Genomic DNA, 104,960 nt, shown 5'->3' on the forward strand with positions numbered 1-104,960 from the left:
TAAGATTCTGAAGCTGTACTGGCAGATAGGAGGTCTACAATTAATTTAGAAAACCTGTTCACAGACGGCTGTTGTTTCAAGACACCCCACCAACAGGCTCCAAGTGGGTCAAAACAGCTGAGCGTAGGCTTGAGGGAGTTGTATCAGATTTCTCCACACAGGTTGCTGCCGCCAAAAGGGGGACCCGAGAAGCACGAGGCCGACACAGCGGAGTTCGTCTGGCTGAAAGTCATCAGGACCAAGTGGCTCAACCCCAGGCTCTCCGGCCCCGACCGAGTGACCCAGAGGACATCCCATGCCGTCCGCCTAGAAGGAAAGGGGGACAACTGGTACCACTGGAGCCAGTGTGCGGTCGGGAAAACACCTGCGAGGACCCTAGACGACATCAGGACAGACCTGGCCCTCGTCAAGGCAGTCGACCCGGGAGGCATCATCAGCGGGCCGGAGAAGGAGAATCGGGAAGACATCTCTCCAGCATCGACCCGGAAGCCGCCATCGGCGGGCCGGAGGAGGAGGAGGAGGAAGACATCTCTCTAGCAGGCAGCCCAGAAGCTGCTGTCAGCGGATCAGGGGGACAAAGACACGGCAAGCCAGGACGGCACAGGGGACTTGTCGAGGCAGCAGAGGAGTCTACTTCTCTGATCAGTTCCACCCGTGAAGGGCTAGCCGCATCTCCCCCTCCCTATCAGCTGCCCCTTGTTGGCGTATTCCTCTGAGGGGGGGGGGCTGATGATTCACCACACAAGGAGACTGCACTAGCACCCAGCTGCCCCCTCATGGTTCCTTCACTGCCATGGAAAGTGGTGTTCTGTCTCCATGAAGGTTTCAAGTACTCTAAATACCAGCTTCGGATGGATTTATACAATGTTTGGGGGACGGACACAGTAGAAAAGAATGACAGTGGGTATATGTTTCAAGTGCCTTGTGTAAATTGCACTCTTTTAAAAGAGTGCAAAAGGGGGAATTGCGGAAGTTTATGAAGAGTATTGTGCAGAAGATGTGATGCAGCATATTTTTGGTATATTCATTTTAATCTCACCAATATATAAGAGGTGTATTGCATCATGTTATCCCTAAATATATGTGTGGGTATATACATTCCTGTGTATTAATAGTTGAAGGAACAAAATACATTTTTCCTCTTAAATATAGAGAGGTTTTTTATAGATTCCTGAAACAATGTTCCCTTTTTCTTTAAAGTAGATTAGCGCAATAGTCTTTTTCTTTCACTTATACCCTTTTCATCAAAAGGCTATTTTTGAGGGGTAAAATGCAGAATTACTTGTGAGTTCTGTTTTGAGTGAAAAGATTACCCTTTTGAGTGTTTTTCTTGGTTAACCATTAGATATAGTGGCTAAATTCGTTCTAAGTTAATTATGCGCATCCTGCAGGCCTTGAGAATTTAGTCACACAGTTAAGAGAGACAATGGTCCTTTTAGACTAAGGGTGAGCTTACTTCGGGTGAATAAAAGTTCAGAGATGATTGGGGGGGTATGAAGTTAGGCTTGTTGGTGAGCTAGTTCTGAGGATGTCATGGGATAATGACTGTTATATTCCCAACAAGTATGGCTTTCATAAAGAAACACATGACTTGGGTGATAAGATGTGTTTTGTTGTAAAATGGGCCCGTTTGGTTTTCTGCTGGCCAGCGCTGGGTCATTGTGACAAAGCATATTTTGCGTCTGCCAATGAGAGGACCTGAAAAGATGACCAGCTGACCTCACCCCTTCCTTCTGTCTTCTGGTATATATTCTGTTGATTCCTGAGTTCGGCCTCTCTTCACATGCTGTCAGGACCGGAAGGATCTCCGCAGCACGCGAACCAGGGCAGAAGTGGCCGGCTACTTCTTAAAACATTACAATATGATTTAGTATATTGTATTATATGGTGTTGTAATGTATTATAGTGCATTGTATTATTACCTTTGATAATTAAAACAGATTGTTTAAACTGGTATCTGGGTGTTCTCTGTCTGATTTCCTTCCTGTTATGATTTTAAGCAGGACTCGTCAAAACAACACGCGGAGCCGAGTGGGGTTGTAAAAACCTCAAAACTCCAACACCAGTAATCCTACAAGCTGTCATCACTACCCTCCTGACTGTTCTCCTCACTGTCTTCCTCTCTGTCAGACATGGTAGCTGATGATGTAGGCCTACTTCTTTCTCTCTGGTTGAGTCTGCGATTAGCTGCTTGCATCCACAAGTCAACAGCTGGGTTTGGGTCGAAAGTCTCTGTTGTCATCTTAGACAAGTGGATGTAATCAAATACGTATGTGAACATAACCAATAGCCTACCATAGCCAATAACAAATTAATGTAACTTATTTTATTTGTGTTGTTCATTCATATCTTATTTTACCGTAACATTTATTTATTTATGCATTTTTTTTTTATCTCTCCAGTTTTAAAGGATATTTTTGGTTACTGTCCTATAGTATACATTGGAATGATTTCAAACCTGTTTATCCCAATAATTATAAAGGAGTGCCTTGGAAATATGTGTTTACATAAATTGTGACCAAACCGTTTTAATTTAGACTAAGAGTCCTTTACCTCACTGAGCTGTAGTTAACTTATCAGCCTCTCAGTCTGACTGGAGAGGACTCTCCCTTCACATTATTGTAGAAACATCTTCTTCTTATCTCTGTTAGAGCAGCTAGCACGGCACCAGATTATAATAACAACAGCGCTGGTACCACCCTCCCTCTCTCCCTCGCTTACTCGCATTTTGTCTGTGAGCTGCGGGCGCCAGATAAGCCAACATCCCCCATTTTCATCACTTACAGCGCCCATCGTACAGGGCAAATTAAAGGTGGAACCGGGGTGAAAAGGGTGTTACATTTACTTAATTGTGAATATTGTTATATCAAGGCCGAAAATTAGGATGAGCCCCAACGGTCAAAATGTTTTTTTCCCTCCCAGAACTGCAAGCGCAGCACCTCCCCAGATCTGGCGCCCTAGGCCCTGAGTTCATATCATGGTTCATATGCAACTCGCAAATATCTTTATCTCTCTCTCTTCCTCATCTCTCCTCTATTTTCTATTTTCTCTTATCTCTCTCCCTCTCAATGTTGGTACGCAAATGCGCTTTGTTTCAAATAACCCGGTGCTCTTTTTTTGAAAATGTCAATACTGTTTTTATTCTTAAATCATCAACAAATATAATCATTAAAACAGCCTGACATTTTTTAAAGTAATTCTCATTATGAAGGAATAAGTAACCTGGCTGTTTGATGCAAATTCCGATGCTGGCAGTTCTGATTTCATTGCCAAAATGCTACTGTATGCTGAACTGTGGCATCATTGTTATAGTAAATCCTAATAGAAAATGTAACTTAAGATGTGAAGCCACAAACTGATGGCACTCGGAGCCTGTCTGCAAACAGAGTGATCCAACCTCTCACTGCTCTGGCTCTTTTATACCAGCCTATAAAAGAATGAATGCTGCTCTTATACGCTGTAACTCTACACCACCCCCACGCACACACGCACACACACAAACCTAATGTTGAACTGACAGGTGGAGATAAATGAAGCAGCTTTGTGTAATGACAGGGTATACAAAATAATGGATTTATGCAAACAAGTCTGTATCAAGTTGAAAACTGTTTTTTATTCAGATGTTTATTGCAAAATAGAATCCAAATCTGGCAATAAATAGCTTTATCAAAGCCATGCAAATAAACGTCATTATTAGTTCTGTTATTAAAGAAATGTGTTTTAATCTCATCACAAACTTTCCCTTTTTTCTGTAACACGTTCTAGTGTTTACTTTAAGAGGAGCGGAGTGAACTCTATTATAAAAGAGGGGTCTTTGGTGATCATGTCCACATTGTACACATTCACTTTTATTTCACAAGGTTCCAGGCAATATACAAGCTCATTATCTGCAATAAAGTCATGAAATCCCACACTAAGTATACAGGAATATGGACTGTATGTTATATGTTCGCTCTGTGCTAGCATTCCTCAAAACTGAGACTTAATTTATAAATCCCAACGAGAGACCAAAACTAACAGTGGATTCTTCTTAACAGTTTGTGTATCCAAATGTGATACAATATATGACTCTGAGCCATAGAGCTGCATTAAAAACACATAAATGCACTGGGTGAACATTTTAGATCCCAAATAGACTGTCAAACTGGAGCACCAAATGTGTATTAATGCACATCTGAAATTGTCTCAACTGAACGCACTATTTATTGACAGCAGCAGAAATATAAAATATCTAGTACAACACAAATGTATGTATGGCACATTAAAGGGGTTTCCTCCTATTATACTCTGAAATAATAAATCCTCTAAGATACTTGATGTCACCGTGCCATATTGAGGAGGTCAAAGGTCAACTCTGTGATATCAAAGGCGTGGTGCTGATGCTTGGGGTCGACGAACACCTCTAGACCTCCAGATGTGCCGCTGGTGTGCTGGCTCTGTTTGAGAGCGTCCAGGGTGGAGAAGAGGACTCTGGCCCGCTGCTCCTCTGAGGGGGGGTCCGCCAGGCGATGGGGGGGGCAGCGAGGGCGAGTGGAGCAGGAAATACACGGAGGACATGTAGACTTTGACAAACTCCTGTTTTAAATGGGGCAAGTCTCTCTGCAAACACAAAGAAAGGGACGTTTTAACAGATTATATAACATCAGCGGCGGCCATCAGGCAACAGGGGCCAACAGGTGCCCCCGTAACAGTGACCAGGGACCCCCCCTCCAAAAAAAAGGTTACAATATTACGATTTATTGGAATTAAATCAAATCAGAGACCCGTATGTACAGTGGAGATTAAACTGTTCATTATAAAAGCAAATACTGTTTATTTATTTACTGTTTATGTTTTTTTAATTAAATTGTAACTTAAATGTACTAAAACAAATACCTTTACAAAAACAAATACCAATTACTGTATTTTATGTTTATTTTACACAATTACTTTATACTGTCTTTGTCTTTTTAACCCGCTTTTATTGTGCCCCTCTCATGAAATAACTGGCCCCAGCCTGGCCCCCCCCAGAAACATTGGTCTAGAACCGCCACTGTATAACATGATGTATAGTGACATCGTGATGATATGCACTGGACGCACAAACACTTTTTAACCTTGGGGGAGAAAAGCCACCTAGTTACTCATACTGTCAGCACCCTCTATTGGTATGTCCTGGTATTACACTCATACACACTTACACATTCATATACACACATACACACTCATACACACTGACCTTCTGCGCTCTGCTCATGCTGGTCTCAGCCTCCAGCCAAACACTCTAAAACAAACAAAAAACGATTTAAAAAATTGTGCACAAGTCCTGAGTGATATTGTTTTGTAAATCCAATTATTTTAAAAGCATTGATGTATTCAATATTGTCTGGCTGTAAAAAGAAATGTCGCATAAATCACACTCTTACTCTCACTCTCTGACTTTGCCAAGGCTGAATTTCAGGAGGAAATACAGAACACTTTCAAAAAACACTTTTGCGGTGAAAATGCTCACAAAAAGTAACAAATAACAGAATTATAATGTGGTTATTAGGGGTAAAATAAGATAAGATAAGAGGTACTTTATTACTTTATTAATTTGGGACACAAGGCATTGCACATAATAACAAATCAACAGAGTAGACATAAACAATATAAACATCTCAAAACAGAAATAGAAATAAACCAGCATTTAAGAGTAAGAAAAATATACAGATGACCAGAACGATAAAAACAAATATAAACGTATAAACTAAGTTTGACCTACGAACCCTGAGAGCATCCAGCAGGTCTGGTTGGTCGAACAGCACGGGGAAGGTAGAGAGTATAGGACTGCATATCAGATCTGAAACAAAGAGACAGTTTTTCTAAGAACTATGAATATCTGCAGTTTGGATAACAGGGTCCTGAAGGTGTGTGTTACCTGCGTTCTGCATGGTAGACCTGTCCATCAGGAGAGTGTCTGCCAGCAGCTGCCTGTGCAGAGCCAGCAGGTGCACGCAGCTCAGAGAGTGCAGCAGAGTGTCTGGAAGGATACTGAAGAGGAACAACACACTATTTAAATATAAAGTATATGCAATCTTGGCTGAAGGGAGTGTCTCCAAAAATCTGTGGCAAGTGTATTTTTTGCTGACCCTCCCACCTGAGCTGTGTTCTGGTTCGGCTGTTGGCTGATTTCAACTTTATGATGAGTTTGGGCTGCCGCCGTGCCTGAAGCATCTGCTGGAAAACACTAGCTGGAGCTGAGAGGAGAGGAAAGCAGAGGAGAGGACCAATTATAATTGTTTTTGTTGTTGAACTTTGTCACAGATCTGATTGCTCCACTTACATCCTCTGGTGGCTGCAATCTCCATCGGGACCTCCGCCTCAAATGGAGAGCCACTATTCAGAGTCAGCTCATAGGTCCTGCACACAGATCAGATTAGGTTGGATGAGATTTTAAAGTATTAAGTACACATCACTCACGCAGTGTGTAAGTGTCTATGGCAGTTTTCATTAAAATAATACTGTGGGCACTGAGTGTACCTGTTGGGGAGTGGATTTCCACTGTCGTCGGTCAGTTTTAAATAAGCCCAGCCGCAGCTCAGGTCCCCTCTGTCACCTGTGGACTAAAACACACACACAGAAAATAAGAGATATCATCACTCTCGGCTTTATGGTGTTGATCAACTTTGGAAAGAGGAAAACTGCTTGTCTTTAATGACGAATAAAAAACATCTGAATAGTTTCCTTTGTGATTTCATGGGTCTGATCAGCTTTATCTCATCACTATCGCATGTGTATCTGTTGGTGTGTATTTGTCCTCACATTGCGTATAAAGGTGACTCCAAGTTCAAAGAGGATTCCGAGGTTAGGATGTGCCGAGTTGCAGCGTAGAAAGCAGTCCCCATCGAGGAGGGAAGGTAGGATACCAGTCATCTACAGCAAACAGATTTAAATTCAGCCTTATGCACACGATTACGTTTAAAGCAAAAGTTCAGTTTTTTGAGCATTTCATGTTTATGTTCAAGAGGTGGTTTGAGTAAAGTTCACAAAACAGTGTGTATTTAATTTGTATAATTCTGTTAACATACCCTTGGAGAGAAGCTCCAGGTCTTGGGGCTCTTGGAGTTGTACGTTGCCCTCACAGTGTGGATGTTACTCAACACCTGAAACACAAGCACAGCTCATATGAAAAGTCTATGACAAACCAAGAAAGTGAAAAGTAAGAAAATCTATTGTTGTATTTTTATGATTCTACTACTGTATTTCCTTACTGCAGAGACCTTAGTAGCATAAGGAAGTAAAACAATGCAAAATGCTGGCGATACAACAGAAATAACCCACTTGAGTTTTATCAAAGGCACAGAGGCGGATGTGTCTGCTGAGGACTTGAACTCCGACCCCAGGAGTTGGAATCATCTTGCAGCTCCACAGACTGAAACAAAGGCAAGTCTGGACCTGCCGAGCACGAACCTACGAGACACAACGGGACGCTGATCAGGAACCACAAATATGAAGTGTTTATGTGAATGCTCTGGAGTATGTCACAGGAAGACTGTCTCACCCTGCCAGTGTCTGGATCCAGGAAGAGGTCACTAAAGGAGAGCTGTGATTGGCTGAGCTCCGGCTGGACGTAGTGACTTCCTCTGTATGTTTGACCTGAGAAAAGACACAAAGAGTTAGTGCTTTGCGTTGTGTAATGTACAGTATTTAGTTAAGAGTACTGGTACTAATACTGACTGGCACATAGTGGTTGTGGTAGACAAAACAATATATAGGCATACCTTGCTTCGTGTGAATGTGTGTGTTTTGTGTGCTTGTTAGAGAGTGTATACTGACCTTCCTCCTCCAGCAGTTTAGTGAGATGTGATGTTCCGAATCCGGCAGGTATAGCCCCCAATGCTGAGAGCACATCTGTTGCATCGAGCTGTCACATACACACAGTGAAAACTATAAATATATTGCATAAGCAGTTCACGTGTTGTGGATTTATTTTTGTCGATAGGAAAATTAACAGTATGATCACTACAAGAAGCAGGAGTTTGTGGATATTTACCCCACTCAAAGCCTTTTTGACTGTACTCCAGTTGGAATGAGTACTGTTGAAAAAGAGAGACATTTTAATGAATAATGAATTGTAAGTATTGCAGAGAGGTCTCTAATTCCACTACAGCAGCTAAAACCATAAACAGGTTTCTTTAAAACACAACCCTGCAGCCGTATATCTACAACAAGCATGGTTACCTCGGTTTCTCTTGATCATCAGCCAGCTCTTCACCGTCTTCCTCCTCCTCAGATTCCTCCTCATCATCATCGTCCTTTTCATCATCGTCGTCAACACCAGAGCCAATCTGAAAGATATGGGGTTTTAACTGCTAGAGACCTAAAGTTTAATATTTTAAATGAACAGTGCAAGGATGTTTAATGTGATGCAGGTGTGTAGCAGGTTGTGTACCTTCAGGTAGGTTTTTGGAACCAGCCCTGTGTTGCCTTTAGTGTCCTGAGCCAGCCACCATCCATCTGCTGTCTTCCTGATGATCTTCAATATCTCCCCCCTCTGAACGAAGCAGATAAACACACAAGTCATATAACGTCAAATACTCATTCATCAAGTGTTTAGTTGACATGATTGTCAGTTATACTTATATAACGTATTGCTTTTTATTCATTCTACCGTGTTGTGTAATGTTTATTTATACTGTTCATGCTCACTACTTGTAGCACTTCGGGATTTGAAATCAAATATGAAGTGCTTTATAAATGGAACCCATTATTATTATTATTATTATTATTATTATTATTATTATTATAATACTTGATTTTCTTCACTTACACATCAGGGCAATCAACAGATCAGCCTACTACCATCTAAAAAATATCTTGCGTATTAAATACCTTATGTCCAAGCAAGACCTTGAAAAATGTGTCCATGCATTTGTCTTTAGCAAGCTTGACTACTGCAACAGCATCTTCACAGGCCTCACAAAAAAATCCCTCCGTAAACTCCAACTAATTCAAAATGCTGCTGCCAGAGTCTTAACCCGGACAAAGACAATAGATCACATCACTCCAGTGCTGAGATCGCTGCATTGGCTTCCAGTTAGTGAGAGAATTGATTTTAAGATTTTATTGCACACATATAAAGCACAAAACGGGCTAGGACCCAAATATATCAAGGACCTCCTTCAGTGGTACGAACCCAGCAGACCCCTTAGGTCTTCAGGCGCAGGCCAGCTCACTGTTCCATTGGTGAGATCAAAGCGTGGGAAAGCAGCCTTCTGCATCTATGCTCCTAATGCATGGAACAAACTCCCAGAACATCTGAGAATGGCTAGCACTTTAGAATCATTTAAATCAGGTCTAAAAACATTTCTTTTTAACATGGCTTTTAAAATTTCCTAATTTTCGAACTGTTAAACATTGTTTTCTTTCTTTTAATTATTTTGTGTGTTTTTGTATTTCTTCTCACTTTGACCATCGTAACAATGTATTGTGTTTTATCTGTTTGATCCTGTAAAGCACTTTGAATTGCATCACTGTATGTATTGTGCTATACAAATAAATTGCCTTGCCTTGCCTTATGATTTTGGGGCATGAGCCCCCTCTTCTGGTAACAGGGTGTAATAAAATGCAATTTTTAAGATGATAGAAAAAAATAGGAAAGCAAACTTCTCACAGTTTACTTTGTAAGCACTGTATTTAAGGACAGGTCATTACACTTTTCTTTGGATGATTATCTTTGTCTGTCTTTCAGTGAAGAAGGTTTAGAAATATGTTTTAGACATCATGGTAATAAGACATGTTGGCAGTGGCAGGGATCCAAGTAAAGTTCTCTGCTCCTAAACCTGTTGATTTCATTAAGTTCAGTATTCTGTATGAATCAGTAAGTACTTCACCTGCACAGACAGATCACCCTCCTGTTCTCCTTTGAAATCACTGAGGGCTGTGTACATTTGAGAGGGAGTTTTCACAGCTTGATTCTCAACTTCATCATCGTCATCAGTATCCTCGTCGCTACTGTCTTCATCATCATCTTCGTCCTTATCATCATCATCATCGCTATCTTCCTTTGAGGAATCCCTGTGGATCAAAACGTAAGTAACATAAAAAAAAGTGATTTAAATCAAATGTCCTTTTTAGCTAAAAATCACTGAGCTTTAGAGTTAAAATGTACCTGATGTGACTTATTTGACTTATTTGTATCAATACTTTGAAATAGATGTTTCTCTAAAATTCTTTGACAAATAATACATTTAGCCACTGCATCAAATGATATGATACACTGTGTATAGTTGGATAAAAAAAGAGAAATCAAGCAATACTATAGTTTTAGACTGGATTAAACGCTATTTAAGCTATTTATGTAAAGATGGGAAATGACTGTTCTTCATGTTTGGACATTGCTTGTGGTGTCCCCCAGGGGTCAGTGTTGGGTCCTAAATTGTTTATACTGTACATCAATGACATCTGTAGAGTATCCAATGTACTGAGGCTAGTTTTGTTTGCTGATGATACAAATATATTCTGTTCTTGGGAGAATTTAGAACAGCTAGTGGAGAACATAGAAAATGAAATGTACAAATTAAAAACATGGTTTGACAAAAATAAACTATTATTAAACTTGAGTAAAACAAATGAATGCTGTTCGGTAAACATAGAACAAAAACACAAATGCAAATACAAATAGATGGGGTTGAAATTGAAAGAGTCCATGAAATTAAATTTCTTGGGGTAATAATAGATGACACAATAAGTTGGAAATTACACATAAAACATGTACAATCAAAGCTGTCAAGAAGCATTTCAGTACTAAACAACGTAAAACAAGTTCTAGATCAGAAATCACTTCGCATTCTCTACTGTTCACTAGTCTTACCATATCTGAATTACTGTGCTGAAATCTGAGACAATAACTACAAAAGTTCTATACATGCAGTATCTATTCTACAAAAAAAATCCATACGAATCATTCACAATGCCAAATACCTTGATCTAACGAATTATTCCTGCAGTCAAAATTCACAGAAATAAATGTATCAATCAATCAATCAATCAATATTGAATACTATGGTATTTCTTTTTGTCTTTGCAGTGACTGACCCTGCAGCAGTACTGGGTCCTGCAGGTGAGAGCTCCAGAGACAGTGTGGTTACACGCTCCAAGATGTCCTGCAGCCGCCTCTCCTCTTCCTGTTTCCTCTGATCATAGTTCCCCACTGGAGCCAGCTCATCCGCCTAGAAAATCAGGCAACAAATTACAAGCTAGAAATCATTTTTGTAGACTCATTTACTGAAAAGAGCACGCTATATAGCTGCTGGTGACAGCTCAGACTAATTCACAATCTACTAACAGTAGTACAGCACCAACCTTGGTCAGTTTCATCAGTGTTCTTTGTGTCTTCTCTGCTGACATTTGCAGTTCTTGACATCTGTTTGAATTGGACAATTAGACACTATTATTAGAATCAAAAGTAGGAGCAGAAGCAGAGTAAATCCATGTGCTTTAAATAGTTGTCTTAATAGTCTGGATGTGGATCATATACTGGGGTTAGAAAGAATCAAACTAGGAAGCACTGAGGTGTTTACCTCCGAAATGCTTCTTCAGTGTATCCATTCCCACTCTCCACGTCCTTCACAAGACTGTCAACCTAGATTATAAAAGAAAAAGAAGAGTAATTGAAAGTGAATGAGGGGTGTTGACAACAAAGTGAGGTCCAGGTTTAAAAAGCATCTGCATCAGCACACTTCTGTTAACCACATAGCTCAGAACTGTTCTATATTCTGGATGTTTTTGTAGGCAACAAAACAACAGAGCAGCCTATGAGCCTTTAATTTGAATGTGTGAACAAGTCCAAGCTCAACCAAGATCCTATGCTCCTAACCTAACTTCCTTTCAATTCTGGCTTATTCATGTTTCCCTACTCCTTGGCAGAGCATGTTATTGTCCATATATCTGGGCACTTATTTAGTGCATTGTAGAGAATTCGGCATTCACTTCATGAACCAAAAAGCATGTACTATAAGGCAAATGTAAACCTTTACCTTTGTTTACATTGCTAACTACGACCAAACGAGGTTCATCTTCAGTAGGAAACTGGAAAGGTATGATGGCACAAAGCACATCGGTAAGTAGAATGTTGAGCCCAAGCCTTACAGGATAACTCTATTTGCAAATCGGTTGGTTTAGTGATAATGTTACTACTAAAACAGCCTCTCTCTTCAGTACGTTAATACACTGTAAATCTGGCATCCAACTCAAAACTGTTGTGCACTTCAAACTTCAACTCGAAAAACACACAAACAATCGCCCTTCAGTAACCAACCTGTTTTTTGATTTCGTCCACTTCTCTCTGGACGAGCTGCAAAGGTCCTTTTCTTCTCGGTGGCATTTGTACGGAGTTTTATGGAGCATATTTCATGTGTTAGCACATTACCTAGTTAGCTAGCAGACGCTACTCTTCCACTGGTCGCTAGGCAACATGTTTTCTCTTCAGGCTTAGGCTGGAATGGATTTATCGTTTTTTATTCATTATTTTTTTGAATATTCTTTATTTTTTGTTTGTATAATTATATTACAAAACAGGTTTCATGTATGTGTTTTAATATATGAATAATTATGTTATAATTTTAAATACATCTTGAAAAATCTGACGTACTTCCTTCCGGATGTGTCATTTTTGTCAGGGCGTTACTGCAACCTACTGGACTGGAGGATTGAGTTGCTTAAATTGGTGTTTAATTAAATGAAAAACACTATATATATATTCAATGTCTGTATGTACTGTATATTGAATAAAATGGGATGTAGTTCCACATCTGGTCAGTGCACAGCGCAATGTTATGCACAGTCAGACACATGCATTGCAGAGTTGTGTAAGTGTCTTCCTTATGACCTACAGAGGGCGTACTTTGACTGTTGTGAAACATGCTGCATTCAGTGTCCCCTCGTTTGCTTCCTATTTGAATTTCGTAGAGTTTCTTAAAGTGGAAATTATGATTTCATAGCACATTATCAGCGCTGCTCTAAATAACTATTATACAAGTTGTTAACGTGTGTTTCCACAAGACATTTGTTAGTATATTTCCTTGCCTTTATTCCTGAAATTATAAAATCACGACGTTTTGGGTGTACGTGAAGCCAGCAATAGGCTACAACTGCTCTCCATCGCCTCCAGTGTTTGTCACTTACCTGTCATGGCTTCACGTGTGGCTCTCATTCAAGGGGCAAGCAGAGGACTGGGGCTTGAATTTTGCAAACATATCTTAAAAAACAAAAGCCCTGCAGCCGTTATAGCGACATGCAGGAACCCGGACGGAGCGACCGAGCTGCGGGCACTGGCAGACCAACACCCGGGCCAAGTGACGGTCCTCAGGCTGGACGTGAGCCGGGAGGAGGACATCCGTGGAGCTGCTGACCGGGTTAAGGAGAGCTTCGGTCGGCTGGATCTGATCGTCAACTCTGCGGCCATGCTTCATCCCTCTGGAAAAGGAGAGACCAGTCTGAGAGAGGTCACTGCCCAGGTAAACCATGAACATATGGGAGTATGGGCTGCTCTCCCTCTCCCATCATAAAAAGTGAAATAAAAGTGAGGTTCTGGCTCAGAGGCGGATTTAGGATTGTAGGAGATCCGGGGCTTAGCCCAGGAGTCGTTGGGTTGGGGGGGGTGCAGGGGTACAGTGCTATTTTTTATAAGTGGGGGGTGGACCGAACTTCCTTTAGGGGGGTCGTCGCCTCCTCTCGGGGGTCCGGGGGCATGCTCCCCCGGGAAGATTTGTTTTTAAATATTGAAGTTGAAAGCATCAATCTGGTGCACTTTGAGAGCAACATTAACCCTACCTTAATAACACCTTAAAGGGGACAAAAGGCACTGGAGAACACTCATTAACACCCTTTTAATGAAGCAAACTAATGCCTTAACTCACTCAAATAGTCGTTTACTTATTAAGGTGAAACGAATGTGCGTAGAGTTTTAAAGGATGTGGATAGTCTCACCTTGATTCTGGTGCATTGCTTATCGTTTTATAGATCTATTCTCATCCACCATCTTTGTTTGTGACGTAAAGAGTATAATGGCGCATTTCCACTGCAGCGGGTAGCCCCGTTTAAGCGTCATTAACCGTCCTCAAGCGGCCAGGCCAGTTTTTGGTGACCTTTCCATATAGCCTAGTACCGGCTAGCGGGTACTTTTTCCCTCTTTTTCCGGCCCCATAAAATCGTGGTTCTATCAGCCAGGGCTGAACTAGTGACGTTAACACTCTCGACTGCTGATTGGTCAGAGAGAATCGTCACAAGATCGCGCGCGAGTTCATCCCTAGCGTCGCATATATATTTAGAAGCAAGCTTGCAGCATTTTTATAAACAGCATTTTGTAAACGGATGAGCTACAAAAATGGCTACGTCTAATAAGAAAAGCACACCGTGGTCGACCGAGGAGGTGATGACGTTCCTACATCTCATTGGGGATGATCAAATCCAGCGGGAGCTCGACGGAACAACTCGAAATGTGAACAAAAACCAAGCCGATCGCCCCGCCTACACTGCGTTGCTACCCCAGGTCCTAAACTGTAATGGAAATGCGCCACGGCCTCGGACGGCCAGCGAGGCAGCCCGAGGCCTGAGCGAGGACGCTTAGGGACGCTTAAACGGGGCTACCCCGTTGCAGTGGAAATGCGCCATAAGAGTCACGTTTCTGAATCGGACACTCTGAGTGGATGCAGTCACAGCCAATCGGAGTCTGATTCAGAGGGTTGCCTGTTAGTTCTGTTGTTATGTGTACTGAAACGAGAGCCGGTATAATTCCACGCGTGAAAACAAAATACAAATTGGAATACGTTATTTTAGTGTCTTAAAAGTAGACTGAGTTATGAAGGGTTAACGTTACATGTTAGGATAATTTTTAGTCATGTTCTGTATACATACTAACATATAAGGGTATACTTAGTGTGGTTACTAGCTATAACATTAACGTTACATCACTCTTTTTCACTTCTTACTCAGTCAGCCAGAGTGCAGATATCACCATTAGATTAACAAACCTGAAACATCATCCATTTCTTGACTGCTGGTGATGACATTGTTGTCAGCTGCTGATACTGCTGCTGCTGCAGCTTGTGGCGCCGGCTGCTTCAATGACAATAACTTTCTAATATCCATAACTGTATAGGCTATTAGATTAAAACTCGTCAGGCACTAGGAAGGATCACTTCTTCTTCAGGGCAGGCTACGCAGTACGCAGGCTAATGTCCCGGAGTGGCTGCCTCTCTGGTGGACTCTGGTACTGCACATTACTCCAGAGACGTTTTTTTTTTTTTAAGTGAAACATCCGGGGCTTTTCAGAAAACATCCGGGGCTTGAGCCCAAGTAGCCACCCCCTAGCGCCGCCACTGTTCTGGCTCATGGGATGCATACTAAAAGTCTCAAACCTCGTTAACTAATCTCGTAATTTGAGGGAGCCTACCTATTAGTAGATATATAACAATTTGGGGAAACACAATTATCTTGGGTGAATAGTTAGTATCTGACTTTCAAATCGGCTTAAATGCAATGTAAACAGCAGGCCATTAAATGTTAACTTTACCTGCTTTGTATTGTTAATTGACTTTAAAATACACCACAGAAGAGGACAGAAGGAGGCAGTGGCAATGAATTCTGAAAATATGGATTAGATTACAGGTGTTGATGCTTGAGAAGGTTTGAAAGTCATCATACTTTCGCCAATGTTTTGTTCCAATAGATGTGTTGGATAGATGTGTGTACTGAGTGGGTTTGATCCCTCTGTAATAAAAAGTAATTTTTCTATTCTGGTTCTTACACTAAATGTATTCTTACCATCCCATAACCTGTGTGAATATCCAGTGAACCACAGTCACCCATTCACATCCATTCATGCACCATTGATCTGTTTTGATTGACTTTTTTTCTCCTTTCAGGGCATAATTTCCACCCTGACGACCAACACAGTGGGTCCCCTGGTCATGGCCAAGTATTTTGCCCCCCTCCTTCAGAAGGGTGGAGGTAGTTTCGGTCAACAGCCTGCTGAGAAAGCCAAGCAGCACAGCGGCATCATCGTCAACATTACCGCCAAAGTGGGATCGATTGGCGACAACGGTGGGTATTGTGCTACTGCTGGATACTCTGTTGTGTTCATGTTAATGTCGTAAAGTATGATTTAATTTGTGCTACTCAAATATGTTTTCCCTTCTCCATCCTCCACCTCCTTTCCTCCTCTCAGGTCTTGGTGGTTGGTACAGCTACAGAATGTCCAAAGCAGCTCTTAACATGGCGACCAGGAATCTGTCTATAGAGCTGGGACGCAGTCGACCAAAGGTACAGGTTTGACTGTTGACTGAAAATGTTATATTTTTGTATTTCTGATTTATTAAAACCAAATATTAGTACCTCTCTTTCAAGACTAGCTGCGAGAACATTGGAAAAGGGGATGCATGATGCCCTTATACATGCATATAAATCCTTAGCCTATATATTTCATAGAGTACATTTTTCTTCATCTTTATTTTATCAAGAAGTAGCCCTGATATTAAGATCTTGTATTCCAAGAAAGGCGAAAGTACAATACATTTTCACAAGAACACAATAGCAAAAAAGAAACAGAACTACACAACAACAAGGAATATAAACAGTTTCAAGAATAATGTACCAATATCAGATAATAAATCTTTCAAATCTTTTAAAGTTGCATAGCACTTGAAACCAGTTCTGAATTTAGATGTATTTTTTACTGGGTCTTGTTCTGTAATCACTATAATGAAATGTATATGTTTGGAAGCTTCAATAATCTAACATGAGATAAATTGTGTCTGTTTTTTTCCAGGTGGTGTGTGTGTGCTTACATCCAGGAACAGTCAACACAGACCTCTCCCGGCCATATCACAGGAATGTACCAAAAGAGAAGTTGTTTAGCACCGAACAATCTGTAAGCGCTCTGATGAACATCATAGAGACACTGAGTATTGAGAAGACAGGAAAAGGCGTACAACTGGGACGGGACTGAACTTCCTTGGTAGAAACAGTAGATGGACAAAGAGAGATTAATTGTTTTACCTCTCTTCTTGGTGCTAAATCTCTCAGTGCTTTCAAGACTGTGCAACAAGCTGAACTTATAAGGACATTCCTAGTGGAATGAAAGACAACCTCTTTCAACTTCCTCAGAACCAGACAAAGTGCTTAAATCATCTTTAATATTATCCTGTTCATGATGTGGATTTGACACAATATGTATTAATGATGTAATGTAGCACAGTGAGTTTCTCCCTGTTTCCGGTATTTGATTTATGCTAAGCTAACCACCGCTTACTTGTAACTTGAGATACTGATCCTCTCATCTTACATGCTGCCAGAAAGCAAATAAAAGCATATTCTGAAAAAGTTGAATTATTTCTCAAGTGTAACACCTAGACGGAGTTCCACATATTCTTTGTTGTGTTGCATGCAATATTTTTTAATAAAATCTGATTTTTCTCGTCACATTAGACAGCTGAATTATGTGTCACATGATCAAATCTTCAGTGTTTGGTTTGAGTAAAAGACACAAGCAATTACCCACAATCATTGACCAAGCAGCAACTGTGTGGGACACAGAGGGAACAGCTATGCGATCAATGTGTGTGATTCTTTTAGTGGGTTTTAAATGATTTCCATTTGATTTTCCTCTAATTCTAAAATAGCATTTTTGTCCTTTGATATCAAATGTGGGATTGCATTTACCCTTGCAGGCCTTTTTATTAAGTGAGTCACATCCAGTCACAACACTGAAGAAAAATCAATGTATTTTTTCATTAACTATATGTCTTTGGATAACTTAGGAAAAAATAAAGCCCATATCACTGGAATTAGTCCTTTTTTAAATAAAGAAGAGTTACTTATTTTTCAGTCATGAAAACAGGTAATATAACATGTTTCCTGTAGATACGTGCTTTCTGGAGCATACAAACATTGCATCCTTATGAAGAAGAAGAGGAGAGATTTTAGTAACAATAAAAGGTTTACCGCATTCACACCAACATTAGCCTACCAGATTAATTGATTTGAGTATTATGATAGGCATATGGTGCAAAAATTATTATAAAAGTAGCCTATTTATTAGACTATTATAAAGAAGAACAACATTTATTTAAATTACTCAGTAATTAGAAAAGTATCTTGGTACAACACAGACAATGACTTGTTACCAGAAGATGGCAGCATTGCAAGAGTCCATTGCTATTCACAATGTGCATTCATGTCTTTTAGTGTCAGATTCTGACATTATAGGAATTCAGTCTTCATTACAGAATATTTTCCAGTGATTGATAATGTTTGCTGAAGTGGAAACAGTAATGCATACAATGATAGTTAATTAGTGATTGAGATTGAGAGTAGGTCTCGTCAATGGTCCTAGTTTCTTTATCAAGCTGAAATTGTTGTTTGATCTTTGTATCTTCACTGTGCTTCATCCAATGCTCTGTTGATATCAGGTATCTCTTAAATAATTATATCAAGTGTGTCCTTTTAATACAATCTTATTTCAGTGGGACTTAAACAAGTATTTTTATTTGCTATGTCATTAAATCAAATTATATTTTTAATTTAATTGTGGCCATATTATAGCCCACGGAAACCAGAAAGCTACAACAATTAAAAATGATTTTCAGGATGACGATCTTGCAGAGCAGAAAGACAAATAAAGACATAGACGAGGTTACAAAAGTTCATTTTGGTGAGCTCATGTTGACAAGCAGCTTTGTGAGCACCTCACACGTGTACAAAGGTATAAAGCTGATGGGATTGACAGCAAGAACCGACTTTAATAAATAAAGAGACCACAGCTGCACGAACCTGTACTGTGTAGGCTATCTTATACTAAATCCAGCAGGGATGCAACCGAACTTCACTGTTGTTATGTTGTGTAGATAATGTTGTAGACATTTATAGACGAGTCCTCTCTTGCATATCTTTGTGTTTAAGGATACAATTAGGGTGTACTGTAACGGTGTTTTGCAGAGACAAGAGAAAACCGGTCGGAGGAGGAAAACGGGTTCTCTGCTGGAGCTGCTGTGTCGTCACTCACTCACACAATATACCGGCTGCTGCTGCGCCTACCAGCGGATCTGAATATGTGGGGAAATGACCGAGAGTGACCTCAGAGGAAACACTGTATTTTAGTGTCCGTTCGCCTTATCATTTTATACTTCATTCAGAGCAGTAATGAACGTCATATTTTAGCGTTATATCACTGTGTGAAATACGTTGCATTAGTGGAAGGATTCGTTAGCTGCCGTGTCACTAACTTGAAGACAGCGGGGGCTAACACAGGCTAAGCTAAGCTACGGTAGCCGGGATTGTCAACGCTAGCGGCGGGGCTTGTACATTTGTTTTCCTCCCTGCAGATGCTAGGCTAGGCTAGCTGCTGCCATGGATAAAGCCAAGTCAATGATGGACAAGAAAGGAGCGTCGGGGCCCTTTCATGTCACCAACGGACAGGCATTTCACGCTAACGGTAGCTGCTGCAGTGGCTCCACATTCAGCTCCAGCTCCAGCTCTGGACCCAACAGCAGCTCCAGCCCCAGCCCCAGCAGCAGCAGCAGCAGCAGCAGCTTTGAGGCCAGCATGCACCACCTGCACCGCGGGGAAGATGCAGAGTGCAACGGGTCCCCGGCGAAGAGATGCAGGCTACGGAAAAGGACAGAGTCGGTGAGACGGAGCAGACCCCGTAAGTGTCAAACAGTTTGGGGACATTCGACAATTATTATTTTTGCATGTTCTGACATTTTTTCTGGTGGTGGAAGGAAGCGGTGGTGTGTTCTATTTTGTTGTGTATATGCTGCAACCATGGACTGTGTAACACTTACATCAGCAGGGATTTGCACAACTATGCCCTTTTTACAACAAGAGAGCAACAACCTTTGATTCTTCTTTTACTCCCCTTTTTATTTCATTGTTCTTTATGTTTTGAGATGACCATATTGTCCTCTCATGACTCCCTTTTTTCCATCATGTTATATGGTTAGGAGATTGATGTGTCCAATCTACAAGCCTGCTGTCGTCAGGGAGACCCTCTTTTGTTATTATGAACCTTCAGTTTGCATTTCTTACGCTGTGATTGGTTGGTCGCCCGCTGGTGAAAAAGCTCCTGATAAGTGGGACTGGCTTGCTTCAGCCAATCAGCACTTGCCTCTTGTCTTCAGGAGGCAGAAGGACCCCACCCCCTTATTTACTGAGTATTCCGGATGATGTGAGTAAAGATCATCCGGGAAAACTTGGACGTTTCTGCGCAGAATGTAGAAAAGTGTCATTTCTTAAGGGTGTGAAGCCTCTTTAAATACCCAAGACCGACTGACACCTTCTAAGCTTTTAAACGACACTTTGCTTTATTTCCTTTTTGATTAGTTTTTTTGTATACATCTGTGAGCTGATATTTTGCCTCACTATGAAGCTTATAAGTGAAAAGAAACCTGGTAAGTGTGAGTTGGTTTTTTTTCAATTGTATTCAGAACAGTGGTGGGGAAAGTATTCACATGTTTTGGTTAAGTTAAAGTAGAAATACCACAGTGCACACATCTTCTGTTAAAAGTGAAATTCCTGCCTTGTCATGTTACTTGTTATGTAAAAACTTCAAAACGATTAGCATCAAAATATACTCAAACTACATGTAGTACAATTAATCATTAACAGAATGGTATACTTCAGAATAATTGACTGAATATGATTTTACTGAATGATCATTACTGATGCATTTATGTGAACATTGATTTAATATTTGTATCTGGTAAGGGTTTTGCTAATTTAATCACATTATTGCTCATCATTCAGTTTGCAAAGTAACAAGGAACCAAAGTCAACAGTAAATGTAGAGGATTAAAGTACACTATTTGCCTTTTTAATTGTAGTGTCGTAAAAGTAAACAGAGTACAGAGTATATGCTAGTAGGCTACATTAATTACTAAATATATAGTGTTATTGATGTTCCACAACTGATCGAAAGTCTAGGTATTAAAACGGAGAAATAATTAAAATGTCTCTACTTCTTTTATTGTCTTTAATGTCTTAAGTTATTTTGCAGGCAGCTGATTAGTGTTTATGGCTGGGAATGTCAGTGTAGTAGTCCTCATGGCCTGTTTTTCATGGCTGTTCAGTCAAAGCCCTAGGGTTTGTTGTGGCTGAGTGTAGCTGTCATGGTAAAACTCATGTTGTTAAAATGTCTGCAGAGAAACCAGCTGCAAGTCTAGTGGCCTTGTTGCTAAGTAATCCCATCAGCATTCCTAAAGAAATCTATCCGTAATTGTTCTAGGGAGAGACTGAGAAAGAGAGGGCAGAGAGGAGACATCCTTTTCAGTTTCTGCTTTCAAGGAAATTTACGTAACTGCCATGGTCTCTTGTGAGAAGAAGCCTGCATAATGCAGTATTGATCCGAATCTGAGCTTGCCAATAGTTAACTAAGATGTTATAGTGTCATTCTAAACAATCAAAATTCTATATATAGTTACATCGATATTGTGATAATGTTGTGGTATTTGCTGCATACATCAATAACTGCATGTCACCTACACATACTCAAAAGCATTATTCATTTATTATGTTGCTCCAACTAAAAGGTTGTATGACTATATATTGCATTTCTAATGATCCTCCTCTTTAGATTGAATCCTTTCTAATTTTGTTAAGTGTATGTTTACCGACAGCACTTAATCTTAGTCTGACCAGAGGCCTGTACTACGAAGCAGGATTTTCGCTTAGCGGGCTAACTTCAGGGAAAACTCGGGGTTTCCGGTCCTACGACGCTGGTTCTCTTTTTAGCGGGCTAGATCTCCATGGTAACTTATGCTGAACAGCTAGCCTGCTCCGGAGCAGGTTAGGTTGCAGGATAAGAGATCAACTCAGTGAAAGCACCGCCTGCTGACCAATCAGAGCTCAGTGTGTGGAGTTTAAAGCTATCAAGTAATATTACAGGAGAAAGGAAATACAGTTTAGACTGCCGTTGCAGGAAAGACGGCCGGCAAAAATCACCGACTGAACGTGAAAATGAATAGAATATCACCTCCCATCTTCAGAGCAATCTGACTAATATAACTTTAGCGTTAAGAAAGCTTACTTAAATATCTGCCACAACATAAGTAACCGGATCAAAGTAACATTACGTACAGTCCGCGGCACTGAGTGCAGACGTCAATGTGTCCCATTATCATTCATATCACATCATAATGTATCATATATCTCCTTATCTGAGTCAGCTGAGCCGTATCTGGCCGTGCAACACTTACAGTGTCACAATACTGTATGCAGAAGTATTATTTTAAGCAACACATTAAGTTGACGAAACACTCGAGTCAAATGTAATTAAAGTCAGATCCACTCGTGTCTTAGTGATATCAGTGATATCATAAAACTGTTAACGCATTCAAACACTTTTTCTTTTACCAGCTGTATTCACCTTGCAGGTGCAACTGCAAAGGCTGTTTAAAGTTTAACGTCTTCATATTTGTCTAATATTATAGTTGACTTTTCATTCAGGAAGTATGACGCTGCGCTGTCAGTACGCGGCTTGTTTGTGATTGGTCGATCGCTCTAAATACCACCCCTTTTATGTACACGCACCTAACTAGATAGGGTACGGCTGGCTTGAGTTGATAACTAGCGTCGTAGGACAGTTTAGCGAGAGCGCGTTTGTTTTGGATTAGATCAACCGGCTCACTCAAACATATCCAGGATATATTGAACTAGATTCGTAGTACAGGCCTCAGTTATACCTGAATAGTAAACGGCTTTACATTGTTGTCAACAGAAAGGGGCAGAAGTAAATAACACAATTTCTCTCTGATAGTTTGCGCTGTATTTAATTTCAGATGGTTAAGCATCGTATAACGGTACATTTTCTGTACATTTGTCCTTGATTGATGGATCCATGGAACTCATTAAAGTTTGCAATGGATATGCATTCAACATTAACAATACCACTGGCTATTTCCTTACACTGTAATAGAAAAAGATGACGAGTAGTTTTTCTATCTGTAGTTTATTCTTTGAAAACACAACAAGATAAAACCCAATCACCAAGTGCAAAAATGTACAAGAACGTGGTGATCATTTATAAGACACACCACACACAGTATGTACTCCTGATTCTGTATCTGTGAGTAAGATCTCGTTTGTAAGATGTACTAAGGTATGAAAACATTGTGATAAAACTCTACCAAACACACAAATGACATTCTTCTCATATCTCATAAAAATGGTTTGATTAATGATGGTAAAAAAGAAAAGTCACACTGCTGACCACAAATGGATTGTTTGCCATGGTTTGTTGTGTTGCTCAGTCGCCTGAGAAAGAGAGAACCCACCCCAGCATCAGCCCAGATTACATAATTAAAAGGACTTCTCAATAATAAACTTTGAAATGTCCGGTCATAGCTCCTGTGCTTTCTGGCTGAGTTATCCTTGGATAGAGTCCAGCCGTCCTGATAAACCCGGATAACCCTCTGAGCTTTTCCCCAGTGTGGTCCGACCCAGGAATGTGCTCCCCTCTGGGATGTGATTTTTCACTTTTGTTCTAGGGTCCTTTTTCTAACTAGGGTTTAGGTGGGGTAAGATAGGGGTTACTTTGGGGTAACGCTGCCTGGCTGCAGTACCTATTGTTTACACCAGAAGTTACACTCCACAGGGTTCGTACGGTCATTGAAAACCTGGAAAAGTCATGGAAATTCAAAATGCAAATTCCAGGCCCTGGAAAAGTTATGGAAAACAATATTTTTCCCAAAGTTTTGGAAAAGTCATGGAAATGTAACTAAAGTTGAGTCAAATATAATTTACATTGTATCTAATCGCCGAAATAATCTGCGGTCGCGAGCTGTTATGTGCCATCATGACGCGCATGGTGTTATTTTTTTAATATATGAAGCGCGAGCTGTGTGCTCGAGTTTTCCTGCCTGTCGGGCCGGCTGAACTCGGCTGCTCCGGGATGAGGGTCAGCTACATTATCTACGGTGCGTTCGTTAACTGTGCGGAGTCACTGTGGTACAGACTGCAGCGCTGGTGAACAGCTGTTAGAACGGGCCGTTCAGGTGTTCAGAGCAGAGCGTGATGTGCACTGAAAAGTTTTTCTGTCGCAATATTATTTAAGGAATCGTTGAGCTAGCTAGCTAGCTAGCATACATTGTCACTATCTATCTATCTAACGTTAGCTTTAGCCTTCGTTTTCTAATAGTTGTTTTCATAGGCTATAAACAGAGGTGGTATAAGTATAGATATTGTACTAGAGTAAAAGTAGAAGTACCAGAGTATAGGAATACTCTATCACAGTAAAAGTCCTGCATTCAAAATGTTCCTCAAGTAAAAGTAGAAAAGTATTCTCATCAAAATATAGTGAAAGTAGCTACAGTAAAAGTAGTCGTTGTGCAGATTGGTCCATCTCAGAATAATATATATGATATGTTTTATAATGATTGATCATGAAAGTGTTCTCAAAGCTGGTAAAGGTGCAGCTAGTTTGAATGACTTTGTATACTGCAGGGTAGCTTGTGAATTTACTCCAGGTGGAACTAAAGTCTGATTCAACACTTGGTTATATTTCACATCATTCATCCACATCTGTGAAGTAACTAAAGGTATTAAATACATGTAGTGAAGGAAAAGTACACCATGTACCTCTGAACTGTAGAGGAGTAGAAGTACAAAGTAGCAAAACATTGAAATACTTAAGTAAAGTACAAGTATCTCAAAATTGTACCCACGTATAGTACTTGAGTTTATGAACTTAGTTACTTTACACCAGTGGCTATAAAGATAGAATGACTAACCCCCTGATCCCACCGGAAGCGTCTGCGCTGCGACTGCGCCGCGCTGCGACCTCCTCCTGCGTCATAGCCCACCAGGCGCGTTTCAAAACGTTGCGGAAGTGGAGCGTCGTGTGTGCAGCCTCGCAGTTGTTGGATGAACGTTCCACTGCCTGCGCCGCGCTGCGCTGCGTCAAAAATAGGATTCATCCTATATTTTAGAGATTCCTTGCGGCGAGGAGCTTCTGGGACGCTTCGAGCGCGGCGCAGCGGGTCTAGTGGAATAGCACCCATTGACTAGAGTGGCCGCGATCGCTAAAAACGCCGCAACGCAGCGCAGACGCTCCTGGTGGGATTAGGGGGTGAGCCTTGCACAGAGGCATGACAATACATTTTCAAAATGCTCAACAGTGCTGCCAAAATTATAAACTGACTGCTACACAATTAAAATAAATGCTTTTATATATGTCTATTAGATGGGACTCTTTGGCGTTTCTGTTATTATTACCTGCTGCTTTAGTTGTTCTGACTGCTAAAATCCTTATTATTATTATATTGTTATTCCTCATTTTAAAGCCGATATTCCGTGGGGTCGGGGGGCTCGGATGCTTGTCACCTTTTTCATCCCTGACTACAGTTGCTTTAGCGTGTAGAAGCTAGTAAGCCTACTATTTTATTTGTTTTAGATAGGCACTACATGTTTCATATGCAGACCTTATTTTCCTGTTCCATGTTCAAATAAACCATTTTCAGTGGTAATTTTTTTTTGGTGATGGAAAATTAGGTAAAGGTCATTGAGAAGTCATTGAAAATCATTGGTGAAAAAGTGTATGAACCCTGACTCCAGCAACCTTCACTGACTGTCTAATGAGAATTAGATTCAAATTACAAAGAAGTTGAACCCTTGGATGTTTTGGTTTTAATGAGGTGGTGACTTATTCACTTTTAAGTGAGAGGCTCTGTAGTAAGAGAATAACTCCGATAAAAACACACGGGTCTGCCACTGGTCGGGTCAATGTTCCACCGCTTTCTGTTGCATACGGATCGTGAACAGGGCTAACTAGTTTCAGTCAGGGGGCCGAAACTCGTCATTCAATCTGAAACCGTGCACAACTGTATAGTCTTTAACCTGTTAGGCCCCGAGCCTGTTTTTCAGGTCTCAGGCTCGAAAATGACATTCCCAGAACAAATGACCATATATTCCCTTCTAAAAGGGTTAAATTAATAATCTTTTCTCTCAAAGTAATGATAAACCTGTGAGTTGGATGTAGAAAAGTCAGAATCAATATAGATGTTTTTTATTTTAAAGAAAATTCAGATTGAACATGGTAAAAAACTGTAAATTATAGTGTCCGTCCAAAAAATATGTTGTACTTATAGTGAAAACTAACCTTGGATGATGGGTTAGTAGACTAAAAGCTTTAGGAATCCAAAGTACAACATATAATAAGTACCCTGTATCAAGATTGATGCAAAACACGTGATATTTGACTTTTTTAGAGAGATTTAGCAACAAAAAAACCTCTTCTGGGGCCATTTGGGTGGATTTTCCTTATCTCTGGCCCCCCTTGTTCGATTTTGACATGTGACATCTCTTTCTGACCGTTAGAGCCAATAGAATCGAGGGGAAATCATCCCATAGACTGACTCTCATGTTAAAAAGAATGGTAGCCTCTCTGCGCATGCTAGCTTGCCTTAGAGGGGAGAAATATCGCTGCTCTGATATCAAGCAACGGAAAAGCTGTTTTATTGCTTATGGATTATCAGAACATTTCAAAGGGGACACAGACACATTGGATTAACCTATGGATTAACTACACCATAGTTTTTATCGTTTTAATGCCATTGAAGACCAGTTTAGACCAGACAACCAAGGTAAGCCATGTTAGCGTTGTGGGCTACCTTGCGCCACTTGTTCTGATGTACGTTTTTGTTGATAACGTCGCAAGTTTGTATCTTTCAGTGTTGAGGTGGGCACCGTTAGATTCTGTGTCTCCTTGCGATCATAAACGATGTGTTGGATGTGCACCTAGGATAAGTAATAAGGGAGCTAGGAGTGAGTATGTGTGTGTGAAAGAATTTCTTTCACACACACATACGGGTATTGGGCCGAGGGCGACACCGTACTTCCGGTATCTGCCGTTTTACGCGAGGTGCAAGCAGGCAGAGGGTTTAGCCGTACACCGTCTTGGTGTTGCTAAGCTTCCTGTACTGAATATCATAGTCTATTGCCTTAATCAATATCTAGTCAACTCTAAAATACCACATATATGCAATGGCATGATAATATTATTGTGACAAGTGGGGTATTCACCTGGTGTTTCCAGAAATTAGACGTAGATGCAGCCAAAATCGACGAAGGCCACTTTCGTTTTTCCATACATCTGCAGGCAGTCTGTAAGGGCAATCCGACAACCCACACAGCTCTAGTTTACGCTGGTAACCTGGTGACCTAGAGCACACCCCTCAAGTCCAGAGATGTAATCCGAAGACATGCAGCGATTTCTTCGGTCGTTAATTCAGAAAAAAAACCTAGTGCGCTCTGCCTGGCTACGTTAGCTAGCTGTTTATATTTGCACTTCTAGGATATTTGCACCTCCAGGAAAATGGCGTATTTATATTAGGGATGCACGATATTGTTTTTTTGAAACCGATACCGATAACTTCCTGCTTCTCAAGACCGATACCGATACCGATAATAATATAATATATATATATATTAAATGTAACTGTAGTTTTTGCACACCTGGTGGTAAAAAAAAGATTAGTAGTGAGCTAATGACATGAGCATTACTACTATGAACAAAACAAAGCCAAGAACAGTTTTGACTCTCGTCAAGCGCCATCATTTCTATGATGAAGTTAGAGATCGTTTTAGCCCTGGGGTCGTCTCTGGCAAACTTCTTGCCTTTTTCAAAAGCCTCGTCGATAGGTAAAAGCCCCGGTGCCTTTGCAGCTGGCTTTGGATTCGCCGCTAGTTTAGCAGCGCAGGCGTCTTCGTATGCTTTTAACACACCATCGTAGCGATGGCGATGTTTCAGGTGACAAATCAGGTTGGAAGTATTATAGCTCGTTGCCTTTTTCCCTCCTCGTGGAACTTCTGCATTGCATTTTTAGAGACTTGTGTTTTGTTTAAATGGTTTGTATCGTCAGTTAGCTGAGATTATTCCCGTTAATCTGGTATAACACATTAATAGGTTCTTAAATATTAAGATCCCCTGAGACACAGTGTCCTTCGGGTACCTTCGGGCTTAACAGGACCAAAAAAACAAAAAGGATTTCTGTACTCATTCTCTGTCTTCCCTTTAAATTGATTATGATATTTATTGTATTAGACAGAGTAGGGAAAGGAGCAGCCACATTGTCTGTTTGTTTTGCCAGCTTTAGAAATCTAGTAGTAGTAGATGAGAGGGCAAATGTTTGAAATGTGGTATTCATTTTATACAGCAGTAATATTGCACCACTTTAAGAAATAGTGGTTGTAGTAGTTGCTGGTGTGTTTTCTTGTCCTATCACACAAACTTGATGTCCAAGTGTTGCTCTTGTCCTTTGCTTTCTGTGTACCAGACATCTGTGTTAAACCTGTGATTACATGTTTAGCAATAGGATGTTGATAATCGCAGGAAATGTTGAAAATCTGTGGAAAAACACGTATTTATGATCCCTTCTCGTCAGGTTATTCAAGTCCGACTGCGCTGTGCAAGGTATAGATGTGTTAGGCCGGATAACTTTCCCCTATTTAGATATAAATCACCCCCCCCCCCAACCCTGCTCCTTGCCACACTGACCTTTGGCTTTACACAGATTGTGTGTGTGCTTTTTAAATGGAATGCCAGGATAAGTGTGTGCCTTTGAGTGCTAATGGACATTTTCATTTCAACTTCATTTTTCAAGGAAGGTTTTTAAGTTTAACAACCATGCTTTTAGTTGGGAGATACATGCAATGGTCAAGGACAGTTGGACAGAAGATATGTGTATAATTAGCCACAGGGCTGCAGTGAATGAAGTCGAGAAAGAATGTAGGCCGGCACGCTGTATTCCTGTGAAGCCTTTTAAGTCCGTGCTTCATGTGTCTCGACATCACAGCCAGGTGACAGTTGGCCCGTTTCCTCAGGCAAAGCCAAGCGTCTTTGTGGTTAGTGTTTTTTCCACCACGCAAGTTAATGATCATCGCAGGAAAAGTGCAGTTAATGGATGTCACGAATCCTAATGACAAAACTGGTTTCGTGAAAAGGCCCTTGGTTCAAATAGCAGCTCAGACGTTTGAGTGATTGTCATTGGGACAAAGTTATCTAGCTAACATATTGAAGACTGTAAAACCTGTTTCAAGTATTTTACCCTCAGGAGAACCTTTGAACGATGATTTGCATAAATAATTGTATTGTTTCCCACACATCGTCTACCTCCTAGCCGCACAGTGAATAGAGGTCATTCTTGTTTAGTTTCTGAAACACAAGCACTTTTTCATCAAGAAGAATTTGTCGTCACGAGAATGAATGTCACGCAGTCTTATCATTTGAGCAATTTCCACTTTAACAACATTATTGGTGTTCCATTTCCCATACTACCATATTATTTAAAATGCCAGAAAGAAATGAGTATGTCAAATGCAGAATGCCTAAAATACCACAATGTCTTGCTTGCATTTGCAGAGACCAAGCCAGCTGACTTTTCTGATCCTCAACCTTTTGCACAGCAGATTTATGAGCAAGAGGCTCAAAGTTCACGTTGCAATGTTATGCAGACGTAGTATGTCCCAATTGTACGCACACTGCATGCAACAGAACAGCTGCAGCACCTACCGGTACTTAAAGTAAAAATAAATAGTTTGCCATTCGTTATGCATCCATTATTTGTGCACAAATGTAAAGCAAGGTTCAATTTGAGGATATAGCATTAGCAATAACACATAATACTGTTTCGTAACTCAAAATATCAGTAACACATGTATTTGTTTATTTCAGAGAACAAGCTGTGATTTGTGGTACTGTTATGTCACAATGATGACATTTAAATGTATTTTTTATATTTAGATAATGTCATGGGTTTGGTTGTGAAAGAGTTTTTGGCTGAGGCTGTGGAGGAAGATGTGATTGTCACTTGACGAAAACACCGTCATGTACCTTGGGTGGCCTCTAAAAGTGTTACTCTATATTCTATCAGAGAAGAGATCATATTCCTGGTTACTAGTTCTGCCCAGGATTTCATACTTTAGCTTCTTATGTCATTAAGGCGAACAACCTCGATAAAGAATCATGTTTCTGGCAAAAATGTTTGTTAAAAAACATCAAGTTGTTTTTAAAGATACTCTATAAAGCTATGTTAGCGACAACAATATTTTTCTTAACAAAATCTATGCCTCTTAGCTCGTGTTTACAGACATCAGAGCAGGTCAGTAGGTGAAAGGGGACTCTAACAAAAAGTCAAACCAATAAAAAGGAGGTGATAGGTGACCCCTGCTGAAAAGTAACCAAACACCAACCTGTAGTAGGCAGCAGCAGGTGGAGAGCCAACGCTTACAGCATCAGCAGCGATGGTGGCGCTGACACTCAAGATACTTTCAGTAACTACAGGTTTCACAAACCTAGTGCACTAAATACTATGAACTCCTCAACAAATAAAAACTACAACAGCACTACGGTCTATGACATACTTCCAATACAAAATATGAAGTGTAATGCAGATGTATAGGGAATATCATGAGCATAACGGCATAGAAACCAATATCAAAGGGACAGCTACGCCATCTCCATTACCAGCCAACCCTTCCTTTAAAGAACAACAAAGTTGGTGTTGCATCATTTTGAACTGACTGAACCCCAGTGGTATTGTCAATGACTCATAACTTAAAATAAATAAATCCACTCACACTGTCACTAATCTAAGTCACTACGAACAATATCCTATCAATGTGACATGATGAAGAGTAAACACTAGATTAAATGTGGAAGGTTATTCAAGTTCATTTGTGGGCCTTGTAACTCGCTGCTAATACAGAACATGACACCAAATACTACTTATTAATACAAATGGTTCTTTTGTACGTTAGTCTAGTATGCATGGATTGCTCATACCATTATAAAGCATGCAATGCATGTTTTTGGTGGCTCTAATCTTAAAGTGGACTTTGCCTCAGTAAGTCGGACAGAATCATTAAGATACTCACTGCTGTCAAAACAGTTGAATCTTCTGAACGACACGCAGGAGAAATGCTGAAGGCACGGACAGGACCAGAGTCACCACAGTTTAACAAGCCTTTACATCTAAAAGTTAAGTGTTACTACTGTTAAACCAGTCAGGAAGACTCATTTATTATTCTTCAAAAATCTCAGCATGATTTGTCTTAACTGTTTAACTTGCAATACCTAGAGCAGACACATTACAAGGTTATTCAATTAACTTCTATTTCCAGCTTCTTTACAGATAATATTGTTTGGCTGCATGTAGGTCAACACAAGATATTTCAACTTGAAGACAATAGCTCGGGCTTCAGAAACAATGATGGCTGTCTTTTCACTTTTTATTCAGGTGATCCGATTAATTCACTTTCTTATTTAAGCAGATTCTTCATAACTAGAGTTGTTTATATGTGAGCTGCCTGTCATCAGGTCGACATGATGAGAGCATGTTGATGTTGGGACAAAAATAGTGTTTCTCTTAGACACAATGTCTTTAGCTTCACTGAATGTCTGTCTGCAATGTTCAAAACAACAGATAAAGCCAGAAATCTAGGTGTAGTCATGGACTCTGACCTGAGTTTCAACAGTCACATTAAAACAGTTACTAAATCAGCCTACTATCACCTAAAGAATATATCTAGGATTAAAAGACTAATGTCACAGCAGGATTTGTCTTGTCCATGCTTTTATCTTCAGTAGACTGGACTACTGCAATGGTGTCTTCACAGGTCTCACTAAAAGATCTATTAGAAAGCTGCAGCTGATTCAGAACGCCGCTGCTCGAGTCCTCACTAACACTAAGAAAGTGGATCACATCACTCCTGTTCTGAAGTCTTTACACTGGCTTCCTGTGTGTCAAAGAATAGATTTCAAAATACTGCTGCTGGTTTATAAAGCACTGAATGGTTTAGGCCCAAAATACATTTCAGACCTCCTGCTAAATTATGAACCATCCAGATCTCTCGGGTCTTCAGGGACTGGTCAGCTTTCTGTCCCCAGAGTCAGAACTAAACATGGTAAAGCAGCGTTCAGTTATTATGCTCCAAATATCTGGAACAAACTCCCAGAAACCTGCAGGTCCGCTGCAACTCTGAATACTTTTAAATCCAGGCTGAAGACTTTTCTTTTTGTCGCTGCTTTTAATTGAACTATTCACATCTTAAACTGCACTGTAACTTTTATCCATGTATTTTTTCTTTTAATGTTTATTTTATTAGCTTTTCTTTTTAATGACTGATTTTAAATGCCATTTTCTTAATGTCTTTCATTTTTTGTAAAGCACTTTGAATTGCCTTGTGTTGAAAGGTGCTATATAAATAAACGTGCCTTGCCTTGAACAAGAATAGCCAGATATGTGTTAAACTGCCAATGTAAATACAAGTGAATCAATGCTGCTGGCGTTTTCAAATAGCAGCATATGCACGGATGAAATAGAAAAGATCCTTCTGCCAAGAGAGAAAACATTTGAAGTAGGATTTTCTTCAAATGTAGTTTAAACCAAATAGGATTTTTATTAAGATATATCTGTTGAGTTCTGTATTTATTGATTTGCGTCTGTATTTTTAACATTTTCAAAACTAATGTTATCTCTATGTTTTGTTTGATATAAGCCTCATCAAATATACATTTTTTTAAATATATTTTATGAAAAACTGTTACTTACATTTCAAGGAAGATTCTTACAGTTTGGCAACTTAAATGTTTTTAGATATGTGATAATTAGGGCTGCAGTAATATAATCTGGTGATCAACACAATTAACTAATATGAAACGGGTACTAGTAAATGTTTGAAATATCTTTGCTTGAAAAATGCAGATTGCAAATCATTTCCACTTTAATTATCTTTCAAACAAAGCACACTGGAAAGTCTTAGAAAGGCTGATGTGCCTCAGAGTTACATTTAACAGTTGCTTTGCAGAGCATTAAAAACGTCCTGCAGTATCACTTCTCTCCCGTCCATGCCAGTAAATCGTACTCTGATTGAATTAGATTGATCGAGAGACAAGAAGAGAGCGAAGCGTGGCGTTCGAGGATGAGAAGAGGAAATAGAAAACTGAGAGAGCAGGAAGGGAGGTTTAGTCGTGAAAAGGGAATAGACCGAATGGCAGATAGAGAAAGATAGACAGATGGAGATGGAGCTAAATGAAAGAGAAAATAGGAGGCTGGAGAAGAAATGATGGAGAGGGGTAGTCTGTTTCCATGGCGACTGTGGCTCTTGTTGAGCTATGGTGGGGGGTTTTTTCCCTCTTGCCGGTTGTGCTGGAGGATTTATTTTTTTACTGTTCTCCTAAACCAAATATCCAGACCAGACTGTGTCCTCACTTCACTCCTTTCTCACTTCCTCTGCAGGAGGGTTATACAGCTGCTTTTACACAACTGATGCATATAATGATGCAGGCTGGACCCCTTTAAATAAGAAATGTATATTTGGTGTAACAGGTTGATCTCTGGTTTTCATTGGTAGCAAAGACTCCAGTCTGGGGCTGCTATTATTATTATTATTATTAATAATTTTTTATATAAATTGGCAAAAATATCCTCTGCCATTAGGATTCTTAGGAGTCTTACAATTTTCTATTCAAATATCCCAATATATTTGACCATTTAGTATTATACAATGCAACAACAAAAAGTAGAACATCGTCACAATTGGGAAGGTGCAAATATATGTTTTTTTACTTGAAAAATGGTTAATCGGTTATTTAAAATGGCAGTTCTTTTTCTATTAGCTGTATTAATTGAGTACCTGTTTTCCAGCGCAATGTAGTTCATACACTTAACTGCTAAAATAATAGAAATACAGAATAACACTGACATGTCTCATTATTTCTAAATGGATATCCTTTATTTCTTACGGGTTTTTTTTGGTTGTGACTTTGTATGTCAAGATGCTCTCTGGTTTTGATCTTCACCATGTCTTGTTGTTTGAAGTAAAGAGTAACATTATGTTGTCATTCTGCTCTCCAGCCTTCCCCTGGTTTGGTATGGACATCGGCGGCACGCTGGTGAAGTTGGTGTACTTTGAGCCAGTCGACATAACAGCAGAGGAAGAACAGGAAGAAGTGGAAAACCTCAAGTCCATCCGGCGCTACCTCACCTCAAACGTGGCCTATGGTAAGCGCACACACACACACACACACACACACACACACACACACACACACACACCTGTTGTTACACCCACATTCTTGCATCTCTAGACTCATTTGTGTACCTAAGAAAGGGCAAGGGAGGTCAAGGAAACTTTGAAGATAGCAAAGATTATAGAAAGTTCTCAGTTGAACTTTAACCACTGCATTAAGAAGAGTGTGTTTGCACTTTCTTTTTTCTTTTTTCAATTTCTTTATTAAGGAGTGCAGATTTACCAGACAATAAAATAAAAAAAAATTCACATTTTTTGGTTTTCTTATTACAGGAAAAACTACCCCTCTTTTGTTACATATAAAACAGAATCCCTTCCACCCTCACAAGAACTGGAAAGTTGGTCACGTGTTTGCACTTTCTAAATGGACATGAGTGCATTGATACAGAATCGTATAGTTTGATAATCATTCCCTCCCTCGCTCAGGTAAAACGGGCGTCCGTGACGTCCACCTGGAGCTGAGGAACCTGACCATGTGCGGCCGGACGGGGAACCTGCACTTCATCCGCTTCCCGACGCAGGCCATGCCCCGCTTCATCCAGATGGGCCGGGACAAGAACTTCTCCAGCCTGCACACGACGCTCTGCGCCACCGGGGGCGGGGCCTACAAGTTCGAGAATGAATTCAGATCGGTGAGGCCAGAGAACGTGCTTGAATAGTTTTAAGCAAAAATGTCCAAATAACAACATTTGTCATTGAAAGCATATGTTTACTGCTGCAAATACAGGAACAATGCAGAAAATGAATGTGTCTAATATGGCAATCAATTATTCACCAGCTTCTCAGATGGGAGGATTCTCAAATGTAATTTCTTGGGCTGCTGGTTGAACAAAAAAACACACCTTGCCCTGTAGAAAATACAACATGCATTTTCTAGTAGTTCTATTGACCACACAATTAGGCGAAAAAGTAATTGGCAAATGAATCAATAATGAAAACAACCATCAGTGCAGCCTCAGTCCAGGATAACAACACCATGTAAACAGCTTTGTCATATTTCCAGTCAACAGAATTAAAATTCCCCCCAGTTCTAATCTGATTTGAGCAGAAATGTCTGTGCTTCTCAATGACTTTGCATTTTATTTAGGTTAGTAGCTCATTCTTGCATTATGATTTTTGGACGTGAGCACATTTTGACATCTGTCCGTCTCAGTGCCTGTCTACCTGAGTTCATTGACCCTCTCTGCAGTGCAGTATTAGATCAATGAACTCTCTTGGCTCTGCAGGAGAAACTAAGCAGAAACATGCACACTTCCGACCTAAAGTGCTTTGTAAATCATTCTGGGTTAATGGCTGAAAACCTCGCTGATGTGTTTATTTGAACAGTTTCTCTTCCTCCGCTCTCTGTGCTGCAGATGGCCGACCTGGAGCTGCTGAAGCTGGACGAGCTGGACTGCCTGATCCGGGGTCTGCTGTACGTGGACAGGGTTAGCTTCAACGGACACCCAGAGGGATACTACTTCGAGAACCCCTCGGACACCCAGAGCTGCGTGAAGAAGACCTGCACCCTGGACAACCCTTTCCCCATGCTGCTGGTCAACATCGGCTCCGGGGTCTCCATCCTGGCCGTTTACTCAGAGAACGACTACAAACGTGTGACTGGGACCAGGTGAGGAAACCAGCTCAAACCCACGGGAAGCTTAGACTGATATAAATAACACTAAATGTTGTCCTTTGAGCCCAACAACACTAACAAGAATCAACTTGTTTTGTTCTACTAAAGTCCACCTAAAGCAGCGAGGTTGTTTTGCGTGAATGAAAATGTGCCAAAGGTGAAGGTGGCTGCATACCTTTTACTGCTTAAAAAGATAAGCCAGAATCAGTTGTTTGACTTCCAGCTGTTCTTTATCTATGGTCACCTTGTGTACCTTCTATGTAATAGAACGACGATATTGTGATTAGATAGTGAGCTGGTGAAAACAACGAAGTCCCGCCCAGATATGATGAAAGCATGTTGACGACAGAAATAGTATACTACGTTCCTAGTTCCTAAGACTGAACACATTGTCTTTAAATATGTGCCTAACTGAACTGGAACTACCAGATACTTGTTAAATTGCCAATGCAAATAAAGGTGAATCAATGCAAGTGGTGTCTAGCCACATGTTCACAGCTACAATAGAAAAGATTCTAAGGCCAATTATTTTTAGTTCCGATTCAACTGCCTTGATTTGATAGGCTAGGAATGTATTGTTAAGATTATGCGATCATATATTTTGATCGCATGAGGCAAACTAAAACATTTTCTTGTTTTAGTTTTTCTACAGATCTGTCAACCCAGATCTCATTTCATCACATTATCATAAATGTCCCTAAGAATAATTGTCTTTATTATTTAATCTACTGATACATTTTTAACAAAAGATGAAATAATGCTATTTCTCAGAGCTCATTATGACACTTGCAAATGTATGCACTTTCCAGATATGTTAATTTTACAATGATGCATGACATTATATGCATATTTAGAGCATATTGATGTGGAAAAAGTCTTCACCCATGAAATTAGCCAAGGCAACACAGTTCATTCATCTTAGACTTATTCCAAATGTAGCGTATATTATTAATGGGAAAAGTTGGATTATTCGGTTCAAAACAACTCTCCCATATTTTCCTCTCGTTCCCTTACTAGAACTAAGCTTGTTCACTACCTCTCTCACCTTTTAGTCTGGGTGGCGGTACATTCCTGGGCCTCTGCTGCCTGCTGACGGGCTGCGAGACGTTCGAGGAGGCCTTGGAAATGGCCAGCAAGGGCGACTCTACCAACGTGGACAAACTGGTGAAAGATATCTACGGAGGAGACTACGAGCGCTTCGGCCTGCAGGGCTCTGCTGTTGCCTCCAGGTGAGAGGGACCAGGGTCTCCTGAGGGTCAACATGCAAACACTTCAGCAAGACCTCCTCTGATTGCTTGACTTGGAAAACACTGATTTCGGTACAGCCGTGAAGTATATCTCAAAAATAGTGCTCTATATATTGCTTAGTAAAAATCTGGATAAACCTACACTGAACTTCTTGGAACAAAATATACAAATAATTAAGTTATATGATATAAATAATTGCATTGATTATGTAAAGTGGATGGAACAGGCTTTGAACTTGCTCAATGCGCACATTTATTTTTTCAAATTATTAAGGAAGTTGGTCAAACAACATAAACATGAATTAAATGAGTGTGAAACCACAGTGCTGTGTTGTGCTCTGTATGTATGGCTGCACAAAGGATAAAGTAATAACACAAATACACCTAACAGCAAATGCGGTATGAAATCATAGCCTACTAGGCACACACACACACACACACACACACACACACACACATAAACACACTCTTACTTGCGTGCAAACTTGGACCTTTGCTTGCTAATCTGGGTTTGGTTATATAAATGAAACATGCAGCTCTGTGTTCAAAGGTTGATCCATGAAGCAAAGTGAGAAGCAGATTGTATCAGTCTTCACATTATTATCACCGTTTCATGTTTTTTATATTGAAATTAAACACACACTTACTGTTTTGAAGGTTATTGTGACATCACCAGAGGGTCATGTTCTGTGCGTCTGGTCATAAGTTCATCAAACTTGAGTAGCACTCATGAGGAAAGTGTGTCTCTGTTAATGTGTAAATGTCCATGTTTCTGATGGTCTGTTTTTTTGCAGTTTTGGTCACATGATGAGCAAAGAGAAGCGAGACAGCATCAGTAAGGAAGACCTGGCTAAAGCCACACTGGTCACCATCACGAACAACATAGGATCCATTGCACGGATGTGTGCAGTCAACGAGGTACACACACACACACACACACACACACACACACACACTCTCATGCTGCAACACATTTGCACCCTTACAATTTTCCGAATGGGATTCATCTCTACCCAGGGTAGTACTTAATAAAGAAATAGAGTAACTTTGATAAAGGAACATCTGAAACAGCTTAGGTCCACAGCTGCTTCCTGTCGGATGATGTCATGAAATAAACTGGGACACATTCAGAATATTTTAAACTTTGAAAGGGTGTACAGTACGCTCAGTCCGTCAGTCCATAACATCTTCCACACCCTCTGGTGACTACAGTTCCCGCTCTCTGTGTCCGAGGTCAGGTGTTGGGGAGGTTGTTTGTGTGTGAATGCATGAACTAAGGATTCATGCACATAACACATGCACTCATAGGGGGGAGCACATTTGCACTTAAATTCATAGGCAGAGTTTGACATTTGCGCTTGGGGGGGGCAAACCTTTCTTACTGACGTCAGTACACAGTCCCAACTATTGCGTAGCGTGCTACGGATACAGTAGCAATAAAGCCAGCGTTCACCGCACTGAGTATGACTTTTCCACATACGAATACAACACGTCCCGTCATGCACGCCTCATGCCCGCCGTACACACACACTCATATGGAAGGGGCGGTCTCTCCCCCCAACAACATGCATTACATAACTGTAAAACTTATCATAACTGTGCACATCTTATACTTATTTGATAACTATATCCCTTGGTTACTTGAACACGCTACAATATTATTAACCAGTGTCCTACTTAGTGCAGAAGTAGACGCCTTAAACGTCCCAGAAATTGGACGTTTTAAAAATCGCCGCATAGCCATTACTGCTAATTATTGTAATACAATAGCTGAATCACTTGTATGCAAAAAAAAAGCGAGGGAACTTGCGTCCTTAACCTCATACGTCACACACACACGTCACACACACACGTCACAACATGCGACTGCTCAAAAATGAAATTATTTCAAACAAAACATGATATTAATCAGATTTGTATTGTAACAATCATTTTATTACATCTATTAAAATATTGATATACGAAATATTTGTATTGGAACAGTTTTAGACGTAGTAATGCTGTAACATATTTCAGCCACTAGGGGGTGAAAACCGCAACCCCCGCAAAATCCGCCTATGCTTAAATTGTAACTGTTTTACTAACTGTACTGCATGGTTTTAAGAAGCAAAGATGTAATGTTTTAAACACAGATTTACTGTCTATATTTTGAAACTCAACAGTGAATGAATTTCAGAAAATCAACTGTAAGCATGTTTGGGATTGTAGGTGCTGCTTATTTTTGTCAAATGAGCGTACATGTATCAAAGAAACAAACAACCAAAAGTGGAGCAGTCTAATAGTTCAGTGACTGCAGTTCACGAGTAGATGGTTAAATGAAAAATACATGTAGCATCTGTTAAAGCTGGATTTTTTTTTGTTGTGTTACCAGCCAATCTCGAACTAGTTATTTTCCGGAGAGAGGCACCAGCCTGGAGTGAGTCTGTGTGCTGTGAGCTTCTTTACAGTGTTGCCTTGTGGCATGGGGATCAAGCAGCATTGTACAGGGCTATCACTGCACACAGAGCTGCAGCGAACACGCAGGGACACCAGGCATAGGGCTGGGGGCCGCTGTTGGTATATAATAGGTTTATTGTATTTGTTTATCTTTAATATATATCTTAGTTTCCCATCAAATGGCTTTAGGGATAAAATGTAGACACAAACTTTTTACCAGCTCTGCAGCACCATCATGTTGCGACAAAAAGGTGTTGCATTTTGTCTAAATGTACTAATCTGTAAGCTTTACTGCATTTATATTGTCCATATCTTTCTTACTTTAAGGTCTTTTATTGTGACTGTTATGGATTATTTTCAATGTATTAATTTGCTCGAGGATAGATTTAAAAGACATAATAAAAAGACTGACAGTCACGACGTCTCAGAAAGAGCAGGGGGCATTATTGTGGGCAATCAGTATTAGTCTAATTGTATGTAGATTAGGCTTTTTCTCGTCAAGTTTTATATAATTTTCAACGCATTTGATGCCTTTTTAATAATGGTTGATAAGTGAGTTGGAGAGAGAAACAGGAAATGACATGCAACACAGGTCACTATGCAAATGTCACATATGTTATGTTTTCAAATGATTGACTAAGATGTATGTGAGTGTTGATAGATCTCCTATAGCTTCACAAACATAATCGAGATTAAAAAAACAACAACTGACTTTTCAATGTATTTTTTGTTTTAGAAAATTGAGCGTGTGGTGTTTGTCGGGAACTTCCTTCGTATCAACACAGTGTCCACAAAACTGCTAGCCTACGCTATGGACTTCTGGTCCAAAGGACAACTCAGAGCCCTCTTCCTGGAACACGAGGTGAGAACCGATCAACTAAAGGAGGAATCTAAGCAAGCTTTACCAGAAGACCTGAAGGAAATCAAAGTGTCCTTGGCGTCTATAGTTATCTTGTGTCATCCCAGGTGTTAGGGCTGCTATAACAGTACATTTATTATTGATAAATCTGCAGATTATTTTCCAGATTAATCATTAGGTATATGAAATAATTGTAAATGTATTGGAAAATGTCCATCCCACTTTCTGACAATCTAAGGTGATTTCTGTATATGTCTTGCTTTGTTAGTCCAAAGATAATACATTGAATCTTATATTGAATAAAGAAAAGAAGGATTTTCCCATATTTTAGAGAGTGAAAAAAACCGCATCCTTTGAAATGTTTGCATTACATTAACTATCACGATTACAACAATAGTTGGCGTTTATTGATCAATCGATTAGTGACTTAGCAGTTAAACAGTTTTCTCCGGCTCTCGGTAAAACTCCCATTCAGTTTGTGTAACGTGTGTGTGTTTGCACCAGGGTTACTTTGGAGCTGTCGGGGCGCTGTTGGAGCTGCACAAGACAACCGAGGACCCATAAAGTGAACGATGTCATGACATCATCAACCCTCGACGGGAAGATGTCATCCAACCCTGAATGCTGTGATGTCATCAACTCTCGATGCCGTGATGTTGTCAACTTTTGCTGCTGAAAAAAGGTCCTGTTCACAGAGACCCCTAAAGGAACACTGAGCGAGAGACACAGAAACTGAGAAAAGCCATTTTAATAATTTAACTCTTGTAAATAATGTAAACCTCTAACATTCATCTCCTAAACTTCCCAAACAGAGTCCCCCTATCATAGAGGTTTTAATATTTTAATCTTTAATTTATGATTTCCTGTAACCCCCTTGATTCCTGTAATCAGCGCTGTGTCAGGAAGCACAGAGACACAGAGTATTTTAGTGTGTTTTGTCTTTTTTGTTGTTGTGAATAGCTACTGTAGCATAACATCCTTGAGGCTGTGGCTCCACGGGAGACTGTTTGTGCAACAATTATTCAAGATAAGATGTCTGCACAGAAATTAAGTCACTCTTGAATGATTCATTGGGCATTTTATGGACTCGTATTAATTAATTATTTGCGGCCACAGAAACTCAACTTGAACACCACACCTCCAGCCTTCAGCTGCCTAATCGGTTACTGACGCTGTAAAACCATAAAGACCAAAACTAGTGGTTCCCCTGCGTCAAACTGCAGCTGAACAGCAGTCATGGCAGCAGTTAAAGGTCCGGAGGCATTTTGTTGTTGCACAAAACGTTTCCCACAATGCCACAGTCCTCTTAGGAGTGCACTGAAGCCAAATCCTGTTGAGATTCGTACGACACCTTCAGCCCAGATGGGGGCAGAAAAACTTTTTTTTTTTTTTTCTGTTGCTCCACTGCACATGGCCTTTGCTTTTTTGTTTATTTCTCCTCCTTCTGCCTACCAACATTAACAACACCATATTGCCACACATGCGTACCTAACCTGCTGAGTTTAGTGTTTGATGATGGGACCAAGACATTGTCTTCCAACAGATGGCGCTACAGACGCGCCTGCGTTGTTGATTTCTGTTAATGACGAGCTACAACTACAGTTCAGGACCCAGCCTGCCTCAGCGACCAGTGTTTGTTATTTGGGATAACCAATGGGAATTTTATTTGTTATCACTGTAAGGAATCATCCTTTTCTTTTTCTCTTACTTGTCCCTGTCTCCAAGTGTCACTTCAGGAGGGTGGAGATCTGATTCCTCTCCCTCTAACTTCACTGCCTCCCCTGCTGCCTTGTTTGGATGTTGCTAATGTGATTTTATTAGGCTAATATCAAAATAACATGTGAAACCTAGCATTTAAAAGGTTTAGCACCCCGAGCTCTACATTAGATAGGAGACTAAAAAGCAGAATTGGTTCATCTCCTGTAAATTAGACTGTATGTTTAGTGTTTAAATGTATTGATTTGTTCTGTAAGATAAGAAATAACAGTTATTACTACACTCTTGGAAATATATGTTATAGCAGTTGGCCAGCATTCCCCAGCTTCAACCCAGATTATCACTTTGTATTCTTCTTAGAGAATTTCAATACTATGTGCCTCTATTTTAACCAACCTTTAAACCAGGGGGATTGAACATGCCCAGGTACAGATGAATAATTCTGCCAATATCTCTTTGAACACAAACTTCATTAGAGTAAGTCACACATATGCAAACCATGTAGCAGGATGTTTGTCCATATCCAAACTTGCACTGTGCATCACCATATTTTAATTTACTATTTGTTGAAAGGGAAGACATAGAGCAGTTTTGTAAATTAATCTGAAGTTATTTTAAGCTTTCCACAGCTTCTCAAAATACACGAACATTATAAAACTGTTTAGTCAGAAATTATGACGGTCCTTTTTAATCAAATAGTTAATTGGCTAACAAAATAATCACAAATGTAAAGAGTGGGTGCTCTGTAGTAATATACTAAAAGCTCAATATTAGTATTTTTCTGTGATTACTTTGATTGCAGCAGCCTTCATTAACAACCTAATCACTTCAATAATCAAAATGCCAACACTATTATATATATTTATATATAGTTTTACTATTTAAATAGTAGCGACTTTGTTGGGATTTTCCCACCATTTTCCTCTGTTGTTATAAAGCTGCTTTTTGGTCCGTTTTGTTTTTACATTTTCCTTGTTTCAACTCATGTTTGGATGATAATGGTTACCTCGACCTGTACCATCGGCGTTAAATCCAGCTGGTGTTGGTTATCTTGTGCAACCCCCCCCTTTCTCACCTGAAACCCTATCAGTTGCCTTCAGTGTGTGTTCGCCTGGTTTCACCATGTATGTGCCCTGTGTGATTTACCTTCAATTACTCACCTGCTGAACTTTAACTCAATGTTTCTGTACCGCTGTGCATGCAAACATGTTTCTGCTCATGACCTGCTTCCTATGCTTGTTTATAGATGGTTTGTTTTTATGCCATGGTACTCTAGCAGAAGACTGTGTGTTTGGTATTCACAACTCTACTGCTAACCCTAAGTGTGTCTTCTTAGTACAAGAGCAGAATTAACTTCCACTAGCACTGCAATGGTTTTGATTATAGTGTAATCCTTTGGAAAGCCACAACAATATTTAGGTAACATAAATAAGAAGAACTGGAAATGTTGATGTTATTCCAGGTTTTCTTCATTATTTTTCTGGGTAAATGTGTGGTTTGGGAACATTTAACGGAATTAGTTTTGTCCTATAATTGGTTTAAGCCTTTTTTGTGGCCAGTACGAAGTGAATATGTGAGTGTTTTCCCATGTGATTTTAATATACTGTACAGCATTTTCATGTTTTTGTTTTGGTTGGCACAAAAGAACCAGTGTGATTGTTTCCAGAAATGTCACTTTCATGTGCGATCAGGCTGAGAAGCCTTTTAAAACGTGCTGATTTGCATAACTAGAAAAAGTAATGACTGTGAGTTGATGATTATTTTCTTTTCAAACACACCTGCTCACTGTCCTGCAGGGCCTATTATCTCACATCAGCTGAACACCCAAGTACGAGGAACATTTAAACATAGAAGTCCATTTGAACTTTTTACAATCTGCTGTTCAACATCTGGCTGCGTCCTTGATGTCCGTTTTACGATGATGCATGGTCCCTGCATACCATAGATTACTGTAAATGCTTGATAGCATTTTAGTGTACTGCTATGTTCCTAGTAGTGGTATAAATGCTAGTTGTAAAATAACTACTAATCTAAAACAGTTCTACGCCAGAGTTTATGTAATGCCATGAGGATGTCATGAGTTCAGATACTTGATGTACCTAATTATTGTATTACTGCTGCAGCTTCAGTTTTTTTAATATAAAAACCAAATGACACTGGCTGGAATGTAAAATGCTACACATAAACTATGTTTGTGTGTTTTCAGCACCAAGAGTCATGAAACCCATCTTTCAAAGCAGTGTCACATGTTGCACTGACACACGTTTGGTCCTTTTCACATCCTTACCGTGATAACACTGACACGGCCTTAGGCAAGAATTCAGTCAATTAAGTAAACTAGCTTTTAAGCCTACAGTCAATTTTTTTGTAATCAAAAGTCAACAATGTGGGTGTTTATCTGCTTTGATAGTCTGAGTTAAGGTTTTTAGAGTCTGGGGTTTGGACCTCAGTAAACTTTGTCTGAGGTTAATTTCCTGCTGGGACCATCCAACCCACATCAGTATTATCTCCAGTGATACTAGTAGGAGTTTTGGCTTTAAATGTCATGCCACCCTGAGTGAAATCTAACCAACAGGCTATGCCGTAACTCACCCATGGATCTCTTTTTCCCTTTCAACAAACTCACCTCTTCTTTAAAGCAACCAGTCTATTGGACTTGTTTGTAAATGTTTTTTAAAAATATATATGCAACCCATGTGAGTTTTCCCCTGTTAAAAATCCTTTGAATCTTGACGGAAGATAATTTCTCCTCCTGAAGTTTCTGTCCTGCTGATTTGTTAACACTATTCAAGGTGAATGCTCGCAACAGAATGTTTTAGGCCGGATTATGCACCAAAATGAGTGTACCATGCATGTTTTGTTGGTATAGTCTGTGTGACTAAACATGTATGCACAGTAACACATGCTGTAAGAAGCTCTGTTAACACACCTACAGCTATTTTGGATTTACATCTAACCTGTCAATCTCTGTTGGATGAAAGACCCGGGTTCACTTTTATCTTGAACAGTGTTTGTTTACGATATAAATCAAACTGTAAACATCCTGTCAAACCTCATGTTGCATACTATAAACCGTGACATAATGTTCCTTGTGACCTTCTGACCTTAGGCTTGTGTGATAGTTTGCACTCCCTTTGCTTAACCTTTTCTCAAAGGGCCTAATCCGGTTAACACCCTGTTGCGTGAATACATCCCACCTTTAAAACTGTCTTCTGGAATGCTTGACTAGCAGGACAGACATTTTCAACCTTGTGTATTTGATTGTACAGAGATTTTGTAAATAATATTAATATGATATATTCTACACCAGCAATCTTTCTGTTAAGTTGTTTCAACAGTTCTTGGCTTCCCAAACATGACCCGGCACTTATTTTGCAAATCCCAACGTAGACAGAAGATGCACCGTGACGAACCACTTTGAATGACGAATAGCGTTAAATAACATACGTGTAGATGTTTATTATTGGTTGTATAGAAGTGTTGTCATCCTTTGTACATGTGGTAACCCACCAATCAGATAGTATTTCTGTACATGTATTGTAACTTTATTAACATTTTCTTGGTTTTATTGAAGTTCAGACTTTGATTAAAGATAATCATTCTTATTATGTCATTGTTACTTCGATTGGGAATTGTAGGGAAAATGTGGTATTTTGAAAAAGTGTTAAACAGTCCGGATGCCTTTTTCTGCTGGATTCTCTGTGATGTGGATCTGGGTATGAGCATTTTGGGAAGCCTATAGGTGCTGGTTATTGCGTCAATTCTGCTGCTGCTTTTAACTCCGGTTTGGGGAAAATAAAGGGTTAAAATAGAAAAAAAAGACAAATAAAAAGAATGGCTCCCTGCCTTGTGCAATGTGTATGTACTGAAGTGAAGAGATTCTTTTCCACAAAGGAATTAAACTAAAACTGGATGAGCAATATGTGTTCTGGATGTTTCTTTACTCACTTTACTCTGTTTTTGAAAATAAATAAACAAAGAGGGATGAGATAAAACAAAGACTGACTGAACAAGAAAACATTTAACATTGTTTGTTTTTTTAAGTTTGTTGTAACTTAAAGGGGACCTATCATGCAAAATGCACTTTTGTACGTCTTTTATACATGAATATGTGTCCCCGGTGTGTCAGGGAACTCACCAAGTGTCAGATAACACAACCCTCTCTCTTTTCCTCCATACCCAAATCTCTAAAAACGGGGCTGCAACGGATCTGATACAGATTTTAAATTGTTCTGACGTCAGAAACGGGGTGCTCCGCCTATATGGGCAACTCTCCACCTATCAGGGGAAAGAGAGGTATGGAATGAGAGGCATGGTAACAGCATGGTAACATGAAGCTCGTGCCTCGCCCCCCTCCTTTGCAGGGGGGCGTGGTCAGCTGCAGCTCATTTGCCACAGAATCAGCCCTTGTGAAGACAGGGCTGGAATAGAGCAAAATGAGGCATGGCTAAAATGCATGATCTGTTTGGTATTTTGAAGAAAAAAAACTTCAGACATGTTTTATATAGGGATGGCGAGATGAAGCCGTATGAAGCTTTCCAGCCAATTGGTTCGCAAAAGGGTTCATCTCATGAGGCTTCATCATGGGCTTCATTTGAACACAAACCCCCCTGTTGGTCAAAGTGTGTAAAACAGGCAGATTGGACATCTCAACAGTGTACTCTATCTCATACCGAGTTCCCATTGAGTAAAGCCTTAGAAATACATCTAAACAACGAACATAAAATCATATTTTCATGTTAACAATATTGTATTTATTCCAGTTTAATGATTGTGATTGAAAAGCCTAAGGAGGCTGGTAAACATTGCACAGAGGGATTTGTATTCCTTAATAATATTCATAAACTTAACCATGTTGTAGCCTGAGAAAGGCTAAACCATATCAAAGAATACATTTGTTAACTACATTATCTCATTTAGCTGTAGCTTTTATAAACAACAAAAAATACGTATTGTTCAGTCGTTGAACCAGGGACCCTGCGGTCATGAGTCAACTGCTTTCCAGCTGAGCCACAGCACACACACTAAAGCTCCCTGAAAACACTGCAAGATATGTATTCCTGTATGTATTGATGTTTTTATTCCTACATTTATTTATGCTTGTATCTATTTATACTTATGACATGTTCCGACCTCTATATAAGTGAGGGTCTGAGCTCTCTTGATTCCATCGTGTCACCGAGCCCGGGTACAGGAGGGGTAATATGGTTCTTATTATACATCCATGGGTATTATGAGCGTTGTGGTTCAATGGTTCAACCGATCTGAATCGCTTCGTGAAGCAGTCACGTGGTATCGACAGGCAGCGAGGATTCGTTTGTCATCGATGACGTCACTGGCCGAAAACGATACAAGCCGATACAAGCTTCACAAAAAGCTTCGGCGATTACTCGACACACGCTCCGAAGCCTCGGCGCAATACGTAACATCACTAGGTATGGCCCTACAATATATTATTCAAATATAGCATGATAGGTCCACTTTAAAATCAGGGAAGGAAGTGACTGTTGACTCAACAGTTGTACCTACATTTAACATAATCATTTGCATTACAATCTAAAGGTGCTGAGAGTGAACAGCTTCAAATTATTTTCACTGTATTTGCAGAAATACATTTGCAATCAAAATGGCACATTCACTTGTATAGAGGATTGTTTAATATTAACTTGACCATGTCCCTGTAATTTAAGCTACTTGAATACATTTGGAAAGGAAAAGGTTCTTTTAAAAATAGTAAGTTAATGAAACAACTGAATATATCAGTGGATAGAACAACACCCACCATTTTTGCTAGCCACTTTCGGCTAACGTTCATTTGTTAGCATTAGCTTGCATGCTAAACTACTTGGGCCACATATCTACTGCATTAGCTTAAGATGCTAGCTAGCTAGTTTTATGTTGGCAATGGCTAGGTAGCTAGCAGAAAGATTAATCGTTTTAATTAACTTGTATAAACCAGTTATTTATTTTTAAATAAGTGACTGGAGGTCTAAGATAAATATGAAGCTTACATGTATTTTTACAATGCAAAAATAACTTATTTAGCTATTGGCAATGTTGTGGCTTCAAACATTACCAATAGCCTATGCGTTGTTACCAGGTTGTTACATTGCACCATCGGTCTTTAAAAAAACAACATAACGATGCGAAATTAATTCCATCATAAATGTTTATAAGAAAATTATAGGAGGTGAGATAACGCTATCTTTATCACAATATATTAAAAGCTGATTACATCAAACAGTAACATGGTCAGGGCGACATTAAGGGCTCTGTTGTTGCTGGGCAGGATTATATAACGTTACTCAACATTCTAGGATGGGACAAAACAGCAATAAAAAACACTCTAAAGTACACTTTTCCGAGCTGCTTTGAGTCACACTTGGTTTATGTGTGTGAAGCATAGACTGTATTATATAAAGGGTGTGAAGCCCTTCCTTCCTTCCTTCTCCCTCATGTCCCCCTCATCCTCTTCCTCCCCCTCCCCCTTCACCTCCATATCTTCAGTTTGCGGGCTCACTTGTGTTGCAGTCTGCAGAGCACCCTCGGGGTGTGTGCAGCTGGAAAGCTGTTTTAGTACATTTTGTTTTTTTATTTTATCACCGGTTTGTGTTTCTGCCGAGCCATGACACAGAGCAGCAGAGACCGACTACGAAGCTAATGTAAGTCAACACAAACTTGTATGATACTTGTTTTGGGGTGTTTTTCTTGGTTTTGCAGTATCTGTCGATTCTCAGTCTGTCTATTTATTTTCCTAACTTTTTGTTGTTACAGCAATGCAGTGTAAAAAGAGTAACTTCTAAGTTAAGAGTTTATTTTGTGCACATTTTCAAAACTTTTATTTAAAAGTGCTGCAAAAACATAAATGCTAAACTTTGTAAATTACAAAAAGTACTGTATTTAACAATGTATTGTGTACTTCAAAATACATTGTTAAAGTCTTCAAAGAAAATGTGCGTCTGGATGTCATTAATTGTACAGTTGGACATAATAGCCATATCTATTTGACAAACTTTAAATATCAAATGACCAGCTTTTTTGTTGTTGTCATGTGCAGATATATGAATGTTCCTGACCATTTCTGTGACAAACCGTAATGTTTGTTACTGATATTCTGTACAAACTGTGAAGTCCACTGAGACAAATGTAACATTTGATATTGGCTATATATATAAACATTGATTGATTGAATGTATTTTTGTTTTTATCCTATATATTGCAAACTGGTGCAAGCCATGTGTGAACCAAGTCTTGTCATTCCTCTGAGCAAATTGACTCTGCAACAGTAGGGACATTCTCTCTTGTGTCACACACACACACACACACACACACACACACACACACACACACACACACACACACACACACACACACACACACACACACACACACACACACACACACACACACACACACACACACACACACACACACACACAAGCAAACAGTACAGGTTGTTTGTCAAGATGACAAAGCAAAATCATTTCCACACAAACCTTTGGACGGCAGGTGAAAGTAGTTTCAACCGGACATAAATGAAGGCCGATATACGCCATGTTTTATCTTTTAAATAAGATTGCCAGTGTTTATTTTATTGCTTTATTTCCTATTTAAATGTGTGCCAGCCTGTAACTGAAAAGCCCCTTAAACGTAGGCCAACACAGCTTGATTGTGCAGATTCTTCCAGACTCATTGAGTTCTTTAAATAACCAAATACAACCCGAGTAGGTGGAATGCAAAAACGCTGGTGGGAGGGCCAGAGCTTTTCAAATGTAAAGAGTGTGGGATTATCAGATGCAAAAAAACAGGATCTAATAGTTAGCACTTTAACCCCCTTGAAATTCAACTTCAGACACACTGAACGACTACCTTTTTACATAAACTGTAGCTGACTTCTGTTCTGGTGTTTGGCCCAAATATTTTACGGATAAAAATAAGCACTTTATGGAGTTGTTTTGTGCCTCGAAATCTTATGGTTTATTGTAAACCATAAGATTTCGAGGCACAAAACAACTCCATAAAGTGCTTATTTTTATCCGTAAAATATTTGTTTTATGTCGCACAAACATCACATATTGTGGTTTTTTTTGGTTGGGGCAACACCCACACCAGGTGGGGGCCGAAATGTGATCCCCCCGTTTAAATGCCAGGAATTGCACCAAAAAAACAGTTCAAGATGTGTTGTCTTTGAAATACAGATGGAGCTTTTACTGCTACTTTGTGAGATGATATGTCTCCAACAGACCATCCCGTGCAGAACATTTGCATAACTTTTATCTTGCAGCAAGAAGAATATGCTAAATGTGTCCACACTGAGAAAGATGAACTCAAGTGTAAATACAATGATATGTCAAGAAGTGTTTTCAGGTTCATTCAAAAAAAGTTCTCTATTGAAGCTGGAAAAATTGTTCACTTTTTTTTAATTCATTGCTATTATACACCATTATGATACTCACCAAAACATATCATTTAAAAGACATGCCTGCCTCCTCTGTGTATGTGGCAATCTCTTTTCTCCCAATGATAAACGTTGCAAATGTGGCCGTGAATGTGGCAGTGTGAACTCGTCAGTACTGGACTTCTGAAGTTCCCTCATAGATCAGTGTTTTGAGCTGGAAACAAAATATGATCTTCTGCTCACAGAAAAATCTCAAACATGAGGTGCTTCATCCAAAGAGTGTAGCTGCCAAGCCATTTGAAAGAAAATATATACAAAAATTGGAATTAAGATTTCTGCAAACGTGTTTTTAGATATACAGATGCAATATTTAATAGCATCAAAGCTTTAAACTTAAAAAAAATAATTTTTACACAGGGGACACTAATATTTAAAGTAAATTAATTATAATTTAAATGGATTTAAACTCTGTCATGAAGCTGATATTCATGGTTTCTGCCTGTTATGCTCTTTGTGTTTCCTCAGGGACAGAGGAAGAAGAGGAGGAGCAAACAGAAACATCGGAAGAGCTTTAAGAAAGTGACTGCGGTTTGACAGAGAAAGCCCAGCCAATGGAAACACGCTGCACATTTAGTGCCAGAAGGACAAAAGAGGACTTGTGACCTCCAGCTTCCCTTGTAACAGAGAGAGCAGACACTGATGTGAGCCGGCCTTCTCATTGGCTCAAGCGATGACACTCACCAAGGAGAAGAAGCTCGAGGGTGGCAGGAGGGTGTCGGGGGTCACGACCCCACCGGAGGGCGGCTGGGGCTGGATGATCGTCGCTGGCTGTTTCCTCGCCACCATCTGCATTCGGGCTGTAACCAGGTGTGTGTGTGAGGACCAGCCTGTCATATTGGTAAACTCATCAAGCATCACGTTATGAAATCCGAGCTGGGCTATAAATATCCGAAACAAAAATCTCACTGAAGTAGTAAGCATAATTGGGTGTTTTTGTGTTGTCTTTAAGGAACACCACCACAAGTTTTTGAAAAAAAAGTATTTGCATGACTTGCATTTTCGATGGAGCCTTACTAATTAAAACATTCCTGCACGAGCCAAAAAGCATGTGTTTGGGGAGTTGAACTGAATCAATGAGACTTTAAATATTATGTTGAACTGCCTTAAAGCTTTAAATCTTCTACAAATGTAATGTAACACAGGATGATTAATCAATATTCAAATAATCACTTAGGGGGTTTGTTCATGATGATGCTTTGTTTTATGGATCTGGAAGATTTAAGAGATCTTTTGAGAAGGATTTGTCGCTTCTGGATGTGCAGTGTTGTGTGGCACACTGGTTCTTCCATATAGGCTTTGGGTTATTAGCTTTGGTCATCACCTCTGTTATTACTTGGCAACACTTCATTACCACTCAGCTCACATTGTGTAAGCCACTTACCCGCTTCAGCAGCAATATTTTCTTTTTTTCCACTAATCCTGCTGAGATGTTTCCATCTTAATTTGGCACAGCAAGCCCCTTTCATGCACCCCTGAGCTGTTGGCTGGTTTAGATTTCCACTGCTATTTGCATTTTAATACGTTAAGATTAAAGCTAATATGTACTTCAGGACGGCTGAATTGCTCATGTAGGTTTGCATGTGCTGAGTAAGAAATAACAAGTAAAAAGATGGTGGTCGACCTTTTTACAACGAGTATGAACTGAGGGAGGTGATCAGTAACTTTTCGTTTCAACTTCACTAATGTCTAATCTGATCCAGTCAGATGCCATGAGAACTGAGAGTTCCTCCTGAAGTTACAATATAGACAATAAAATGTCATAAACAATAAATGGGAGGACAGGACCTTTCGATTATGGTAGGAAAATAAAAGCAATAAAGTGATAAACACGATATGACCTAGATCGTTAGTTGTCACAGTCTTTCCCCTTTAGAAAAAAGTGTCCCCAGTTGTTATCACCTTACGGCCCGTCCACACAGCGACGTGCGTTGAAGCTTGCCGGCGGGCGTGTCTGAAACTCGACCAACAACCAATCACATGAATCTCCCGCCCCTGACACACAAGCAGCGGTTTGATTGGCTAAAGCTTGTACTGGCATATGATTCGATTGGCTGACGCTTCTGCTAAGGCTTCAAAAGTTAAACATTGCTCAACTTTTGTCGCGAGCCAAGCCAGCAAAGCTCCGCGTCGCTTCCCACAATGCAGTTCGGCAAAAAGTGACGTCACCCCATTCAAAGTGAATGGTGAAGCTTTCAACGCACGCCGCTGTGTGGACGGGCCGTTACGCAGTGTCCACACGGCGGCGTGCGTTGAAGCTTGCCGGCGGCCGTGTCTGAAGCTCGACCAACAACCAATCACATGAATATCCCGCCCCGGACACACAAGCACGCGGTTTGATTGGCTAGAGCTTGTACTGGCATATCATTTGATTGGCTGCCGCTTCCGTCGCAGGTTCAAAAGTTGAACATTGCTCAACTTTCGAAGCGAGAAACGTGAGCCAAGCGAAGCGACGCTCCCACAATGCAGTTGGGCAAAGTGTGACGTCACCCCATTCAAAGTGAATGGGCAGAAGCATTGAAGCTTCAACGCACGCCGCCGTGTGGACGGGCCGTAATAGGCTGGAGCCACACGGAGACGAAACTCGTCGTATCCGCTACAGTTCTCTATCTTATAGAGTCTAGACGGTTCGTCCACACGAGGCCGACAGGGAAACGCGGATAACGATAACGGGTCCCAAGGTGGGTAGATCTGCGGACGCAACGCTCTTGGGGGCCAAATGACTCTTATACGATCAATTCCTGATAACGATGACGCCATAGGCCCCGCCTCTCCCCACCTCGCCAACAACAGTGTTTTGAGAAAGGTCCCGGTATCTCGCAGGACGGAGCACCCAGCAGGAGCCTCCAGCAGACCCCCCCGCACGGTTCCCTCGTCCCTTGGAAGAGGCGGAGAGGTGGGTGTTTTTCATCTGCTGGTGGACTACCGGGGTGAACGTCCTGCTCGGGAGCCAGGCTCAGAGTTAGTGGCAGTGGGTGTGGTGCACCTGCCTTTTACAGCAGGAGCACACGCTCGCCTCGGGGAGGGATAAAAAGAGAAACAGAGGCCGCCGAAACCAAGCCCCCAGGAAGTGCGCTGGTCTCTGAAAAAAATAGTCGTTGTGGCCAAACGGCGGTACTACACTTCCGTATCAGTCGCTGGGCCCGGAAATACTTTCTCCCATTGACTAACATTGGGAAAGAGACGTCTGTAAATCGTTGGATAATTTTTTTTAACTAAATAAACTACCCAGTATGAACATTTGTATAGCCCTTATCAAAAACATTCGGTCCTCAAGTTGTAAAATGTGCTAATAACGTTATTCTGAGTTATTTTCCTCGGTGTGACGACCCCTGCTTTGAGGTCTCCTGTGGTGTGTATGGCCCTTTATTGGTCCTCTGCTTGTGCCCGCACTGATTGAGGACACCTGATTCACTGATTGTGGACACCTGACGGCTGGCACCAGAGGATTAAGAGGCCAGAGCCTCGAGCTCTCTCCCCCCAGAGGACCCGACCTCGGAGAGCAGCGTCGCTTATTCTTTTTTGCCTTGCCCTTTTGTTTGTTTTTTGGCCACATTGAGTTTTGCCAAATAAATACCTTTTCATTTACATATTCTTGTCCTTCCCACGCTTTTTGTTATGGCCAAGAGCCAGTCCATGGCACTCGGCATTATGAACGCGCATCTAACCCACGGCACCTCGCCGCCCGGTCTCGTGTGGACAGACACACGTTTATTGAGCCGATACTGTGTGGACGGAAGACTTTTTTTTATATCGAATTCGGTTAGTTTTCGTTATCGTCTCTGTGTGGCTCCAGCCTTAAACTCTTCCGTTGTTTGTCCCAAACAAACAAAGCCATAGACATTTACCTACATGCCATTTTTGCAGACAATTATGGAATAAATGCACTAAATCCATGTTTTCTCTGTATCCAGATGTGTTTCCATGTTCTTCGTGGAGTTCCAGCTGCACTTTGGGAAGGATTATTCCACCACGGCCTGGATCCACAGTCTGATCGACTCTACCACCATGCTCTGTGGTGAGACCTCAACACACTGCAGTATCTGAATGCAGATTAACACTGAAGTTAAACCAGATTTGGCAATTCAAAAATTACTTTTTTTTGTTGGGAATCCCATTTGACTGTTTTGTTAAGGAGGGGACTCAATGTTTTCTTAAATCTGTGAGCATTTTTTTGGTATTTTCTTTTCTATTTTTGTCATGTACTCCATACCTTACACATTGAAAAAAAGGACTTTTTCCTATTTTTCATTCACTAATTGTATTTCGATGCAGATCCAGATGCAAAATACAAAATGGAATGTGATGGAAAACATTTTTGTTAAAGACCCAAAATCTAATAAATGCGCTCTCCTAGACAGTGAAGATCATAAATACGTAAACATTCAAGTTCTCTTGTCTTTATAGTTTCAACTTCTTGAATTTAACCTAACCCTAACCCTAACCCAGAAACTGTTCAATAAAAAGGCAGACAAATGATAAAGACATTGGGATAAAAAAAATGGTGTATGGGTACTTTTAAGACTGCAGTGCAATAAAATATGTGTGCAAAGAGATGGATCTAAAGTTCACAGATTTTATAACCCTCATATATGTGAATTGTAGTGAATATAAAAGGCCAGTGCTGAGCCATCAGTCGGTGAAATAATCCCTTGGTGTTTCCAGCTCCTCTGGGTGGTTTCCTTGGGAACCGTCTCTCCTGCAGAGCCACAGTGATGCTAGGAGGTCTGCTGTCGTCTGCTGGTCTCATCCTCAGCTCCTTCGCTTCCAGTCTGGAATATCTGTACGCCTCCCTGGGCATCCTCACAGGTACACAGACACCTCACACCCCTTTATACGTGGGCACCCTATGATGTTTTATACAAATATATTTCAAAGAACACAGGGAGAGACTTGGCAAATGAGAAACATGCAGCATATTGGTGCTGTATTCTTAAAACATGAACAGATGCATGTCTGAACTAATCATCAGTGAGGTCAACTTCCAAGTAAAAGGCATGTAGTCAAAGTCAACTTTATTGTCAATCTTCCAGTTTGTGTGTACAGACAGAGATATCAAAATACTGTTTCCCACATGTAAAGCTCTGAACTATATTAGTGACTAATATCTTTGTCAAATCATCATATTGTCAGAGAATTCAATGTATTCTTGTGCATATTTCTCGTCAAAACCTTCCCCATGGAAATTAAGGCTCTACTTTAACATGGATCTGTCCCTTTGAAAGTATTTGTCTTTTCATTCTCCAAAAACATCCCATGCAATCATATAGTAATGTCTCATTGCTTTTCAAAGTTTTACTCAACAAACTGTAGTTGTTTTTTTAGGGGCAATGTTTTTATGAGTATCTAATGATGTTTCATGTTCCTGTTAAGTTTAGGTCTTAAAAAGTATTAAAAGTTGATAAATCAATTTAGCGAAAATGAAGGCTATTAAAAAGTATTAAACGGCATTTTCCAAGGTATTACATTTTGTAGCTTGTTTTCAATAAGTATATAAATGGTCCAAAGAGGTTGTATTCTACAGTGTGCCTGAATGTAATCATTGCGTAGGTGTGTAGTGTGATTCTGTGTCGTTTATTTATGGAATCCCGTTGGATTTGACGTCATCTGAACAGGACATCGCACGCTCACTGCTTGATTAGATTATAATCTTTAATGACCACACAGCCAGGCTGGTGGAATTCGTGTTCAGTGCAGAGTATTACAGCTTGTTCCATACAATTCAACATACAATAAACAGACAATAAAAAGTACAACACACAGCACAGGGCAAAGACATATCATAAAGTTCAAGGTGTGGTGGATTGTTATTGTTCATTGGGGTTATTTAGAGTCCATTTAGTGTCGTATTGCAAAGGGGAAAAAGCTGTTTCTGAAGCGGGCGGTTTTGGCGGACAGTGACCTGTAGCGCCTCCCTGAGGGCAGAAGTTGGAAGACATGGTGACCTGGGTGGGAGGGGTCAGAAATTATTTTCTTTGCTCTTGTGACAGTTCGTTGGTGGTGAAGTGATTCGAGTGATGGAAGGGGACTGCAGGTGATTTTTGATGCTTTATTGATGATACGTTGAAGTTTATTCCGGGAGAGGTTGTCTGAACTGCTGTACCAGACTGTGATGGATGATGTGAGGATGCTTTGGATGATGGCTGTGTAGAACTGGATTAGGAGATGTTTCCTCACTCTGTATTTCTTGAGCTGCCGCAGAAAGAATAGCCTTTGGTTGGCTTTTTTGTAGATGTGGTCTGTGTTGGTCTTCTATTTGAGGTTATTGCTTATGTGAGTGCCAAGAAATTTGAGTGATTCTGTGGTGGAAATGAGTTTGCCGGAGATAGATAGAGGTGATTTGGGCTGTGGCTTTCGCCTGAAGTCGATGATTATTTCTTGGGTTTTTGCTGTGTTAAGTAGGAGGTTGTTTTCTGAGCACCAAGTGACTGCTTGATGGATCTGAGTGAGGTATTGTGTTTCATTATTATTTGAGATGAGTCCTGTTATTGTTGTGTCATCTGCGTATTTATATATGTTGACTGTGGGGTGCTGAGATGTGAGTTGGTTTGTGTAGAGTGAGAATAACCAGGGGGATAGGACACAGCCTTGTGGAGCTCCTATACTGAGGTGCAGAGGGAGAGATGTGGAGTTATTTATTTTGACCCGTTGTTGTCTGTTCCAGAGGAAGCTGTGGACCCAGTGACAGATGCAGGGGTCAGTGGGTCAGATAGCGCACGAAGGCCCGTTTACGCCGGTTGTTAAACAACATCGTTATGGGGAAATGCAAGTTTGCGTCCAAATGGTTGGAAGATAAGGAGGAAGGACAATCAATACTGTATATAGTCAATGTGAGGTAAAGTGTGTCGCCAATGTAACCGGTTAAAACTCGAAGTCAATTCAATTCAAAACCTTTATTTATCCAGGTCAAATCCCATTGAGATCAATGATCTCTTTTTCAAGGGAGACCTGCAGCAGTAGGTTCCACAAGAAGACATCAAAACATAAACAACAGAACAACAAAAGGACATCATACAGCAAAATGTACAGGGATTACAATTTACATATCTAACCACATGTACAGGTACCAACAGCATCTGATTTTGTAGCATCCAACCGAGCTTTAAAAACATGTAGTGGTACTAGCTTGGTAATTTTCCATTCTTTTTGCAGACTGTTCCATGTTAGTGGAGCTGCACATCTAAAAGCTTTCTTCCCTAAGACAGTCCTAGCACTTGGCACATTTAATAAAACCACAGCATGCGATCTCAGGCAATAAGTACTTTCAATTCGCAGAGAGATCAGGGAGCAGATATAAGATGGTAGTTTATCCAACATCGCTTTGTAAATGAAAAAGTACCAGTACCAGAAGTGGCGATGAGGTCTTAAAATGTATGGAAAGGGTCTTAAAAAAGGTCTTAAAAGGTATTAAATTTGACTTCAGGATTCCTGCATATACCCTGGTCTGTAAAGAAAATGTAGTTTAATGCATGTAGTACGTGCATTGCAGGGTGTTTGAAGGGGTCATATTCTTTGACATCCAAACAACCTGTGATCAGATTTTGTATCATATCCATTCTCCACAGGTCTTGGCTTTGCTCTCTGCTACACCCCAGCTATAGCCATGGTTGGGAGTTACTTCAATGAGAGAAAAGCCCTGGCCTATGGCATCGCCTTGTCTGGTAGTGAAATCTTTACTTACCTTATGTCTTGTTCTCTTGTCATTTACACCTTACTTTTCCATCTCCTCTCTTCTTCTTTGATTTTTTCTTTGATTTTCTCACATCTGTCTCTACGTTCTGTTACCATCTTTGCCTCGTGTCATCTCATCAAACCCATTTTCCCTCATCTTCAGGGAGCAGCATTGGCACCTTCATCCTGGCTCCTTTAGTCCAGCTGCTCATAGAGTATTACTCCTGGAGAGGAGCTCTGCTCATCCTGGGAGGATTTGTTTCCAACCTGTGTGTCTGTGGAGCTCTGATGAGGCCGCTGGAACCAAAAACAATTAAGCGGTAAGTCCTCAGCTGCAGATTTTGTCACTTCTGCATGGACAACATAGGTCAACCCTTGTTTAATAGTTAATGCACAGACACGAGAGTGGTATTGATAGCTACCAAACTCTTTAACTTTGAGAATTTAAGTATGTTCAATTCTACATCTTGGTCCATTTCAATGTATTTTTTTGCTTTTCTGATCTACTCCACTTGAAGGATATGGGAGAACAATATGGCGCTGGTTTCCAAAGACGCTGAACAAGCCCCTGCTGACTGCAACCAAGTAGAGCCAAAGCAGCTGGAAATAAGCAGCTTAATGGATACTCAGAGGCTCCTCATAGCCAATGGAGCGCTCAAAAACGTTCGCCTTGAAAACCTCAAACTAGCTCAGGGGAACATATCAAGGTCAGGCCTGCCTGATCCAAATTTAAAACAACTGAGGATAGCTGAATGTATTTTATTTAGCAACAAGCTAACTGAGAATATGCTAGGGGACAGCAAACTCTCAGATCCTAAAGCAACAAAAGATAGCACAAATAAGGACTTGAAATTAGTGGAAAGCATGAACTTGATCAACAAAACAGCTGACATGGATACTAAGAAGGAAGAATCAGGACTCACTGAAGCCAAAACAGCGAATGTCTGTCACTTACACACAGAGCCTTTAGAGAGCACAAAACCTTGGTCCAGACGCCCCTTTCTTAGTCTCGGGTCGATGGAAGAGTTCAGATTCCTCCTGATGCCAGACTTCCTGATGCTGTCTGTGTCCCTCCTGTTCCTGGCGTATGGCTGCAGCGCTCCCTTAGTTTACCTGGTGCCTTACGCCCTCAGCGTCGGGCTGGAGCACCGGCACGCTGCCTATCTCATGTCCATATTTGGAGTCTGTGGCATTGTGGGTAACATCACCTTTGGATGGATCACAGATAGGAAGTAAGTAGCGTCTCTATATTGTGATATCAGACTAAATACTGTGTTACATTTTGGTTACGGTTATATATATTGCATTAGTGTCTTCCCTGGTTTTACCGGCTGCATTACAGTAAAGTGACATCATTTTCTCAATCAAACAGACTGACCTAGCTGCCCTTTTATTTCCCTTTTCAAACGTATAACTACAGTATATCCTACATACTATATGTATATTATATATATTTGTATTTCTATATTCGAGATTGTGGGAAACGGTATTTTCCGATATCTCTGTCTGTACACACAAACTGAAAGATTGACAATAAAGTTGACTTTGACTTTGATATCCACATAACTCAACTTTTATAGTGTGAATATGTTGTCAAAGCACCAATATCTACCCCTAAAATATCGCAGCGATTTCGATATCATGGGATTTGATCATACTTTATGTGATATTTCATTTTCGTCATCTTGCCAAAATCTAGGTTTTTTATTGTGTGTGAAAGAAGTGGCAGATGTTGAATCAAAACCAAATACTGATGTGTTTCTGTCCCTCTAGGTGTCTGAAGAAGTATCGCATGCTGAGCTACATGCTGGCGATCGGCATGGAGGGGCTCTGCTGTATGTTCATCCACCTCCTGCACTCCTTCTCCCTCCTGGTCCCCTTTTCCGTACTCTACGGCTACTTTGACGGGGCATATGTGGCGCTCATCCCAGTGGTGACCTCTGATATCGTGGGCTCCACCGACCTGCCCTCCGCTCTGGGTGTGGTCTACTTCCTGCACGCCATCCCCTACCTGATTAGCCCACCAATAGGAGGTAAGAGTTCTTCATTTTATTTCAACTACTGTAATTTAAAGGTCACCTATTATGAAAAATCCACTTTTTCAAGTCTGTTATACATAAACATGTGTCCCCTCTGTGTAAAGAGATTGTGAAAGTTTCAGGAAAAAAGATTCTCTCTTTTTGTCCTGATCCATTTCTATAAAACCCTGTTTGAAAATGAGCTGATCAGATTTTGGCCACTTTATGATGTCATAACAAAGTTTTGGCTTGTGTAACCATTAGCCAATCACCAACCAAGGTAACCCCCCCCCCCCCCCCCCCCCACACACCTTTTTAATCTCTTGTGGGTATCACTGGCATATTGATTTTGACATCTTCGCATATACATGATAAACAAGTAGACCAGGGTTAATAGGATTTGCTTGCTTCAATTTCATTTCAGAGGACATGATAGCTTTAGCTCTCATCTTGCCCTGTTTGGAAGGGATAAATATGTTGCCAGTTATTATAACATTATCTACTGGTTCATGATAACAAAAACCACTACTGTCCACTTGTTTGTGTGTGATAAAACAGTAATCGTGATCATTTTCCCATTTCACAAGTAACTACATCCCTCATTTCAAAAGTATTTCTGTACAGTTTTTAAGGAAAACAAGTCTGGGATATTTTAGGAATTATATAATTATATAATTAGTCTTGCAGATTGTTTTCCCCCTGAGGTATAACATGTTTCCTGTTTCTGTGTCTGCAGGTTGGTTAGTAGACAAGACAGGAAACTACACAGCGACCTTCTCTCTCAGCGGGGCTTCTTTCATGTTCAGCTCTGTCGTCCTAACCGTTGCTTTGTTAGTCAGACATTTCCAGAGGTCCAAGTCTAGCTCTGCTCCATGCTTAAATCACAATCACAATACTGCTGCAGCTCAGCAGGGAATCGTATGACAAGATGCTGCTCCTCCATCTGCTCAGAGGAATATTAAGGTGCTATTTTGATGTGCATCATAAGAGCACAAGGACTCAAGCTCAGACTCATCAAGACAACTCATGTCAGAACTTGTGCCTTATTTTTTTAATCAGAGTTTTCTGTCTGTTTAATGTGAATCCAGCCAACGGGCACTCATACATATCGTGTGAGTCAATCTTTGTTGTCTCATGTTGTAAATTAAAAAAAGAAAACACTCACTTAATTTCACTTCAACAGTTATAATACTTCTGGCCTCGTTGCCCCTATTATCATGTTGCTGGCTGTCAGTTTTCAATGTTTATGTTTCATATCCAGTGGCGACTGGTCATGAGGGGCAGGTGGGGCACAGCCCCACCTAGTGTCAGCAGAAAGTATTACAAATAATGATTACAAAAAAATGCAAAAAATAAATAACAAAATATATAAAATATATTTTAAGATCATGTTTAATCATCTGATTCGTCTGTACATTGCTGTTTTAGTCTGTGTTCTTCTAATTAGTGTCTACAGTGTGCCTATTGAGCTGTTTAGAGCCATGTGGGACAAAACCCGATCATGCCCCTCCCTCTCACTGTCTAAGTGAACGGTGACTATAAAAACTACACTGCGCATGCTCAGAGTATTGTCCTATTTAATGTGTGTGGCAAAAAAATAATGACCATAGGGGCATAGTGCTGCCATCCCCACCATACGTCATCTCACATAATTCAGAGCTGATTGGCTGTAAGTACGTGTGCCGCGAAAAGTGTGGTGTGTGAAGAGGAGGAGAGAGACGCGTCCTAAAACCAGGAAGTAAGCTGCGCATGGCTTCCCTCCACAAAAAAGGATCAGAAAGGATTTGATTAATATGCATGTATCATGGAAACGTATGTGACACAAATGTTCCTTCACACCAAACCAAAACATGCAGACTTACAATTAATCAAGAAATACTGCACATTTCAGCAGTTTGACCTTACTTTAATTTTTAATTATGGCATTGTACACCCAATTCACAATGATTTTATTGTCAATATATATATTGCAGGGACTTGCTGGGATGGCTTTTGTGCAATAATTAAACTTACCAACCCTTGCTCCAGAAATGACTACATTGTTGTTACATATTTTTCATGTTTTAATTGTTGGATTGACACAATGATAATAATAAACAATTTGTTATTATTTAAAAAAAGGAAACCCTTAAAGGTGGGGTAGGTAATTTTGGAAAAACCAGCTCGAGTGCGCTAGAATTTGAAAATACACAGCCGGAAAAATTCTGCCACTTCCTTACAGAGCCCCTCCTCCAACACACACGAACGCGCACATGACCAATGAGGGCACGAGATAAGTTTGTGCACAGATGGAAGGCTGACAGGCAGGTAGGCCATCCAGTTACTTTAGCCGGGCCGGCTCAAATGATTGGTCGTGCTTTTTACAGTACTACGGCTTCCACAGATTACTTTTTTTAATTGATTTTTGTCAAAGCACTTAAGATATTCATTGCTATCGGGATGTTAAGAGCATTCCATGGAATATAACAAAATGTGTATCTCAAGCCGGTTTATCAAACTTACCTGCCCCACATTTAACAGAGTTTAGATTGTGTTTGGTTTAATAAAATATTGCTGCATTTAGCTTGAACCTTGAAAGCTGGACAGAGTCAAATGTCTGGACTGGTGCCAAACAATATTTAACTGTTTGTGCTATATACAGTCTATGGTGGTTACTTACAGTTACCACTTTTTGAGTATGAGAACCATATTAGCCCATGATGGTGGTGATCTGCTCAAATCATAACACTTAACAATAATGTGAATATGATGATCATTTTTTTAAAGAAAGAAATATATCTTGAATGGCTTACATTTGAGATGTGTATTTTTTGTATGATGTCACACACAAGGAAAAGGAACTACGGCCAGCAACTCGGATGTGGCAGTCAGTTGTGGAAATATTATATTTAAACGGGTTGTTTCGCCCTAACTAAATGTTTTATCTGCCTGGCAAGACGAGATAAGGAAGAAGGAAATCCGTTAACGTTGCAGTCCGCCAAGAGAACAGGTACAAATGTGCGTTTTTTCGTTTGTTTTGAGCAAAATTCGCCGACGTAACGTCACCAAACGTTGACGTAACATTTGACCGTCACGAATTAGCATACATATTTGACCGAGAATAACATTACAAATATATATATATTGCATGAATGACCCTAGACTATTTTTACTCTATGAATGAAACATGTTATGTCCGCTGAATTAACAAAAATAGTCTCACAGTCACATTGGGAAGAAACTTTACTTTGTAACCGTGTGCTATAGCTAGCAAAATACACGAGAGGCACAAACTGGGCCTAATTAGCCAAACTGGTTTTCTCAACAATACCCCCTCTCGAACAGTGAAATAAAATAACAAAACAACACTTAACGTCTAAAAGTATTGTATATAGTAAAGCACCGAGCCTGTTTTTCAGGCCTCAGGCTCGAAAAGGACATTCCCAGAACAATTGACTATATCTTCACTTCTAAAAGGGGTATATTAATAATCTTTTTTCTCAAAGCAATGATAAACCTGTGAGTTGGATGTAGAAGAGTCAGAATCAATATAGAATTGTTTTTATTTTAAAGTAAATTCAGATTGAACATAGTAAAAAAATGTAAATGATAGTGTCAGTCCAAAAAAAAAACATTACTTATAGTGAAAACCACCCTTGAATGATGGGATAGTAGACTAAAAGCTTTAGGAATCTAAACTATAACATATAAGTACCCTGTATCAAGATTGATGCAAAATAAGTGACATTTGACCTTTTTAGAGAGATTTAGAAGAAAATAAACCTCTTCTGGGGTCATTTAGGTGCATTTTCCATATCTCTGGCCCCCCTCATTCGATTTTGATGATTGACACCTCTTTTTAACCGTTATAAGCCAATAGAATCGAGGGGAAGTTCCTAAAATCCATCTAAACATTACCCATTGGTGAATGAGTGATACGTAGCCAGAAAGCCCAATACCGGAAGCTGATGTCATACACTCTCGTAGCAGCTGAAATCTCCGTTATTGACATAAAAATGGAATGATGGATTATCAGTAATCATTTCAAAGTGACACAGACACAATTGGATTAACCCAGTGGTTCTCAAACCTTTTCCGTCAGGCCCCCCTTTGGAGAAAAAAAAAGTTGGGCCCCCCCAACACAAATAGTAACGTAATGGGCCAAGTTAACATTTATTAAAATACATCAATATGAACGTGAGCATTCCTTTCAAAAAAATAACTTTGCTAGAACAGTGATAATAAAACAATGCTCCATAAGTCTGTGTGCTCACAAAAAAAAATACATTATACAATTGTGCAATCCCTTTGCTAGAACAATAAGTTATAATACTTTGCCACTTTGCAATCTGTGCAAAAAAATGAAAAGAAAGAAAATGCTGATATTTGGCAAAAAAGTGTCTTATCACAGCATTAGTGGCTGCAATGAGCCTGTTTTGCACTGCACATTTCTGCACAACGGGGTTGCAGGCCAGCGATTTTCTTTTGGGGGTGCTGTGGGGTAGTTTGACGTTTCATAGAGGGTGCTCAAACATTTAGGGTTTCCCATTACTGTACCGGTCGCTACAGTTGAATTTTGTACTGCAACATTCCCCACGCAAATACACAGTGTATCCGCGACTGTTACAATGAAGGCTCGATAATCAGCTCACGGTATATAGGTGTAAGCAGGGGTAAAGAGCTATTTTTACAAGTGGGAGGTGGACCTAACCTCCTCTAGGGGGGTCCGGCGGCATGCTCCCCCGGGATTTTTTTTTAAAATATTGAAGTTAAAAGCATCAATCTGGTGCACTTTGAGAGCAACATTAAGAGATCTATGGATACCTCTCAACACCCATATGAAACAGAACTGTAAACAGATTTACTTTTTCTTCATGGATATTTTACAAATCACACCCCTTTTAAACTGTATTCTTGTTTTATTGTCATAGTATTATTTCATAACTGGTTTTCATTTATTCTCTTATTTTTTTATACCTATAATGATCATATAAACGTGTGCCTCTGAAATAATTGTTTACATTAATCGTGACCAAACCGTTTGAGACCCACTGAGATAACTAATCTCACTGAGATAACTAATCTCAGTGGGTAATCTAAACACTGAGAGAGTCCTTTACCTTACTGAGCTGAGGTTATCTGAGCCTCTCAGTCTGACAGGCGAGAGTTCTCCCTCCACCTTGTTGTTGAAAAAGCTCCTTATATCTGTTAGCGTAGCTAGCTAGCACCAGATGCTAACAACAACAATCTCCGGTACCTGTGCGCGCTCTCTCTCGCGCACGCACACAAAATGGCTCGTTCCACACACAGAGCCGAGCCTGAATGAAACACAGAGACCCAGACTTACTTGTACTGTATTGTAGCATATTATTTTCGAATCAATAATTCTTCTAATTATGAATTTCACACATAAAAATAAAAAAGACAACATTTTTTGGGGGTGCTATGGTTATCCGGGGGACCTGCAGCACCCCTAGCGCCCCCCTGACGCCACCTATTGACCTTACATTCTCATGTACATTACACACCTGTGTCCTACAGTGCTCTCATAGGTTTCTAAGGTTTCTAAGTGTAACTTCCGCCAGTCATTCCGACGTCATAACAATTTTCTTTTCAAATTTCTTTTTTTTTGGTTGTCATAACAACTTTTCCTCCTGGTCTCTCGCACCCCCCCTGAAAGCTGGGTTTCTTCCCGTTAAGTGAGTATGACACATTCATAGTTTATTAAATGTTAAGAAGCTCTCAGACACTGTTTCTTGCAAGATGTTGCCGGTACTGGGGGCATGGGGCTTAACTGGTACAATTTTGAGATACATTTGAACATGTACATTTTCTGTGTTGCTTTATAGATACACCTCTGACTGGCAGTAGTGTTGCTCATTAAAGACAACCTGTATCCACATCCTGGAGATGAACCACATCAACTCCAAGAAGGAAAATCACAGCAGCACATCTCATAATTTGTTGAGAGTTGCAAAGTTGTCAGGCAGCCACAAGAGGGCAGTAGACTCACATGCTGCTTTTAGGGGGTTCAGGAAATCAATCATTTTTCAGTCTGTTGCTTTCATAAATAAATAGTTAAAACATTGTTTAAGTTATAATTATCTGTTTGATGTGACTATTCCTTAAGGCTGAAAGACTATAACATGTATTAAGTACAGTTTCTTATATAGATATTATCTAATCACTTGTGGTGAAACATAAAATAGCAGGAGAGCACTACGCCACAACAAAGATTTTTATAAAACAATCTAAAATGCTAAGCAACTTTGGAGCAGGCATTAAGTCCAATAAAGTATATTTCCATTTGACTACATGTACAAACCCTCTTTTGTATGCAGATTGAGTGTGTGTGTTCAGGTAATATGCATGTAAGACTGAAGTGTGTATTTGTGTTGTATTTGTGTTGTATTGCCTGCATACAGTTATGCACTATTGCATTCAGGAGTGTGTTTGTACAAGGTTTTGGGTGCTCTTTGTCTGTGTGCGTGTCTGTGTTGTGTGCGTGTGTGTGCGTGTGCGTGTGTGTGTGTGTGTTTTCAGAAGTGAACATCCCGTTCTGAATGTATCTGCCCCCACACGGGAGCCCTGCTTTGTTCCGCTGCTGCAACCATTGTTTCATGTTTTCTCTGCATCCTCCAATGTGACATGTGTGCAGTATGTCTGTACGCATGCCTGATCCGAATTTATTTTTCACTAACACCTTAAGTGTCATATTTTATAAATCTGCTTTTCTTTATAGACTTTATATGCCTTGGTGAGGTCAGATATCAGGCATCACTCTCTGAAATTAAGTCACTTTGTCAATTTAGGGACTTGTGCAAGGCAGGAACAACACAAGTCATATTAAGTAGAGATGTCAATAGAGTTTGCTGTCTGAAAAAGTATTTCATGTTACAGTCTGTTGTGTTTTTATGTCAAGCATTTCTTTGTAATCACATTTGTGGCATGCTCAAAGCACATGATGTTCTCTGAGAAAGCATTGGTTAAAGAGGGATGACAAGTTTGCTGTAGTTTATACGAGGATGTAATCAGTGGTGTTACTTTTAAAAGATATGTTTTCAGTAAAACAATATTGCCTTCAACCCTTATCTGTAATCCAAAACTGATCTGAATCAGCTATTTAATGCCACTCTTTAATCTAAGCACAAAGCTTTCAATGTGGTTGCCAGCAGGTGCGTGCATCACCTGAAAGCCTTCACAGTTTATGTGACAGTGTGTGTTTTTTTTCTACATTTTTTTCAGTCAGAAGTTTCCACTGTGTAGGTGTATGCGTGGGAGGTAGGCGGAGGATGAGGGGGGGGGGGTTTCCTCTGAGGTTGGCATCCCCGAACACATAAAAAAAACACAGGAAAAAGGACTTCCCCCTGCTTCTGTAATGACACACACACACACACACACATTCTTTGTTTTCTCTTTCTCATTGTCCTTGGTTTTACAGACTCCTTCAGTCACAATACCATGCATAGCAAATGTATGCAATAGTGTTTATAATCTCTGCCAGCATACTAATTAAACATCCTGGGTTCACTCTGAAGTTATAGACAGCTCATCCACATGGGGGAGGCAAAGTCAAGGTGCTGCTAACATGTCATCAACAGCACTAAAAGTTAAACAATTGTCTCTGCAATATAATTCTTGTAGTTACATTTGTTCACAAAGGCAGAGCATTGTCACACGCTGTTGTGTTTGTTGAGGAAGTGGATTAAAACGATGGGATTTATATGGGATGATAATACCAAATGTCTTTGTTGAGGAACTCTTTATGTGTTTTACTAGAGGGGATGAGTTAGGGGTTCATAGAGTAGTGTTGCCCCCCCCAAAAGCAGGTAATGGCAGCATGTGTGAGAAGGAAAGTTGGACCCAAAGATGAAAGATAACAACTCTGTGGTTGTGCAGAAGCGAACAGTTTCTCTATATGCAGCCACAGAGAGCTATGGAAGGAGCTGCGTCTGTAAAGCTGGATGGGTCAAGGTTCAAGGCGTTTATTTGTCATACGAACATAGCTACAGTAGTTATGTCGATGAAAATCTTAGGTCACAGGCTCCTCCAACAGTGCAACACAATATACAGATACACTAGTTAAAATAGTGCAATAAGAGTCTATATACAAGTGATTGGAATATGATATATTAGATACATAATTGTTATAAGTTGCAGCCAGATGAAGGTTATGGATGTTCTCAGTGTAATGATATGTTGGGATTTTCTTTTTTGATGGTGGTTAAACACATGTGTGTTTTATACAGATGGGTTCAGGGTCAGAACTGATGTTGCACTTTGGCTTTGACTCGTCTGTCGTTTTGAGGCACATGTGTGGAAGGTATTAGGGGACTTTTGAGGTGAATCAGCCCGCCACTAGGAAGTCACCGGAAGCATTTGTAACACAACGTTTTTCTCCCACCACAAACAATACTCACCTTTCACTTAATTAAATTACCCTGACACATTAACATTGTACTGCCTCTAAAAGCTATATTTTAAAATAAGTTTTAAGTTGGATTCAAATCAAAAATTCTGTTCTCCTGCGAAGATGAGACTGTTGAGCTACAGAACAGAATTACTGATGTCAGCCAGGAAGCGTGATCACACACACACACACACACACACACACACACACACACACACACACACACACACACACACACACACACACACACACACACACACAGAAACACCTGCGTTGTTGGTTTATACTAGATTCCCTCGCTGATAAACTTCTGTTGTGCTGCAGCCAGGTGCATAATGCCACTGTGCGTGTGTGTGTGTGTCCGTGAGCATTCATGTGTGTTACCACATGACTGAAACACACTTGTCTGTGGGTAGACAAACACTACTAAATACAATACACACCTGAGGATTGCACAGATGAAAAGGACAAATGTAGACACTTCCACACACAGATATTGTGTGTTATCTCTCTGTATTCCTCTCTCACATGTCTTGTTTATCATTTTGTGTATTTCAGCTGTCACATTTACTCAAACTACTATTGTGACTGTCATAAACCATTGACAGTTCATAGCAGAGCAGTACAGTCATATATCAGTGTTAACATGCTTGAATCATTCCGTAATGAGTTTAAACAATACACAATTAAAACAATGTCACACAGATTTTCAGCGTGCACATTTCTGAAGGAATAACACACGACAATATCTACTTTGTTGTTTATTTCCATACAATCTATCAAACAGTCAATAGCTATTGTAATTTCAAGCATAATGCCTTGACAGGTGATATATTATATATTTATATTTAAAGTCTCTTCTCTTCCTGTAAAACGTTATATTCTCAAATTAGACTGAACTGTCCTTCACAGCCAGTGTCTCAGTTACCACATATCTGATTTACACACACACACACACACACACACACACACACACACACACACACACACACACACACACACACACACACACACACACACACACACACCACACACACACACACACACACACACACACACACACACACACACACATCCAGGGGTTTTACTTATCTGGTCTTACTGCTTACTGCACCTTTGTAAACACGGACATTATTTGTTCACAAAAGATTGTCTTGTATCCAACCAACATCAATTACAACATCAATTACAATATTTGCTCGATGTTCTCGGAACTGTCACACGCGTACAATTATCAAACACAATATTTAGAGATTCATGTTTCTAATGAACCCCCGTAAAAAGCAATTTCTTAGAAGTGTGTCTTTGTGTGTGTGCAGGGTTTAGGTCCTTTTGTATTTTCTGATATGCGTTGATGTAAGCAATTTATCTTTCTTGCAAACTCTTGAAGCTAGTCAAGGTGAGGAAAACCACAGACCTTTTCACACTTTTAAGACCATAACCTTTCCTATGTTTGTTAACCACCCTCCCACACACACACACACACACACACACACACACACACACACACGCACACACACACACACACACACACACACACACACACACACACACACACACACGTTTGCAGAAAGTGGCTTTAAAGAGAAAAATAAAGAAGAATTGGAAAATAGTTGTAGCTAAAGATATGAGGTTACATAGATTGAAGAAAGGAGAGAGTGAGAGAGAGTTTGCTCTTGAATAGTTAAACATCACAGTGTAAAATAAAACACAGATGAAAAACAAAAGTTTAAAAATGAAAAGCAAAAGGTGTGCTGCTTTGTTGTGGCGTAGTTCTTTGTGTTGCAGGTTGTTTCATTTTTACTCCTGCTATTTTATGTTTACTACTATATATAATAACCTTGTTCAGTCTTTTAGCATTAAGGAATAGTCATTGTGCTACTTGCAAAGATAACAAAGCAAAGAAGATTCAGTATTTATTTAAAAAAACAAAACCTTTTTCTTTGTTATATGCCTGATAATCACAAGTTGCTACTTCATTCATAAATGATGTTTGAATATAGTGTGATGCTGCCTGTCCAGTGGTACTCATGGTAGAGCTTGTACATGTGTGTGTGTCTGCACAGTTACCCTGGAGCCGTTTGCTTTTGCTGTCGAACAGTGCCAACCGCGCCTCGTTAACAAAGGTATGCGTGTGTGTGTGATGCACAGTGTATATACGATGTGCATGGGTCCATCTCTGTGTGTGTGTGTGTGTGTGTGTGTACAGCATGTTGTTATTGTGTATAGGCTGGTATGTTTTTGAAGAATATTGTACGTGTTTGTGTGAAACCAGTTTTCCACTTGCCTTCTGTCTCTCAGGCCCGTAGAGGAAACCCTAAGTTCTCATTTTGAGTCAGCCCACTGTTCTCTGTGGAAACTTCACACACAATGAATAACACACACAAACAAACAGACATGGCACATGCCGTCTACATGTGTTCTTCTGTCAGGTTTGTCGCAGATGGAAAAATAATGATCAAAATATAAAATTATTCAACTAAATGCCTGAAAACAAAACTGTTCCCACAATTGTGTAAATTAAAGTTGCAAAGGCATTTGTTTTCTTCCGTCTAAACCTGAAATGGAAACCCTTTTGTGTTGTGTTTATATATTTAGTTACTCCCTATTTTAGAGCATAATTGTGCAGAAAAGCTACCTGCTTTAGTTTGGTTACCTGTAATCAAAACAAATTGGTGTAACTTTCCACCAGCCGGGGTGAGTGTGTCTCTTCTCACTGAGTAACTCCATTTTGTTCCACTGAGCTCTGTTCAAATGACACTGTGCTTGTCATAAGAGTCCTGGCAGGTATATGAACATATTATCACTGCTTTATACAAATAGTGCAAAACATTACACTTTTGGTCTGCTCGATAAATCACGCCAAGAATGCAATATGTTTGGCTCAAATTAATTATTCAATGTTCTTTGCCAAAAGATTGACTTAAAAAGACCCCATTATGCTTTTGAGGGGTTTATCTTTCCTGTAGTGTGTTGTATACTGTAGGTTGCATGTGGTCTGCAAAGGCTAAAATCCCAAAGTTACCTCCAGAGGGAGTTTCTCTCCCACACACTCCCCCCTCCCCCTTGCCTGAAACGCCTCCATTGGACTCCTATGATTATTTTTGATAAAATGATGACATCGCTATGTAACATGTTTGCTTCTAAGCTCTCCAACTCATTGTACTGTGTGTGATAGGCTAAGTATCGGGACACCTCTGAGCAGTTGACCAATCACAACAGAGCAGGCCAGCTAATAAAAGAGCCCCTTTAACAACTGCTTTCTTCTTAGAACAACAATAACAATGATATAGAGATCTCAATCATTACTTATTACTTCAGACATATTTGTGTTGCCTCTCTTAATGTGGGGCTAAACCCCACCAAACCGTCTGCAGGGGGGAACACCGAGTGCACGTTCTCTCTCAGGATGCAGACATTTAGCTTCTTTCAACTAAATATCTGCATCCTGCCTCTGAAATATCACATTTTCTTTTTTAGGGGGTTTGTGTTTTTTTTTTTTTTCCACATGTGTAAGAGGGGGTATGTACTGCAAGAGACTTGAGCAATAGAGCAAAACAGTGAGGTAAACGCTTCACTTTAAATGAAACGTGAAGCAGAATTTAGTGTTTCAGGTGACAAGATGTCATCAGTGCACACCCAGTGTAGTCTTTTTGACATTTCATAATCAAATCAAATCAAGTTTTATTTATATAGCACATTTTTAAAACGATTTTTGGTCGAGCCAATTTTTTTTTACTATGTCTTCTAATCTTTAAACATGCATACTTTATGTTTTTGGTCGTGTTTTGGTTTGTAAAGTGGAAACCAAAACCTGTGCAAATTACTTTTACAAGTGGAAAAAGTTACGTGTGACCTTCTATTCACATGTAAATCATGGTACTGACAACATTTGCGTTTGAGTTCAAATGAATAGTGTGTAAAAGTATGTGCATATGTATATATTTCATATAACTGTGAAGTAACCAAAACTGTATTTTAATAGATAACGCATTTATAACATCACGGGTGTCACCTCACTGGTTTCTGTTTGTTGAGGCGCTTTCCTTCCTTGGGGGCTGATAACCTTTAAAGTTCTACTGCAGACATTTCTACATGTCACACACACACACACACACACACACACACACACACACACACACACACACACACACACACACACACACACACACACACACACACACACACACACACACACACACACATATCATTATTATAACACATAACTGTCACAATCTGTCAGTGTTTCCTTGTTTTTCGTTCAATGGAGAGTTTTATTCTCCTCGGTTGGCCTTGGCTCTCTTCTGACAGGACTATCCACTATTAAAGGTGTTTTTCTGCAGAATTATTTGTCAGTGAGATAGGTAGGGGGCGAGGTTATGGAGGGCTTTGTAGGTTAGTAAGAGGTTTTTGTATTCGATCCGGTGTTGAACAGGGAGCCAGTCAGTCGGAAGAGGATGGGGTGATGTGGTCAGAGGATTTGATGCGTGTAATAATCCAAGCAGCGGAGTTCTGAGTTCTGTATCGTATGGAGCTGGTTGAGGAGGCTGTCATCTGTAAGTGTGTGTGGTGTGTTCAAGTGCAGATTTTAATATAAAGAAGTTTCTGTTGGGCTTTGTCACCACAAAGTGTGTTAAAGGAACTCAAACAGGATAACACCACAGCACAGTATTTAATTAGTCATATCACAAGGTATGTGTGTGTGTGTCCATGCTTGTGTGCACAGGAGTGTGTCTGTCACTGCTGGTGGATCACAGCAACGTGAGAACAACTGTACTACCACACCACTGATGGAACAGATCAACAAGCAGAGCACACACACACACACACACACACACACACACACACACACACACACACACACACACACACACACACACACACACACACACACACACACACTCATACATGCAGCAATCTTTTTCGGGCAGCACAACGTATCGTGTTTCACAGTTTAATGTATGGAAATAAATAGATGGAGTTCCAGGCAGAGTTGTAAGATAAAGATCGAGAGAGGAGACGCATGGATTAACGGGGAACAAGTTGAATGAAACAGAGAAAAAGACAGACATGCAAACACACAGAGATTAGTAGTGTGTTTAGATTTAGATTCGTTTAAAGGAACTTTGTGCCATGCATTGAAATGAGACGGTTTTGTGTCTGAACAGTGGGTTGGTGCAAACCAGTATACAAAGCACGGTCAAGCAGCGTTGGATATTATCTGTCAATTTCCAAACTATGCTGAACACCTGCTTGGATATTGACATGATGTAAGGCAGCAAACATTGGTAGAAACACAGCAATACAGGTGTGGTTACTGAGAGTTCATTAGCACCCACATTTAGAATTAAAGCCATTAAATGGGACTAATGTGTTTCCATATCTCCATGTCCATGCAGATGATTAACATCAGGACTTAATGAAATTGAGGCATATGCAAAGAGAAAACACTCCGTTTAAGTTGCAGTATGAGCACTTATTTACACTTATTTTTCTCCAAGGCAGGTCATGGGCCGGTTATGAGGTGGTGCCCAATTGCAAACTAGTTTCTTTGTGTTTCCACTGCAGAGCCTCACATCCACAACTTGGTTTAACTTGGGCACATACTAGTTGCCTCACGGGCATACATTGAAGGCTTAACCAGGCATAAATTAGACATATTATTTATTATCAACCGCCTTTAAATGACTACCCGTTTGTATAGATGGACAAGTGATACTGAAGTTAAAGCATGTGTGTGTGAGTGTGTGTTTTTGTTTCTTTGTGACACATAGCTGTGATCTCTCTCAGCATGGTGTTAGGTCTTCAGAGTTACAGCGCTATTGTGTCCTGACTTCTCACATTACAACCAGTCAATATTATTATGGACACACACACACACACACTGGTCCAGGTGGTCAGTATTGTCTGAATGCGGGGGGGGGCTTATGGTCCACTGCGTGAGAACCGATTGGCTTACCATTAGCACTCAATGACCAGTTGTCAATGTCTGTTAAACACATGCGTACACACACCCTGTAAGAATCAGATTTATCAGCATATTAAATGTGTATAAGTGTTTCATTTATTGATCTCTTACTGTTTATTTTATATTAGGTCACTTTTATAATAACTGCAGCTATTACTTTTAAGTGTTTATACCAAGAAATGTGTTGTAAACAAGTTGTTTCACACACTGTCTCTCAGAAAACACTGTGTTGATCAGCCTTACTCGTCCATTTGTAACGCTTCACTCACTTCCACAACTGGGTCAATATGTGGTAATGAACACTCTTCTGAAGCGCAAGGGGAGGAGGGATTTCTATCTAATTGTTATACATAATCACAACAGTAAAATAAGCTCGTATGTGGTTGTTACCGTGACTGTTTTCTCAATGATGAAATATGTAAGGGGGTTGGACTGCCACTGCATCTACAGAAACTCGATAGATTTGATGAACATAGTACGCAGTATTGGTCACGTGTTGCCTGAATGTATCAAGCCATCATGACTCAGCTGATATATGGCCATCAGCTTATTTGCTCACTTGCACAAAATGGTAGCGTTTGCACTTCAGCCGAATTAACTGCTCTTTTTAAAACAGTGTTTAACAGTGTCTACTGTAGTCTATAATTACCCTGAATTCCCTCAGGGCTGCTGAATGAGGCCATTAAACTCTGCCATGTTTTCATGTTCCAGCGGTTCAAGGCTCCAACAATGATTTGCATGCAAATTTGCATGGGAGACACACAGGCAACAATAAACGTCTTTATAAATCCGGAAGCATTTACAGTAAATGCACTTGTATGAAACCAACCAGGCAGAAAACCCCGTTTGTCTTATCTCGTCCTCTCAGTAATCAGCAGAAGTGGGAGACGATGGGAGTGATACTGTGTCCTAAAGGCACGATGCATCTCAGGCACTTGATCCTTTAGGCATGCCAATTCCACTCATCATAGGTAAAGGACCTGAATAAAAAACACTGTAACAATCAAGTTTGTACAGTCTCCTTGCCAAAATCAAATGTGTCCCAAATGAGCTCTTTCCTTAATTAAATATGATCCTCTCCTTTTTGTGAAAAGTGGTTTTATTGCAGGTGTACGAATGTGAGATTGTTCCCTGGTTTGTCAACTAAAAAGACTAGAACAAGAGAGTATAATAATAATGGTTGAGAAACAAACAGACGTGCGATCGATCACCACTAAATGCACTTTAATACAGGGGTATCTTCTCTTGCGCTTTATGTATCGATGCTGCTATATTGTATTACCATGTCCTAAATACTTGGGTATTCTACTCTTACTCTTGCACTTTTCTTGCTTTTTATGTAATTGTGCTGTAATTTTCATTTTCTCAATGTTTTATGTGAGGATGGAAAGTAGCTCAAAGCTAAATCTGGCATATTTACACTTGGTACATTTTATGTTTTAAGTGTTCATTAATGTGCAATGTCCCTGCCAAATAAACGAATAAATAAATAAATATAATCATGTCATGGCTCTTGCTGAGATTTCTATTTTCCTCAACTTACAAACGGTTAAACGCCGATGCGTATGGATATTTTATTGGGGGAAATAACCTTGATGGAGTTGATTAATGAAGTGTGGGCTCCATCCTGCTGTTATATGACTCGTTAAAGCCTTTAACTTATCTAGTTTCCTTAAGATGTCACATTCACAGTCCAGCGCTAAGAACAGCAGTCATACAAATATCCATCTTTTTTTACTATCCCTTTAAAAAAATTCACGACTATTGGCAATGTCTTCAGTATCATCATCCCACTAAACATATCTGATAACCCTTAAAGTAAAACATACTCAAATGTGCAGCAATAGAAACCAATAGAAAGTGGACATTAACCAAGGCAGATATTTACAACTGTTCACACACATTTTCCCACACTCTGAGGAATTGATCGGTATTGATCACATGTAAATGCTATCGATTGTCTCGCCCTTTTGTCTGTCTGTATTGATTCAGTTGTGTGTGTGTGTGCTATGTGTATTAGTGTGTGTGTGACTCCTTTTTCTCCCATGCCCTGCAGCTGTTGGAGTTTTGTAGCTCGGATGTTCACATTCCTCCAGGCGCCCAAGTCCAGATCTTTACCCAACACTTTTTCTTTTGAAGTTATCCTAGGATCAGGAGAAAACAATAACTGGAGATGGTCCCTTAACAACTCTACTTTCTTCCCCTCTGCGCAGGACACGTCTGAATGTACGCCAACTCTACTCTTTGGCATGAATCCAGATAAGCCAAAGAGAGTTTGGACACTCCAGGTGGAGGAAAGTGAACACCGGAGCTCCAGTGTTCTTGCTCCTCAGGGTCCCCTTACTATTCTACTCTCCCAAAAGCCCATCCTTTCTCCATGACTTATGTGCAGTTATTCCCAACCTGTAGGTGGAATATATATTTCCAATAACAAAATGACATCTAGGGGTATTCATATTCACCAAGCCTTTAAACAATACTAGCCACTTACATGCTATTATATTATTCATTTAAAAATAAATGTTGTAGATCACACCTGAGAATCGTCTGTCTTTATAATGTTTTCATAAACATTTATCAATGATTTCTTCAGTCATTTTATTTCTAATCAACAGACAACAAATCTGCCACAACCTGACATTTATACAGAGACAAATTACTCGTTTTATATTTGATTCACATTGAGGGACGCCTGCACACTGAGGCATGTGGGTCAGTCAGTAGGGGCTTGGACTGGGAGCCGTAGGGTCGCCGGTTCAAGTCCCCGAACAGACAGTGTGGACTGCTACGTCCCAGTTCACCCCCTACAGTGGTGCCCATGAGCAAGGCACCGGACATCCCCCCCGCTCCCCATTGCTCCCCGGGCGCTGTATAATAGCTGCCCACTGCTCCTAGTATTATGAATATGATAAATGCAGAACTGTGTATGCTGTGCTCTGCATGTGTGACCATTAAAGTTTCATCCTCCGATTCTGAGCACGAGGGGGAGACAGAGACAGAAAAAAAGTATGTGGGAGTGGATTAAACTCTGAGCAGGGATGACGTTTTCTGTGACGGGGTTGTTTCTTCTGTTAAAATCTGCCACACTCCGGCTCTGGAGGCAGTGCAAGAGAAGAAGGCAGGGAGAAAGCAAGGAGATGCAGACAACGATCACTCGGACCAGGAGGATTATTCAAGCATTGCTCTTCAGCCAAAACTCTGGGATCTATGTCGACTTTGAGAAGTGTAGCTCACTTTCGACCTGTGGATCTTATTTGAACTTGGAATAATAATAGTTGTTGGACATATTTACGCAGAGCTAATTTCATCGTGTTTCTTTTTTCGAAGCCAGAGATGATGTCCCAACACTGACATGCCCCATCCGTCCAGGTGAGTTTGTAAAGAGGCATCGTGTGTTCTTTTAAACAAAAAATGCAGTTTCCCTCAAACCGGCAGCTGCAGTAATACCCACTTGGGAGGGTTTAATAAAGGAAATTAATGATAGCTTTTCTTTTACACCGTTTTGCTTTCTTTTGACATAAAAACATGTATTTTATGCGTTTGTCATGCGTAATAAGTAACTTTAAACAGAAGTTAATAGTCTCTTCTTCGGTTTCTTCTCATCGCAATACCCCTAATATATGTTAAAAGGACGCTTTTCCTGTTGTATATCTAGAGGGATTTACAGTAGGAGTCCGGAGTTATTATGCAAACTATACGAAATCGTACGGTGTTCCTTTTAATTAAAGTGTTTTTTTTCTTCACTATTGCTTTGCTATCTTCGAGGTCACAGAGTCCAGCCGCTATTTAATGCTCCACTCTAGTATAAGTGGTGATGTATCCATGTTAAAGACACGGTTTACTGCCCGGTGGGAGGCGCACAAGCACTTCTAGGCTTTGTCCGTGCCCTTGTCCTGTAAACACAGTGACGGTGCAGACGTGCTGCTGAACGGATCTCGTAAGACATGTAACACATCAGCACCGGATCAAATTAATGTTTGTTTGTTAGTTGTTGTTTTTTTGTACCGGTGGAGCGTGTTCCCCTCTCGGCGAGGTTTGTTTGCCGGTATGGGTGCCATTATCTACGTGCTGCCTGCCACGCTTGATATCTCCCATCTGAACTTGGGTCGGATCTGCACCGAAACCCACAGCGAAAGTTGACATTCTCATATGGCTGCAGGACAGACTTGGCGCCCACTTAAAGCCCGCGTGTGGAGGCTGTTTCTCCGTGCGTAATAATGCGTAAAAGGCAAAAGGACGACTTTTTTCATCTACGGTGCGTAAAAGTCTGTGTCGGTATATAACGACTTGTGCGTAAACATAAAACTGTCTTTTATCATTTTTGGTTATTTGGCACAGAAGTAGGTCAGTGCTGCTGGGAATCCCTGCGTTTAGGACGCTGCTGTTCAGTCTGGACAACAGGAAGCGCTGCGTCAAAAATATTTTTGATGAGGCGTTTTAATCAGAATGGCAATATTTGGCGATTAAACCTGAAAATAACAACGGCGTAAAATGTTGTACCCAATGCAAAGCAGTATGTGTTAACACCAAAAGTAAGATCTTAATAATTCCACACTTTTGAAATCTAAGGAATCCTGAATAAAACCAGAACTGTGCGATCAGACAATACGCTGCTTAAAATAACATTCCCAGACTGACTGGTCGGGGATGGATTTCTTGCAGGCTGTTATATGTGACGCAGTTCAATTGACTCCAGACACTTCCTTTATGACACCACCCCCCGAGCACACACATAGACATACAGTCAAATAAGTATTTGCTGCATCAGCATCTTCTTTAAACAATGGAGACGCACCGGGCGGACACTTTAGCCATCAGGAACACACTCACTGCACGTGAACCTGTCAAATACTAACTGCACAACTCTGAATGTTTCTGTGGACATCCGCTGCAGGGGCACATGTGCTAGAATATAAAATAAGTCAACATGTTGAACATATTTTGTGTTGGCACGTCCTCATTGGCGCAGCACTCATCACGATCCCTGTGAAATAATCCGGTTTATAGTTCGGAAACAGTACGTAGTTTGCAGCTTCACATCCAGTTGTTGTGTCAGACGCGAGGCTGTTTAGACAGAGTGATGAAAGCCCACACTGACGGTGCTGCTCTGACCATCCAACAGACCACCAAATCTCCCCGATGGCTCCACAGCAGTAACTGCACCACAGGGAGCAGATCCACTACCCGTGGGAGCCGCTGGAGCCTCAGCGCAAACCTCCTGTTCCCCCGGAGGAGTAGAGCCGGCCTCACCCTCCGTGTGCAGAACCAGAGCCGGCTCCCCAGCTGCGGACAGCCTCGACGTGTTTCTGAAGAGATCGATATTCAACTTCAAACGCCGCACATCCAGTGGATATTTCTCCTTAGAGGGAGACTCGCTGCCGGGCTCCCCGCTCTCCCCAGTGACGGCTGACCGAGCCACGCAGACTCCGAGCCCCACCGGACAGGTGCTGAAACACGCCCTGCAGAGCGTGGCTGAGGCGCACGGGGGTGGACCCGGGACACGCGTGCAGCACGGTGAGGATACAAAGTCACTTTGCATATATTACCGACGATCAGCTGCCAAACACTGAATCCAAGCAGGATTTAGAGTTATCTGGAAAGGGATTTAATGTCACAAAAGCATGTATTTTACATTACTGTGCACACGTTTTCACTTTTGAGCACGTTTCTCTGTCGTTTTGCTGCTATCCTTCCAGTCAGTGACTTTCCTCAAAAAGCAACAATGACTTGTAATCATAATGCTAAACCACTACTAATTTTGTAATCTAGTTTATCAGATTTAAGAAGCATGCATTCCTTCAAATTGAAGTGTTTAAAGTAAGTGTAGGTGTCCCGCCCTTTTGAAAAAACTGAACCTGTAATGTGTGAAAATGATTGACCTGAATCAGCCAGTTAGCTTTTCACTGTTTTCTCTGTGAAATAGCTGCTGTGTGGGTTTGCTGCAAAATATGAAACCAGAGCCCGGCACAAACTCCCTGAAGCTTCCTTTATCAAACAGTTGAGGGTTAGGGCGGGTGGTGTATGTTAACAATGAAAGAAGATGAACACAAACTTGAGGTTGTTGCACTCCCCTTTTCCTCCTACTATAACTTACTCATGCATCTTTCCAAAATATTGTTTTACTCACACATGTGTAAATCACTCAGATGGAATTTGCTCTCAGAGGGAAATCCAAAGATATTCAGGCTGAAACATGCAGATCAAAAACACACTACTATGACTCCTCAGTGCTGCCAAATGTCCTGTGTTTTTGTTCCATCGTAATAATCCTCTTCTGTTGATAATTTCTGCTGCCTTTTTACGAGTGTGTAAAATCCTTCCAAAGCCCTGCGGATACAATCGAAATCTAACAGCAATGTAATGTATTTGCACAAACGTGATCGCCACTATATCAAAATTTGAAAGGAATAAAGACATTAACTAACTATTAACAGTGGACATTCACTTAAATCACCATTTAAGTCCTAATCTTGAATGAACCCCTTAGTCAAGTGATTATTTTCATCTCAAACTAACACATAATGACACTTTGTATACTGTGTAAGGACAATTGTACTTTTTGTTTGTTTTGCACGGGTGAGTTTTGTGAATGAGTTTGTTAGACCTGTTGACGTTGGACTGCTGCCTTGGATTCACCGTTTTCATTGAATCCTGCTGAGTCAGATTTACAGGAAGGAAAAGGGTCTTGACTTCTGGCTACGCCCAATGTTGTGTTTGGGTGTGTGTGTGGGGGAGGGGGGTGAGTGTGTGTGTGTGTGTGTGTGTGTGTGTGTGTGTGTGTGTGTGTGTGTGTGTGGTCTAGCATTACTATACTTGTGGGGACCTAAATCTGTTTACATAGTCACGTGTGGGGACTGGCTTCCCTTATGGAGACAAATTGGAGGTCCCCATAAGGGGAATCATTAATTTTAGGGTGAAGACTTGGTTAGGTTTAGGATTAGGGTTAGGGTAAGGTTAAGGGTAAGGGTTAGGGTTAGGCATGTGTTGGTTATGGTTAAGGTTAGGATAAGTCTCCAGGAAATGCATGTAAGTCAATGTAATGTCCCCTGAAGTGATGTATACATGGTATGTGTGTGTGTGTGTGTGTGTGTGTGTGTGTGTGTGTGTGTGTGTGTGTGTGTGTGTGTGTGTGTGTGTGTGTGTGTGTGTGTGTGTGTGTGTGTGTGTGTGGAGGCACTATCAAAGTAATACGAATGTGGCAGCGACGATTCAGCGAATCTGAGGGGCAAACAAACTTTAACATGTTCAGTACTGCCCCACAAAATGTTTATCAGAAATATCTATTGTTAGCGTTTTGATTAGTTGCAATAAAATGCCATGTTAAAGTTCTCATAAAGAACGTACATTTGTCTGTGCGCACATCAAAGCAACATTTACTTAATGTAGTCCAATATTTTATTACACACAACTATTAAATAGTAATTTCTCTCAAGATTATAAAGTATTTGCCGCATTTGAAGATGATGTACAAGATTTAAGGGTTAAGTAAAAGTTATTTAAGCGTATAGCCGTATACATATTTCATAGCACCTCCAAAACATAGTTGGACTCAAAAAGGTATACAACTGGTTGCAGTAAAACCACACTTGTTATGTTTTGTCCTTGCCAAAACCAATAGCCTACATTACCCAAAATGCAAAACAACCTTCTGCCGGTTTGGTTGAAGATTTGTATGTGTTATGCTAGTTGCTAATGTAGCCTCGAGCCGCTAGCCTCAAGCAGTGTGCTACATAAGTGTGTAAGATCACTTGTTTCTAACTCCACACCTCTGAGTTTTTTTCCTTTTTCAAACTAACTCAATGGACTTCACCTTAGGCAATTGTCACAGTTCGGCTTCATAAATATTTTTCACATACGCAGTAGTACTCTCCAAGACACACTTTCATGCGTTAAATCGGTGCACTTCCCTTTTTAAGGAGTCTAACTAGAGGCAATGAAAGTATTAGTTGAAGCTTTTGCATTTCCAGGAGTTGTGTGTTGAGGCTCTGTGGTTTTCAGCTCGTACTGATGGAGCCACCAAAGTGTTTATTAGACATTAATCACTTCTCACTGCCCTGACCCTGTTTTTATGCCTGCTGTTTTTTCGGACGAGTAAACAGAAGAAGACACGCATGCTTAGAGCTATAATGCTGTCGGCTAAAGTTGCCCATCCTGTTACTTCGAAACAAACAAAGCTGTGACATGAGGCTGAGATTTGGCACAACAAAAGAAACAGCTGTGTGAATCCCCTAGCAGTGCTAGTGCAGCGGGTGACAAATATATTCACTAGTGTTTATTAATATCATGGTCATGGGGAACTTTTCATTTTTTTCCTCCAGATTCTCCTCGTAATTTTTACTTAAAATGCAGAAACTCACATACTGCATACTGCATGTTAGAATTGCGTGACTTTGTAATTTCCACCCCCCCCCCTATTAAAACCCAAGCTTCAACCACATCTGCATTTGTAGGATAAATGGTGTTTTTCAAGTTCAAAAGTTATCTCCGGATGCTAAAATACAACTTCCTTATTGTAACCTCTCTTTATAATAGCAGTGATTAGCTTCACTGATTGCCTTGTGTCTCCTTTATTCTCTCGCTGCAGCCAGCCAGACAAGATACCAGTCAAAACAGAACAGTGTGTGTGTGTGTGTTATTCATTAAGTATGCAATCAAAATAGTCCTGTGTGTGTAGCAGTCAAAATAGGCTTGCAGGCCTTTTGTCAGATGCAGACTGAAACCCTTCGCCTCTCATTCAATCTGCTACGTCCATCAGATAGCACAGGAGATACACACACACACACACACACACACACACACACACACACACACACACACACACACACACACACACACACACACACACACACACACACACACACACACACACACACACACACACACATGCACAGAAGTATTGTCCTTTGAAAGTTTGAGTTATCAGGAAAGCTCGCCTGTTTGTGTGAATGAGAGATAAAAGCCTAAAGGGGATCAGTGTATCATCTTGTTGTTCCTTACAGCCATCCCATCACAACACTTCCTCCTCGTGCAGCAGGTTCTCCAGACAACGCCAGTGGAACAGTCCCTTTTGAGGCTTTTATGATTTATATAAACACTGTTTGATTATAACACAACCTAGAGGCTAGTTGTACAAAGATAGATTTAGCTTGAGGCTTCGACATAACTTAGAACAAAGCTGGCTAATAAGTGCTTGTCTCCATGTCTTAAGGAGAATAAGATAAGACTGTTTTCTAAATTATTTGCTTTTTATTGCTTGCCCCAAAATTGTAAGCCATTTAAATAACTTTATGAGACTGTTTTTTGAGAGATAGCTGAAAATGAACTCCACATCAAGCGAAAAAGATGCTTATCTGTGTTTTAATTCTTTCATTTCTACTGTTATCAACAACATCACTTGACATAGTTTACCTTTTGGTTCTCTTTTCTAATATTTTACAGAAAACACTTCCTGTATTTCCACATCTGTGCCTATAGTTTCCATCGCATCTCACTGGGGGGTGCAGTCAGTGCTCTGGTGAACTGATGATTACATTGCTGTTTAGTTCTCATAAATATTGGAGGATGTGAGAAATAATAAGCATGGGTTTCATAACCCTTAGTGAGTCATAAGTGAAGCTCGATAAGAGGTCAGGGCTTTCAGACTGTTCATACTGATTTAGTATTGACTGAAAATATCAGATTAGCCACAGAAACACACATGTGTACATAAACGTGTAATGTTCCAGTCAGCTGCACATCTTTGTCATAATGCGTGAGGTGCACTCTTTAAATAATGGGATGCTAGTGATCCGTACATACATAGTGTGTGTGTGTGTGTGTGTGTGTAATGCAGCTTTCTGTCCAACAATGACGCAGCTTCCACTACAGTAGGAACATCAATACCATTAACAGGATGAGTGGAGTGCAGTAGAAAATTGGATAAGAAAGAAAAAAAAACGCTTCTAAAGGTCACCAAATATACTTGTGTCTTTATGTCTATCTTTTTATGCAGACTGCATCTTCAAACTATGAATCAAAAGTCGATAACCCTAACTTGCATAAGCCTAAACAAAAGCAGCATCGCTAATACAAATGAAACATATAATACATGCATGTGTGATCTTAATTCTAAGGTGGGCATGTTTTCCCCTCTCTGTTACAGGACGATCTCTCAGCCCCTCTAGCACGCAGCAACGAAACGCAGCAAGGGACATGCAGAGGGAGGAATTCGGACGAGAGCTCCGACGCATTGGAGACGAATACAACAGAGATCTACTGCTCAGGGTTAGTGTGTGTGTGTGTGTGTGTGTGTGTGTGTGTGTGTGTATACACTTTCCGTTTAGTGATTTAAGTCAAGTCAACTTTATTGTCAATCTTTCAGTTTGTGTGTGCAGACAGAGAGATCGAAATACCATTTCCCACAATCCCATAGATAAAAATATGTATAAAATATGTATATCCTATATATACACAATCAACAGACACATTTATACATGAGAAACCAGCTAGAGTGCGCTAGATTTTGAAAATACACAGCTGGAAAAAATCTCCCACTTCCTTACAGAGCCCCTCCTCCAACACACACCAACGCGCACATGACCAATGAGGGCACGAGATACATTTGTGCACAGATGGAAGGCTGACAAGCAGGTAGGCCATCCAGTTACTTTAGCCGGGCCGGCTCAGATGATTGGTCGTGCTTTTTACAGCGCCACGGCTTCCACAGATGACGTTTTTTTATGGATTTGTTGTCAAAGCACTTAATATATTCATTGCTATCGGGATGTTAAGAGCATTCCATGGAATATAACAAAAAGTGTATCTCGAGCCGGTTTCTCAAACTTACCTACCCCACCTTTAAGATAAAAAAACACAACAATAAATATATACAAAATAACAGTCACTTCAATATCTTTGGGAATGTACATTAGTGCAAGATTGTCCATAGCAGCGTAAAAAGGTGTCTGGTGCTGGATTTCTGTCCCCATCTAACAACAGTCAATAATATTATTGGCCCCAATTGATAACCGTTTGTTTATCAAATCACAGGCTGTTTATCCATGGTTTTCTGTTTGAATGTGGTATGCGAGATTCTCAGAAGGGCTCAAAAAAAAAATGCTGGGGGTCAAAAATACTCCTACAAGGTCGCCATGGGAGATCTGAGGGAGCCTATTCCCACTGCGCCCTGGGTGAGAAGAACAAAATGATTTTGATCAGAAAATAACCGAGAAGTCCGCCTGAAGCTGCAGACGATCTATCTACCACAGAAAACACTAAATTAAAGAACACAAATGACAAAAAACCGACTTGTTGAGCGCAGAGCGGGGAAAAGCAGCTCAATTCGCCGCCTTCAAACACTTTCCCGCTGTGCTGAAGAAACAAAAACAAAAGTTAGTGGTACCACTTGGGTTTTTTAAATATGGTGAAACCCAGAGGGACTCACTGACTGCTCACATTATAAAAGTGGAGCCTGTATGTTCAGCCTCAGTTATTTCTCAGCTGGCTGTCAGAGGAACTGATGTAGTGGAAGTGTTTGTGAATGCAGGTTCTTACTTAGCATTTATCAATCTTGTGAATATTGGACGCACTTGTAAAAGGGATAATGTTATTGTTGTGTTGAATTAATTACACTGGAAATACAAATCACTTTGCGAGTCTATACTTGCAGCAAAATATGGATGTAAATGTGGCTGGATTTCTTTTCTTTTTTTAAGTGTGTAAGAGTCTGGATTCATATCACCTTTTATAAGTGAAGAGATGGACCACATGTAAACATCTTGTGTGGTTGTTAACACGTAGGAACCTTCAATTGTCTGCTTATGTTCAATGTTTTTTTTACATTATTAATAATCATAAGATGACACTGTTATAAGACCTAAACTTAACACACACACACACACACACACACACACACACACACACACACACACACACACACACACACACACACACACACACACACACACACACACACACACACACACACTCACACACAGCATACCAATACCACAGAAGAAAAACAGTTATACTACTTTCACCTGGGAGGCATTTTAATTGTTTCCACTATCTTTATTGGCTCTTTATTGAAACTTACCATTTTGCAGATTTAGGAAATTACATGACTATGCAGTATTTTAAAAGAGGGATGAGTAAACTTAATTGATCAGCTGTGGTTTTGCTATAAAAATGAAAGTAGCTGTAGTCTGACTATTGCGTCACTGAAGAGTTAATTACATTATTGCAGAGAATATAAATCCTCTGAAAGGCAGGCAGACGGGTTGTGTTGTAAAGTTGCGTGGCTGCAATAAGAGTTAATTTCCTCATGGCTTCTGTTTCCCTGGCAACATTTCTGCATGTTGCATCATCACAGTTTTATGTACTCCACTATCAAAGGGATAAATGGAGCTTTAGGAAGCCAGAGAGGAAGAGTGAAAAAAACATGGGTAACTTGAATCCCATCAGATAAATGGATTAAAAATATAACTGAAGGACAGGCATGACGGGACTGTTACATCCTAGTGTCGAGCTTAAAGGCTCTATTCTGCTTTTTTGGGTTTCCTCTTTCCTGTAGTGTGTTATTTAGTGTGCATGTGAATGGTCTGCAAAGGCTAAAATCCCAGGGAGTTTCTCTCCCACACTCTTTCCCCATCTGAAACGCCTCCATTGAACTCCTTTGTTTACTTTCGGAACATAATGACATCACTATGTAACACTCCCGCTTCTATTGGCTAGCACTCGAACACATTGCACGTGAGGCTAAGTGGCGGGATATCTCTAAGCGGTTGACCAATCAGAGCAAACTGGGCTCTGGTTTGAGACAGAGGGTGAAAAGAGGGGCTGCAGCACAGCCAGTATGAGAGGAATAAAGACCTTTTTGAACATTATAACTAGGGCCGGGACTTTAACGCGTTAATTAAGATTAATTAATTACACAAAAATTAACGCGTTAAAAAAATTAACGCATTTTAATCGCACTTATTTTTGCACCGTGGAACGTTTCTCACTGGATGAGTTTCAGGCGTACCGATTATACTGGAGCACCAACTAACGTTCATGACTTCAGACAACAATAAACCACAGTGAACAACAGTGGGAAATGTTGTTTTAAAAAACGGACGGATGGAAGCGTCGATAAGAGCACGGTTGTGTGCAAATTATGCAAAAAGGAATTCGCATATCACCGCAGCACATCAAGCCTCAAGTATCACCTCAATGCAAAACATATAGCAGCTAGCGTGGAAGCTAGCGTGGACGTTAGCCTCTTTATCGCGTTCACACCAAAAAGAGCAGGTACTAAAATTAGTTCATGAGAACCTTTTTACCCCCACGAAAGTCCCTGCTAGAGAGCAGAGAGCTGCTAGAGAGCAGGGACTTTCGTACGGCTCTCTTGTGAGAAAAGAGCTATATGTCTGATTGGCTGGGCGGATTGCAAACCACGCCCCGTAAAACTCCCAAAAAGTGTTGTGAAGCCGCCATTTTATTATCCTCGCATTAGCATTATTATCATTAGCATTAGCCCAGCGCAGAAACGCAGAGAGACTAACTTATGGCAACACAAAATAAAACATGGGAGCGGTGGAGATGAGGAGGTGTCGGCGTTCTGGCGATTTACTCGGAAGGCTTCAGTAGAAGCTGCTGGGAGTCCCAGCAGCTTCTACTGAAGCCAGTCCCTAACTCCGGGGACTTCCGGCCGGGGACTTTGGGCGGCAGTATACGCCGTGAAGTGGTTTGCGGCCTGCCAGTAAACCCAAAGCAGAAGAAGAAGAAGTGACGTCAGCGGCGTAATTTGCCTAATCCACCCCCAGGTTCAAAGAGTTCTCATGAACTAAGTTCTCATGAACCTTTGTGGGAAAAGTACTGCGGTGTGAATGCGCCTAATGGTATACTAAAATCCATGTGAAAAAAAATTGCTTCTCACTGTTCTCAGGTCAAATATTTACATGTGATTAAAAATGCGATTAATTTCGATTAATTAATTACAAAGCCTCTAATTAATTAGATTACTTTTTTTAATCGAGTCCCGGCCCTAATTATAACATGTCGCAGTAGAGGCAACAAATACAGATATGAACCTGAAAATGAGGAGAATCGGTCCTCTTTAAATTGCTCGCTTAGTATCAAATCAAGTTTTATTTTTGGTCGAGCCAAAGTGCTGTACATGTAACAAAAACACATTACTACAATCACAATAAAAGACAATAAATTACAGCAAATATATAAAAAACACAGGGAGAAGTCAGGGGTCGTGCTCCGCTCTGACTAGAAGGCCAGGGAGAAGAAGTGTGTCTTAAGAGTAGATTTAAAAACCCCAAGGGTCTGGGCCGACCTCACATGGAGGGGCAGAGTGTCAAAAGATTAGCTGTGATAAAGCTAGCGAGGCAGACTAATTACTCAAATGTGTTCTCCCCTGTGTTTAACCTTCTGGGTGTTAATGAGCATCCAACAGGGAAACGGTTGATCTTTTCTGCCATCATGCTTCTCCACCCCCCAACCCACACACATCCTTAACCAAAAAGCCATGAAACCCCTTAAGCGCTATTATTTGAGAGCACTTGTGGTTCCAGCAGTCAACACATTGCTCTCAAACCCCCTCATTAACACAGCTGGGCTACTCATCCATCTTTCAGGATTTGGTTTTGATCAATCACTGCATTTACCTGCCTTCTGGATAATCACATATACAGTCATCGTGCACCTTGAACATTTCACCAAGTTAAGACACATACGTCTGGGAAAATCAGGAGTTTAATGTCTGACAGCGGAATAACTCTAAGTATTTGCCAAGAGTCATAGTTTGCTCTAACAGCTGTGAGTCGGGCTGCAGAGGAAATGTGGTTTAACATTTAGTAAAGAGAGGAAGAGAAGTGTGTGTGTTTGTTTGTGTCTTAGTGGTAAGCCATCTGTGAACCTGGGCATGGAATAATCCAGAATGTGTCAGCGTGTATGTTTGTTCACGCTGCAGAACAATGAGGAGGCAGATGAAAGAGGAACATGGAGGTTTGTTCCCTGTTGTCGTGCATGGTTACACTTGATTTCATAACCACTGCATCATAAGACGTTTTTCAGGTTTCACAAACATCAATCAAATATTCATCAGTATAAGGACAGAGCTGTTAGTGAACAACCAAAATATGACGGTAAATGCACATAATAACCACAGAAATAAGGGCAAAGCACTTGAATAACACGTCAGAGATACAGGTTTAATTCCTCGTTGTGGTTGAATAAGGCTGTGTTCACTGGTGGAAAGCCAGTGAGGTATCCTGTATTTGTCTTATTCCATCTATGGTTATAGCTGCAGGGGTGAGATCGTGGGAGAAATTGTAAATATCCACCTTTCACTTCCCAGCTGGCAAGAGGCTGCTAGCATAATTGGGGTTGTTTATTTTCTCCCGTAGCCAACAGTGTACAAGAGCCACGGTACAGGAAGGTGGATCGGTCTGAATTGGCAAGAAGAAAAAAATACCAACACTGAACATATGATTGCAGTAAGTTTGCTTGTCATCTTTTCTGCTGTTGGCAAGTATGCACCTAATGCCTTGTTAGAGGCAGTGACGTGCGGTGAGGTTCATGGCTGGTGAGGCACTGACTCTTTCAGAGTCAAATTTACAAATATTATATTTTTTACCTTAATCGAAATATTCGATTATTTTCAAAAGCTTTTTTATTCTGATGCTTCGATTCATTTTAAACAGACCATTCAACAAAAGGATACCCAACATCTAAATATTGGATTGTTCTTTCTTAGTAAGATCCCATGTTCATTACAATTGTGGTCTTACCTTGACTTGAAGATGAAGTCCATGCGTCCATGCATCCCTTCTGGACAACAATCTCCATTACTTTTTTGTAAAAGTCCTCCTTATCTTCCTCTAGTTTCAAAAGTCTAGTTTGTTGTTTGCGTCTACCGTCTCTACGTAGAATAACAGTAGCAACAAGAACCTGTGGGCTCACTTGCGCCCCCTTCAGTGCGGCAGAGGTTGTGGCTGCCTCCCCTGGTGCTTTTTTCATTGCCGTTGTATGATGAAACCAGCGAGCCTAAATATCATATACGTTAAATAAGTTATTTAGAGACTATGGATGGCGAGGATAAATGTAATAAAGGGATCAACAAACATTACATTGGTGACATACAGTGAGATGGTGCAGGCATGCGCTTAGGGCCCGCTTTCCAGCCAGTTTCTGTGGGGTGACGCATTCTGAGGTGAGGCAGAGCTCATCTGTGCCTCACCTCACCACACAGTAACTGGCTTGAGCGCGCTCACAAAATAAGTGCCCGCGTTAAATTAGTGCCCGCGCTCCAGCCAGTTACTGTGGGTTTACGTGAGGCAGAGCTCGTCCCTGCCTCACTTCTCATCGCTCCCATGTAGTTGTAGCGGAGCTCGGCAAATTTGCTGATTTTGACTATAAAAAGCGATTGGAATCATACAGAAATCACATTTACAACACAGATCAGTGGAGACATTTTATTATTATTACTATTTAGTTTTTCTTTAGTTGTTTTTCCGGTACATTGGAGTATGACAGGTGAGGCTACATGTTTTATCCTCAGATCTTTTGCATCCTTAAGAACTTGAGAATGAGAAATCTCCTTTTTATAGGGGTTTGCTTTAAAGCCTGCTCTCCGTACGCATCAGTAAACGGTCTTGTGTCTTTTTCAAACACGGCTAAACTACAGGGTTCATTCCCACCACCAGACATTCAGTTAAATTCACCACTTCACATCCTTACTTTACTTTATTTATTTATAGTGTCGTGGACAGTCCCCATCACACTCACACCATACTCAACACAGACTAGTGTGTGTAGGTGTAGTTCTCAGTGAACCATGTTTCCTTTAGACAATAACCTCCAGGCTTTGAGCTTTTCTGTACCGTCATTGGAGATCTGGGTCATTCAGGACACATTGGTGGGATTACATTTTCTTTAAAGGAGGTTTTTGGCAAATGAACTTCATGAACTCCATGAACTTCACTTTTTTCACCAGGCAAGGCCAGGCGTGACGGTGAATCACATCCAGATCCAGCGTTACATTTGCGGTAATTCAGGCAGCTGGTGTGGATGTTTGAGCGCCACAACCCCAAACAAATGTATCTGAGTAGGATTAATTCAGTCCTGTGTGAGGTCTGCAAGAGACATGGATCAATATAACTGAAGAAAAGAACACATTCCAAAACATACACAAAATGACGGTCATGGTCCCAAGAGGAATAGACAGAGATTAAACTGAGTGTGCTAACACATTGGAGGGATTATATTTTCAACATCACAAATAAAATTGGACAAAAGGAAATTCCAACAAGTTCACAGCACTGCCGTGAACTTCACACATGGATGATTTACCATGACATTCTGTACAGATGTTCCTGCTCCCATCAGGATGATTTATTACAACTTAAGTCATCCCTTAGCTTTCAACTATCATGGAGCAACATGGACTCTTAGCCATCATCAAAAACATAAAGCACTGGACAGCAACGTGAATGCTACACCTGAATGAATCATTATTGTTAAATTAATCAAAGAACGAAAATAAGAGATACACTTGAATATACATCCATGAATATATCACCAGGTTTATTTGTAATGCATTGTACAAGTGTCTTACAGTATGACCAATGAATCACACATAACTGTTGACTAATTTGCACTGTGTGTTCACTCTTCTGTCGAAAGAGCTTTATTCAGTTTCATTGCCTGAAGGCATCGTACGATAAGCAGGGCTGAATATCCTCAGCCTGTAGTAAAGGTTTTAATGTGACTCATATCATCTGAGAACACACTCACAAACACACAGGTGTCTCAGAAATGAGCAAAGCTTCTTAAAATAGTTTCACATAGAAAGCACATTGAGATGATTGATTATTTGTCTGGAAAACATGTTCAGCGATGTGTCATCAGCCGTATCATATGTAATTATTTGTTTTCTGCTGCTCTCTCCTTTGCCCTCATTTAATCCAGCCTCCCCCCCATACTCTCTCAGTTAAACATTGACACAATGTGTGCGTGAATATGTGTTTGTGTTTGTTTTCAAACATCTGTAACCATGTGTGTGTGTGTGTGTGTTAGTTAGCCTAGTGTCCGTGACTGTGGATTCATTATGGTTCAGCCCTGTGGTTACGGAGCTCTCAGGGAGCAAAGCACAAGGTCTAATTATCTTGCCAAAACACACACACATTAAAACACTGACACACTTAAACTCGCTCAAACTACACACACATACACACACTCGAAAAAACACCAACACACACTGTCATCTTTCAGTAGGAGGTAAAAAACCCTTTGTTCTGAAGACAGAAATAACTGAGAGGGACAGGCTGCTGCTGTTTTTCTTTGTGTGTGTTCAAGTCAAAGAGCGGGAGAAACACAGCATTTCTTATTCAACCAAGAGTGCATTGCTGTTTCTATCAGGAATGCATAACTAAACACTGATTTGTGCTACATTGCTGTAGCTGAAGGATTGTTCTGTTGAATGCTTGTCTTGTTTTATTTTTCTTATATTTTCGGGGCTTTCTGATGACTCTATATAGCACACATATTACCAAAGAGCAGCTTCTAAGCTCTACTTTACTGACAACATGTGGTCAGTGTGCAACAGTTAAGGCCAGACACACACACACACACACACACACACACACACACACACACACACACACACACACACACACACACACACAGATAAGTTTAAAACCCTGAGTCACACTCTTAAGAATCTCTTAAACATTGGTGACATAAGTCATATGGACATGCATGGACTTGGAGCGATGTTAGTCAGCCAGACTTTGGATTAAAAACCTTGAGTTGTTTCAGATTCAGACATTATACATTATAAGAGCATATGCATTAAGCACCTTGTTGTACATTAAAACATGAAGCTCACATTGCAGTTAGAAAACTAAACGGGCAGAGTTTTAGAGTGGACATTCGGCAGAGAGTAATGATGACAGCTGTTGCTCTGTGTGTGTCTGCTTGTGCGCATGTGTGTGTTGAGTTATTTTTGCAGCAGCATAGTAAGTTGTGGTGACCAAACAAAATCACATGAGCTTTTTGGAACGGGCTGACTCAATGTTTCCACTGTGAAAACAAAGCCGCCAGAAGGAGAATCAAGGCTGAGATGAAATATGTGAAACTCTCTGCAACAGATGTGTCTGAAGGCAGCATCAAAAGTTTCCAAACCTAAACAGAAAAGTAAAGACGTAATATTTAAAGTTGTGTTATTAAAATCACCTTTTGTATCCTATCAATGGTCTGGGATTTTGGTGCAATTTGAAAGGATTTCTGTTCAACAACTATCTAGCATTTTCATATATTACAATAACTGACATCCTTTCCTTCGAACCGTGCGACAAACTTCGGCTGAGCCCGAGCACAAGTACCAAAAGCTGCAGTTCCAATAATAGCCACTTGACTCGCTGCAAAGACTACAAATGGGAGCATCTCATGGATGTATAAAGAGAACTGGATACAGCGTTGGAGGCGGGAGTCCGTTCAATCTTATAGAAGTGGCTCAGTGGCGCATGAAGACAAAATAGCCTGAGTCTTGAGGGAAAAAGTACCTGTATCTATAAAGCCCATTGCGAATACTTGCAGTTTGCTTAAGCCCCGCCTCCAAATGAAATAAACTCTGAATTCGGCTTTTACAACTTCAAGATCCTAACCATTTAGATAAGGGCTGTTAATGTCCATACTGGGAAGTTGATCAAGTTATTTTTGGGCCCAATGACATCACAGACTGACACAGAAGCTGTAGTTCCACACCGACCTCAGTGTTAAAATGCCCAAAAGCAGAAATAAACATGGTGACAGCTAGTCTGTTGATTATTTACCGCTTCACGAAAACTTTAAAGGGGCTAATTTTTTTATAAAACTAACCCATTTTAACGTCTGTGTTTTGAACCTAGCTTAAAGCTGCTAAATGCACTGATCCGTTCCTCAGCCTTTTTCTTGTCTGTCTTCTGGCTTTGATTTACAACATGATTTACTGCTGTAGCACGTGAACGCAAATCATGGATGTTGGAGCTTCCCATCAACATTAAAGTCAGGACACTAGAGGACTTTTATAAATGGTGTCTGCTTTGCACTTGTATTAGACTGCCGTTATAAAATAACTGATGTACAATAAAGGAGAAACACTTATTGTGAAGCGTTCATATGCCCAATGTATATCAAGTGTCAACTGAAATACATGAACATAGATGGGTGCTTAAAAGAAGGGGGAAAGCATTCAAACAAAACAGGATCTATATCAATATATCTATCAATTATGTGCAGATATTTGGCACGTGATTTTTTGCTTATTGTTTTAATGGTTGGCTAAGGATTGCAATGGTTGCATTATTAGTTCAGTGACTTCAATCTGACTGGTGGACTTCCTGCTTGACTGACTCTAGTAAGTTGGTTTACTTGAGTTATGGATATTTTGCTTCTTTATTTTGTAATGCCTGTATGTCAGTTTTCTCTCATTGCATCACAATAGCATACTTGTTAGAAGCCTGCAGACGTGACGGCAGGAAAACGATGTGTGGCAGCAGGTTTTCTATTCTCAGATGATTGAAGGGGTTATTTGAGGTAAGAGTTAAAATGAGGACACTATTCGGAGGATAGCTATAGGGTCTGAGTGCGCCTGCACGCGTGTGTGGTTCTTTTTCTGTAGTCCTGAGGTTCAAGGCTGAAACTCAAGTGTTTGGTGAAACTGGTTTTGGCTTGGTGTCAGACTCTCAGCCCTGACTGAAATACGACCAAATAACAGACCAGCCCAATTGTCTTCATGATGTTTTAAAGCACATGTAATTATTCATTTTCCCAAAAGAACATATGATTAAATGTAACCTTTTTAACATTATTGTTTGTGTTTAAAAGAACATATAAAGATCATTTTCCGGTTCATATTAGTGTTTTACTACTGTGACGTGTTTACATTGTTCAAAAAGCTCTTTATTTGTCTCATACTGCCTGAGCTGCAGCACCTCTTTTCACCCTCTGTCTGAAACCAGAGCCCAGTCTGCTCTGATTGGTTAGCTGGCCGGCTCTGTTGTGATTGGTCAACCGCTTAGAGATGTCCCGCCCCTTAGCCTATCACGTACAATCTGTTGGAGTGCTAGCCAATAGAAGCGCGAGTGTTACGTAGTGATTTAACTAAGGGATTTTCTATTAGATTTCGGTAAACTGCAAAACAGAACCAATAATAATAATAATAATAATAAGAAAGCTAATTACATATAGTCTCATTCAGCCGCTTGTTAGCAACCACTGTTTTTTGTAAACTTTGTTTATTGGGTTTTGTCAACAGCATACAGTTATTCTATCAGAGCATGTATCAAAAGTACGTAAACAAATCTTCACTTTATAGAAAAATAGGTAGAGTAACGACGTAAATACTGCTTAACACCAAGGCCAACACAATCCCACACAGACAGAAGACAAACAGATATACAAAAACAGACAAACAAAAAATAAACAAATAGAAAACCAGTCAGCTAAAACAAAAATGTCAATAATAAACGTCAGTACGGCAGCACCTCCTCCCGCGACAACCCACCCAGTGTTGGGACCCCTCCAAAATGCAAAAGTTTAGTCAGGAATGATTGGGAACTTTATCCTTTTAACACATTTGAAAAAAGGGCCAGCAACCACTGTTTTTATGACATTTGTCAATTATGCGATTGTGTACCATTTTATTTTACGTTGTAGAAAAAAACCATTTCAGTCTCTTAAGCTCTTGCTTACCACAAACCTTTTTCAGGCTTCTTTCTGAAAACCCATTCAAGGGAACCGGAAGTGCTTTAATGTTAACTCCTTTCTAGTTTGTAGGACTTATTCCTGCAACAAAACAACATCAAACAAGCAAGACACAACATGCTCATATATACGCGTTGAAGAGAGCCATGGTAAATGTTTTTGCCAGCATAGAGTCTTATCTTATCAGCCCTCTGGCTCTTTCTTTATAATGAATCCACAAGCATGATGACAGTGATATTTATCTTCTTATAACGCAAAACAAGAAAGCAAATCCTCAATATACTGCTTCGCTTGTTCTTCGCATCACTTTCAAAAACGTTGACATTCAACATATCTGTGGTTTACAGAAACGTTAAATGCCATCATGTCTTCATGGCATCTGGCTGATCTGATTCGGATGTGGTTTGAGAAACATTGTATACAGATATTGGTCAGATGTAAATGCGTCAACCACATACATCGCGTCTCAGCTCCTCCCAGGTACACCACATCCTCCTGTTGTGTTGTCATTCTCGGTTTTTCCTCCACTCTTATTAGCTGCAGAACATGTGAAATATAGTAAGTGCTAACAGTGGAGGATATACTGCATTGTAGGTGAAAACTGACTGATCTTGCATTTGGAGTCCAAACATCTGAATAATCTAACACGTGTTTAGGAATGACTTGCACTGCTGACTATCCCATTTCTTATAGACATGTGTCGATCAATAAATGTAACATCTTATATTAAACCAAGCTTTATGTCTGATACATATCATGGTCGGCAAACGGCAGATCTTCTAGAGAGTTTTACAGCGGTTGGTGAGGTGAGGAAAAAGCGCAGAAACTCTGCCAACCTTAAAACCACAAACTTGGCCCAGTCTTCCAAAACTGCTTCGAGAGACAAGTCTCTAATTTGCAATATGATAAATGCTGCTAACATTAATAAAAAATAACAAAAACTATAGTAGTATAATTATAGATACCACCCAAAGTTGCTTTACTGCATCTTTCCTATAACAAAGGGTAAGATCTAATCTGTGATGTAAAACAAAATGGTGACGGATGAAAAGGGGCACTGAACTTTTCTGTAGTTTCTACACCCACGCTTGTGATTTACTGTCATGTCAGAAGTCCAGGCAGCGGCGTTGTAACTAGATCTTAAAAAAATGTCTTGATAGTTTCCTTTGTGAAAACAGATGACGTTTAATGAAATCAAATGACTCTTCAATGACTTTATCATCTCTGCTGCTCCTCCACTGGTGACTCATGTTAATTTAGAGTAACAAAGGTCAGACTGTGATGATCATATAAAAGTACACTGTGATATGTCAGTGTTTTTCCAGATGTTTTGTTTTGTCCAGATGTGGAGATGTGTTCATTTATTTTTCTTCTTAAAAATGAGGTGGATTTTAACTAAACCTGAAACCCATGATAACACAATAAGAGTTTACAGCTGCACTCTCTTGGTTGCATTCGGTCACACATTTAAGCATGCTAATGTGAAGAAAAAGGACTTTAAACAAATTACAGCTGAGTCAGGTGAAAAGGCCATTAGTTCTGCTGGTATTTGGACATAACCTACATGTTGAACGCACACAAAGGATGACTTGATGATGGCCCTAAATAAAAATTGAAGTGATCACCAAAGTCTTCACAATTTGTCCTAAGGGGATCAAGAATTCCTCAACCAAATTTCAGGGCAATCTATCCAACAGTTAGGTCCTTTCAATTACAATCTCAAATATCCATCTACTACATCCTATTGGAGGAAAAGTCAGTGAGGACCATCAATGAATAGAAATACATCCTTATTGTTAATATTGACATGTTTTACTCTGGACTTACTATAGTTCAGTAAAAAAATAGACTTGCCAAAAATGTGAATCAGACTGAATCTTCAAAGGGTAAACTAGTCTTCCACTCATCTGTTTCCTCCTCTGGTGTTAGGCTCAATGTGTTTTATCTCGCTTTCAATAATGAAATTCACTTATTGGGAAAATCTGCTGCTGGAGTCTGGCTGGAGCTTCCTGTTGCAGAGGTAGAGAGCAGGATGGAAATATAAAATACCCAATTCAGTCAAAAGCGTGCCAAGTGTTTTCAGAATGGTGCCAAAAAGAAGTGAAAAGACAGTTAAAGCTTACAAGTTGAAGGAACTATTAGAGTCATAAACCAAAATTAATGATGTCCTCAGGGTTATCTCAGGTTTGGCCAAACATTTGACAGTTGAAAAATGCAGTGGATGTGCATTACTCGGTGACCCTCAATGACCCTCTTAAAAAAGTACATCACACCTGGAGACGGTGGCAGAACAGAGAGTTGTGGCAGGATGTAGAGAACTATACTTACCTGCTTCCTGTGGATGTACACATAGTGGGTGTGGGTGTGTGTGTGTGGGTGTGTGTGACATGAAGAACTCCCTGAACAGGACTTTTTTCATCCATTAATAACAGACACAGTTGGGAAAGTTTAACTCACAAGAGCTTCAGCCAAATTCACTTTACATTTCATGTTACGTTACGTTTACCAAAACAATTTATATCCATTATCTTAAAATCTCTTTTCTTTTATATTCTATCTCAAAATGAGTCAATCAAAAAAACAATGTTACCTGCTACTCCAGCTGTGTCAGCTAAGCAGGCCAACACAGTTATAAATGAAACGTTTTCAGTCAAGTCATGGAGCTAGCATTAGCTTAATTAGCCACCTAGCTACAGCTGATGACATCACAGCAGTGGTCATTTCAGCTACTTTCAGGCGAGAAACAAGACGCTGTTTTGGTCTGAAATCAAAGGCCTATTGGTTTGACCATATCACTGTTATATGTGGAGTGTGGGAATGGAAACATTGACAGTTTTAGCACATTAACAAAGAGGCTAGCGAATAATCCATCAAACGTTATCGTATTCAAAGAATATTATATCATTCTGTTGTCATATATCCACTACTTAACTTTTCATCTTTTTTATTCTGTTCAGAAATCAGAAACAGGTTTATTTCCAGGTAGAATTACACTTACGAGGAATTTGACTTGGTGTAGTGGTGCATGAAAACAAGAATTAAAAACACAGGTAGAGAACTAGAAAAATATAAGAAATAATTTAAAATATAGTAAAATAAAAATTGCAATGGAATAGAAGGAATACAATATGGAATAAAAATCAGCATTAATACAAATTATTGTTGTACATTGTGTTTGTTGTGCACTGCTTGGTGCTACCTTACTCTATAATGTATTCATACTGTTGTGGCTTCCTTCCTTGTCTTCCTATCAAGCCCCTAGACGCCTTAAACAGACCGTTTTAACTCGTTTTCTTTCCTTTTAAATTACTCACAGTTTGAAGAGTTGCTTGGCCTCCGATGGTTTGGATCAGTGGTGTCAAACTCAAATACACAGTGGGCCGAAATTAAAACATCGGTACTAGTCGAGGGCCGGACTGGTTCAATGTTTACTGCAAAACTTATTGAAATGAACTTATTGCACATATTAAACCTGGAACTAACAAAGCTTAAATTATTGCCTATAAAAACAACATTAAACATTAAATAATCAGTTGCATTCATTTCTTATGGCTCTATCTGCAGCTTTTCCTCAGTCATTTCTTATGATCAAATTTTCCCACAGGCCAACAACAGCTTCAAAAAAACTATTTCCCTCAAAGACAAAAACAAACATGCCCTGTTGTCTCAAGAGGAAACATCCATGTAAACTCAGTGTGCTACTCTGTGATGCTAGTTCAAGCCAGATACTTGGCATCTCATCTTGGGTGCAAGTTCATCAATGTTTGGGGTCAGGCTCTGAGCTGAGGAAACCCTCAGGATGGAGTGAAGGTGTGCGTGCAATATACCGGCGGGCCAGATCGAACAGTAATTAGAAATTATCCTGCGGGCCGAAATTAAATCCACCAAGGACCTGATTTGGCCTTTCTTATAAATCAGAATACTGGCTCTAACACATACCATATTTTCATTAACAGTGCAACATCTCTTCTTCTCCTCTCTGTTGCAGCGTGAGGCAGAAAGACTCAGACGACGGGTAGTGATCCATCCCAACCTGCTGCCTCACATCCAACAGGAGCATGCCGCGCTGCTCTGCATGGGCCTCCTCTTCCTCCTGATTGGACGGATCATTTACCTTCAAGGAAGTGCCAACAGCTAGGACTACTCTCAGGATTAACCCCTTGGAAAATCAGCAGATGTAGCATTTTGCTTTATGATGTTTCCGTGTTGGATCCTGTTTGTCTTTGGAGACCTGATTCCTACCCTCTTCCCTCCGATTTTACAGAGGAAGAAGGAAACTTTTGACTGTCGTTATTTAAAAGGAGACGATTGGTTAGTACCTTTAATGAACTCTAATAAGCCCGGACTTTCGTTTTTTGTCGAGTGTTTGCGATGCCACCAAAGAGCCACGATGTTTTCACTCCTTTCCAGCGCAGATGTCGTCATGTCGTGTCATCATATGCCTCTCTGCGAGATTACGCCTGTGGAAATTCAAATGTGCCTTTTTAAAGTTTCCTGTTTACTCTTTTAAGTTTTTTTTTTTAATGGACAGAGATTATGAATTCCTCAAGTGATCAACTCTGCAGAAGTTTTTTAAGTTTGTAGGTCCAATCTGCAGACTTTTCCCAATCATTCCCCCTGGTTTCAGTCCGGGAAAAATGGTCTTGCACTCCTGTCCCGTCAGGAACCAACATGCAACATACCGACAACCTCTGTGCAAACCAATTGGGCCAAAATGATTGTTTTTATACAAACGACCGTGTCATTTTTACGTTTTTTGTTACCTTGAATTACATGTCTGCTTATGTCATATTTCAGCCACAGAAATTAATAGTGTCCTGATAATTTGAGTACTGAATGATGAAGGTGTTGACAATTGTTGCGATCTCATGACATGTGTTTTAAACCCCATTCGGACAGGGCTGAGGTTAGCTGGGTAATACAGCATTCTTGATTGTAAAAAAATTGAACAAAGCAATATTTTCTAGCAAAAATACACATTTGGGACTGAACAATATATTAAAATTACCCATGGTTCCTCAGAAATGAATCCTGTCCGACTGCAGCTTAATACGGCATGTGTGTCATCATTAATAATAAGGGTCCATTTTATTTTGTGTGTCATATTTCAACACCCTGGGTCTGAGGTTTTTGGCTAGCTAATCTGTAATCAGGAATATTATCCCTTCAATGGTACTTTAAAACGATGCAACATCCTTTTTTTTGTGTTTCATGACTACTTCAACATTTTACAATTTACTGTACCTGCCAAAAAAAGTTTTTCCCTGAGTTTTGTTCAGCTTAAACAAACAAAGACATTGGTTTTAGAAAGATAATAACCTTGGCAATAAGCCTTCCTCTCTCTCTGTAACCACTATCGGTCCCTACCTCCCTCATTTCAGAATCCTTTTTATCACCAAATGCAGTCAGTGTGGATGAATTCTTAGTGTCAAAAGCATTACTTTCCAAAATGATTTCCTTCTGTGCTCAGGTTGTTTTTAGAATTAAGAGGATTTGCACGGGAATAAACAAAAGCAGAATGCTTGTTATTACAGTCAATTTATTAAGTATTTGTTACTTCGCTGCCCAGTTGGAGTGAGACTCAAAGAGTTGGTTAAAGAACAAAATCGTTAATGAAATTAAGTGAATCATTTAGATCTTTAAACAGTGTAATTTCCCGCAGTCTTGTTTACTTATTGTATACGTTTTTCCAATTGCAATCCATATTTAGAATTGGTTTTGATACTCTAGGTAATTTTCTATAATATAGTTAGTGATCAAACAGTACTGTCTTTCTTTGATTGAGCCTCTGGATTGCACATCAGCCTGACTGATTGCAGGTGAACGTTTTGGTTTCTTTATAAGGTCATGTGATCCATTTATAAGCCCAGAGATTCAGACCTGGAAGAAAACCAAAACTTTAATTCTGCTTAATCAAGAGGTTTGTCAGTTAATAGTTATCTAATAGTAACATATTAAATAGTATACAGATTTTGGATTAAATACAAGTGTTCTTATATTTTATAGGTTCTGTTGTCCTGTGAAAAGTAGGCCATTGTTTGTTTTTTTGAGTTCTTTGCTTTCTAAAATGGTTGTTACCACTTCAGCTGAACCAGAACAATAATTAACAAATGAATCGCCGAGTAGCTTGTGAAATGTGCTTATGCAAAAATATGAAATGTCTGCTCTTTTGTTTGCACACAGCTCTGGATTTCCTCTCATTGGAGGATCATTACATGATTTTTCGGTAAATCTGAACAATGTTAAGTATTTTTGTGCAAGAAAAAGACATTCTTAAGCACCTTAAAATGCTTTAATTCAGCTTGATGATTGGGAAGCAGCGGCCCCGCTCTTTTTGGAGAGAAGTAAACTAGATGTACAGTAGCCAATTCATCCACATCCTCATCAATGAAGCTACATGTTTTAAACCAAAACACATAGTCTGAAAACACTTCTGATGGTTACAGTGGTTATTTCCTGCTTTCCATCCTCTGGAGACAGTAGTTTTAACATATTGATGCAACAGAATCAGACAAAAATATACATCACCTGTCAAAATATGAGATTAATACTCATTACGAAGATTTGCAAACAATATTTTAAGGTTTTTACGAGGGCAAACACTTCCAAAATGAAGACTAGCTGATTAGTTTTAGCAATATTTCCCACTTCAGTCTAAGATCAGTGCACGGCTGCTTCCCTTAGCTCTTCTATTGACACATCTTGGACTTTTTCCATATGAGGCGACCCAGAAGCCCCTCTGGTTTTGATCTTCCCATTGAGCTGCACTGTGCATGGATGTAGTGTGAATGTTGACCAAAGAGATTTGTGCAAACCTATTGTTTTCTCTGTCATTTTAGATGGTACAAATGAACTGTCACCTCATTCTCTGACATACTGTTTGTTGTTTTATTACATAAATAACATCTGCTGCAGCGGGGGCTCCAGTCTAAAAATTGAAATGTAGTTTGCTGTTTTGTCAAAGAAGCCGTTTCAAAGATAACTGAGTATAATATTAACCCCACTTAAGTGTTTAAAGCTTCAAATGATAGATAGTAAATAGTAAAGATACTTTGTTACATGAGTTGGATTAAATCTTCCTAAACAAATTAGATGTTGCCCGTCCCTGCGAGGTTATCTAACAGCAAATCAGAGCCAAACACAATCGATAACCAAATTCCTCTCAGTCCCTGTTTGAGTCTCGTGTTTGCACAGTTGTGTCAACACGAAAGGCATGAAGTGTGATCCTGGCTTTTATCGTCTTCAAACTCTCATTTCAACAACTCTCTCATCCATTTAATCTCATGTTTTAACAGTGTTAAATTAGCGGTTCAGCGACGTTTCATTTTCAATCAGTCAGGCTTTCTGTTCTGGAGCTGAAGCATGTCGCATTTGTTATTGCACACATAATATAAGTGTTAAGAAGTGGATAACCTCAACTGAGAAAACTGCTTTGTACGGATTCTTAAAAGTCATCCACTCATGACAGTCTCGCCCTAATTGTGTGTTAAGGTGATTCAACTTTAGTTATCATTCCTATTTGGATGGAACAACTACAAAAAGATGCAAGAAAGTGACTCAAATGGCCACAAAAAGATAGAAAACCATCAAAAGAGAGACACAATAAAGACTCAAATGGATCCCAAGGAGAGAAAAATGTGAACATAAAAAGTCAAAATGACCAGTTTTATGTCCAGGGGCGTGTCATCTCATAATCTGTCTACATCAGTCTTTTAAAATAGTTCAATAATAGCAGCTCTTTTATTGCTATCATTTGATATCAGAATATATACAATTGTTTATTTGACATTCATTCAATCAAAGCCACTTCCGTCCATTGGTTACCGTTTAAAGCGTGAATCTTAAGCCAAATAACGGAAATGTATTGTGTTATGTGATTACTTACTCTTCCCCACACTGTATGAGACTTGTTTCTGTTTTATTTCTTTCTTATCATGATGCTTTTATTGCTGTAAATGCGTCTCAGGCTCGTCTTCCTATGCATCAAATGTAGCCGCTTTGCTTTTCCTCCGCTGTGACTGCACTTTGAATTCTGATATCGGCCATGTGAAACCTAAGACCTCATTTTGAATCACTGTATTACAGCGGGAGTGTGAGAGGAGAGTATGGCAGGGAGGAAACCAAAAGATGAATTACCGTCTTCTGAAACTGATATGGAAACCTGGTGATGTGTTGAATCACTGCCTGTTGTTTGAAGGTGTTGCAGCTCAGAGACGCTTTTCAGGGTTTTACTGACTGACATCGACATTGGCCCTTCTGCAAATCACGCTTTGAGCTTTTAGGATTTATAGACCAGCAGAAGTCTTTTATCTATAGACATTTATATGCACTATTTGTTTGTTTATAATTAGAATTAAATGTATGAAAAATAGGGAATCCAGGGGTACTGTGGTGTGAAACGCTTCGCTGAAAATGCTGTACAGAAATGCATCTGTTGGAGTGTTTATGCAGAAATGTAAAAATCTGAATGACTCCAAATGACCCAGTACATCTGTAGCAACGTGTGTTTTCCATAGTGTTATTTACGCTGAAAATATTGTAATAATGTTTTTTTTAATTGCTTCCAATGTATTGAACTGTAAATAAAGGACTTTGTAAAGCCGGAGTGATGAAGGAAAAGCTTTTTTTTCAACCTAAATATTAACGATTCAGTAGCTGCATGGAAGTAAGACGTTTTACTGAAGTTTTAAAATACAATTTACTTATATACAATGTATACTTGATATACTACACTTTATTGAGTATGCCACTTTGTACTGTATTCCACTATATTGTTACTCACTACAAGATCCATCACAAACAGCTAGTTTTTCATTGTTAATAAT

At 40.1% G+C, this 104,960-nt stretch overlaps 5 protein-coding genes across 10 annotated transcripts; 4 read left to right on the forward strand and 1 right to left on the reverse strand.

The window, feature by feature from the left end:
- Positions 1-3,593: 3,593 nt before the first annotated feature.
- On the reverse strand, positions 3,594-12,558 carry nphp1 (nephronophthisis 1). Its single transcript, XM_034237928.1, is given in 21 exon segments — positions 3,594-4,505; positions 4,507-4,599; positions 5,219-5,263; positions 5,748-5,821; positions 5,900-6,012; positions 6,119-6,218; positions 6,305-6,381; positions 6,502-6,584; positions 6,784-6,894; positions 7,050-7,124; positions 7,303-7,431; positions 7,523-7,617; positions 7,798-7,885; positions 8,015-8,057; positions 8,203-8,309; positions 8,414-8,515; positions 9,855-10,038; positions 11,059-11,192; positions 11,326-11,386; positions 11,544-11,605; positions 12,281-12,558. Coding segments are annotated over 21 exon segments (2,028 nt in total). The 5' UTR covers positions 12,347-12,558; the 3' UTR covers positions 3,594-4,319.
- A 370-nt stretch (positions 12,559-12,928) lies between these two features.
- zgc:65997 (uncharacterized protein LOC794398 homolog) lies at positions 12,929-17,442 on the forward strand. Its single transcript, XM_034238016.1, is given in 5 exon segments — positions 12,929-13,478; positions 15,888-16,065; positions 16,190-16,284; positions 16,790-16,942; positions 16,944-17,442. Coding segments are annotated over 5 exon segments (792 nt in total). The 5' UTR covers positions 12,929-13,151; the 3' UTR covers positions 16,983-17,442.
- Positions 17,443-18,775: 1,333 nt separating this feature from the next.
- Positions 18,776-45,837, forward strand: pank1a (pantothenate kinase 1a). Of its 4 annotated transcripts, none has more exons than XM_034237801.1 (8): positions 18,776-19,666; positions 33,870-34,016; positions 34,471-34,676; positions 35,400-35,653; positions 36,712-36,888; positions 37,701-37,824; positions 40,079-40,204; positions 40,706-45,837. In XM_034237801.1, the coding sequence occupies exons 1-8, from the start codon at positions 19,369-19,371 to the stop codon at positions 40,763-40,765; spliced, it is 1,392 nt and encodes a 463-aa protein (XP_034093692.1). In that variant the 5' UTR covers positions 18,776-19,368; the 3' UTR covers positions 40,766-45,837. The 4 variants fall into 4 exon arrangements, with proteins under 4 accessions (XP_034093692.1, XP_034093694.1, XP_034093693.1 ...); XM_034237803.1 differs by lacking the exon at positions 18,776-19,666 and adding an exon at positions 20,163-20,411; XM_034237802.1 differs by lacking the exon at positions 18,776-19,666 and adding an exon at positions 30,866-30,992.
- Positions 45,838-48,412: 2,575 nt separating this feature from the next.
- LOC117560955 (monocarboxylate transporter 12-B-like) lies at positions 48,413-61,439 on the forward strand. Of its 2 annotated transcripts, XM_034238109.1 has the most exons (9): positions 48,413-48,579; positions 50,841-51,182; positions 54,287-54,390; positions 55,038-55,181; positions 57,938-58,033; positions 58,207-58,363; positions 58,562-59,275; positions 59,817-60,076; positions 60,798-61,439. In XM_034238109.1, the coding sequence occupies exons 2-9, from the start codon at positions 51,046-51,048 to the stop codon at positions 60,983-60,985; spliced, it is 1,800 nt and encodes a 599-aa protein (XP_034094000.1). In that variant the 5' UTR covers positions 48,413-48,579; positions 50,841-51,045; the 3' UTR covers positions 60,986-61,439. The 2 variants fall into 2 exon arrangements, with proteins under 2 accessions (XP_034094000.1, XP_034094002.1); XM_034238111.1 differs by lacking the exon at positions 48,413-48,579 and having other exon boundaries at positions 50,841-51,213.
- Positions 61,440-77,507: 16,068 nt separating this feature from the next.
- On the forward strand, positions 77,508-104,745 carry LOC117560823 (bcl-2-like protein 11). Of its 2 annotated transcripts, XM_034237890.1 has the most exons (5): positions 77,508-77,787; positions 79,541-79,932; positions 84,560-84,681; positions 89,796-89,885; positions 100,124-104,745. In XM_034237890.1, exons 1-5 carry the CDS (start codon positions 77,771-77,773, stop codon positions 100,271-100,273), a joined length of 771 nt encoding a protein of 256 aa, XP_034093781.1. In that variant the 5' UTR covers positions 77,508-77,770; the 3' UTR covers positions 100,274-104,745. The 2 variants fall into 2 exon arrangements, with proteins under 2 accessions (XP_034093781.1, XP_034093782.1); XM_034237891.1 differs by lacking the exon at positions 89,796-89,885 and having other exon boundaries at positions 77,509-77,787.
- The last annotated feature ends 215 nt before the right edge of the window (positions 104,746-104,960 follow it).

Source organism: Gymnodraco acuticeps, unplaced genomic scaffold (assembly GCF_902827175.1).
Source record: "Gymnodraco acuticeps unplaced genomic scaffold, fGymAcu1.1, whole genome shotgun sequence".
NCBI lineage: Eukaryota > Metazoa > Chordata > Actinopteri > Perciformes > Bathydraconidae > Gymnodraco > Gymnodraco acuticeps.

Coding starts and splice junctions, on each gene's coding strand:
- pank1a (XM_034237801.1), top strand. CDS start 19,369: ATGGATAAAGCCAAGTCAATGATGGACAAGAAAGGAGCGTCGGGGCCC. Junction 19,667..33,869: donor GGTGAGACGGAGCAGACCCC/GTAAGTGTCAAA, acceptor TCTGCTCTCCAG/CCTTCCCCTGGTTTGGTATG. Junction 35,654..36,711: donor AAACGTGTGACTGGGACCAG/GTGAGGAAACCA, acceptor CTCACCTTTTAG/TCTGGGTGGCGGTACATTCC.
- LOC117560823 (XM_034237890.1), top strand. Junction 84,682..89,795: donor ACAGAGATCTACTGCTCAGG/GTTAGTGTGTGT, acceptor TTTCTCCCGTAG/CCAACAGTGTACAAGAGCCA. Junction 89,886..100,123: donor ACACTGAACATATGATTGCA/GTAAGTTTGCTT, acceptor TCTCTGTTGCAG/CGTGAGGCAGAAAGACTCAG.
- LOC117560955 (XM_034238109.1), top strand. CDS start 51,046: ATGACACTCACCAAGGAGAAGAAGCTCGAGGGTGGCAGGAGGGTGTCG. Junction 54,391..55,037: donor CTCTACCACCATGCTCTGTG/GTGAGACCTCAA, acceptor TGGTGTTTCCAG/CTCCTCTGGGTGGTTTCCTT. Junction 58,364..58,561: donor GAACCAAAAACAATTAAGCG/GTAAGTCCTCAG, acceptor CTCCACTTGAAG/GATATGGGAGAACAATATGG.